This window comes from Mercurialis annua, linkage group LG1-X (assembly GCF_937616625.2).
Source record: "Mercurialis annua linkage group LG1-X, ddMerAnnu1.2, whole genome shotgun sequence".
Lineage (NCBI taxonomy): Eukaryota > Viridiplantae > Streptophyta > Magnoliopsida > Malpighiales > Euphorbiaceae > Mercurialis > Mercurialis annua.
Genome location: NC_065570.1, coordinates 61,419,189 through 61,533,771, shown reverse-complemented (window position 1 = coordinate 61,533,771; position 114,583 = coordinate 61,419,189). Strand labels below are relative to the sequence as shown.

At 33.7% G+C, this 114,583-nt stretch overlaps 11 protein-coding genes, 2 long non-coding RNA genes, 1 other non-coding gene and 2 pseudogenes across 126 annotated transcripts; 7 read left to right on the top strand and 9 right to left on the bottom strand.

Moving 5' to 3' along the window:
* Positions 1 to 6,362: 6,362 nt before the first annotated feature.
* LOC126661234 (pectin acetylesterase 9-like) lies at positions 6,363 to 18,185 on the bottom strand. 44 transcript variants are annotated; one of them, XR_007635616.2, is made up of 21 exons: positions 14,925 to 14,956; positions 14,546 to 14,648; positions 14,305 to 14,418; positions 14,052 to 14,116; positions 13,849 to 13,941; positions 13,123 to 13,236; positions 12,907 to 12,995; positions 12,685 to 12,802; positions 12,553 to 12,595; positions 11,844 to 11,911; positions 11,603 to 11,697; positions 11,392 to 11,466; positions 11,208 to 11,282; positions 10,446 to 10,547; positions 9,460 to 10,355; positions 9,263 to 9,352; positions 8,919 to 9,097; positions 8,525 to 8,635; positions 8,305 to 8,377; positions 6,601 to 8,196; positions 6,363 to 6,524 (listed from the first exon to the last, which is right to left on the bottom strand). XR_007635616.2 is itself a non-coding variant. In XM_056104294.1 (10 exons), exons 4-9 carry the CDS (start codon positions 16,383 to 16,385, stop codon positions 14,961 to 14,963), a joined length of 390 nt encoding a protein of 129 aa, XP_055960269.1. In that variant the 5' UTR covers positions 16,386 to 16,439; positions 16,705 to 16,765; positions 16,926 to 16,982; positions 18,090 to 18,185; the 3' UTR covers positions 14,655 to 14,816; positions 14,925 to 14,960. The 44 variants fall into 44 exon arrangements, 1 of the variants encoding a protein (XP_055960269.1); XR_007635620.2 differs by having other exon boundaries at positions 6,601 to 6,667; positions 7,507 to 7,575; positions 7,640 to 8,196; positions 11,603 to 12,802; XR_008789835.1 differs by having other exon boundaries at positions 6,601 to 7,575; positions 7,640 to 7,757; positions 8,104 to 8,196; positions 11,603 to 12,802.
* A 407-nt stretch (positions 18,186 to 18,592) lies between these two features.
* Positions 18,593 to 31,210, bottom strand: LOC126661109 (uncharacterized). 50 transcript variants are annotated; one of them, XR_008789850.1, is made up of 50 exons: positions 30,931 to 31,208; positions 30,750 to 30,831; positions 30,531 to 30,655; positions 30,375 to 30,435; positions 30,223 to 30,300; positions 29,971 to 30,116; positions 29,722 to 29,835; positions 29,306 to 29,612; positions 28,974 to 29,134; positions 28,629 to 28,708; positions 28,454 to 28,519; positions 28,254 to 28,351; positions 28,091 to 28,155; positions 27,913 to 27,969; positions 27,670 to 27,818; positions 27,474 to 27,577; positions 27,002 to 27,404; positions 26,660 to 26,811; positions 26,472 to 26,557; positions 26,279 to 26,367; positions 26,060 to 26,184; positions 25,904 to 25,964; positions 25,722 to 25,781; positions 25,306 to 25,451; positions 25,057 to 25,170; positions 24,643 to 24,947; positions 24,310 to 24,473; positions 23,833 to 23,898; positions 23,633 to 23,730; positions 23,464 to 23,528; positions 23,286 to 23,342; positions 23,043 to 23,191; positions 22,846 to 22,950; positions 22,374 to 22,776; positions 22,032 to 22,183; positions 21,871 to 21,929; positions 21,712 to 21,777; positions 21,533 to 21,589; positions 21,361 to 21,438; positions 21,090 to 21,286; positions 20,852 to 20,953; positions 20,644 to 20,721; positions 20,096 to 20,432; positions 19,761 to 19,926; positions 19,422 to 19,487; positions 19,255 to 19,325; positions 19,013 to 19,152; positions 18,860 to 18,920; positions 18,711 to 18,767; positions 18,593 to 18,615 (listed from the first exon to the last, which is right to left on the bottom strand). It is a non-coding gene; the product is annotated as an uncharacterized LOC126661109 (long non-coding RNA). The 50 variants fall into 50 exon arrangements; XR_008789874.1 differs by having other exon boundaries at positions 28,254 to 28,338; XR_008789851.1 differs by lacking the exon at positions 28,629 to 28,708 and adding an exon at positions 25,588 to 25,623.
* Positions 31,211 to 37,451: 6,241 nt separating this feature from the next.
* LOC126687074 (uncharacterized) lies at positions 37,452 to 38,300 on the top strand. The gene is made up of 3 exons (XR_007644042.2): positions 37,452 to 37,888; positions 37,983 to 38,093; positions 38,181 to 38,300. It is a non-coding gene; the product is annotated as an uncharacterized LOC126687074 (long non-coding RNA).
* Positions 38,301 to 38,417: 117 nt separating this feature from the next.
* On the top strand, positions 38,418 to 44,128 carry LOC126674303 (histone-lysine N-methyltransferase ATX5-like; annotated as a pseudogene).
* A 2,607-nt stretch (positions 44,129 to 46,735) lies between these two features.
* LOC126674294 (probable ubiquitin conjugation factor E4) lies at positions 46,736 to 51,050 on the top strand (annotated as a pseudogene).
* Positions 50,982 to 62,184, top strand: LOC126687005 (E3 ubiquitin-protein ligase KEG-like). 15 transcript variants are annotated; one of them, XR_008789824.1, is made up of 16 exons: positions 53,910 to 54,585; positions 54,695 to 54,812; positions 54,888 to 55,004; positions 55,145 to 55,365; positions 55,451 to 55,591; positions 55,736 to 55,864; positions 55,953 to 56,576; positions 56,655 to 56,811; positions 58,311 to 58,439; positions 58,542 to 58,921; positions 59,368 to 59,472; positions 59,592 to 59,643; positions 59,926 to 60,043; positions 60,118 to 60,214; positions 60,358 to 60,429; positions 60,587 to 62,184. XR_008789824.1 is itself a non-coding variant. In XM_050381368.2 (6 exons), exons 2-6 carry the CDS (start codon positions 52,589 to 52,591, stop codon positions 61,814 to 61,816), a joined length of 681 nt encoding a protein of 226 aa, XP_050237325.1. In that variant the 5' UTR covers positions 51,947 to 52,140; positions 52,393 to 52,588; the 3' UTR covers positions 61,817 to 62,184. The 15 variants fall into 15 exon arrangements, 1 of the variants encoding a protein (XP_050237325.1); XR_008789827.1 differs by having other exon boundaries at positions 59,368 to 59,478; XR_008789826.1 differs by having other exon boundaries at positions 59,368 to 59,495.
* A 3,107-nt stretch (positions 62,185 to 65,291) lies between these two features.
* LOC126686952 (uncharacterized) lies at positions 65,292 to 70,120 on the top strand. Its single transcript, XM_050381270.2, has 6 exons — positions 65,292 to 65,631; positions 65,858 to 66,069; positions 67,184 to 67,501; positions 67,612 to 67,686; positions 68,211 to 68,285; positions 69,336 to 70,120. Exons 1-6 carry the CDS (start codon positions 65,439 to 65,441, stop codon positions 69,891 to 69,893), a joined length of 1,431 nt encoding a protein of 476 aa, XP_050237227.1. The 5' UTR covers positions 65,292 to 65,438; the 3' UTR covers positions 69,894 to 70,120.
* A 3-nt stretch (positions 70,121 to 70,123) lies between these two features.
* On the bottom strand, positions 70,124 to 75,131 carry LOC126686902 (disease resistance protein RPV1-like). 3 transcript variants are annotated; one of them, XR_007644014.2, is made up of 6 exons: positions 74,476 to 75,131; positions 73,227 to 74,328; positions 72,704 to 73,138; positions 71,722 to 72,630; positions 70,623 to 71,349; positions 70,124 to 70,517 (listed from the first exon to the last, which is right to left on the bottom strand). XR_007644014.2 is itself a non-coding variant. In XM_050381193.2 (5 exons), the coding sequence occupies exons 1-5, from the start codon at positions 74,961 to 74,963 to the stop codon at positions 70,687 to 70,689; spliced, it is 3,597 nt and encodes a 1,198-aa protein (XP_050237150.1). In that variant the 5' UTR covers positions 74,964 to 75,131; the 3' UTR covers positions 70,124 to 70,686. The 3 variants fall into 3 exon arrangements, 2 of the variants coding, with proteins under 2 accessions (XP_050237150.1, XP_050237160.1); XM_050381193.2 differs by having other exon boundaries at positions 70,124 to 71,349; XM_050381203.2 differs by having other exon boundaries at positions 70,124 to 71,349; positions 72,704 to 73,135; positions 74,476 to 75,130.
* A 1,495-nt stretch (positions 75,132 to 76,626) lies between these two features.
* On the top strand, positions 76,627 to 79,807 carry LOC126686932 (C-type lectin receptor-like tyrosine-protein kinase At1g52310). Of its 4 annotated transcripts, none has more exons than XM_056104293.1 (6): positions 76,627 to 76,648; positions 76,912 to 77,012; positions 77,118 to 77,178; positions 77,631 to 78,056; positions 78,229 to 78,799; positions 79,093 to 79,807. In XM_056104293.1, the coding sequence occupies exons 2-6, from the start codon at positions 76,932 to 76,934 to the stop codon at positions 79,607 to 79,609; spliced, it is 1,656 nt and encodes a 551-aa protein (XP_055960268.1). In that variant the 5' UTR covers positions 76,627 to 76,648; positions 76,912 to 76,931; the 3' UTR covers positions 79,610 to 79,807. The 4 variants fall into 4 exon arrangements, with proteins under 4 accessions (XP_055960268.1, XP_050237197.1, XP_050237205.1 ...); XM_050381240.2 differs by lacking the exon at positions 76,627 to 76,648 and adding an exon at positions 76,667 to 76,763; XM_050381248.2 differs by lacking the exon at positions 76,627 to 76,648 and adding an exon at positions 76,669 to 76,801.
* A 264-nt stretch (positions 79,808 to 80,071) lies between these two features.
* Positions 80,072 to 80,155, bottom strand: TRNAL-UAA (transfer RNA leucine (anticodon UAA)). Its single transcript has one exon. It is a non-coding gene; the product is annotated as a tRNA-Leu (tRNA).
* A 528-nt stretch (positions 80,156 to 80,683) lies between these two features.
* Positions 80,684 to 85,435, bottom strand: LOC126686918 (disease resistance protein RPV1-like). Its single transcript, XM_050381215.2, has 5 exons — positions 84,301 to 85,435; positions 82,857 to 83,961; positions 82,435 to 82,716; positions 81,429 to 82,349; positions 80,684 to 81,348 (listed from the first exon to the last, which is right to left on the bottom strand). Exons 1-5 carry the CDS (start codon positions 84,822 to 84,824, stop codon positions 80,704 to 80,706), a joined length of 3,477 nt encoding a protein of 1,158 aa, XP_050237172.1. The 5' UTR covers positions 84,825 to 85,435; the 3' UTR covers positions 80,684 to 80,703.
* A 133-nt stretch (positions 85,436 to 85,568) lies between these two features.
* On the bottom strand, positions 85,569 to 87,904 carry LOC126686983 (protein COP1 SUPPRESSOR 2). 2 transcript variants are annotated; one of them, XM_050381328.2, is made up of 7 exons: positions 87,805 to 87,904; positions 87,530 to 87,705; positions 87,216 to 87,443; positions 86,954 to 87,080; positions 86,371 to 86,444; positions 86,071 to 86,228; positions 85,569 to 85,832 (listed from the first exon to the last, which is right to left on the bottom strand). In XM_050381328.2, exons 2-7 carry the CDS (start codon positions 87,625 to 87,627, stop codon positions 85,672 to 85,674), a joined length of 846 nt encoding a protein of 281 aa, XP_050237285.1. In that variant the 5' UTR covers positions 87,628 to 87,705; positions 87,805 to 87,904; the 3' UTR covers positions 85,569 to 85,671. The 2 variants fall into 2 exon arrangements, with proteins under 2 accessions (XP_050237285.1, XP_050237277.1); XM_050381320.2 differs by lacking the exon at positions 87,805 to 87,904 and having other exon boundaries at positions 87,530 to 87,795.
* Positions 87,905 to 89,256: 1,352 nt separating this feature from the next.
* Positions 89,257 to 92,830, bottom strand: LOC126687063 (NADH dehydrogenase [ubiquinone] 1 beta subcomplex subunit 3-B-like). Its single transcript, XM_050381426.2, has 2 exons — positions 92,535 to 92,830; positions 89,257 to 89,511 (listed from the first exon to the last, which is right to left on the bottom strand). The coding sequence occupies exon 1, from the start codon at positions 92,764 to 92,766 to the stop codon at positions 92,551 to 92,553; it is 216 nt and encodes a 71-aa protein (XP_050237383.1). The 5' UTR covers positions 92,767 to 92,830; the 3' UTR covers positions 89,257 to 89,511; positions 92,535 to 92,550.
* Positions 92,831 to 96,094: 3,264 nt separating this feature from the next.
* Positions 96,095 to 99,516, top strand: LOC126686961 (RNA pseudouridine synthase 2, chloroplastic). The gene is made up of 8 exons (XM_050381282.2): positions 96,095 to 96,522; positions 96,614 to 96,757; positions 96,833 to 97,066; positions 97,194 to 97,396; positions 98,550 to 98,628; positions 98,865 to 99,040; positions 99,117 to 99,219; positions 99,300 to 99,516. The coding sequence occupies exons 1-8, from the start codon at positions 96,190 to 96,192 to the stop codon at positions 99,303 to 99,305; spliced, it is 1,278 nt and encodes a 425-aa protein (XP_050237239.1). The 5' UTR covers positions 96,095 to 96,189; the 3' UTR covers positions 99,306 to 99,516.
* A 1,089-nt stretch (positions 99,517 to 100,605) lies between these two features.
* LOC126686923 (pentatricopeptide repeat-containing protein At1g14470) lies at positions 100,606 to 103,709 on the bottom strand. The gene has a single exon (XM_050381229.2). It carries the CDS (start codon positions 103,642 to 103,644, stop codon positions 101,365 to 101,367), a length of 2,280 nt encoding a protein of 759 aa, XP_050237186.1. The 5' UTR covers positions 103,645 to 103,709; the 3' UTR covers positions 100,606 to 101,364.
* A 1,476-nt stretch (positions 103,710 to 105,185) lies between these two features.
* On the bottom strand, positions 105,186 to 112,809 carry LOC126686894 (protein STICHEL). The gene is made up of 6 exons (XM_050381181.2): positions 110,353 to 112,809; positions 109,963 to 110,182; positions 109,004 to 109,546; positions 107,129 to 107,939; positions 105,575 to 105,659; positions 105,186 to 105,488 (listed from the first exon to the last, which is right to left on the bottom strand). The coding sequence occupies exons 1-6, from the start codon at positions 112,357 to 112,359 to the stop codon at positions 105,387 to 105,389; spliced, it is 3,768 nt and encodes a 1,255-aa protein (XP_050237138.1). The 5' UTR covers positions 112,360 to 112,809; the 3' UTR covers positions 105,186 to 105,386.
* Between the last annotated feature and the right edge of the window lie 1,774 nt (positions 112,810 to 114,583).

Below are 114,583 nucleotides of genomic sequence, written 5' to 3'. Positions count from 1 at the left end.
GGCTGCCACATAGGAAAAAATTGGCCAGAATTTATTTAGGGACTGCCGGAAGTTGGCTTTTTATTGTACAACAACCATTTTGTAACAAATCAAAGTTAGGTCATCAAATTATAATTTGGGTAAAGTTCACTAACCTCCAGAATCTATTACCCTATAAATTCTTTCAAAGTCAAAGAAGGGTAAATAGTGAAGTTTCATGTAAAAGTTCTCTAAAAATAGGATCCAACATCCAATATGAAACTTTTAAAATGGGACAGAGGGATTATTTTATTAGAAGTGGACAAGAGATCTGGGACAGAAAAAGAGAAAGTGAATAATTCTATTAGGACATAGGAAGTATCACAAATCATATTAATTAGTGATATTATAGTTAAAATTAAATGCTCTTTATTGATTAAATATGATATTTAGTAGGCCACATGTCATGTATTTAGTAGATAATTCATAATTTTAAATGGCGAATTAGGTTCACACAATTTTTTTTTTTTATTATCAAGAGATAGAAAAGACATAAAAGTTACACCTCTCAATAAAAGAAAGAATATGAAAATGACACTTCTTAATAGAATAAAGGATCACTTTACCCCCTCAACTTGGCACAAAGTATCAAAAACGTTCAAATTAGAAAAATCAGATCACTTTTACCCTGAATTTGGCAAAACCGGCTCAAAACTCCCCTATACTGATGTGGCACTTAATTGGAGAGTGAAATTTATAAAAATCATAATTAACTCTAATTAATCACACTTAGATACTAATTAACTCTAATTAAACTCTAATTAAAACAAATTAAACCAGGAATCTTTTTGAACCTTTTTCAATTTATTTCAATTTTTTTTATTTCTTTAACAAATTGGCCGGAAATTTTTTCGGCCAATTTGTTGAAGAAGAACAGACCCACGGTGGGTCTGTTCTTCTTCAACATAACAGACCCACCGTCAGGTCTGTTAATAACAGACCCACCGGTTTGTGGGTCACCGAGGAAATTATTTTTTTTAAAAAAATTGATTACTTTTTTATAAAAAAATACAAAATGGTCCTCTATAGTTTTAATTAATATTAATTTGATATATAAAGTTTTAAAATAAAAAAAAATTAATTTGATTTTTTAATTATTAGGTATTAATTTAAAATATTAAAAAACTTAGAATCATTTTTAACCTTTTGCCATCAAAAACCATCTAAGAAAAAAAAAACCACCATTAAAACCGGAGAGTGTGTCTGACTCTCTTGGGTGAGAGTGGATAGGAGAGTTTTGTACTAATTTTACCAAATTGAGGGTAAAAATGAACTCCATTGTTCCCAAATTGTTTTTGATACTTTGTGTCAAGCTGAGGGATAAAATGATCCTTTGTTCCTTGTTAATATATCATAAGTCTTATTTAATGCTCAATTTTATAATATACAGATATACATAAGATATACGACCAAACTCATTCTAAAGTCCCTGTACTATTACTTTTTATTTTAGTTAGTCCCTGTCAATTTTTTTGCATTTAAATAATCCTTGTACTATTAATTTTATATTTCCGCGGTCCTTCCGTTAGAGCGTGTACACAAATGCGTTTAACGACGTTAATTTTGTGTAAGAAACTCATTCCTAAGTCCCTGTACTATTACTTTTTATTTTAGTTAGTACTTATCAAATTTTTTACGTTTGATTATTCCTTGTACCATTATTTAATTGAGAATAATTTTATAAAATAAGTTTAAATAATTTTATAAACTCCTATTTTGAATTAAAACCCACATTATGAATCACAAACTCTAACTTCGATTGAAAACCCGAACAACGATTTTAGAAATCCCTATTTCGATTACAAACCCCTACTTCGATTACAAAACCTAGTTGCGATAATATAATTGCACAAATATAATATGAAAATTAATAATTGTGTTAAAATATTTAAATCATTTAATTTAGTTGGTATAATGGGTGATACACGTTTAAATTATTTGATCCATATATAACTTAATTATTTTAAATAAGACAGATATTATTCATACAAAAACGGTGCTTTTAATTTTTTATTTAAAAAAATTAAATATGAATTATATCAACTTGTATATCTAAATATGGTTAATTCGAAGTAGGGTTTTATAAAATTATTTAAAAGTTTATAAAATTATTTAAACTTATTTTTATAGAATTATTTGCAATTAAATAGTGGCATAAGGAATAATTAAATGCAAAAGATTTGGCAGGGACTAACTAAAATAAAAAGTAATAGTACAAGGACTTAATAATGAGTTTTGTACGTAAAATTAACGTCGTTAAACGCGTTTGTGCACACGCTCTAATGGAAGGACTACATAAATGTAAAATTAATAGTACAAGGATTACTTAAATGTAGGGGTGTAAACGGGCCGAGCCGAGCCCGAGTACTGCCAAGCTCGAGCTCGAGCTCGAGTGTGTATTACAGGCTCGAGCTCAAACTCGAGCGGGCTTAAATTCTTAAGCTCGAGCTCGAGCTCGAGCAATATTCGAACTACTCGAGCTCGAGCTCGAGCTCGACTTGAATTTAATAAAATTAAAAATAATTATTAAAAATGATCATATATGATATGTTTAAATATTTTTCACTTTATAATATACAATTTGACCTATTTATATGATACATATTTAAATTTAAAGCTAAAAAATATAATACAATTATAATAAAAATTATTATTATTTTTTAATATCAAGCTCGTTTAGGCCCGTTTAGGCTCGCGAGCCTCACGAGCCTCAACAATTGATACTCGAGCTCAGCTCGAGATGAAGCTCGAGTAGCTCGAGCTCGAGCTCGGCTCGAATTTTTCGAGCCGATCTCGAGTTTTTTTTGAGTCGATCTCGAGTAACTCACGAGTAGCCCAATTCGTTTACACCCCTACTTAAATGTAAAAAATTTGACAGAGACTAACTAAACTAAAAAAATGAGATTTTTTTACAAATACCGGGAAAAATACAAAAATACAACTTCAAAATTTTGTTTACAAACAATACCATCTTTTTAAAAATATTTACAAAAATACAGTTTTTCTGTATACAAAAATATAAATTTGTACACAAAAAATGAATTTGTATACATTCAACACAAAATTCATATATAAAATCAGATAATATACATATACATTTTTATTGTATATACTCCGCATATAATCCGTATATTATACGAATTACATACGTTTTAAAAAAAATAAGATCTGAAAATAAAAATTTCAAATGAAAAGAATGGAGTAGATGAGGATGAAGAACTGAAAATCAAAAAAAAATTGGGAAATCATATGCAATAAATTCTAAATCTACAAATAAAAAAAAACAAAATAATAGATCTACATATATAAAAACTAGATCTATATAAATAAATATGATTCCATAAGAGTTCATATCTGATTTTTTTTTAAAAAGAACAGTGGCGGCATGGAGGAGCGGCTGCGGCGGCGGCATGGAGTAGCGGCTGCGGCGGCGGCGACATGGAGCAGTGGCTGCGGCGGCGGCGGCAACGGTGTAAGGGATGATAGCGGCTTCTCGCGGTGGCAGCAACCTTTCGACAACGGCGGCTGGCGGCAAGAAATGTTGGTAGTGGATTGATAGTGGTGGTGGAGTTAATGGAGAAAGAGAGAAAATAAAATTAGGGTTTGGGTGAAGAAGATGAAGAAAAGTAGAGAAATAGTATTGTTGTTAATAAAAAAATAGGGCTTATTAGGTGTTTACCTAAAATAAGAAAATAATATGAAATATTACCTCAGTGTAGAAAAGATATTAAAAATACCTCATGATTTTTATCTAATTATTTTTGTACTATGTGTGTCAAAATATTCAGAATTTTACTCTTATATAACTCTCTCTCTCTCTCTCTCTCTCTCTCTCTCTCTCTCTCTCTCTCTCTCTCTCTCTCTTCTCCATTTTTATTCTCTCCTTCTTCATTATTTCTCCGCCATCGACTCCGCCTTCGCCTCCGCCATCAGCTCCGACATCGCCTCCGCCATTGCCTTCGCCGTCGTTCCACTATTATTTGAGATTTAAATCATCGATTCTGTAATTTTTATGGTTTATTTTAACTTACAGACCTAAAAATATCGATCTTACAATTTTTCAGTTTTCAGATCTAAAAATCTGTAGAAAAAAACGATTTTCATCTGAAAAAAATAATTTTCTGCAAAAAACGATTTTCTGTGGAAAAACAGTATCTGATTATCATATCATTATCACTACGTTATCACGCCGTTATCATAATACTGTAGAAAATAAAAAAAATCTATGGAAAATAATATTTGATTATCATACTGCTATCATAACATTATCATGACGTACTTTGTCATAACACTATATTATCATAACATTATCATGACGTACTTTATCATAACAGTATATTATCATAACATTATCATAACCTACTTTATCATAATAGTATATTATCATAATATTATCATAACGTATTTTATCATAACATTTTATTATACCTTATCATATTATTATCAAACGGTATCATATTATTATCATCAAATTTATCATATTGTTATCATAACATTATTTATCTTTTATCATAACTATATCATACTATTATCATAATATTATTATGACGTACTTTTATCATAACTATATCGTAATTTTTTTATCATAAACTTATCATAACATTATCACAATATACTTTATCATAGCAGTATCTAAAAATATTATCATAACATTATCATGACGTACTTTATCATAACTATATCATAACTTTATCATACTATTATCATAATCTTATCATATTATTATCATAACTTTATAATATTATGATATTGATATGATAACGTTAATGATATAGATATGCTAACGTTAGTGATACCGAAATGATAATCAAGCACTTTTCTTAATAAAAAATCGTTTTTCGCTGCAGTGTTATGATAATGATATGATAACGTAATAGTGATAACGATATGATAATCAGACGCTGTTTTCTGCAAAAAAAATCGTTATTTCTGCAGAAAATTATTTTTTTCATCATAAAATTGTTATTTATGCAGATTTTTTAGATCTAAAACAGCAAAAATTGAAGAGCAATTTTTTCAGATCCGAGCGTTAAAATAACTCGTAATAATCACCATGAGTTAAGAAAAAAATTGCTAAAATTTAATATAGAAGAGCGGCAGATTGGCGGCGAAACGACGGCAGATCGGTGAAGGATTGGAGAACGACGAAAAAAAAAGATAGAGAAGACAAAGAAGAAAAAGAGGAAAAAAAAAAGAAGAAAAAGAAAAAAAGAAGAAGAAGAAGAAGAAGAGGAGCAGTAACTGCTCTGAGAGTATAAAAATAGGTTATAAAAGAGAGGGAGTAAAAACATAAATAAAACGGGAAGTATTTTCCATATCTTTTTTTTGGTGAAGTAATCTTTACAATTATTTTTAAAAATAAAGTGTTCCCTAATTTTCTCAAAAAAATAAGGTTGTATTTTTAGAAATATGAAAAACACTCTTGTAAAGAGAAAGTATAAAGTAGCGTGTTTGTAAATATTTTACCTTATTATGGTATAGAATGTAAATATTCCTAAAAAAATCAACTATAAGTAATTTTATTTTTTATAAAATATAAATATATTTTGTCATTTAAAAAATAAAAAAATATACCTTTCTTTTAGTATTCAAGTGCATACATGTATATAAGATAAAAAATTATGTATATGAAATTTGGTTGATGTTTCTCATTTATATATATAAATAAAAAATATTCTTTTCATATTTCATAACTTACAAATATTAATAATATAAAAGACTTTTAAAATATCATATTAAATGACTTTAAAAATTTATAATTAATTATAACTAATAATTAAAATAATAATTTATTTTATAATTTATAACATTAATGATGTATAAAAAAACTCTTTAAAACTCTTTAAATTTATAAATTTTTAAACATTAATAAAATATATTAAACATTATAAATATTCAAATATACTATATACTAAATATTAGAAATAAATAAAAATCTTATTAATTTCATAATTTTAATTTTTTATAAAATGCAATGGATTTAAACCTTCATTTTTTAAATTTAAAAGTACCTTTTTGATAAAATTTCTTTCTTTAAATTTTAATTTCATAATTTTAATTTTTTGAAAATGCAATGGATTTAAACCTTCATTTTTTAAATTTGGAATTACTTTTTTTAATAAAATTACTTTTTTAAAATATATTTTATGTCATAATTTACAAAAATAAATAATTAAATAAAACTCTTCAAATTTTATAATTCTATTAAACTCTTTGTAATTCATAACTATTAATTTATTGTATTTAAGAAGCAGTTAATTAAATTATATAAATAAGAATTAAAATAAATTTAAATATAATTGTACACATGACAGGATTAAAAAGATACACTTATCATCACTACGTTGAAAACTAAATTAGAGTTCAACTTTATATAATAAATAATATGATAAAGTGAATATACTTTTAGTTGGGTTACAAGATTTTAATATAAATGTGTTGTGCTGCATCTATTATCTGCAAGCTTCAATATGTTGAGTGTCTCTTCACTTGAGGCATGTCTCACACTGCAAACAAGTTGCAAGAAATTTAAACAACAAAAACTAATCAAGATACACAAATTCAATAAACATTAGAAATTACCTGCAGCAAGTAGAAAGATCCCCAAATTTAGGATTAGAAGAAGTTCAGTGAAGTTTTAGGATAACAGCTGCGTAAAAAGATTCGAAGTATAGATGAAGCATAAACTACTCCATGCAAATGAAATTTATTTCAAAACACAAATAGAAACACATACACTCATCAAAAGGAACAAAACTAGCAATTCATAAACACATAGAAAAACACGAAATGCAAACACCAACCATCCAACACAAATATAAAGACAGTAACACCAACCAAAATACAAAGAAAAAAACACCATCCATGAAACATAAATACAAAGAGAAACACATAGAGAAACCAAACACCAAACACAAAAAGAAAGACACAAAATATAAATATAAAGAGAAACACATAGAGAAAGACCAAACACAAAACACAAATACAAAAAGAGAAACACAAAATACAAAACCCAAATAGAAAAGACAAATAGAAACACAACAAAACTAACGATTCACAAACACATAGAGAAACACAAATAAACAAAACCAAATATAAATAAAACACAAAATGCAAACACCAACCATCAAACACAAATATAAAGATAGAAACACCAACCACGTAACTTAAATACAAAAAGAAAACACCAACCACAAAACACAAATACAAAGAGAAAAACACCAACCGTGAAACACAAATACAAAGAGAAACACATAAAGAAACACCTAACACAAAACACAAATACAAAAAAGAAACACAAAATACAAATATACAAAGAGAAAAAAAATACAAATACATAGAAAGAAAAACAAAATACAAATACATAGAGATAAGCACAAAACACAAAACACAAATACAAACTGAAAAACACAAAACACAAAACACAAAACACAAATACGTACAAAGAGATAAATAAAATTAGAGAAATACAAAACACAAATAGGATACAAATAGAGAAGAAAATGTTGTCACACTCTCCCACTTGCTTGATCATTGTATGGGGCAAACCTGTAAGATCTATACCTCGAGTAATAGTAAGATTAATAAAATTTCAACTTCAACAACTATAAATCCAAATTACCTTGTTAGTGTCTGAGATCTCATAAAACTGTGACTCAAATTTATTGTCATATATGCGATTATTAAGCAAGGGAACTAGAGGCTTTATTTCTGATGCATCCTCCAATTTAAATTTGGAACTACAGAATCAATGAAGATATAAGATGAACACTCGGAAAACAGAAGACAATGAATGAATCACAAAAAAGGTAAAGTACAAGACATAAAAGGAAGTGTAAACCCACGATAATGTTAGCTAATTGCTTTCAAGCATTCTACAAAATATACCACCTTCCTTATACTATAATTACAGCATGCATCCTAAAACCAATTTGTAGGATAGTAGCAGCCAAATTAGAATTATTGATTGGTTGCAACCCAATTAAAACTGATAAAGCTTATTGATTTTATTCCAGCTGTTAAATTTTTGTTCATTATGTCTGGAAGATTCATTTTACATTCGTGAATGTATTTAAAAAAACATACCTGATCTGGTGTCAGCTTAAAAGCTTTACCACCAATTGCATACCATCAGATGCCCTCTCTTTGCTTTCATCCACCATATTCTGAATGTTTGTACTGTAACAAGAAAGTGAATTTATTTGTGATGTCGTAGATGTAACACGATTAATAAATTAAGTGACCTAAAAATCATAAATCTGGTAGCAAAACTAGGTTGATGCTTACCTAACGCCTTAAGTCCCACAAAGGTACAAAATGCAATTTGAGAGCATATCTTCCTTTGTTGTGCCTGCATTACCTACGGGGACGAAAACAATGGGAAATAAATGCAATAGTTCATTAAAAGGAGATTGAGGTTATGAGTTATGTAACAAAACGAGCATTGTAACATAAAATGGAAAAGACCGCGAGAGCGTTAAAGAAATTGAAAAGTGATATTGTTTACCTGAGATAACAGCATTTCCAGAATAACTTTCCCGTATTTTTCTACCACTGTCTGGCATTGTTGGTTACAGTACCATAGGCTCCAATGGCATGATTTATTTGAGTAATCAATCTAAGAATATGAAAAAGAAAATGTAAAAATGATAATCAAAAAATAGTTTCATTTCAATGAAACTATAATTGCAAGATCATAATTAAGCCAATTGATGTTCAACTTTTGCATAATACAACCATACATAAAATTGTGTAAGTTTAAAAAATATAGTAAAAGTTGAGAAATTATCAATAAAAATTACCCAACAAGAGCATCTCAAAGGGATAAAAATATTTGAGATAAAGCAAGACATTTGATTGAAGGAGTTGAATTACAGATCAGAGAAAATAACTAAGCTGACCTGGCTGGAATGACATCCTTGTAAATGATATAATAGGAGGACGATTGTTCACAGTCGTAGGTTTTGTTATGGTAATTGGAATCATGAAAATAGGACCACACCATTGTGCTTGGCAATCAACTCCATACACTTCATTATAATGTAAACCGTCACCTAGCTTGGTCGGATCAACCACAATGCTGATAAGGGGAAAAACTGTTAAGAGATTTCAACTTTAAGGTGATTAAAAAATGAATCACCTTAAAGAGTAAAAAAGAGAGATGTATTATGGAGATTCTATCGACAACCAATACTCTGTTTTTGACATCCAAATAACAATATCTCGAGAAAACAATGAGTATCACCTTTGGTTGTGAATCTTCAGCTAACAATTTAACCTGCTCACAAAGCATATCCATTTGATCCGTGATTGTCCTCCCACTCTGTACAGAAACCTGGAAGTCATTAAAGTAAAGAACCATATATTGAATTAATGTTAAAAATCCATTAAAAAAATTATAGTGGGGGAAACAAAAGTTAAGGAATTATCAATGAAAATTACCCAATAAGAGCAGCTCAATTGGAGAAAAATATTTGTGATGAAGCAAGATATTATCTATGACTTGATTGAAGGAATTGAATAACAAATTAATCTGTTGTGAATCTGCAAGGAGAAGAGAAACGACAAAGTTATCATCAGATCAGAGAAACTAACTAAGCTAAGAAAGTAGCAGTAGTTACTTAGTTAGCCATATACACAAAAACAAACCATCTAATCCCAAATATTATACAAACTTCTGACTAAACAATTCAAGTCACTTGTAGATTCAAGTAACCACTCCCATATTTTGCTGAGATACACAACTCTTCTCTACACCGTCATCTCTGTCGTCTCCGGCTGTAAAAAGTAATCAAATTCCCCTCCCTCATTCCCTGGCTCGTTCTCTCTCTCTCAAGCCTCCTTTGCTCTCTTTCCTTCTCCTCTCTCGCCCTTCTCAATTTCATGTGCTCTCTCCCTCTCTTTCTCAAGTTTCCTCTCTTCACTCTCTTCCTCCTCACTTTCTCTTTGTAGCCTCTCACGGTCCAATCTCTCCCGTAATTCTCTCTATTGAACTTTTTGCATTTCTTTATCTACTTCTCTACTTCTAGAAGCCTTCAGAGATTCCCTCTCTCATTTTCATGAATTTAGTCTCTGTTTTATCCATGGCTTCCTTTATTGCAGCATCAATGCAAGAATGGCTTCCTCCTCACTGACTCTTTGTAGCCTCTCACGATCCAATCTCTTATGGCTTCCTCTATTGAGGAACAAACCAAGTTAGATTCCCATTCCAACAATAATGCAAATTTAAAACCAAGTTATATGAATTATCCTTAGCTTAAACCTGTTCCTTCTGTAATCTTTCACCACAGAACCATAGCTCCCAACATCTTCTTCAACCATGTATTCACGTTTCCTATCTGGAAAATAGGCTAGCTGCATCAGAAGAGCAGAGCCACGTGGATCTTTATAAAATAAGTTTCTGATGTAAGAACACAAATTTTTCTGACCTTCTTAGCAGAGAAAGCTTTAAAATATCATTCCATTCAGCTATACAATTATCTTCTAAATTCAGAAGCCGCAAATCCTTGAACAACTAAAGAAAATTCTGTCTAGAAAACAAAAACTTGATGAGCCTTACAACAATGGAGATTTATGCAGCTAAGCATAAGACAGCTATACGAGAGATCAGAAGAAACGAATCAGCTAAAAGATATTTTCTTATACATATATATCCACCATCTTTTGCATAACTTAGTAATTCTTCATTTCTAATAACTGAACTAAGTCCCATCTTAATACAGTCATTTCATTTAACTCATTAATTTTTTTAAGAACAACCTCCAATTCAAATATTTGCTTATATTAAATGCTAACTTAACTCTCTGCCCAAGAGAACCAAAAATACAAATTTTAAGGCATTTCTAGATGAAAATTATTAAATTAAGTTTAAAAAAAATCATTTAACACTGCCATCATCAGATGGGACAAAGAAAGAAGGGTAAATTGTTGGTGGAACCTAATTTCCAGCGGATGGTAAAAGGGAAAAGTGAATTTAAAGTTCTCCGAATAGACTACTTAAATCATTCCTCAATTCTATTAGTTGTCACTCTAACATTCCACTTCTCACCATACTAGCAAAATCAGTAACTATCCACAAAATGGTTTAAAATTTCACTTTTTGAGGATAATGAAAACTATTATAATACTGTGCATATAGCATTAAGCAAAATCTATTTTAGAGTGCAAATACAATAGTTAAAAGGTATAACCTTTAATATAGTGATGACATTCCCCATTAAGTGCAGCTTCTCAATCACAGGCAATAAATGATTAACAACTTCAACCTGCAAAGTCAGTATTTTTAGCTTTCAAAAAAGAAAAAAAAGTTTTAAAAATCTAAAATAGAAATTTAGAACAAATGACATAAACACGAAATAAACAGAGATGGTCCACCTGTATCCAATCTTTTTCAGTATTGTTCAGCACTAGAATACGGATGTTTTTAAGTTGGGGTAGACCATCAATGTTCTGTGACATCAAATTACAAGAAAAATTGAGAGCTGAAAGACGTGGTACCTCCTCACATATGGTGCCAACTCCTGCAATAATAATCTCATCTCTAAAGTAATTTATTTTACAAGTTTATAACACCAAATCTCATCACCTATGACCAGGCTGGTTGCATGAAATTCTTGGTGCATACCGATATAAGTTTAGTTCCCATCAATGCTGCCTTAGCCTCTTCTTCCAAGCTTCCAGCTTTTATGCCAAAGAAAATTAGATATTATAAAGTGCTACAACAGACATATCATGTCCAAAAAACAATACATAACTTGTTATTCAAGGGTGCAAGCAGTGGGATAAATAATAGATCAAACAGTCAAAAGTATTCATAATGGGTAAACCTGGAGCTTCAAAGTAACCAGATGCAGACAAGCATATGAGGATTTTCCATATACCCACGCTTCAATTGCTGAAGCTCTTCTTATAAGCAGGAAACGAGAGACTTCTCATTGATAATCTAAACACGAGAGCATTTTGACACACGAAAAAAGATAAACATGCAAATGGAATTCCTTGCAAATCACAAATAGAAACACAAATACACTCATAAAGAGAAACAAACCTGCGATTCACAAACGCATAGAGAAACACAAAAAAGAGATAAACAAAACACACAGAGAAACACAACCAGGAGAAAAAGATAGAGATACACAAAACACATAGAGAAACACAAAATACAAAAACAAATACAAAGAGAGAAACACCAAACACAAAACACAAATACAAAGAGAGAAACACTAAAAACAAAACACAAATACAAAGAGAGAAACATCAAACAAAAACACAAATACAAAGAGAGAAACACCAAACACAAAACACATATACAAAGAGAGAAACACCAAACACAAATACAAAGAGAGAAACACAAAACACAAATACAAAGAGTGAAACATCAAACACAAAACACAAATACAAAGAGAAAAACACCAAACACAAAACACAAATACAAAGAAAGAAAAGAAAAGAAAAAACACAAAAGCAAAGAGAGAAACACGAAACACAAATACAAAAAGAGAAACGGAATTAGAGAAACGCAAAAAAATAGGATACAAATAGAGATGAAAATGTTACCACACTCTCCCACTTGATTGGTCTTTGCAAGAGGCAAACTTGTAAGATATACATCTCGAGTAATGGTAAGATTTGTAAAATTTCAACTTCAAAACTATCTATCCAAATTACCTTGTTAGTGTTTGAGATAATATAGAACTCGGACTCAAATTTATTGTCATATATGCGATTATTAAGCAATGGAACTTGAGGCTTTATTTCTTATACATCCTCCAATTTGAATTTGTAACTGCAAAATCAATAAAGATAAGATGAACACTCGGAAAAAAAGAGACAATGAATGAATCACGACAAAAGGTAAAGTACAGAACATAAAAGGAAGTGTAAACGCACGATAATGTTAGTGCCAGTGTTTGTTTTCCTGGCAGTTTGTCCCAATCCACAGTGAGAGTGCTAAGTTTAGCATCAATTGGTACTCTAACCTACAAATTGGACATGGGAAGCCACCAGTATTATATAAAGAACATCTCCAAAGTAAACAGCTTAACTTTACCCACAAGGAATTAAATTAAAGCCCAGTAACATAATAACTACAATGATTACCCTCACCTTATTTAAAATGGCAACAGGGGCAAGTTTCTCAGTTGCCAATAGAGCTTGAGCATCTAGGTGCTTCACTCCCATGAAGTCCTCTTTATTGATGTCAATTCCATGAAGTACAATCTACCAAACGTGATAATAAAAAAGAGCAAACATCAACAGAAATAAGGTTGAGTTCTTAATGTGAGCAAAAGAAAATTCACAAATAGAACAGTTAAAGCAAGACGGCAGAAGAGTCAAAAGAGGCGAAGGTTTAGAAGAATATGTGATCAATTATGTAACACAAGATCTTGACAGATTCCCAAAACAATGACTTGCACATTTATTTTCATTAAGCTAACACCATGAAACATAATATTGGTATTTAACTCTCATGAATTCATTTCACTATGGTAGAATTGAAATAATTCATTTTCATTAAGTTATCAGTTGCTATTATAAGTAACATAAGTTTTTTCCTTATATACACTTTGTCCATCATCAGAAGTAAAAGGTAAGCTTATTAGTATAAAGCATTCAACAAAATATACCACCTTACCCTGATACTATAATTACAGCATGCATCCTAAAACCAATTTGTTGGATACTAGCAGCCAATTAGAATTATTAATTGGCTGCTCCACACTAGCCAATTAAAACCAATAAAACTTATTGGTTTTATCCAGCTGTTAAATTTTAGTTCATTATGTCTAGAATGATTCATTTACATGCTTCAATGAATTTCAAATAACATACCTGATCTGGTGTCAGCTTAAAAGCTTTACCACCAATTGCATACCGTCAGATGCCCTCTCTTTGCTTTCATCCACTACATTCTCAATGTTTGTACTGTAAAAAGAGAGTGAGTTTAATTGTGATGTCGTATATGCAGCACGATTAATAAATTAAGTGACATATAAAAATCCTAAATCTAGTAGAAAAACTAGGTTGAAGCTTACCTAACACCTCGAGTCCCGTCAAAGGTACAAAATCCAATTTCAGAGCATATATTCCCTGGTCGTGCCTGCGTTAGCCAAAGGAACGAAAAAATGAGAAAAAAATGCAATATTTCATTAAAAGGAGATTTGAGGTTATGAGTTTGGTGACAATACGAGCATCGTAGCAGGTGGCAACATGTTTAACCCTACAAACCGGTATAAAATGGAAAAGACCACTAAAGCGTTAAAGAAATTGAGAAGTGATGTTGTTTACCTGAGATAATAGCATTTCCAGAATGAATTTCCAGTATTGTTCTACCACTGTCTTGCATTGTTGGTTTACTAAACCGGAGGCTCCAATGGCATGTTTTACTTGAGTAATCACAGTCTAAGGATATGAAAAAAAATATAAAAGTGACAATCAAAGGCAGGTTCATTTCAGTTAAATTATAATTTCAAGATCATAATAAAGCAAAGCAATGTTCAACTTTTGAGGAATTATCAATAAAAATTACCCAACAAGAGCATCTGAAAGGGAGGAAAATATTTGAGATGAAGCTAGACACTTGATTGCATGAGTTGAATTACAAATTAATCTGTTGTTAATGAATTCTGAATCTGCAAGGAGAAGAGAACAACAAAATTATCATCAGATCAGAGAAAGTAATTAAGCTGACCTGGCTGAAATGACAGATATGAAGATTTGTTCAGTCATAGGTTTTGTTATGGCAATTGGAATCCTAAAAATGGGACCACGCCATGGTGCTTTGCAATCAACTCCATACACTTCATAATAAGGTAAACCGTAACTTAGCTTGGCACGATCAACCATAATGCAGATCAGAGGAAAAAATGTTAAAAGATTGCAAATTTAGTTATAACACATTGAACTACCATAGTTGTGAATCTTCAGCTAACAATTTAACCTGCTCACGAAGCAGATCCATTTGATCCGTGATTGTGCTTCCAGTCTGTACAAAAACCAGGAAGTCATTAAAGTTAACATTCAAATTGAAGAACCATATATTGAATTAAAGTTTAAAAACTTTAGTGAAGGAAACAAAAGTTGAGGATTTATTAATGAAAATTACCCAACAAGAGCCGCTCAATTAGAGAAAAATATTTGAGATGAAGCAAGATGTTATCTATAACTTGATTGAAGGAGTTGAATAGCAGATTGTAAAACTGCAAGGAGAAGAGCAACAACAAAGTTATCATCAGGTTGGAGAAACTAACTAAGCTGAGAGAGTAGAGTAGCAGTACTTAGTTAGTTAGCCATGTACACAAAATAAAACGAACAGTCAAAAGTTATTATAATGCCTAAACCTGAAGCTTCAAAGTAACAGATGCAGACATTATTTGTACAAATACCAGGAAATATCAACAGGACTCGACCATTTGAGTTATTGAGATCCGCCCATGGTCACAGTGCAATTAACGTGTGAGTTTTGAATCTCGATAAGGAACATGGGTTTATTTTTTGTCGGTTAGTTTAGAAATTACCTGCAGCAAGTGGAAAGATTCAAAAATTTAGGATCTCAATAAGCAAACTTTCAGTTATTACATGATGTGAAATTGAACGTTATATAATTTATGATTGAAAAACTTTACTTGGTACACATTATAAGCTGTGTTTAAGATGAAGAATGTATCGTAATGAACCTTAGTGCATACTGCGGAAAAATGCACAGCATAACAAAAGATGGCACAATCATAAGATGAACCAAACAGAGATAAAATAAAGGAGGGGAAGTTATAGGAGTTTGAAGAATAAAAAAATTACTAGTTTGGGATCTTTATACAAAGAAGTACGTTTTTTGTTCAGACTCTTCTCCATTCCCTGCACTGAAAAAATTATATATGCTATAAATTAAGCTAGTATGATATGCAATTTACTGGAAAAAAAAATAAAGAAATTATAATCTCAAATTAAATATCTAACAAGATTCTCAGGAGTTATACCTGTAAAGAAACAAGATTATCATAAAATACCCTCATGCTGGGGTTCAAGTGACAACTTTTCTGTAAAAGGAAGAAAAGGACATATCACCTCATTTTTTTCAATAGAAAAAAAAAACTTATATAACATCAAACTGTAAATTATCAGATTGCAGCCTTTGGATTGATACCTTGCGTGCTAACCCCAACCCTTTGGGAAGAAGATCATGAATGATAGCTTCCCAAATTCTTTGTCCTCTGAAATGGAGAATTGATGTATGTTTCATACTACACGACGAGACAGAATGAAAAATGTTATTTCAACATATTATATTACATTTCACACAAATTCAAACGCAATTTAAAAGATATATACCCCATTGTCAAAACTGGTATCTCTAACAAATGCAGCCTCATCACAATATCTCAACTTGAACACTCCATTGTTAAAATAACCTTCAACTTCAGCTGCTAAAAAATCGACAGATAATAGTGGGAAATAAAGTTTACAAACTTATAGAAATTGTATGCATAGCTTGTGCACTAAAAACCTAGGGCCACATCTGGCCAATTGATAAAAGCAATGGAACTAAAAACAGAAAAAATAAAAAAACACCACTACAATAGAATCAGAAACTAAGATTGTTTGTTCATATATAGTGAAGAATGGAGCAGCAGTTATCTAGATAATTTTACACACACAAAACCATCAAAACTAAGTTTGACATTAACACACCTCTGTAGATTGTTGACAAGCGCTAGCCTCCCTCAAATAGATGCCTTGTGATGACGGGGGGCTGCAGCCAAACCATGTCATACAATAAGAAATAGTTTCATCACAAAGATAAGTCTCATATCAATTAAAAAAAGGCGATGTCTCATATCAACAACCAGAACTTTCATATAAAAATCGTTAAGTAAAAAGGTTGAAATAAATTACAGGTAAGAACCACTCACACCCATATTTTGTGGAGATACACAACCCCTCACTACGTCGTCATCTTTGTCGTCTCTCTGTGCACCAAAAGCAGATACATATTATGAAAATGTTATGCAAACGAGAAAAGCGGTAAAAAGTAATCAAATTTCCTCTCTCCCTCTCTCTCAAGTGCTTTCTTTTTCAAGTTCCATCTGTTCTCTCTCTTCCTCCTCATTGTCTCTTTGTAGACTCTCTCGGTCCATGCTCTCCCGTATTTCTGTCTGTTGAACTTCTTGCATATCTTTATCTACTTCTAGCAGCCTTCAGATATTCCTCTCTCTCATTTGCGCCTCTGCTTTATCCAGGGCTTTTTTCATTGTAGCAGAGGATGATATCTTCCCCACAAGGAACATCTGCGTAAAAAGTAATCAAATTTAATCTCAATCTCTCTTGATCTCTCTCTCTATCTATCTCTAAAGCCTCCTCTGCTCTCTTTCCTTCTCCTCTCTCGCCCTTCTCAATTTCATGTGCTCTCTCCCTCTTTTTCTCGAGTTTCCTCTATTCTCTATCTTTCTTCTCGCGTTTATTTGTAGCCTTTCATAATCCAATCTCTCCTATAATTCTCTTTACTGAGCTTCTTGCATGTCTTTATCTATTTCTAACAGCCTTCAAATGTTCCCTCTCTCTCATTTGCCTGAATTTAGCCTCTACTTTATCCATGGCTTCCTTCATTGCAACAATAATGCAAGAATGGCTTCCTCCTCACTAACTCTTTATATCTCATGGTCCAATCTCTCCTGTCTTCCCATATAGAAAAAGATCCATCTTGACTGACCTGCTTCTCACATAAAGTATGCCAATATTATGAACCTTATAGGAATTCCTTCGCCTATGATCTGGCTGGTTGCATGGGATTCTTGGTGGATACCAATATTTGTTCCTATCAATGTTGTGTTCCTCTTCTTCCAAACTTTCAGCTTTTACTTAAAAAAAAATAGATATCATAAAGCACTACCAACAGACATATCATGTCCAAACAAATTTCTTATTATTAAGGGGAACAAACAGTGGGATAAAAAAAATAGAACAATCAATCAAAAGTTATTATAATGCGTAAACTTGAAGCTTCAAAGTAACGAGATGCATGCACCATTTGAACAAATACCAAGAAATATTAACCTGGACTGGACCATTTGACTTACAGAGATCGGCCCAAGGGATGACTGCAATAAACATGTGAGTATTGAATCTCGGTAAGGAACATGGGTTGATTTTTCGTCTGCTAGTTTAGAAATTCCCTGCAGCAAGTGGAAAACATCCAAAATTTAGGATTAGAATAAGCAAACATAGGGAAGGGTGTGTAAAATATCATCAGATGTACATTTTTCAAGAAATTTGAAGAATGCTCAGTTTCATGAATTGGCGAGCTTTAATGTGCAGTCTTTAGAAGCGTATAGCGCCTCAAAACTTGCAATATTCATATCTGTGTTTCACTGCAATCTGTCGTGTTAATCTTGCAATTCTTCCATGATCCAGGCATGTCAGCAGAAAGAGGCGCCAATATATGATTGAACTGTCAGAACTTCAAACTTTCAGTCATTTCATGTTGTGAAATTGAATGTTTAGTGATTTTTGGTTGAAGGACTTTACTTGGTACTCATCATAAGCTGTGTTTATGATGAAGAATGGTATTGTAATGAACCTTAATACATACTGCGGAAAAAAGCACTGCATAACAAAAGATGGCTCAGTCATAAGATGAACCAAATGGACATAAATAAAAGGAGGAGAAGTTATACTAGTCTGAAGAATAAAAAAATTACTAGTTTTAGGTCTTTATAGAAACAGGTACAATTTTTGTTCAGATGCTTTTCAATTCCCTGCCATGAAGAATTTAAATATGCTGTAAATTAAGCTGAAGATATTTAGCTAACAACAAATAAATATCTAGCAAGATTCTCAGAAGTTATACCTGCAAGGAAACAAGATTTTCATATAATAGCCTTATGGTATGGTTCAAGGTGACTTCTTTCCTGTAAGAAGGAAGTAAAAAAAATATTAGCTGATTTTTTCAGTAGAGAAAAAACTTGTATAACATCAAACTGTAAAACTAGCAGAGTCTTACTCATCCAAAAAGAAGACTGCATCACTCGAAGACTGCATCACTCAAACACTTACCACTGGCATGCTTGGTAACACCTTAGCAAAGTTCTCCCAGTGGAGGAAGGATTATAAACCACCAGCAGATCAACCTGAAAGCAAGGCCTACAATATATGTAAAATCAATGTTTTGACTAATTTTTCCAAATAATCAAACACTAATGCATTAAAGAAAAGCATATCAGATTGCTGCAATTGGAATGCTACCTTTCGTGCTAACCCAACCCTTTCGAAAGAAGATCTGATAGCTCCTGCCCTCTGAAATGGAGAACTGATGTCTGTTTTGTGCAACACGAGGACAGAATGAAAAATGTTATTTCAACATATTATATAACATTTAACACAATTTTAAGCGCAATTTAAAAGATATATACCCCATTGTCAAAACTGGTATCTCCAGTAAATGAAGCTCCATCACAATATCTGAGCTTCACTCAGTTCTAATTGTAGAAATATGATTCATGGAATCACATATTTTGTTAGTCAATTAAGCTTATAATCGACATACACACGGCTCTCTATCTTAAATTCGACCTCCTTGCTTAACTAACTGAAACACTAAATAGGAACCGTACTAACTAAAACCCATCATACGACTTACAAATGAAAGTTTATAGTTTATTCCTCACCATTTCCGAGGGAGAAAAGCATAAGCAATAAAATGGACATGGACACTTGGCAAATTAAGAGGAAAATAAGGGATGGGAACTAACTTGAATCTGCATCCATTGTGAGTAAGGAGAATGTACTCAAGATCCATTGCCAACTGCCTTTTCAATTGAATGTAACTCAATGCACTCTTCCAAATTACTAGCACTTTCATGAAACCAGGTTTCAACTTGCACACTCCACTGTTAAAATAAACTTCAACTTCATCTGCTAAAAAATGTAAAAATGACAATCAAAGGCAGCTTCATTTCAATCAAATTAAAATTGCAAGATCATAATAAAGCCAATCAATGTACAACTTTTGCATAATACAACCATACAAAAAATTGTCCAAGTTCAAAAAATATATAAAAGTTGAGGAATTATCAATGGAAATTACCCAACAAAAGCAGCTCAAAGTGAGAAAAATATTTGAGATGAAGTAAGACACTTGATTGAAGGAGTTGAACTAGAGATTAATCTATAGTGATCTGAATCTGCAAGAAGAAGAGCAGCAACAAAGTTATCATGAGATCATAGAAACTAACTAAACTGACCTGGCTGAAATGACATCCTTGTAAATGATACAATAGGAGGACGATTGTTCACAGTCATAGGTTTTGTTATGGTAATTGGAATCCTGAAAATGGAACCATGCCATGGTGCTTTGCAATCAACTCCATCCACTTTCATAATTATGTAAACCGCCACTTAGCTTGGTAGGATCAACCACAATGCTGATAAGAGGAAAAACAAATTAAGAGATTGCAACTTAGTTATAACCCATTAAACTACCATAGACTTAATAAGAGCCTTGATTTACTTTAGAGATAAAAAAAATGAATCTCCTTAAAGGGTAAAAAAGAGAGATATTATGAAGATTCTATCAACAACCAGTACTCTGTCTTTGCATCTAAATAATAATATCTCAAGAAAACAATGCATCACCTTTAGTTGTGAATCTTCAGCTAACAATTTAACCTGCTCATGAAGCAAATCCATGTGATCCGTGATTGTGCTCTCAGTCTACACAGAAACCAGGAAGTCATTAAAGTTAACATTCAAATTAAAGAATTAAAGAACCATATATCAAATTCAAGTTAAAAACAAACTATAGTGTGGAAAAAAAAGTTGAGGAATTATCAATGGCAATTACCCAACAAGAGCCACTTAATTGGAGAAAAATATTTGAGATGAAGCAAGATGTTATGTATGACTTGATCGAAGGAGTTGAATAACAGATTAATCTGTTGTGAATCTGCAAGGAGAATAGCAACAACAAAGTTATCATCAGATTGGAGAAATTAACTAAGCTGAGAGACTAGCAATAGTTAGTTAGTTAGCCATGTACACAAAATAGAACAAACAATCAAAAGTTATTATAAATGCATAACCTGAAGCTTCAAAGTAACCAAATGCAGGCACCATTTGTACAAATACCAAAAGATATCAACTGGACTCTACCATTTGCCTTATAGAGATCCGCCCATGGTCACACTGCATAAACGTGTGAGTTGGAACATGGGTTGATTTTTCGCCGGTTAGTTAAGAAATTACCCGCATCAAGTGGAAAGATTCAAAAATTTAGGATCTGAATAAGCAAACTTTCAGTTATTTCATGTTGTGAAATTGAATGTTATGTAATTTATGATTTAAAGTCTTTACTTGGTAGACATTATAAGGTGTGTATAAGATGAAGAATGGTACTGTCATGAACCTTAGTGCATACTGCGGAAAAATGCACTGCATAACAAAAGATGGCATAATCATAAGATGAACCAAATGAACATAAATTAAAGGAGGGAAGTTATAGGAGTCTGAAGAATAAAAAAATTACTAGTTTGGGATCTTTATAGAAACAGGTACAATTTTTGTTTAGAGTCTTTCTCATTCCCTACATTGAAGAATTTATATATGTTGTAAATTAAACTAGTATGATATGCAACTTGCAGAAAAAAACATCAAAAAAATTATAATCTCAAATTAAATATCTAGCAAGATTCTCAGGAGTTATACCTATAAAGAAACAAGATTATCGTGGAATACCCTCATGCTGGGGTTCAAGGTGACACTGACGGCTTTCTGTAAAAGGTAGAAAAAGACATATCAGCTAATTTTTTCAATAGAAAAGAAAAACTTGTACAACATCAAACTGTAAAACTAGCGAAGTCTTACACATCCAAAAAGAGGCCTGCATCAGTCAAACACTTAACAGTGGCATCAGAAAGCAAGGCCTGCAAAATATGTAAATTCTATATTTTTACTAATTTTCCAAATAATCAAATCCTAATGTATTTGAAGACAAGTATATCAGGTTGTTGCATTAAAATTGCTACCTTGCGTGCTAAACCGCAACCCTCTAAGAAGAAGATCATGAAAGTTAGCTTCTCAAATTCTCTGCCCTCTGAAATGGAGGAAAATAACACACCTTTGTAGATTGTTGACAAGCACTAGCCTACCATAGATAGAATTCCTTGCCACGATGGGACTGCAGCCAAACCATGTCATACAATAAGAAATTAGTTTCATCACATAGATAAGTCTCACATCAAATTTTTTTTTAAAAAGGCAATGTTGCTTCACGAGTATTTTCAGTAATAGCCAAGCAACAGCCAGAACTTTCATATAAAAATCCTAAAGTAAAAGAGTTGAAATAAATTCAGGCAAGAACCACTCACTCCCATATTTTATGGAGATACACAACCCTCTCTACACCATCATCTTTGTCGTCTCCACTGTACACCAAAAGCAGATATATTAAAAGAATGTGAAAATGTTATGGAAACGAGAAAAGCTGTAAAAAGTAATCAAATTTCCTCTCTCTCTCATGTGCTTTCTTTCTCTCTCTCTTCCTCCTCATTTTCTCTTTGTAGCCTCTCACAGTCCAATCTCTCCCGTATTTATGTCTGCTAAACTTCTTCCATATCTATATCTACTTCTAACAGCGTTCAAATATTCCCTCTTTCTCAATTTAGCCTCTGCTTTATCCATGGCTTCATTCATTGCAGCAATAATGCAAGAATGGCTTCCTCCTCACTGACTCTTCGTACCCTCCCACAGTCCAATCTCTCCTGGCTTCCTCTATAGAGGAACAAACAAAGTTAGGTTCCCATTCCAGCAATAATGCAAATTTAAAAGTATATGACTTACCCTAAGCTTAAACATGTTCTTTCTATAATCTTTCACCACAGGAGCATAGCTTCTAGCATCTTCTTCAACCATGTATTTGCATTTCCCATCTAACGAATACGCTAGCTGCATCAGAAGAAAAAAGCCACATGAATCTTTATAAAAAAATCCATCTTGACTGACCTATTTCTAACACAAAGTAAGCAAAGATTATGAACCTCATAGGAATCCTATTTCGTTGAATGTAACTCAATGCACTCTTCCAAATTACTAGCACCCTTATGAATCTGGGGTACACATCATAAGCTGTGTTTAAGATGAAGAATGGTACTATAATGAACCTTAATGCATACTTTGGAACAATGCACTGCATGACAAAAGATGGCACAGTCATAAGATGAACCAAACGGACATAAATAGAAGGAGGGGAAGTTATAGGAGTCTGAAGAACAAAAAATTACTAGTTTGAGATCTTTATAGAAATGAATGCAATTTTTGTTCAAACTCTTTTCCATTCCCTGCCATGAAAAATTTATCTATGATGTAAATTAAACTAGTAGTATATGAAACTTGCATAACAAAACATCAAAAAAAATTAATCTCAAATAAAATATCCAGTAAGATTGTCAGAAATTATACCTGTAAAGAAACAAGATTTTTGTATATAATACTCTCATTGTGTGGTTCAAGGTGACATCTTTTCTCTAAAAAGGAAGAAAAAAGTATATATATATATATATATCAGCTGATTTTTTAAGTAAAGAAAAAAAACTTGTACGACATCATATTGTAATATTAGCAGTCTTACTTATCCAAAAAGAAGCCTGAATCACTGAAGTACTTAACAAAGTTCTCGCACTAGAGGAAGGATAATAAATCACTAGCAGATCAACCTGAAAGCAAGGCCTACAATATATGTAAAATCAATGATTTTACTTCTTTCGCCAAATAACCAAATACTAATGTATTGAAGAAAAGCAAATCAGATTGCTGCATTTGGATTGCTACCTTGCATGCTAACCCCAACCCTTTAGGAAGAAGATCATGAAAGTTAGCTTCCCAAATTCTCTGCGTCTGAAATAGAGAACCTATGTCAGTTTCGTGCGAAACAACGAGACATAATGAAAAACGTTAATTCAACATATTGTCAAAGCTAGTATCTCCAGTAAATGAAGCTCCATCACAATATCTAAGCTCCGCTCAATTCCAATTGTAGAAATCTGATTCATTGAGTTACATAGGTCGTTAGTCAATTAAGCTTATCAAAATTTGACCTACACATGGCTCTCTCTCTCTTAAATTCGACCTCCTTCGTTAACTAACTGAAACACTGAATAAGAACTATACTAACTAAAATCCATCATATGACCTACAAATGAAAGTTTATAGTTCATTCTTGACCATCTCCGAGGGAGAAAAGCATAAGCTATAAAATAGACATGGACACTTGGCAAATTAAGAGGAAAATAAGGGATGGGAACTAACTTGAAGCTGCGTCCATTGTGAGTAAGGAGAATGTACTCAGCAGACATCAAACCTCCTTTTCCGTTGAATGTAACTCAATGCACTCTTCCAAATTAATAGCACCTTCACAAAACTGGGGTTCAACTTGCACACTCCACTGTTAAAATAAACTTCAACTTCAGCTGCTAAAAAATGTAGAAATGACAATCAGAGTCAGGTTCATTTCAATCAAATTAAAATTGCAAATCATAATGAAGTCAATCAATGTTCAACATTTGCACAATACAACCATACAGAAAATTGCCTAAATTTAAAAAATAAAGTAAAAGTTGAGAAATAATGAATGAAAGTTACCTAACAAGAGCAGCTCAAAGGGAGAAAAATATTTGAGATGAAGCAAGAAACTTGATTGAAGGAGTTAAATTACAGATTAATCTGTTGTGAATGAATTCTGAATCTGCAAGAGAAAGAGCAATAACAAAGTCATCATCAGATCAGAAAAAATAACTAAGCTTACCTGGTTGAAATGACATCCTTGTAACTGATACAAAAGGAGGCTATTGTTCAGTCATAGGTTTTGTTATGGTAATTGGAATCCTGAAAATGGGACCACGCCATGGTGCTTTGCAATCAACTCTATCCATGATTGTGCTCCCAGTCTGTACAGAAACCAGGAAGTCCTTAAATGTAATATTCAGATTAAAGAACCATATATCGAATTAAAGTTAAAAGAAAGTATAGGGAAGGAAACAAAAGTTGATGAATTACCAATGAAAATTACCCAACACAGCAGTTCAATTGAAGAAAAATATTTGAGATGAAGCAAGATGTTGTGTTTGACTTGATTGAAGGAGTTGAATAACAGATTAATCTGTTGTGAGACTGCAAGGAGCGGAGCAACAACAAAGTTATCATCAGATTGGAGAAACTAACTAAGCTGAAAGAGTACCAGTGTTTAGTTAGTTAGCCATTTAACAAAATAGAGCAAACAATCAAAAGATATTATAATGTGTAAACCTGATGCTTCAAAGTAACAAATATCAACTGGACTCGACCATTTGACTTATAGAGATCTGCCCATGGTCACACCGCAATAATCGTGTGAGTTTTGAATCCCGATAAGGAACATGGGTTGATTTTTCGCCGGTTAGTTTAGAAATTACCTGCAGCAAGTGGGAAGATTCAAAAATTTAGGATCTGAATAAGCAAACTTTCAGTTATTTCATGTTGTGAAATTGATGTTATGTAATTTATGTTTGAATACACATCATAAGCTATGTTTAAGATGAAGAATGCAACCGTCATGAACCTTAGTGCATACCACGGAAAAATGCACTGCATAACAAAAGATGGCAGAGTCATAAGATGATGAACCAAATGGACATAAACAGAAGGAGGGGAAGTCATAGGAGTCTGAAGAATAAAAAAATTACTACTAGTTTGGGATCTTTATAGGAACGAATGCAATTTTTGATCAGAGTCTTTTCCATTCCCTGCCATGAAAAATTTATACATGCTGTAAATTAAGCTAGTATGATATGCAACTTGCAGAAAATAACATCATAAAAAAATTAATCTCAGATTAAATATCTAGCGAGATTCTCAGGAGTTATACCTGTAAAGAAACAAGATTATCGTAGAATACCCTCATGCTGGGGTTCAGGGTGACAATTTTTCTGTAAAAGGAAGAAAAAGACATATATTAAGTGATTTGTTCAATAGAAAAGAAAAACTTATATAACATCATACTGTAAAATTAACAGAGTCTTACACATCCAAAAAGAGGCCTGCATCTCTCAAGCACTTAACACTGGCATTGCTTGGTAACACTTGAGCAAAATTCTTGCAACGGAGGAAGGACTATAAGCCACGAGCAGAGCAACTTGGAAGCAAGGCCTACAGTATATGTAAAATTAATGTTTTCATTATTTTTTCCAAATGATCAAATACTAATGTATTGAGGAAAAGCATATGAGATTGCTGCATTTACCTTGCATGCTAAACCCCAACTTTAGGAAGAAGATCATGAAAGTTAGCTTCCTAAATTCTCTACCCTCTGAAATGGAGGAAAACTGATGCCTGTTTGACAAGACAGAATGAAAAACGTTATCTCAACATCAAACTGTAAAACTAGCGAAGTCTTACACATCCAAAAAGAGGCCTGCATCAGTCAAACACTTAACAGTGGCATTGCTTGGGAACAACTTATCCAAATTCTCGCAATTGAGGAAGGACGATAAACCACCAGCAGAGCATCAGAAAGCAAGGCCTGCAAAATATGTAAATTCTATATTTTTACTAATTTTCCAAATAATCAAATCCTAATGTATTTGAAGACAAGTATATCAGGTTGTTGCATTAAAATTGCTACCTTGCGTGCTAAACCGCAACCCTCTAAGAAGAAGATCATGAAAGTTAGCTTCTCAAATTCTCTGCCCTCTGAAATGGAGGAAAATAACACACCTTTGTAGATTGTTGACAAGCACTAGCCTACCATAGATAGAATTCCTTGCCACGATGGGACTGCAGCCAAACCATGTCATACAATAAGAAATTAGTTTCATCACATAGATAAGTCTCACATCAATTTTTTTTTTAAAAAGGCAATGTTGCTTCACGAGTATTTTCAGTAATAGCCAAGCAACAGCCAGAACTTTCATATAAAAATCCTAAAGTAAAAGAGTTGAAATAAATTCAGGCAAGAACCACTCACTCCCATATTTTATGGAGATACACAACCCTCTCTACACCATCATCTTTGTCGTCTCCACTGTACACCAAAAGCAGATATATTAAAAGAATGTGAAAATGTTATGGAAACGAGAAAAGCTGTAAAAAGTAATCAAATTTCCTCTCTCTCTCATGTGCTTTCTTTCTCTCTCTCTTCCTCCTCATTTTCTCTTTGTAGCCTCTCACAGTCCAATCTCTCCCGTATTTATGTCTGCTAAACTTCTTCCATATCTATATCTACTTCTAACAGCGTTCAAATATTCCCTCTTTCTCAATTTAGCCTCTGCTTTATCCATGGCTTCATTCATTGCAGCAATAATGCAAGAATGGCTTCCTCCTCACTGACTCTTCGTACCCTCCCACAGTCCAATCTCTCCTGGCTTCCTCTATAGAGGAACAAACAAAGTTAGGTTCCCATTCCAGCAATAATGCAAATTTAAAAGTATATGACTTACCCTAAGCTTAAACATGTTCTTTCTATAATCTTTCACCACAGAGCATAGCTTCTAGCATCTTCTTCAACCATGTATTTGCATTTCCCATCTAACGAATACGCTAGCTGCATCAGAAGAAAAAAGCCACATGAATCTTTATAAAAAAATCCATCTTGACTGACCTATTTCTAACACAAAGTAAGCAAAGATTATGAACCTCATAGGAATCCTATTTCGTTGAATGTAACTCAATGCACTCTTCCAAATTACTAGCACCCTTATGAATCTGGGGTACACATCATAAGCTGTGTTTAAGATGAAGAATGGTACTATAATGAACCTTAATGCATACTTTGGAACAATGCACTGCATGACAAAAGATGGCACAGTCATAAGATGAACCAAACGGACATAAATAGAAGGAGGGGAAGTTATAGGAGTCTGAAGAACAAAAAATTACTAGTTTGAGATCTTTATAGAAATGAATGCAATTTTTGTTCAAACTCTTTTCCATTCCCTGCCATGAAAAATTTATCTATGATGTAAATCAAACTAGTAGTATATGAAACTTGCATAACAAAACATCAAAAAAAATTAATCTCAAATAAAATATCCAGTAAGATTGTCAGAAATTATACCTGTAAAGAAACAAGATTTTTGTATATAATACTCTCATTGTGTGGTTCAAGGTGACATCTTTTCTCTAAAAAGGAAGAAAAAAGTATATATATATATCAGCTGATTTTTTAAGTAAAGAAAAAAAACTTGTACGACATCATATTGTAATATTAGCAGTCTTACTTATCCAAAAAGAAGCCTGAATCACTGAAGTACTTAACAAAGTTCTCGCACTAGAGGAAGGATAATAAATCACTAGCAGATCAACCTGAAAGCAAGGCCTACAATATATGTAAAATCAATGTTTTTACTTCTTTCACCAAATAACCAAATACTAATGTATTGAAGAAAAGCAAATCAGATTGCTGCATTTGGATTGCTACCTTGCATGCTAACCCCAACCCTTTAGGAAGAAGATCATGAAAGTTAGCTTCCCAAATTCTCTGCGTCTGAAATAGAGGACCTATGTCAGTTTCGTGCGACACGACGAGACATAATGAAAAACGTTAATTCAACATACTATAACACAAATTTAGACGCAATTTAGAAGATATATACCCTATTGTCAAAGCTAGTATCTCCAGTAAATGAAGCTCCATCACAATATCTAAGCTCCGCTCAATTCCAGTTGTAGAAATCTTATTCATTGAGTTACATAGGTCGTTAGTCAATTAAGCTTATCAAAATTTGACCTACACATGGCTCTCTCTCTCTTAAATTCGACCTCCTTGGTTAACTAACTGAAACACTAAATAGGAACTATACTAACTAAAATCCATCATATGACCTACAAATGAAAGTTTATAGTTCATTCTTAACCATCTCCGAGGGAGAAAAGCATAAGCTATAAAATAGACATGGACACTTGGCAAATTAAGAGGAAAATAAGGGATGGGAACTAACTTGAAGCTGCGTCCATAGTGAGTAAGGAGAATGTACTCAGCAGACATCAAACCTCCTTTTCCGTTGAATGTAACTCAATGCACTCTTCCAAATTAATAGCACCTTCACAAAACTGGGGTTCGACTTGCACACTCCACTGTTAAAATAAACTTCAACTTCAGCTGCTAAAAAATGTAGAAATGACAATCAGAGGCAGCTTCATTTCAATCAAATTAAAATTGCAAATCATAATGAATCCAATCAGTGTTCAACATTTGCATAATACAACCATACAGAAAATTGTCTAAATTTTAAAATATAGTAAAAGTTGAGAAATAATCAATGAAAATTACCTAACAAGAGCAGCTCAAAGGGAGAAAAATATTTGAGATGAAGCAAGAAACTTGATTGAAGGAGTTGAATTACAGATTAATCTGTTGTGAATGAATTCTGAATCTGCAAGAGAAAGAGCAATAACAAAGTCATCACCAGATCAAAAAAAAATAACTAAGCTTACCTGGTTGAAATGACATCCTTGTAAATGATACAAAAGGAGGACGATTGTTCAGTCATAGGTTTTGTTATGGTAATTGGAATCCTGAAAATGGGACCACGCCATGGTGCTTTGCAATCAACTCCATCCATGATTGTGCTCCCAGTCTGTACAGAAACCAGGAAGTCCTTAAATGTAATATTCAGATTAAAGAACCATATATCGAATTAAAGTTAAAAGAAAGTATAGGGAAGGAGACAAAAGTTGAGGAATTACCCATGAAAATTACCCAACACAGCAGTTCAATTGAAGAAAAATATTTGAGATGAAGCAAGATGTTGTGTTTGACTTGATTGAAGGAGTTGAATAACAGATTAATCTGTTGTGAGACTGCAAGGAGCGGAGCAACAACAAAGTTATCATCAGATTGGAGAAACTAACTAAGCTGAAAGAGTAGCAGTGTTTAGTTAGTTAGCCATGTAACAAAATAGAGCAAACAATCAAAAGATAGTATAATGCGTAAACCTGATGCTTCAAAGTAACAAATATCAACTGGACTCGATCATTTGACTTATAGAGATCTGCCCATGGTCACACCGCAATAATCGTGTGAGTTTTGAATCCCGATAAGGAACATGGGTTGATTTTTTGCCGGTTAGTTTAGAAATTACCTGCAGCAAGTGGGAAGATTCAAAAATTTAGGATCTGAATAAGCAAACTTTCAGTTATTTCATGTTGTGAAATTGATGTTATGTAATTTATGATTGAAAAACTTACTTTGTACACATCATAAGCTGTGTTTGAGATGAAGAATGAAACCGTCATGAACCTTAGTGCGTACCACGGAAAAATACACTGCATAACAAAAGATGGCACAGTCATAAGATGATGAACCAAACGGACATAAACAGAAGGAGGGGAAGTTATACCTGTAAAGAAACAAGATTATCGTAGAATACCCTCATGCTGGGGTTCAGGGTGACAATTTTTCTGTAAAAGGAAGAAAAAGACATATATTAAGTGATTTGTTCAATAGAAAAGAAAAACTTATATAACATCATACTGTAAAATTAACAGAGTCTTACACATCCAAAAAGAGGCCTGCATCTCTCAAGCACTTAACACTGGCATTGCTTGGTAACACTTGAGCAAAATTCTTGCAACGGAGGAAGGACGATAAGCCACGAGCAGAGCAACTTGAAAGCAAGGCCTACAGTATATGTAAAATTAATGTTTTCATTATTTTTTCCAAATGATCAAATACTAATGTATTGAGGAAAAGCATATGAGATTGCTGCATTTACCTTGCGTGCTAAACCCCAACTTTAGGAAGAAGATCATGAAAATTAGCTTCCTAAATTCTCTACCCTCTGAAATGGAGGAAAACTGATGCATGTTTGACAAGACAGAATGAAAAACGTTATTTCAACATATTACGATACATTTAACACAAATTAAAACGCAATTAAAAGGATATACATATACCCCATTGTCAGCAAATGAAGCTTCACCGCTATATCTGAGCTTCACGTTATTTCACTTTATAGAGGTAAAAAAAACTCATAGAAATTTAGAAACTCAAGAAATGCAAACAATCAGAACTGTTGCATAGGAAATGGTCCGCTCCATTTTATAGAGGTGAAATCCATATTCCAATTGGATTTGCGTTAATGTAACGCTTTAAAGAAAATCCCAGTCCAAATAGGATTTCAAAATAGGAAGTTTTGAGTTGGGAATCTTACACACGTCACTTTTTCAGTTACGTGTTAATATGTTATGGTTCGCTTTTTTTTTTTTTTATAAAGGTCAAATCCATATTCCAATTGGATTTGTGTAATTGTAACGCTACAAAGCAAATCCCATTCCAGATACGCTTTCAAAATAGGAAGTTTTGAGTTGGGAGTCTCCTTTTTCAGTTACATATTATTTAAAATTTATTTGGTCAAAAGTACAAAACAATTCTTTAAAATTTATTAAAAGAATTTTAAGCCTTTGAAAAGGATTTTGGACTAACAAAATTATGGAACTATAAAAATACAATTCACATAAGTCCTTTTGCAAATAAATTCTAAAATTATTATCAATTTTCATTAATTATGTGCTATCTATAATATATAAACCAATTATATCGAAACACATCTCTAAATATTAAAATTAAATACAATAATAGTAAAAAAATTGATAAAATCAACTGATTTGATTTTAAAATCAAATCAAAATTTTAATATATTTTTCTTCAATTTTAACCGAATACGGACCTTGATAACAAGAGATGATCATTTCTTGAACAAATCAAGATTGTATGAGCAAGGGTAAAGAAAAGGGTGTCTTCTTTAAAAAAAAAATTGTGGTAAAAAGTGTCTTTCAATCAAATTTGAAATATTGCATATCAAATTATGATTTGGATATCAATCTCCTAAAACGATGAATAAATAACTCTAATATTTAAGACATATTGCATAACACACACTTGCATTCTTCTTCTTTTAAATGATATCATCTTTGAATTTCATTTCCACTAATATTTTATTTCTCCCATTTATATTTGATGTTAGTCAATTACGCCAAATGACTTACTAATAGGCCAAACCCATTTTAAAATCCCTATACTATTACTTTTAATTTTAGTTAGTCCCCGTTAATTGTTTTGCATTTAAGTAATTATTATACTATTAATTTTACATTGTTGCGGTCCTTCCGTTAGAGTGTGTGCACAAACGCGTTTAACAACGTTAATTTTATGTACGAAACTCATTCTTAAATCCGTATACTATTACTTTTTATTTTAGTTAGTTCTTATCAAATTTTTTGCATTTGATTATTCCTTGTACCATTATTTAATTGGGAATAATTTTATAAAATAAGTTTAAATAATTCTATAAGCTTTTAAATAATTTTATAAACTCCTACTTCGAATTAAAACCCACATTGTGAATCACAAACTCTAACTTCGATTGAAAACCCAAACAACGATATTAGAAACCCCTACTTCGATTACAAACCCCTATTTCGATTACAAAACTTAGTTGCGATAATATAATTGCACAAATATAATATGAAAATTAATAATTATGTTAAAATATTTAAATCGTTTAATTTAGTAGACCAATAATGGGTGATATACATTTAAATTATTTGATCCATATTTAACTTAATTATTTTAAATAAGACAAATATTATTCATACAAAAACGGTGCTTTTAATTTTTTATTTAAACAAATTAAATATGGATTATATCAAATTGCATATTTAAATATAGTTAATTCGAAGTAGGGGTTTATAAAATAATGTAAAAGTTTATAAGATTGTTTAAACTTATTTTTATAAAAATTATTCGCAATTAAATAGTGGTATAAGGAATAATTAAATGCAAAAATTTGACAGGGACTAACTAAAATAAAAAGTAATAGTACAAGGATTTAATTAATGATGAGTTATGTACGTAAAATTAACGTCGTTAAACGCGTTTGCACACGCTCTAACGGAAGGACTACAAAAATATAAAATTAATAGGACAAGAATTACTTAAATGTAAAAAATTTGACAGAGACTAACTAAAATAAAAAAAGTTGTACAAGAACTTTAGAATAGGTCTGGCCTAGATATAAATATAAATATAAATTAACATTTTTCCATTTTAAATACTATTATAGACTTTATAGTTTATACATGGCCTAATTACTTAAAAACCACACACGTTGATTTTTTTTCTATTTATACTCTGACGTAAGAAAAAAAACCAATTGTATCCTTTTTTGTGTTTTTATGTTTCACCTCTACCTAAAGCATTAAATTGATCATTTTTTATTTGATTTTTTTTTAATAATCATTCATTTTTAACTCATCTTCTAATTAGACGTTAATGTTATTAATTATACAAATACACCTTCTTCAAAAAAATTAACAAATAATAATTTTTTTAATTAAATTTATATTAATTATTAATTATCTTTTAAAATTAAAAACCGTAAATAACATTTTTCCGGAGATCCACCGGAGTCCGGAGCAGCTGCTCCTTCTCTAATGTAGAGAAGGAGATGCTAGTAGACCTGGCAATTCGTGTCTACGGGTCATAAACGGGTCAAATCCGTTTAAACACGAACACGATTAGCCTAAACACGAATACGACACGATTATTAATCGGGTTTGATATATAAAACCCAAACACGACACGGATTACACGACACGACACGTATAAACACGTTTATCTAAACGTGTCAATGAATCAACCCATTCAAAGTGACACGTTTAAACCTGTTTAATTATTTAACTACTTTTTTTATTACTAAATTTTAAGATAAATACTATTTTAATTATATATAATATAAATAATTTAATTAAAATTAAAAATTTAATAATATTTAAATTATAAACATAAATAATATTTAATTAAAACTAGTTAACCGTGTTTAAACGGGATAGGCGTGTATAACCCATTTAGACATAAAATTAACCATGTCATAAACGGGTTGACCCGTTTATGACTCAAACCCATTTACATCAAATTCAAACCCGTTTAAATTCGTGCCTTGTCGTATCATTTAATCGTGTCGTGTCTAAATTTGTCAGGTCTAGCTGCTAGCTCCTTCTCTAATAGCAGCTGCTCCTTCTCCGATCTAAGAAGGAGCAGCAGCTGCTCCTTCTCCAATCTAAGAAGGAGCAGCAGCTGCTCCTTCGGTGCGACGGAATGGGTCGGTCAGAAATAATTTTTTAATTTATTTAAAAAAAAATTAAAAATTAATTAATTAATAGGTTTATTTGAATATTTTTAAAGTTGAAATATTTGTTGGCATTTTTTCAAATAGAAAAAAATATAATGTAACTCTTATATTTAGTTATTTTTAATGTTTGATCCTTAAATTAATTAAATCATCAATTAATTAAAATATAATGTTCCACATTTGACACTTTAGCTAATAACTTGTGCTAATTTTTTTTCCAGTAATGCAGTTATCTAAATACAGGTGATACAAAAGGGACTGATTGAACTTCCTCAAATGTGGGTTTCAATCTTCTTCTTTTTTAAATATGCTATACTTATTTTTTATTTTAGTTTTGTTTAGTCGGGTTGAGAAGTAACTTGAGTCGTATATGATGCGTTTGTTTTTGTAGTAAGTATACTTTTAAAAGATAAAAATATAAAGTCTGAAATCTTATTTGAGTAATAGTATAAAGGTCAAATTTATATTTTGCCAATGAATTTTTAATGAATAAACTCAATAAACATTTAAGCAATTTTAGTTTTTTTTTTTAAATATCATTTGGAATTAATAATGCTGATGAAAATATAAATGATTAATCGTTTTAGTTTGGGGAGTATGACCAGGTCCTTTTTATATTCGCCTTCGTAATAGTACCAATACTAGTTTGTTATTTCAGTTTTAATTTTAGTTTTTTTATTTAAATTTCTTTAAAACTTAAACAAGAGTTTGACATTGAAAATAAAATTAGAGTTTTTTGAGTGATAGTTCCGAGTAAAACACGATGATAATAATTAAAGCTAAAAGTGGTTAAAAAAAGATTTTTACAATTGAGACAAGAAAAAGTCACATTTAAAATAGGAATGCATGTAAAAGGGAGGGAGTAGGAGGGAGGCCAGCAAAAGAGAGCGGGTGGAAAAATATTATTGACACTGGATCTTGGTCTGAGAAAATAATGGGCATGTGAAGTAAATACTTTAAAGAAGAGTGTAAAAGAGAAATGAGGATATTATGGTCAATCCAAACAATTTTAGAGTGCAAAAATTAATTTATGGAGTGCATAAATAGCTACCCAAAGGAAGCACTACATCAAATAAGGACAATCACAAAAAAATTCTATAAAATCATTTTACTGAGAGAAATTTAATTTCTAAATAATTGTATCTTTTTTAAGATTATCTATCAATTTGAGACGAAGAGAGTAATACTTTTAATTATCAAATTATCTTTTTAATTATGACGTAACTAATTTTTTTGATTTTAACTTTATTTTTATAAAATAAATATTTTTTTGTTTATCAATTATTAGTAGATGAATTATTCTCATCCCAGTATAATATATTCACAATATATTAAAAATAAACAATTATAAAGAAAATTTATGATGCTAAAAGAATCTGATACTTTATAGGCAGTGACAAACACAAATATGGCCCAAAGTTTTGAACTTTTTCTACACTACATCTATTAATAAACATTCCCTTTATATGTTCTTGGCCAAATGTTTTAAAAACACCAAACCTTTTATAAAAATTTCACAAAAGTCCTGATCTTTCAATTTTGTCGATTTTGACCAAAAACAAATTATTTGGTTTCAATTGTGGCCAATTCTCAATTTGATTTCAATTTGCCTATGTGGATCTTATGTGACGCCTATGTGGCATGCCAAATATTGAAAGGTCAGGACTTTTGTGAAACCAAATAATCAATTTTTGGCCAAAATCGACAAAATTGAAAAGTCAGGACTTTTGTGAAACTTTTGTGAAAGGTTTGGCGTTTTTACAATATTTGGCCTATGTTCTTTTACACAATTATAAAGTTTGGAATTCGCCAATCTAAAATCTGTTTGACAAGCAAATAAATATAATACATATATCTAAATAAATTAATGTTTAAAACCAATATTTGAATATTTTGATATGTTTTATCTCTCTAGTGTTAATTAAGCAAATTTTGAAGAATGTGTATTTTAGTATGAATAATACAGAAAAAGGACAAAATATTCCAAGAATTGAATATATTTTTGTCTAATAATATGAGCTACCGATTTATATTTCAACCGATAAATAAGCGATCTAATTAATTTATCAAAAATATCTTATATATTTTTAATATTACATCGGCTTTCACAGTTTGATTAATCAAAATTTCAAACTGTCTTTCAGCCTCTGTTTTGCGATGAGCTAATTGGTCTAATTCAATTCTTAAATTACTATTTTTAATTAGTGTTTTAAGAACTGAACTGAGTGGCCGTTTTATTTTTAAAATACCGTGTAGATTTTTAAAACACCACATCTAAGTATTATTTTATGAACCAAACCAGATCAACAATTTTCAGCTATTTCGGCCAAAACTGTCTGTCTTTCTTGTTCGATTCTTCTCTCTAAAATTAGAAATACACTTAAACTTATTTGAACTAAAAAGATTATAAAAATAAGAAATTATGGAAATGGTTAAATTTAAAAAAATATTTTGAGAATTACTAAATAATATTTTACTTATAATATAAAAGAGGCCTAATCACTCAAAAACCCCTCACCTTTAAACTTTTTTTCAATTCCACCCTGACGTTGAAAATTTGTCAATTTTACCCACTTTTGAATTTTCAATTTTCAATTGTACCCCAATATTTTAATTTTTATTAATTTTTTTACTTAAATGATGAAATCATTCAATTAATTAAATCTAAACATGAAATTAAATTCTTTTTTATTCAAAAAAGTACAAATAAGTCCTTTATTTTTAAAAACTAACTAAAAACCATAATCACTAATTTAAATTCTTAATTAATTTTACTAAATTTAAATAAATTTTAAAAATATACAATCAATATATGCGAGACATGAAGAATGTTTTAAACAAATTTCCAAACGCAAAAGACGTTAATTTAATTTTTCAGGGTACAATTGAAACACAAAAATGCAAAATAGGGTAAAATTAACAAATTTTCAACGTCAGGGTATGATTGAAAAGGGGCTAAAAGCTTGGGGTGTTTTTAAGACATTAGGCCTATAAAAGATGTGTTGGCAATTTGACAAATAAAAACTTATAAACTATTTTTTAAATTCTTTATTCTAATATTAAAAGTAGTAGATAATTATAATTTTTATAGATGACCGGAATAAATTAGAATTATTTTAGTACTATTTTGCCCTTTGACAAAAAGATTTGCTTTTGTGATGAGGTGTTTCCTATTTAGGAGATATTGTAACATTTTCCTATATTGGATGACAAACACGTGACATAACACATTAATTAATGAAATATGAGTTGAAACTGAAAGTCAGATATTTTCCAAATCCCACTTCAATCTGGATTAATTAATGAAATATATATGAGTTGAAACTGAAAGTCAGATATTTTCCAATTCAAAAAAACGCGTTACACAAATCCCACTTCAATATGGATTAATTAATGAAATGTGAGTTGAAACTGAAAGTGTGCAATTCAAGAAAAACCGTTACACTTACACAAATCCGACTTCAATATGGATTTATTTTAGCGATATAAAAAGGAAGGCAAGGAGTTGTCACTTGTTTGTTTTTGGGTCTGTCCGTATGAGTTTCTACATGTCTGTCCGTATATATGCGTCGATGTTTTTCTGTGTGTTTATCTATGTGTTGGTGTCTTTTTCGACAACTACCGCAGCAGCAGGTATGCTTTGTTGAATTTGTCCAGGGTTTTGTTTAATGGTGAGGATGTACGGGCGATAGACTGGGTGAATTACCCATTTCAAATGCATTGTAAGTTCTCGGTGTCGTTTCAATTTTGATATATATTTTCGTTTGCTGTATACCGCAGCTTTATAAAAATGTGACCCCTTCTGCTTTCAAACAGACTCAGCGGCGGGACACCAGTGGACGCCAAAATCAATCTTTTTGATAATTGCTGTGTTGTTGAAGATATATTGAAAAAGCTGTCGGGTCCTATGCCTTTGGTGAAGCAATGGTAGCTCTTGAACACACCTTCATTCATTTTCCTTGTTTGTTTGTCTCATTATTATCTAATTTCTAGCAATGCTTTTGCTCTTCACAGGCTTGGTACGTGACTTACTTGAGATAGATACTGAAACGGAATGGTGGAGAGCATGTTGTTTTTTTGATGGCTTCGACAAGCTACTGCTTCAAACCGAGATCAAGACTTATTCTCTCCGTACCAGGCAAGCTTTTCTGATCTACTTCTTTAATAGGGCCTGAACAATAAGATTCTAATATATGTATTTATAGGTGTGTATATTTTAAATTCATAACTGTTTTTAGGATTTTACCAGTAATGCATTTGTCTGCTGTAGTAAAAAATTATGTCAACTGTTGGTTCATTTTTAAGAAATGCTTAATTTATTAATGCAGTTGACCAATTCAAAACATTTTTGTGGTATATGCTAGAAGATTTGGAATCATTCGGACACTGGGAGCTGGGTGAGGCAAACTTCAGTTGTTCTAGTGTCATTATTTATTTAAATTTCCTGGATATGAAATACCTTTTATTATTGTTATTTATTGTTTTTTCTGCATCTACTTGCTATCAGGTGCGATGTGATGTTTTTAAAGTTTGGGTCCATGCTGAATGTGATTGAATTTCCAACGGCCATTTTAAGGTCTGTCTTTGGTGGTTAATGAAGTTGTGTCTCCATTCATTTGCATTAATGAAGTTTCCAACTTTTCTAACCAATTTATTCTGCTTGAAGAATCTGGAAGCCACTGATCTTTACTGCCCTGCTTGTAAAGAAAAATTTAGTTTTGAACTGTCTGATTCAGAGAAAGGGCATCCAAAATCTAAGTATGCCATGTTTTTTGATATATGTTCTTGAGAAATATTTTACTGCTAAATTCTTTTCTCCAGTTTATTTATCTATATTTGTTGGCTATGTTGTTTAAACAGATTGAACAAAAGTAACGGTCAATTGGCACTACCTAATAAAGTTACTGTAATCTGCTCAGGAGTAGAAGGCATATATTACCTAAGCTTTCACCTGTAAGCAATACATAACTTTTAAAGTTCACGATTTCCTTTTCCTTTTGTCTTTTTATCGCTGCTGTTGTATAGGATATTTTCAGTAAGTTTATACCCTTGTTTATTCATTTATTATGTTAACATTTTTATGCTGCATATTTAAACTTGTGGTGGGCGATACACAAGTTTGAATAGATATAGATAATTTAGGTCATTTCATGTTTTTTACTGTCTCACATATTTGAACATATAAACAGAGAGAATTTCTGAACTCCAAGAGATTTTGATTATCTAGTTCTTTTCCCTTTATATCTGAAACATATATTCAGTTCATTTATGTAAGTATATTCTTTATAGGGTCGTGTGCAAATGTGACTTTTGCGGGCCAAAAAAGCAAGCACTTAGTGAATGGGAACGTCATACAGGTTCTAAAGTTAAAAATTGGAGGATCAGCATTAAGGTGAAATGTTCCATGTTGCCTCTAGAACAATGGCATTGTGTTCTATCCCTCAGGTCCTTGTGCATATCTCTCTGAAGTTCATGTTTCCAATTTGCTATCTTTTTGACTTTGCAGATGATGCAGCTAGCAGAGCTGCATGCACGTGCTGTTTCAACCAAACCTCCAAAGCGACCTTCCAATAAAGAGCGAAAGCAGAAGTTGCTTGCATTTTTGCAAGGTATGTTTTTCTTCTGTCATGGCAAATTGCGTTCTGCCTTTTTTTCCAGCATATCATCAGGGTTTTTCTTGAATTAACTTATAGTTATATTATATTGCAGAAAAATATGAACCTCTTTTTGCAAAGTGGACTACAAAGCGTTGTGCTGTATGTAGATGGGTTGAAGATTGGGACTACAATAAAATTATCATTTGTAACAGGTACTGCAATTATATCATCAATATGTCTGTTTTCAAACTATTTTGTTCAAGGTTTTATTTCGGACATGATATCTGTTATTGTAGAATTGTAGTATGGCCTGAAAGACAGTGACATACAACATTTTACAAACACACGACCAAATTAATTAATATTAAAGTAATATGGTACTCTTAGTCTATATTACTTGTAACCATTCCTATCACATACTTGATCTCCTGACACATATTTTCTTCTACACCTGCCAGAGATGTCAGATAGCAGTTCATCAAGAATGCTACGGAGCAAGACATGTGCGGGATTTCACTGCCTGGGTTTGTAAAGCATGTGAAACACTTGATGTTAAGTGAGAGTGTTGTCTTTGTCCTGTGAAAGGTTGGTTATTTTATTTAGTCATTAACAATGACGTTGTTCTCTTTGTAGTGTCACATAATCTTCTATGACATATGCTGTAACACAGCCTGTAATTTTGTTTTTTCCTTTTAGTTGGAAGGGGTTAGATCTCATTTCCTTGGTATCTAATCTAAGCCAATAATGAAGCTACTGATAGCTAAATAATAACAAGACAATTGATGGTTCGATTGTTGAACAATAATATCTTATGTATGATCAAAGTTTAGCTCCTCTTAATTTGATGTATTCACCAGGATTCTTTTTCTGTTGGTTGTTAGATATCATGTATGGATTTTGAAAACATTTGAAACTTGTAATTGGTTTCATTCTTGCTGTTTATTCTCATTATACTTACTTTCCTGAATTGTTAGGCGGTGCTCTAAAGCCGACAGATGTTGAGACATTATGGGTTCAAGTTACGTGTGCTTGGTTTCAACCTGAAGTGTGCTTTGCTAGTGATGAAAAGATGGGACCTGCTCTTGGCATCTTAAGCATTCTGTCAAGTAATTTTGTAAAGGTAGAATATTCATTTTAGTCACCTCTGAATGACATCTACTGAAGCTTAACTCATTTAAGGTTTACAATTGTATTCAAAATTTCTTCAATTACTCTATCAAGAGTGGCTATTCTAATAAACACAACAAAAATGAGTGCAAAACTTCAAGGTGGTGTTTTGACGCTTTAATCGTCATTCTTTTTTGTCGTCTTGGTTTTAAATTCTCTCGGTTTTAGCCTCTAGATAATGGTAGCAAAAAGAGAGAACTAGAAATAACAATCCTCTTCCCATAAGCTCTTTTTATTGTAGATTATGAGTAATTTCTAAATGCAACATGCCACCATTTGTCTTTTTTTTTTACCTCTTCAGTTTAATGCTGAAAAGTGTCCATCTCCTTTTCGAAACTCTTAAGCAGTAGATCTGATTGTGGTATGTGATCTTTTTATATTGCCATGCACTGCAGATTTGTGTCATTTGTGAGCAAATTCATGGTTCCTGCACTCAATGCACCAAGTGTTCCCCTTATTACCATGCAATGTGTGCTTCAAGGGCAGGGTACCTCATGGAGGTGAGTTAGTTATGATGTTGAAGCAAATTTCTAATGCTTTGCGTTGGTAGTTGTCTTTTGGAAATATTTTTGCAATGATAGTTACTTTCGAATTTGGCAGTTTTTGATTGAGCATGTGTTGTCTCACTTACAGCTACACTGCTTGGAAAAATATGGGAGGCAGACCTCAAAAAAGGTTTCATATTATGCATATTTCAGGTACAAAGTTCTTATATATGATGATGAAGCTAATTACCACTCCCTTTCTGTCATTTGCATTTGCTCATAGTTCTTTTTCTGGTGCAGGGCTTCTAATCCAGATACTGTTTTGATCATACAGACTGCTGTTGGGGTGTTCTCTACTTTGGCCTTGTTCAAAATAAAAAGAGGGCTGGTACGAGGTTAATTTCTTCTAGCAGAGTGAAACTCGAAGAGTTGCCAACAGAAGAAATTACCGAGGTTGAGCCACTCTCTGCTGCAAGGTGTCGGGTATTTAAAAGAGTAAACAACAATAAGAAGGTACCTCCTGATCTTCAGTTCCAAACCAAAATGTTTAGTAGATTCATTTTTATATATCAAATTGTTTCATTCTCAGAAGTCTGGTTGTAGAGATTGAACTTTCTCCTTTTATTGTTTGGTTTCCTAGAGAACAGAAGAAGAAGCTACTTCGCACCGATTGACCGGTCCTTGCAATCATCCTTTAGACCTGATACAGAATTTTAATTCTTTCAGAGTAAATGAGTTTTCTCTCTCGTTTTCAATTTTATATGGGATTGAATGTTTGTTTACTTTTTGATTTGGTTTTCAAGAGCAAACAATTCAAAATCAATCTTAATTGTTGTTATCTCATGGCACAGGTAGTTTAGGAGCTTGAAAGTTTTTCTTCTTTCAGGGAAAGACTTTACCATTTGCAGGCAATTCTCATTTCCTCTTTCAATAATAGATGGGACCTTTTTGCAAGGAGAAATTTTCAAGAAGGAGAAATGGTATGTTGTTTCTGTTACAGCTTAAAAATCGGTCCTTATAAGCAAGTATTTTCATTGGTGGAATTCTTTTGCACGTGCTCTTCTCCAGGTCTTCGAATACCGTGGTGAACAAGTTAGACGTAGCATTCCAAATCTCCGAGAAGCACGTTACCGTTCAGAAGGAAAAGATTGCTATGTAAGTTCGTTTTTCTTTGTTTCTCTTTATTCTACGCAAGCTATATTAGAAAAGAGGTAGTTGAGGATGAACTTTGATGAGTTTCTCCTCGGCAGCTTTTCAAGGTAAGCGAAGAGGTAGTGGTTCTATGTGTATGTACTTCTATGTGTTGGTGTCTTGGCTTGAAAAGGATCTTTGTCGACAACTACCGCACCAGCAGGTATGCTTTCAGTCTTTGTGGTCTCTTGTAGAAATCGTTTGTTGTATTTGTCTACTGCTATTAATTATTTACCACTCTTTTTGCAGGTTGGGAAAGCCCAGGGTTTTGTTTGAAGGTGAGGATGTACGGGCAATAGACTGGGTGCGGAAGATTAGAAGGAAGCCAACAGCTTTGAATTACCCATTTCAAATGCATTGTAAGTTCTCTATTTTATGTCGAGTGGTGTCATTTCAATTTTAATATATATTTTCGCTTGGTGTCTACCGCAGCTTTATAAAAATGTGACCCCTTCTCCTTTCAAACAGAGTGAATGGCTGGAGACCAGTGGACGCCAAAATCAATCTTTTTGAAAATTAGTCTGCTGTTGAAGATATATTGAAAAAGCTGTCGGGTCCTATACCTTCAACCACGTAATGTTTTTTCCTTGTTTGCTTGTCTCATTATTGTTTAATTTTCTAGGTACAATGCAAACTTCGTAAGCACTTGGAGGTGTATTTTTGGGTTTGTTTTGGGTTTTAATCAATATGTTTTATCTTTTGCAGTTTTATGATAAGTTCAACATTAGGCATAATATTGCTGAACTTCTCGAGTACTTACGACAGGTCACTAGTCATCGAAATGCTTGGACACAGGTAGGGAAACAACTGTATTTGCTCTGATAATCAACTTTATAATCAACTTAGTCAACTAAAACATATGCTCTCCCTCTCTCTTATGCTAATTTTATGTCATTAAGATTGCTAGAGAAGAAAAAAAGGGTGTTTATCTTAATCTCTTAAACTTTGTGATCAATGATAGCATTTATCTTCTTGACGAGAGTTTAAAAAAAATTCTTGAACTAAAAGAGCTGGAAGCTGAGATGTCAAATACTGCATAATGGGAAAGAAGACCAGCTCAAGAAAGGCAGAAGCGAACCTACATTTCCACTCCCAAGAAAATGTCAGTATTATGTTTTCTTGCTCATTTATATACCTGCATGCATACATTTTAAAAATTTAAGCACTGGACAAGGTAGATAAATTTCTGAGTGTTTCCAGATCATCTGGATTGATATGAAGTTGGCAAATGAAGACGTAAGCATGTTAGCATTCACATCATAACAAATTAGAGCACCTTTCCTACTCCTGGAGATGGTAAAAAAATTCAGCTTGCTTGTGTATGCTATTTTTTCAGAAGTTGAAATATTGAACAATATTTCTTTTTTAAGTTTTCTGAATGTGTATATTTCCTCTTTTACAGGTTGATAAGAATGGCCAGCATGCAAATTAATGTTCTTTCCTTTGACATCACCTTGCAAAACATTACATACTTATGTTGATTGATACTTTTATGATTAAAAGCCATCTTTTTGTTTGCTTACTCTATTTCAGGCTTCAAAGGCATTAAAATTATCTTGCAGAGCATCCTGGACTTATGCTGTCCTTCTTTGTCAAATCTATACGAACCAGTCCAATGGGTTAAGTGTGGTGATCTTTCACAAGACGTTATTTTAGATTTTGTTTGGGAGACATGTACACGAACTGCTTTTGTTTTGGATGTTGTCTACGAATGTGGCAATCCCAAAATAAAAAAGATAATTGTAAATGGTCTTGAAAATTGGTCTGTTGTTGAAGATATATTGAAAAAGCTGCCGGGTCCTATGCCTTTGGTGAAGCAATGGGTGGAAGGTAGCACTTGAACGCACCTTCAATCATAGTAATTAATTTTCCTTGTTTGGTTGTCTGATTATTATCTAATTTCTAGGTACAATGCAAACTTCGTATGCACTTGGAGGTGGATGCTAAAAGCTTCAACCTTGTATCATTTCTTGTCATTTTCGGGGAAATTGTCAAAGGAGTCAATTGGCAAAATTTTACAGCAGGTTAGTCCTTCATGCTGCTTTTCTTATATGGATTTATTTTTTCATTATCTTTAAATTTTGCACCATTTCTTTTATACTTGTAACTTGGATTTTTCTCTTCCTGCCTTTTTCCTTACGTTCCACTTATTTATTTATAGGCCAAACCCTCAAAAAATACCAAACCTTTGCGATTTTTGTCAGTTATGACCAAACCTTTCAAAACTTGCAAATATAACCCGTTTTAGAAAAATGTGTTCCTTTTATAGCCATTTTTTGAATCAGTTTGATTTTTTATTGTAATTAAACCTTTTATTATGACACAACACATAAATGTTTGTATTTTATTGTGATTAAATCTTTTTTAATCTTATATATATGGTTGTCATGTTGTCAAAAAATCGATTTGATTCGAATTTGGCTATAAAAGGAACATAATTTGCTAAAACGGGTTATATTTGCAATTTTTAAAAGGTTTGGTCATAACTGACAAAAATCGCAAAGGTTTGGTATTTTTTGACAGTTTGGCCTTATTTATATAGGAGCTCCTAGCATATGAAAAATTAAATGCTATATACCCAGAATTGCGCCAGAGAATGCAACTTGGAATAATACATGTTCTCTTGCAAGATGTGTATACCACACAAATTAGCCCTGCACACAGATTGGCACTCCTAGGAAAAGGACGCATATTCAGGGCCGTTGCCCTTAAAGGTTTGAAGGACTGTATTCAGTGTTTGACAGATGCAATTTCAACAATTGTGAGTTATTTACTCCTGCATGTTTTTTTCCCCCTCCAATCTTTTGCTTGTTAAACATTTGGTAGCAATGCTTTTGCTCTTGACAGGGTTGGTATGTGACTTATTTGAGATAGACACTGAAACAGAATGGTGGAGAGCATGTTGACGGAACTCCAAGTTCTCATCACTTAGCTGTGGGACATTGCTTGTGTGCTTTATGTATCCAGGAAGCTGACCCAAATTCAAAGGTGTTAATCATAGAAAGGCTAGTCCCAGTATTTTACTTTCTAATGCATAAAATTTATGCATTTAAACATAGTTAATATGTTTATGCCAGAATGAACATTATGTTGTGTTTTTTTTTCTAAGTTGTCTTATGTTTCTTGCTCCAAGCAGCAAATCCTTCAAGATATCAAAGTTGCTACAACTCTATGATTGAGTATTCCAAGCTCAGATTCTGGTCATGAATCATCTGACAGTAGACTAGTTTTACCGTATAATATAGCTGATTTATTAGCATTGAAGGTAACTTCACGATCTCATCATTTGTTTGTGGTGATCATTTGTTACACCTTCTGAGTCTGAGCTTATTATCCTTATTACTTTATCTATTCAGGTTTAGCAATCCCACCATCTTTACATGAACGTGCTAGAGTCATGATCCTCCCCATCTGTTATACGGGGACTTGCAAGATCTTAGTTCCTTTTGTTATCTTTTTAATGGACATAGTTATGGATGATAGTTATGAATTAAAGAACAGTTCATTTTTCCTTGCAGGTTGAAAGTGCTGGGCGTTTCCCTATTTTAGTTAGTTCATGGACTCTTACAAAGGATCAACTTTTGCAAGGGAGAGACATGGAAAGATGGAGAAAAAGGGAACGAGAAAAGGAGAGACTTATCAAGGAGAAGGAAAAGCGTAGATATAACAAGAACCTAGAAAGGTAGCCAAGAAGATGTGGTGCTATGGAAGTCTCAGGATCTTTGTGGACAACTACGGCAGCAGGTTTCCAAAGATAATGAGAGACGGTCCATATGGAGCTCTAGCACAGGACTGCAAGAAGTATGATGTGGTGCTGGTGGTGGGACTTGGACCCATGATCAGCATCGTGAAATTTCAGTCAACTGGCTACTGCTACTGTTATTGAGGTAGAGCTTTTCTTCTTTTTCTTTCCTAGAATGAAATTTTAGTCAATTACCTAAACATTTGTAATTGATATTAAAATTTAGGTTCCTTTTTCGGCTATTTTAGCTATTCTTTTGTAATGGATATTAAAATGAATCATGTTTCTGTTTAAGGGAAATTTAAACTTGAAACTGAAAAATGCTTTGTGATATTTACCAGACGGCAGGATTCATCAATTGGATTCAGTTGAGCTGTTCGTGCTAACATGAGAGCAGGTTTAGCAATCAAATCATCTTTACTTGAACGTGTAAGAGTCAAGATCCTCCCTTTTAGTTATATGGGTTACTTGCAACATTTTAATTCTTTTAGTTCTCTTTTTAATGGACATTTGTTTTTCCTTGCAGCAAATTCAATCCTCCTGCGTAGAAAAGGAGAAGCCTCCACCTCGACATCCACAAGTGCAACTGGTTTTGAAGGAAGTGAATGGAGCTTCAGATGACAAGGGTTCTGTTGACGACCAATTTGTGTTCTTGTTTCAATTTCATATATTTGTCTGTTGCTATTAATTATCTATGACTCTTCTTGCAGGTTGGGTAAGTCCAGGGTTTTGAATAATTTGTTTGATGTGGACCAAGGTGAGGATGATACTGATGTATGGGCAATAGACTGGGTGCGGAAGATGAGAAGGAAGCCAACGGGATGCTGAGCTTTAGATTGCCCATTTCAAATGCATTGTAAGTTCTCTATTTGATGTCTAGTGGTGTCATTTCAATTTCAATATTTTTTTTCGCTTGGTGTATTCCATCAAGTTGAAGTTCTCTTTCTCCCATTTGCCTAGCCTCTGCCACTGCCTGCCTTGCATGCATGGGATGATACGTTTAGGGTTTAACATATTGAATTCTCTTAACGCCATTGGCTGGACAATACTAAAATTAGGAATGCCTTTTAGTTGCTTAAATAATTGAAATTAATAGTGTTATTTTAACATGCTGTTTTTAGTTAATTCCGATATCGTATTTTTATGAATTCTAAATATTGAGTGGAACTGAAAATCAGGGCCAAAATATGTTCAGCTGGACAGCATTGATCTGGAGGTTTTTTAGGATAACCCTAGTCATTTACATCGGTTTGTATCTGAAGGGGATGTTAATGGCGATAGGTTAGTTTGCTTGAAGAAATTTGAGGATTCTATCTTACATTCTGTATTGTGTTTCCTCTCCTTTTCTGTTTCCATCTTAATTATTTATGCAGGGATCTGCTTGCAAAGGCTGCATCAGGAAATGGCGGTGGTTTAGTGTCTATGCTGTTAGAAGCTCAGAACACCGATGGACAAACGGCTCTTCACCTGGCTTGTAGATGTGGTAGTACATAACTTGTTGGCGTTATATTGGAATACAGACAGACAGATGTCGGTGGTTTATATAAAGATGGCGATCCCCCTCTTGTATTTGCTTTAGCTGCTGGATCCGCAGAATGTGTCAGTGTTCTTATCATGAGAGGGGCAAATGTTAGGTCTAAGTTAAGAGATGGTTTTGGTCCTTCAGTTGCCCACATTTGGAGCTAAGGTGATTGATCGCTTAATGTAGTTTATTCAGTTCTATTACATGTTATCATCGATCCTCTTTCTCTCTAGATTGATAGTTTTTCTCAATTTCCAATCTAAATAGGGAGTTGACAGCTTTACATGCATCATTAAAAGAAGTTACGGAGTGGATAAATAAAGGCAATCTTGGGAGAACATATGCTTCTGCGGAATCCAGTGATGGTTCCAATCCCAAGAAGCCACCAGTTCTGGTAGTGGCACTAATAAGCTTACATCAAGTAGCAATCAAAAGGCAAAGTACACTTTTATTTGTGAATGCTTCTTTATGACTGCAAGGGTGCTGGATTTGGATCTGTTGAAAGCATTTTAGACTTCAAGCATCTTGTTCAGGTGATTTCAACATCATTTTATAAATAAGTAAATAAATGCCACATTTATGCACTGAACTTATCCTATATTTTATATCATTTTTCTTCTCACTATGTGTATTAGTGCTAAGATGAATGACTTTTGACTAATAAAAATTATGACAGGACATATCAAGGTGTGAAGATTCTCTATCGACGTTAAAATCCATGCAAGAGCAGTCCCCTTCTCCACAAATGCATGTTAATATTGCTCGCCTTGAGAAAGATCTAGAGCTGTATTCACAGGAAAAGCTTTGCTATGAAGCTTAGATATTAAGGGTACATAATCTCCTCCTTATTTGCCTCTCCATTATTGGCTTTTGCAGCTGTATAAATTCATAAAGCTCTGATGCAAATCCCTTTCTCAATAGAGCTGTATTCACAGGAAAAGCTTTGCTATGAAGCTTAGATATTAAGGGTACATAATCTCCTCCTTATTTGCCTCTCCATTATTGGCTTTTGCAGCTGTATAAATTCATAAAGCTCTGATGCAAATCCCTTTCTCAATAGAGCTGTATTCACAGGAAAAGCTTTGCTATGAAGCTTAGATATTAAGGGTACATAATCTCCTCCTTATTTGCCTCTCCATTATTGGCTTTTGCAGCTGTATAAATTCATAAAGCTCTGATGCAAATCCCTTTCTCAATCTCCATAATTGAGAAGCTATGCAGCTAAATGAATTTGACTAACAGGTTTAGGAGGATCTAGGTAACTTTCTTTTTGATTCTGTTGGTCTTTTCAAAAGGATGAATCATTTATGCAACGTCCACTTTCTTTCTTCCGGTTAATGGTGGTTTGGTTGGTTGGTGGCTTTAAAATGCCTCTGCCATCAACATGCCCTATGGAATTTGCATGCATGCCAGAACATTTTGTAGAAGATGCCATGGAATTGCTCATATTTGCTTCCCGGATTCCAAAATCTTTGGATGGGGTCTTGGTCGTAGGTATTCTGTCGCTTTATTCTCAAATTAGGCATTTACTTTCTTTGCGAGCAGCTTTATACCATAGATATGGTTTTGAATTTTTTTTTTGCTCCTATAATCATTGCTTGGCAGGATGATTTTATGAGCGTTATTGTCATGTTCATGGGAAGTCCAACATATATTAGAAACCCTTATCTAAGAGCAAAGATGGTTGAAGTATTGAACTGATGGATGCCACGTTGAAGATAATTAATATCTTCTGGCTCATATAAATATATTTTCGCAAAAGTTCAAGTCAATTTGGAAAATTTGGAAACAAACGGTTCATCTGCTACGTCTACTTTATTTGAAGGGCATCAATTGTTCCTTGAGTATGTTGTGAGGAAGCTCTTGAAGCTGTTGACATTGAATTCACAGGTTCTCACACCCAGGTAATGTTTAAAGTATACGGTTATTGGGAGATGATTTTCTCTAAGACTGAGTTAAATGTGTAAGGGGGTCTGTTAATACCGTTTCTTTCCCCAATGATATGTTTGATAAGCATTCATTCTAGACTGAGTTAAATTTGTGTTTTTATTTTTACTTTTTGAAATTGAAAATATAGATTGGAGAAGTAGACACTTGAAATAATGATATCTCCTGTTACGGTCTTTTTTTCTTGAACATCAATTATTGCACCTCTGTGATGTCTCTTCTCACCAATGCCAGTATATGAGATAAACCTTTATTGCATTGAAGGTCATTCAAGGTTTTGAATATTTGGGTAGCCATTGTAATCCATTTTTTTAGATGTCATGCTTAGTTTTTGGACATCCAGACCTTGGCTTTATTACCTGGTTCTGTCCTGCTCTTGTGAACTAGAGTCCGGAAGCTGTCATAATGAGACTGATTGTTGTTTTAGCTCCTATGTGCATCATGATTTTCCTGTTTCATGTTTCGTTTGTTTCCTGATCACCTATTGCCTTGACCCATCTTTCAGCATCAAATATTCAAAGTTTTTGGGTTTGTTTTGGGTTTTAATCATTATGTTTTATCTTTTGCAGTTTTATGACAAGTTCAACATCAGGCATAATATTGCTGAACTTCTCAAGTACTTATGGAAGGTCCCGAGTCATCGAAATGCTTGGAGACAGGTAGGGAAACAACTGTATTTGCTCTGATTATCAACTTCATAATCAACTTCGTCAACTAAAACATATGCTCTTCCTCTCTCTTATGCTAATTTTATGTCATTCAGATTGCTAGAGAAGAAAAGGGTTTTTATCTTAATCTCTTAAACTTCTTGATCATTGATAGGATCTATCTTCTTGACGAGAGTTTGAACAAAATTCTTGAACTAAAAGAACCGGAAGCTGAGATGTCAAATACTGCAGAATGGGAAAGAAGACCAGCTCAAGAAAGGCAAGAGCGAACCCGACTTTTCCACTCCCAAGAAAATGTTAGTATTATGTTTTCTCGCTCATTTATATACCTGCATGCATAAATTTTAAAAATTCAAGCACTTAACAAGGTTGATAAATTTCTGAGTGTTTCCAGATCATCCGGATTGACATGAAGTTGGCAAATGAAGGTGTAAGCATGTTAGCATTTACATTATAACAAATTACAGTACCTTTCCTACTCCCAGAGATGGTAAAAAAATTCTGCTTGCTTGTGTATGCTATTATTTCAGAAGTTGAAATATTGAACAATATTTTCTTTTTTTGAGTTTTCTGAATGTGTATATTTCCTCTTTTACAGGTTGATAAGTGTGGCCAGCATGCAAATTAATGTCCTTTTCTTTGACATCACCTTGAAAAACATTACATACTTATGTTGATTGATACGTTTATGTTTAAAAGCCATCTTTTTGTTTGCTTACTCTATTTCAGGCTTCAAAGCATTAAAATTGTCTTGCAGAGCATCCTGGACTTATGCTGTCCTTCTTTGTCAAATCTATATGAACCAGTCCAATGGGTTAAGTGTGGTGATCTTTTACAAGACATTATTTTAGATTTTGTTTGGGAGACATGTACACGCACTGCTTTTGTTTTGGATGTTGTCTACCAATGTGGCAGTCCCAAAATAAACAAGATAATTGTAAATGGTCTTGAAAATTGGTATGTTGTTGAAGATATATTGAAAAAGCTGCCGGGTCCTATGCCTTTGGTGAAGCAATCGGTGAAGGTAGCACTTACCTTCAACCATAGTAATTAATTTTCCTTGTTTGGTTGTCTGATTATTTTATAATTTCTAGGTACAATGCAAACTTCGTAAGCACTTGGAGGTGGATGATAAAGCTTCAACCTTGTATTATTTGTTGTCATTTTTGGGGAAATTGTCAAAGAGGTCAACTGGCAAAATTTTACAGCAGGTTGGTCCTTCATGCTGCTTTTCTTATATGGATTTATTTCTTCATTAACTTTAAATTTTGCACCATTTCTTTTATACTTGTTACTATGGATTTTCTCTTCCTTATTTTTTCCTTACATTCCATATATTTATTTATGTAGGAGCTCCTTGCATATGAAGAATTACATGATATGTACCTAGAATTGTTAGAGAATGCAACTTGGAATAATAGATATTCTCTTGCAAGATGTGTATACCATACAAATTAGCCCTACACAGAGATTGACACTTCTACTAAGAAAAGGACGCGTATTGAGGGACTTTGGCCTTAAAGGTTTGAAGGACTGTATTCGGTGTTTGACAGATGCAATTTCAACAATTGTGAGTTATTTACACAGCATTGGGATCAGCTCCAAACAGTGGACTAGTCTTGACGTATAATATTGCTGATTTATTAGCAGTGAAGGTAACTTCATGATCTCCTTATTTGTTTGTGGTTATCATTTTTTACGCCTTCTGCGTCTGAGCTTATTGTCCTTATTACTTTATTAATTCAGTTTTGCAATCGCATCATCTTTTCATGAACGTGCACGAGTCAAGATCTTCCCTTTTAGTTATACGGGGATTTGCAAGATCTTAGTTCCTTTTGTTCTCTTTTTAGTGGGCATAGTTATGGATAATAGTTATAAATTAAAGAACAATTCATTTTTCCTTGCAGGTTGAAACTGCTGGATGTTTCCCTATTTTAGTTAGTTCGTGGACTCTTACAAAGGATCAGCTTTTACAAAGGAGAGAGATAGAAAGACAGAGAAAAGGTCAACAAGACAAGAGCGGGAACGAGAAAAGGAGACTTATCAAGGAGAAGAGAAATGGTTGTGGTTCAGTGTCTATCCTTTTAGAAGTTGAGAACACCGATGGACAAACGGCTCTTCACCTGGCTTGTATACGTGGTAGTGCATAACCCATTTGGGTTATATTGGAAATACGGACAGGCAGATGTTGATGGTTTAGATAAAGATGGCGATCCCCCTCTGGTATTTGCTTTAGTTGTTGGATCTGCAGAATGTGTTCGTGCTCTTATCATGAGAGGGGCAAATGTTAGGTCTAAGTTAAGAGATGGTTTTGGTCCTTCAGTTCCTCAAGTTTGGGCCTATTATGGACAACCTGATTGTATGCGCGTGAGCATCAGCTTATTAGTTATCACTAATTAAATATATACTTCAGTTTCTTTATGAATTTTGGTTTTTTCTGACAGGAGCTACTACTGGCTGGAGCTGATCCCAATGCTGTGGACGATGAAGGTGAATCTGTCCTGCATAGAGCTCTCGCCAAGAAATATACCAATTGCGCTCTTGCTATTTTGGAAAATGGAGGCTGTAGGTAAATGGCATTCCGAAATTCAAAAAATTTGACGTGAGAATTAATTCTTTTTTATTTTCTTTCGTATTAATATTGTAAGTTCTAACTTAAGGGGGGAAAGAATCATGTCGACTATGAAAGATTTCTTATTCCTGCTTCTCTGTGTATTAGGTGGTTGTTTGGGGAGGTTTCTAGGAGACGGTGCATTTGATTCTATTCACTTTTTGATTTTGGAAATGGAAATTATGACAATTCTCCGTTGGATATAATTTTCCCCTTTCCTTGCTTCTCACATTGTTATTTTAGGGTTATTTGTCAGTTCTTACTATAATAAAGTGAATATCCAAAGTTGTCTAAGGTTCATGCTAAAGCTTTTACTTTTAGTATTTATCGCGGGGGTATTACGTTCTATTGAATTTTCCTGCTATATGCTATGTTCTATGTTTCTACTGAGTTTTACCTGCAGCTCCTTTTTGCTCATGTTGATTCTCCTAATGCCACAGACCCTTGCACTTGTGCATAGCGACATGGAATGTGGCTGTTGTGAAAAGGTGGTTGGAAATCGCTTTCCCAGAAGAAATTGCTGAGAGAATTGATCTACCAAGTCCAGTTGGAATTGCATTGTGTATGGCAGCTACTGTAAAGAAAGATCACAAAATTGGTAACACAAAAGCCTTGGACCTGTTATGTTCTTTTCTTTTCGGCCTGATGACTTTGCTCATTAACATATTTTTCCTATTTCTCTTAGATGGGAGAGAACTGGTGCCAATACTGCTTGCTGCTGGATTAGATCCTACTGTGCAAAATTCTCAGCTTGGGCGTACAGCTTTGCATACTGTTGCAATGGCTAATGATGTTGATTTGGTCAAGGTAAGCCATATCAGCTTTCTCAATAAAATCTACGAGTTCCGAGTTATTTGTTTATAACAAGTATCTCATGCCCATGCATATTAGTGCAAATGCCAGGAACTTGTAGGTTTTTATTGAGTAATTGTTCTCTTTCTTATTTGATTGAATTATGTATGCTAATCGCTGAGCAGATTATTCTTCAAGCTGGAGTAGATGTGGGACGTTACTTTCTTGCACAAATCCAACTTCAATATGGATTTATTTTACCCTTATAAAAAGGAAGGGAAGGACTTGTTTGTTTCAATCTGTTTCTCTGTGGGTGTGTTTGTATTTCTACATGTTTGTCTGTATGTGTTTCTACATGCTTTGATGTTTTTCTTATGTGGATGTGTTTATGTTTATGTGCTTTATCTATGTGGGTGTGTTTGTATTTCTACATTTTTGTGTGTGGGTGTTCTGTGTTTCTACATGCTTTGATGTATGTGCTATATCTATGTGGGTATGTTTGTGCTTCTATGTGTATGTGTATGTGGGTGTTTTTCTGCTTCTATGTGTTAATGTCTTGGCTTGAAAAGGTTCTTTGTCGACAACTACCGCAGCAGCAGGTATGTTTTGTCTGAAGGTGAGGATGTACGGGCAATAGACTGGGTGCGGAAGATGAGAAGGAAGCCAACAGCTTTGAACTACCCATTTCAAATGCATTGTAAGTTCTCTATTTTATGTCTAGTTGTGTCATTTTAATTTAAATATATTTTTTCGCTTGGTGTCTACAGCAGCTTTATAGAAGTGTGACCCCTTCTGCTTTCAAACAGAGTCAGCGGCAGGAGACCAGTGGACGCCACAATCAATCTTTTTGATAATTGGTCTGTTGTTGAAGGTATATTGAAAAAGTTGTCGGGTCCTATGCCTTTGGTGAATCGATAGGTGAAGGTAGCACTTGAACACACCTTCAACCATCATAATTAATATTCCTTGTTTGTTATCTGATTATTATCTAATTTCTAGGTACAATGCAAACTTCATAAGCACTTGGAGGTGGATGCTAAAGCTTCAACCTTGTATTATTTCTTGTCATTTTCGGGGAAATTGTCAAAGAGGTCAATTGGCAAAATTTTACAGCAGGTTGGTCCTTTATGCTACTTTTTTTATATGGATTTATTTCTTCATTAACTTTAAATTTTGCACCATCTCTTTTATAATTGTTTTTATGGATTTTGCTCTTCCTTCTTTTTTCCTTACACTCCATATATTTATTTATATAGGAGCTCCTTGCATATGAAGATTTACATGTTATGTACCCAAATTGTGCCAGAGAATGCAATTTGAAATAATAGATATTCTCCTGCAAGATGAGTATACCATACAAATTAGCCCTGCACACATACTGGAAGTTCTACTACGAAAAGGACGCGTATTGAGGGCCTTTGGCCTTAAAGGTTTGAAGGACTGTAGTCAGTGTTTGACATATGCAATTTCAGCAATTGTGAGTTATTTACTCCTGCATGTTTCTTTATTCCTCCAATCTTTGCTTGTTAAACATTTGGTAACAATGCTTTTCCTCTTGACAGGGTTGGTATGTGACTTACTTGAGATAGACACTGAAACAGAATGGTGGAGAGCATGTTGACGGAACACCAAGTTCTCATCACTTAGATGTGGGACATTGCTTGCTTGCTTTATGTATCCAGTAAGCTGACCCAAATTCAAAGGTGTTAATCATAGAAGGCTAGTCCCTGTATTTTACGTTTTAATGCATAAAATTTATGCCTTTACTTAGTTAATATGTTTATGCCAGAATTAACATTACGCTGTCTTTTTCTCCTAAGCTGTCTTGTGTTTCTTTCTGCAAGCAGCAAATCCTTCAAGATATCAAAGCTGCTACAACTCTATGGTTGAGTATTCCAAGCTCAAATTTTGGTCGTGAATCATCTGACAGGGGACTAGTTTTACTGTATAATATAGTTGATTTATTAGCAGTTAAGGTAACTTCATGATCTCATTATTTGATTGTGGTTATCATTTTTACGTCTTGAGTCTGAGCTTATTCTCCTTATTACTTCATCTTTTCAGGTTTAGCAATCCCATCATCTTTACATGAATGTGCAAGAGTCAAGATCCTCCCTTTTAGTTATACGAGGACTTGCAAGATCTTAATTCCTTTTGTTCTCTTTTTAGTGGACAGAGTTATGGATGATAGTTCTAAATTAAATAACAATACATTTTTCCTTGCAGGTTGAAAGTTTTGGGCGTTTCCCTATTTTAGTTAGTTACTGGACTCTTACAAAGGATCAACTTTTGTAAGGGAGAGACATAGAAAGAGAGAGAAAAGGGGAACAAGACAAGAGCGGCAACGAGAAAAGGAGAGACTTATCAAGGAGAAGGAGAAATGGCGGTGGTTCAGGGTCTATGCTGTTAGAAGCTCAGAACACCGATGGACAAACGGCTCTTCACCTGGTTTGTAGACGTAGTAGTACAGAACTTATTGGCGTTATATTGGAGTACAGACAGGCAGATGTTGGTGGTTTAGATACAGATGGCGATCCCCCTCTTGTCTTTGCTTTAGCTGCTGAATCTGCAGAATGTGTCCGTGCTCTTATCATGAGAGGGGAAAATGTCAGGTCTAAGTTAAGAGATGGTTTTGGTCTTTCAGTTGCTCACGTTTGTGCCTACCATGGACAACCTGATTGTATGCGCGTAAGTCTTCAGCTTATTAGTTATCCGTAATTAAATATTTACTTCGGTTTCTTTATGAATTTTGGTTTATTCTGACAGGAGCTACTTCTGGTTGGAGCTGATCCCAATGCTGTGGACGATGAAGGTGAAACTGTCCTGCATAGAGCTGTCGCCAAGAAATATACCGATTGCGCTCTTGCTATTTGGAAAATGGAGGCTGTAGGTCAATGGCGTTCCAAAATTCAAAAAATTTGAGGTGAGAACTAATTCTTTTTTATTTCTTTTCGTATTAATATTGTAAGATAACTTAAGGGGGAAAAGAATCATGTCAACTATGAAAGCTTTCTTATTCCTACTTTTCTAGGAGACAGTGCCTTTGATTCTATTAACGTTTTGATTTTGGAAATAGAAAATTGACAATTCTCCGTTGGCTATAATTTTCCCCTTTCCTTGCTTCTCACATTGTTATTTTAGGGTTATTTGTCGGTTCTTACTATAATCAAGTGAATATGCAAAGTTGTTCAAGATTCATGCGAAAGCTTTTAATTTTAGTATTAATTGCGGGGGTATTATGTTCTACTGAATTTTCCTGCTATATGTTATGTTCTACGTTTCTACTGAGTTTTACCTGCAACTCCTTTTTGCTCATGTTGATTCTCCTAATGCCACAGACCCTTGCACTTGTGCATAGCGACATGGAATGTGGCTGTTGTGAAAAGGTGGTTGGAAATCGCTTTCCCATAAGAAATTGCTGAGACAATTGATCTACCAAGTCCAGTTGGAACTGCATTGTGTATGGCAGCTTCTGTAAAGAAAGATCACGAAATTGGTAACACAAAAGCCTTGGACTAGCTAGCAATAACATATAAAAGAATGAACTCATCGACACAAAAGCCTTGAACCTATTATGTTCTTTTCTTTTGGGTCTGATGACTTTGCTCGTAAACATATTTTTCCTTACAGATCTTACTGCGCAAGATGCTCAGCATGAGCATACAACTTTGCATATTGCTGCAATGGCTAATGATGTTGATTTGGTCAAGGTAAGCCATACTATGTTTCTCAATGCAATCTATGAGTTCTGGGTATTTTGTTTATAATAAGTATCTCATGCCCTTGCATATTAATGCAAATGCCACGAACTCGTAGGTTTTTATTGAGTTATTGTTCTCTTTCTTATTTGATTGAATTATGTATGCTAATCACTGAACAGATTATTCTTCAAGCTGGAGTAGATGTGGGACGTTACTTTCTTGCACAAATCCAACTTCAATATGGATTTATTTTACCCTTATAAAAAGGAAGGGAAGGAGTTGTTTATTTCAATCTGTGTTTCTCTATGTGGGTGTGTTTATATTTCTACATGTCTGTCTGTATGTGTTTCTACAAGCTTTGATGTTTTTCTTATGTGGATGTGTTTGTATGTGTTTGTGTTTATGTGCTTTATCTATGTGGGTGTGTTTGTATTTCTACATTCTGTGTGTGGGTGTTCTTGTGTTTCTACATGCTTTGATGTATGTGATTTATCTATGTGGGTATGTTTGTGCTTCTCTGTGTATGTGTATGTCTATGTGGGTGTTTTTGTGCTTCTATGTGTTGGTGTCTTGGCTTGAAAAGGATCTTTGTCGACAACTACCGCAGCAGCAGGTATGCTTTGCGTCTTTTGGGTCTCTTGTAGCAATAAAAACTGTTCCGTTAGCAAACTTCTTTTTGTATTTGTCTGTTGCTATTAATTATTTACGACTCTTCTTGCAGGTTGGGTAAGTCCTTGCAGGTTGGGTAAGTCCAGGGTTTTGTTTGAAGGTGAGGATGTACGGGCAATAGACTGGGTGCGGAAGATGAGAAGGAAGCCAACGGCTTTGAATTACCCATTTTAAATGCATTGTAAGTTCTCTATTTTATGTCTAGATTTCAATATTAATATATATTTTCGCTTGGTGTCTACCGCAGCTTTATAAAAGTGTGACCCCTTCTGCTTTTAAACAGAGTTAGCAGCAGGAGACCAGTGGACAGATAATCAGAAGCATTCTTTTAAACAAAGATTCACACAAAGGTCAATCTTCCAGAGTGCAAGTAGAGAAGCAAAGTTAATCCTCCAGCGTAGAAAAGGAGAAGCGTCCACCTCAACATCCACAAGTGCAACTGGTTTTGAAGGATGTGAATGGAGCTTCAGATGACAAGGGTGCTGTTGACGACTTGCATGTTTTTTCTGGTGAGAAGCTGGAAAAGCGCACAAGAAATAGGGATAGACCTGATCTTGGTGTTTGGACTCCTCCTCGGCGATCAGATGGATCTTATGCAAGTGATGAGTCTTTATCGTCATTTGCATCTCAATCTACACAGTCATTCATTAGCCACTTTCCAAGGTGCACCATTACTTAACATGAATGTTTAATATGATAATGATTGCTAAGTTAATGTTTTTTTATATCTAATGGTTTGAGACATCAATCCTTTAAATTGCATTGGCTAATTGAAATAAGAACCGTATGGTACAACAATACATGATAACAGTTTTTTACACGCAACATTGGGCCTCTAAAATAAGGAAGCACATGTTGCAAATTGTGGTGTAATTTATATTATATTTAAACAGTTTGGTTTGATAGTTTTTCTGCTTATAAATTATTAGGACATCATGGAGATATAAAAGTTGAGTCATTAATTCAAGGAGTGGATGGAACAGCCACTCTTCCTTAGATAATGGTAAATTTGGCTGGTTTTAGATACCACGTCTGCATCTTTTTACTATCTTGATTCATAAATTATCCATATTTCTCAAGTCACAACTTGAGTGCTTCATCTTGTGCAGGATCACATAAACATTTTGGTCGTCGGGGACCATTACATACTGTGAGGGATGCTGTTGGCTTACCTGTTGAGGGGAAGCTTTCAGAGGGAGGTGGAAGTGCTTCTGGTTATGGTTCTCATGAGTTGCTTGTACCTTAAATAATTTGTATTCATATAGATTCGTCATTATATCTTTTCTCAGTTCCCTTGTTTACTAATTTTGTTGAAGGTTTAATGTGTTTGCAGAAGCAAGCGTGGGTTCAAAAGTCGGGAACTGGTTCTTAGGGTTTTTGAGAAGGTAAGCTATTTTAATTTATATTTTATTTATCTTTTACTTCTTTTGCTATCCTTGTTATAAATATGTGTCCTTGGCATATTTATGTATACTACAACTAATAAGGTGTTTTGAGATTTGTAAGAAGTTGTAGTACTTCAGAAGTAGCTCTCCTTTTGCTATATTCTGAAATCTGCAACTTTAAATTAATAATATTAGATGGCAGCGTTATTCTGTACTTGTAGTAGTGTTACAGTATAATGTTTTTGTAGAATTAATTTTTTTTATGAAAAAACCTGTTAACAGATGATCTAGCTAGAGTTCAAGTTTTACATGATCTTAAGAAAGTAATGGAAGGTGGAGCATTTGTTTTGATACTCCAAGATCAAAGTATACTTACAGATGGCGATATTTAATAGTGAAGGTAATTATGTTGAGCATTGCTTGTGCATTTTTCATATATATTTTCCCTAAAATGATAGCATTTTTGTATGACAGACATTTTTGATCTTTTATGACAAAGTTTGAAATGTGAAAAGTAGCAAACAGAAGCGTCGGAAACGAGGCTTATAAGGCTGCCAAGAGCCTTATAGAGGTACAGTTTCAAGTTCAATTGTGTCCTTTTATTGCTAATTAATTATGCGTTTTCATATCTTGTAGAATTGGACATTTAATCTTTTATTATGACTTGTATATTCTATTAGCTGATATGCAATAAACTTTTACTTGATATGCCAGAAAACGGAGTTGGCTTATTCCCAGTTGGATTTTCATTTATAGCTGCACATAGTCTCGAAGAAGGATCAATTGGTACATTTCTTAAATTTTGCTCACATTTGTAGGAACTGTTCATAGTTTAAAGGCGGGGAGAGCAAAAAATGTCATATTTTTAAAGGACAAAGTTCGATATATTAAACCAGCTCCCAAGGGTTTGTCCTTATATTACTCTTACCTATTTGAATTGCAGAGGGAAGTGTCAGAGACAATGAAGCAGAAGATACGAGCAGAGTATGAAACAATCGGTGGAACTCCAGATAAGCCTCTAAAGTCTGATTATTTCTAAATATTATGATTGGAATTTATATTCTGGAAATTCTGATATAGTTTCTTGGAAATTAATGTTTAATTCATGATGATTATTTAAGGATAGTATTGTTTTTGATGTGTATGGTAATGCTGTGAGTTCATTGTATCTTTAGCTGCTTGTCAATAAGCAAATACATCTATGCCAATGTTGTTGATTCATGTGAATTACGTTAACTTTAGTTGTAATGAATTGCAACTTGAACTAATGAGATATCAGGTCAAAGAAAAAAGAACTAATGATAGAATCAGTGTGCTTGTGTTTATGTGCTTTGGTGTTTTTGTATGTGGGTGTGTTTGTGTTTATGTGCTTGGGTGTTTTTGTATGTGGGTGTGTTTGTGTTTATGTGCTTTGGTGTTTTTAAATGTAAGTGTATTTGTGTTTATGTGCTTTGGTGTTTTTCTATGTGGGTGTTTATATGTGTTTTGTGCTTTGGTGTCCTTCTATGTGGGTGTTTTTATGTGTTTTGTGCTTTGGTGTCCTTCTATGTGGGTGTTTTTTTCTTTCTATGTAGGTGTTTTAATGTTACTCTATGTAAGTGTGTTTGTGTTTCTATACTTTGGTGGTTCTCCATGTGGGTGCATTTGTACTTCTTTGCTTAAATGTTTTTCTATGTGGGTGTTTTTATGTTTCTTTCTTTGTTTCTCTATGTGGTTTTGTTTGTGTTTTTTTGTTTCTCTATGTGGATGTTTTTGTGTGTTTAATGTTTCTCTATACAAGTAGTATGTTCGTGTTTCTATGCTTTTGTGGTTCTCCATGTGGGTGCATTTGTGTTTGTGAGCTTAGGTATTTTTCTCTGTCTTTGTGTTTCTTTATTTCTGTGTAGGTGTTTTAATGTTTTTCTTCTCTCTTTTCTCCTTGTCTTGCTATGGTCTTTATTTGTTTGTTGTTCTGGCAACTTGGTTTGTGGTTCATGTTGAGCTTTCAATCCTGAAAAAGCTTAGTGGCGCATTTTGTTGATATTAAATTTGAATTTTTTTTATGAATTATAGCTCAAGGGCGTGAATTACCAATTTTTTAATGTATCTTTCATGATAAGTTGTTTTGGGAATTTTACTTGCTCTTTTCTCCGCATTTATTCATCCTTTGGCTACCTTGCAGATAAACAGCTAATGCTGCATGTTGCTGAGTTGGTGTCTCTGCATCCTGGGCGGACTAAGAAGCAGGACTCTGCATCCATATCAAATTCTGAAGCCACGTCCAGAAAGGGTGGGAAGAAAAAGAGATAATAATTGACTGCTTAGCATACACTTTCCTTGTATTAGACTTATGTCTCGGCGGGTTTAGGTTTATTGAGATTGTCGTCGTCTTTACTTCACATTGAGGCCTCTCGAACTTTTTGAGAACCAGTCACATTGAGGCTTCTCAAACTTTTTTGGTCATATTAGTTGGCTTAAGTATTTGATAGGTGACATGTTTTTATAAATGATGAAATACATATTGAAATCGATAGTGTTAAATGTAAGTTTTTTAAGAGTGTTCTTAAGTGAGTCATGAAGTTTATATTTTTTTTATCTTAGATATTGAAATTATTTTATAGAAATTAAAATTTAACATGTGTGAATTTATTATTGGTGTTTATGTATGGTATATGTGGCTATTTATATGATGTGAATTATCAAAGGCAAAACCCATACTAAGGCCATTGTACTATACCAATTTTGTTCGAGAGGCCCTTACTCTAAAGTTGTTCACGTTCGGACCCCTGTACTTAACAAATCCCAATTATAACACCCTTACGTGGACGGAAAATGGCAAGTGTAATTCACTCTCCGTTAATTAACAGAAAAATATGATGTGGCGTTATTTTCCATGTATTGAGGTCCATGTGGCATTAATTTTTAGGACTTAAATCACACAAAATCACAACTTAACAAAAAAGTGTAAAACCAAATAAATTTGATGGCAAAATTATCATTTTTCCATCATCTTCTTCCATTGACCTGTTTCGCCCAATTCAAAATGACCAACTCTGAGATTTTTTTTTGAATGGAACTCTGAGATTTCAATCCCCGACTATAGGTAAATAAATTTATTCAACTAATTTATTAAACTTAGTACTGGTCTGAGTCAAATTTTGTATATTTTTTCTATCAAGGTTTTTTCCAACGAAATGGAACATAGATTTTTGGAAATTGGACAAGAAAACGAAGAAATCATTGATGAAATTGATCGAACGGCGGCGAGAAAATTAAAGATTTGTTATCATCTCAATCCATTGTAACCTCGAACGGTTGAAGCTGCTTGACTGCCGTGAAATAACGGATACGAGGAGGCGGCGAGAATCTCTGCGGTTTTTTTGACCTGTGGGTTCTCAGACCCGCTTGAAATAGATCTGAAATTTCTTCTTCTGCTAAAATTATTTTGAACAGATTGTGCAAGATCCGAGAGAAAATGATTGAACTTCAAGTTCCATCTTAAGTATTCAAACCTTTGGTAAAATGAGTGAAATTTCATCAAGAGAAACTCCAATTCCATATAGAGCTGGGAATTTATGGAAGATTCAGTATCTGACAATTTGAAATGAAGGTGGCACAGAAGCAACAAATCATTATATAAATTTAACTAGGCAACTTTTTGATTTTATTACTCTATATGTGTCAAAGAATCCAAGAGATTCATACTTCCCTTATTAAGATCTTGATTTCGGTATTAACCACAAAACAGTTACTGGGTTGATGCTAATGATAGTGGAGAAGAAGGATTAAACGCAGCGTTTTATGCAAATTGAAGAAAAGGAAAAAATACTTTAAATGTGCTTCGATTTATGTGTATTTTACACATTGTTTTAGGGATTAAAAGTTAAAAAAAATACACAAATTTTTGTTTTCACACTCTCACATAACGCAAGTGAATTACACTTGCCATTTTCCATCCACGTAAGGGTGTTATAATTGGGTTTTGCCAAGTACAGGGATCCGAACGTGAACAATTTTGGACTAGGGGCCTCTCGAATAAAAATGGTATAGTACAAGGGCCTTAGTATAGGTTTTGCCATTATCAAACTAAAAGAATAGAAGTTTTTAGCCATGTAGACATACATATCATCAGAACTAGCATGAATAGTTGAGATACAAATATAAAGACGGAAGACTGTTGGGATACGTTTTAACTAGGCCTACGGATGAAAAAGCAAACCTCTACGATGTTGTCATTTAAATCACACTTTTTAATTTTTTTAACAATAGCCAAATTGTAAATATTGCAATAATAACCAAATTAATGACTAATTTGTAAACAAAACAAAAAATGAAAATTTGGCTATTATTGCAAAAAAAATGCAATTTGACTATTGTATTATAAAAATTAAAAAGTTTACTTTAAATTAGAACAAATCGTAAAAATTTGGCTTTTTTCGCCACTAACCCTATTTAATATAATTATTAAATATCCGATGTGAATTAATTGGATTCATGACATTTTATTAAAATTATTAATATTAAATATTAAAAAAAAGACTGTCAAGTGTCAATTGTAAAAGTTCATTTTAATCATGACTTTAAAAGTTGTCATATAAAATCATGAACTTCCATTTGTCTTCAAATATATCACCGATTATTTTATGGTATTTTTACCTTTCATTTTTTGTCAAATCTGCCGGATTCCGGTAGCCACGCCAACAAAATTACACCAGAATTTAATTTTGTCATAGATTTTAAAAAAATGAAATTTCATAATTTTATGTGCCAACTTTTTAAAGTCGTGATTAAAATAAAATTTTGTATAAAAATCACAATTTTTTTATGAAATTAACCCTTCAAAATATTAGTAATTAGTTTTGCTTCTTAATTTCAAATTAAGGAAATTATACCATATACCAAAAAAAATGAAAATAATTACAAACTTACATGTTGACTTTTTTTTCATTTACAAAAATCTTAAAAATATTTACAAAAGTATTAAAAAATTAAAAAAAATATCAAACATACGGTGTATACTGTCAGTATAATATCAGTATACTAATAAACTAACATTATATCAACATTATACCAACATTATACATACTGAGATTTTATTAATATTAAATAAAAATTTACTAAAATTGCATCAAATTGTATCCTAATAATTAAATTAATATTATACCAACAGTATACCAAGAGTATACACATCAAAATATACTGCAAATTTTATTATTACACCAACATTACACTACATCGTATACTAAAAATTAAACTAACAATATATTAAAATTATACCAACAATATACAAATTCTCTAGTTCATTACCAATTATATTGAAAATATATATATAAAAAATTATACTTGTTAACAACTAGAAAATATATATAAAATTTTATAATCGATATACCGAAAATATACTGAAATTATACCAATAATAAACCAAATACTATTTTTAAATTATCTGATTTATAATTTTAATATTCCGAAATTATACCATAATTATACCGACATTATACACACTTTTGTAAATAATTTTCATTTTTTAGTAGTTTTGTAATTAATTTTAAACCACTCGTATTTTTGTAATTAAAAAAAATATACATGTATTTTTGTAAATATTTTTAAAATTTTAGATACTTTTGTTATCATCCCTTTAAAATTTGAGTAGAGTCTACTCAGTTGGAAAAAAAAGAAAAAAAAAAGAAAACTGGAGTGGACAACTCCTGGTTACTCTCCCGTTGAGTAAAGTTATGTAGGGTTTTAGCTTAGAGATTTATGTGTTTCTGTTAACTTACATTAAAACAGCAACAAATAACCTAAATTTGAAAATAAAAATGTGGTATCTGTGCGTATTTTACCACAGGTTATTAGATTATAGAAAACCAGAAGTTGAGTCTCTTTCTCAACTTTTTGGTGTTACAGATTCATCCTTAGACTGGAAGCTTCCTCTGCATCACCATCCCGATTCGCCTTTTCACTTTGTCAATCTTCCAAATGAACATATTGCTGCCAACATTGCCGATCGAAGTATTTTTTTTTCTCTCTTTTTTCCTTGATTTAATGTTCAATATGCCAACTTTTGAACTGGGTATTAACTTAATTTGTTTATCTGTACTGGGTATTAGTTTAAGCTGCTTTTTGAATTGCGTTCAGTTTGAATTTGTTAATTATTGAAGTGGGTTTTGATTTGATGGATTGTATGTTTTTTGGGTGTTGGTTATGTGTTTAGTTATTGTTGTTGTGTGTTTGTTAGGTATACTGGTGAAAGGAATGTATGAGATTTGGGGAGAGGGAGGTGACGGCGAGGAACTCAAAGAAGCTATAATGGGATATCCAGATGATAGAAAGTTACCCTATTTGAGCCCTGATTCCACTTTCAGGATTATTGTTGATACCTTTGGGAAAGTACTTAGCTTTGACGAGCAAAATCAGCGGATTAAAGGGCTTGCTTATATTCCTTTCAAGGTGTGTTTTTTATCGTTGTTTTGTGCTTTTAGTTTGAGTTGGATGTTGAGAGTCTTTGGGAAGCTTACGGAAAATGCAAGAGTTTAACTCATTTTGAAAGTATAACTGTAATTGCTGTTATTCAATTCAAATTGTTTCTTTTTCTTTTTCCATAAGAAAATTAAAGTTTTTTTGAAAGAAAATTCAATTGATGGCAAGAAGTGCCTTGATTCTGTCAGGATTCAGTTTAACGTAAATGCATCAAATGTTTGAATGATTCTCTTTAGAGGAAAAACATAAGGTAACTTCACAAGCTTAGGATTTACCAAAGGACTAGAGAGTAGTGTCTTGCTGTTGCATAAAGTTAGTAAACAGATAGGCTAGAATTGGTATCTACTGTCAAATGATTCGCTTCAGAGGATTACAAAGATAATTTCACTAGTATGTATGAAATTCGCCGGAGGACCAGAGAATAGTACCTTGCTGGTGCGCCCTCCCAAACAAAAATAATTAAACATGAACAGCCATCTATCCCTTGAAAGGGTAGAATAATGAGAAGCTATGTATTGGTCCAAGTGATAGCATTTATTTGTGGTTTATTCAGTGAATCACTATCTTCTGACAAAGCAATTAACCTGTTTTTAGTTGCAGTTGTCTGAGGCAGCAACGATTTAGCATTGTCAATTGTAATTTTGTTGCTTTTGATGTGGGCAGTTAGAATTATATTTATTGCAGAATTCTTCGAATAGTGGTTTTCTGTCTAAGACTTTGCATTTTAAACTTCAACATCATTAGTCTTTCTTGTTTCTATAGGCTTTTCTTTTACTTTTACTTTTTTCAAGAAAGTGTTTTTCAATGATTACTTATTTAATTTCTCAGTCTTAGAGCTATTGATTTAAGTGTTACCTTTTCAATTTCATTAACAAAACTAAACAGTTTTGGTACTATATTTCTGCGTTAGTAAGATGAAATGCATGTTAAGGAGAGCATTATTGTTGACTGGGACAGACACAACTTACTCTAAGGCTAATGCACACGATTATATGATACTTGTAGAATTATCATTCTTCGATGAATAGAATGAGCTTGAAAGTTCTTATAGAGTCTCATGGTTCAAATCTAACTACTCTTACAGGGACGGGTTAATTTAAAAAACCCAGAGTACAAGTTCTGGCTCATGGAAACTGATAATTACGGAGTTAATAATGGGTTGCCACCAGTTGCTCAAAGAAGAATTTTCTTTGGCCGCGAAATTGGCGGTGCTGATAGGAAGCTGATACCAACTTACGAGTTAAAAAGCCGCAAATATCTTGGCCCAACAGCCATGGATGCTGAAATGGCTTTCTTAATGGCTAATCAGGGGTTGGTCACACCAGGAAAGCTCATATATGACCCCTTTGTTGGCACTGGAAGCATTCTTGTTGCTGCAGCTCACTTTGGAGCAATTACTATGGTTTTGTACTTCTTTTCACTCTTTTATGCTATTCTCTGGCTAAATTTGAATCTGTTTGGAAATTCATGCAAACTTGTTGCATATTTTGATTACAAATTGTATATGTTCAGGGAGCTGATATCGATATAAGGGTAGTACGTGATGGACGTGGCCCTGATTGTAATGTTTGGAGTAATTTCAAGCAGGTAAATTTTGACATTTGGAACATATTCTCCGTTAATAGGTTTTGCATCTCAGAATTGTCCTTGTGTATGTTATATTGATGAATGAAATTTTCTCTTCCCATAATTTTAGTTGGTCATATTATGTTCTTAGCATATATATATATATATATATATATATATGAATATTTGAAATGTAAAGCTTTCAGATTTTGGATTTTAGTTCAAATTTAAGAAATAAAGATTTAAGATATAGATTAAAAAAAAGAAATTGCTACTTTTCTACCGTAATCGAAATAATATTTGATTTTCACCTTTCTAATACGTATCCGAATATATTCCTCCGCCACTTTCATCAATTATGCATATATTGAATTACCATGCATAGAGCAATTACCCGAAGAAACATGTATGCGCTAAACATTGTAACATATAATTAAAGCAAACACCAATTCTAAATTCTGTTATTTAACCTTTAAATCTAACTACAATCTAAATTTGAAATTGGTATGTAAAACTGCATATGGCTAATTCCAACTAATTTGCAGTATGGATTACCTTCTCCGGTTGGTCTTTTAAGGGCGGACAACAATCTTCCTCCTTGGCGTTCTGGATTAAAAGAGGTAATCTCATGTAAATGTTCTTTTAAAAGTTCTTCCTCTTAAATTTTTTTAGGAAGGCCTTTTTAATTGGATTATCTGCCTAGTGCATGGAGTAACTATTCTGTTTCTTCTTTAAATTACAATCTTAGATCTTCCTTGCGAACAAAGTCTATGTTAAAGTTAAAAGAATGTTTTAGAGTTAATGTTCTATCAATAGGTTTCTTTGGATAGAAGCACATTTATTGACTACAGAAAAAGCAAGAATTATGAGAAGTTGAGATTAGTGCATGTTCTAAATCTTAAATCATTTCTAGCAGAACTAAAGGAAAAAGGTCAAGGTAGTGAATTTTTCCATCTTGTTTTATATAGTAGCCAACGACATGACATTTATGTTAAACACAAAATTCAATGTTTAGCCTGCATACTCCTGTTTTAAGTTAGAGGAAACCAAACTAGGGATTGTTGTCATTTAGTTCTTGACTATTAATGTTACATTGACGAACTGTTCAATGTAATTTCCAAATTGCATTTTTTTTGCCTCAAGTGCATTATAAACCCATGCTAAAGAAAATTCAGGAATATATGCAAATGCCATTTGGATGACTTTTAGATACAAAGTGGGGTTGTGCTCTGTCTGTTGGTAGGATCTTTCTGTGGATGCAACATGCCAACATCAAATGTTAATGGGATGATATTCTGCTTTGGAGGAGCTTTATAAATTAGCTGGCCATTAGTATAGAAACTCTGCAGCTTGCTGGAAGAGGGATATTTGTTTTAAGGAGGATGAGTAGTTTTAGGAGCACCAGAACTTGGTTGTGGAATAAAGAGTATGGTGGTAATAGGTTGTTCATAACAAATATTTTTTAACTTAATTGAACATCCTTATTGGTGTTTTGATGACTTCTCTTTTGGGGTGTGATTTCGCCTGAACTGTTCCCGACAATTTATATTTTGCCCTCTTCCATTTAAAAACAAAAAGCAATTACTTAATGGGCCTATTTGTGGTTTTTTAAGCTTTTCATATGATGAGATAAAGCGGAATTTAAACTTTTTTCTTAATCTTAACAATAGATGTTTGATGCGATCATATGTGACCCTCCTTATGGGGTTCGAGCTGGAGGACGCAAGTCTGGTGGGCGGAAATTGCTGAAGGGAACTGTAGGGCCTTACACTGTTCCTGATGACAAGCGAAGTGGCCACATACCTTCAACCGGTGGGTATTGCTTAGCAGAGTGCATACATGATTTACTTGACCTTGCTGGTAGGATGCTTGTAATGGGGGGCAGGCTTGTCTGCTTTTATCCTGTGTTAAGAGACGATGAGAATGTTGAAGTTCAATTTCCAGAGCACCCATGTCTTAAATTGGTTGCCTCTTCCGAACAGATCCTAAGTTCACGTTATAGTCGTGTATTGCTGACGATGGTGAAGATTAAGCCCTATTCAGATGAAATCGGTGAAGCAGCCAGACTACAGCACTTGGAGTTCAAGGAAAACCATTTGAAGTGGTTAGAAGAAGGTAATCTAGTACATTCTTCTGTTTTCGGTCCTGCTGATCCTCAAATAAATGGAGTTGCTGATTCCAAGTCTTTTAAAGAAGGGAAACAAAAATACAGAGGAAAGTATGTGTAGAGGCAATTTTGTTAGAATGAGGTGAGTAGCCTTTATAGTAGGAAAAAGTAAACTTATTTTACTTGCAACCCATGTATGGTAGAGTTGGGCAGGCAGTTAAATACGGAATTATTGAATCGTAGGACGTATCGAGTTTTCTTAATGTTTTCTTGAGGATAATGTAATTTGATAGTGTAAGATGCTATACTTTCATTCTCATCTTGTTGATAAATGGGGGTTCATACGAATGGTTCTCTTAATGTTTTTTATTAGGCAAAAATTATAAAAGAAACCTTTCAAGTTACATAGAACTAACATCTCAGTTTTTTTTAGTTTTTTCTTGGCTACTTAGAACTATCAATGTTTTTAAATTATAAATGTAGCAGTCACCAACAAAGTAATTGCTCAGCTCTAACTATAAACTATAGACATGGAACACATTCTTGCGAACCAATTCAAAAATGCAAATATCGCCTTCCTTCAAACCATTCTCTTGATAGAATGCAGTCCATCCGTTGCCGAAACTCAAACGTCTCGATTTTTTTGATTGGTCCTCAGATTCCACTCTCTTCTATCGTCACCAGCAACGCTCACATACTCCCCAGCATCACCCATGTACTTCTTTGCAAAACCCGCAGGAAAATACTGCACAAAATACCATCAACTCTGTGCTATAACGAGAAATGAAAAAAGTCCTCAACTTTGATTTGATTTGATTTGGATAAACAGCTTAATTCAATTTTTGCTCACCCCTAAGAGTGTTATGCAACCAACGAGGAGTAGTACGTGGTAAGCAAAAATAGGTGTACTGCACTCAAGTAAAGGTATACTTCAAAGTTGGATCAGTTACAACAAGATGTCTGCTCCATTCCATCTGATTTCCACCTACACTTTCTGAGTCATCTGGAGCTGCTAACTTCAGTAGTTCATCAGGGGTTGTAAATGGATGATGATGTAGGAAATAAACTTCCTTTCCTATTCCAACCTCATACCGCGACAAGTCTCTATCAGTTATATTCTGATGCCAAATCGACCTGCTTTCTGCTATGCCTTTGCTATCTCGTTCGCTATCCTTCCCGTACACAACGCGAATGCCATACTCTTTTACGTAATACCCGGGTGGCATACGCACCGAAACATTCACCCTATCTCCTACTTCAAATTCACCTCCAAACTTCCAGTAGCTTAACCATATCATATCCTCATCGTCTTCCGGGAGTCCATAGAATGTCGGACTATAACTCCAATTTGTACCCTTGGTTTCGTTACTGATCCTAGCATAATGACCAGCAGCGTGCAACCAATATATCGCATGATCGCGTGAATATACTGTGCATAAATTTAAACCTCTGATCTTGTGACCGGAAACTGGATTTACTGTAAATGATAACAAACAGTCCATGCTTTTATAGCTGAACCAGTTTGGGACCTCACTACCAGTAAGGAAGAAGCTGAAGATGCCGCATTCTTGCAATACCTGAGCAGCCGAATATCCACTTTTGAGATATTGATTTATAAGTTTTACAAGAAGCACACAAACTACTAAGTGCTCACCAAAAGATTGCCCCCCTAAACTTGCTTACAATACACTAATTTTTCTGTCGTTTAGTCCCTTGAATTTGTCAATTTTATCAATTAGACCAAATGCATCAATATTGAAAACAACTACAGAAGGCGGCTAATTGACCAAAAAATTGGATTAATAGATCATAATTTGAGCTAAACGATGAAAATTAACAAGTTCAAGGGACTGATTAATTTTGGTACTCCATCGCCTACAAGCTAAGGGGGCAAATTAATATTTAAGCCAAAATAATTCAAAATGAATGTGACAAGGGTGAGGGAGTACCTGGGGAGAAGTCCTCATTTCTCTATTAGCTATGGCACTAAACATTGTGATTTCCGAGCTCCCCAAGGACGATGCATCGTGCAAGCCTAAGCCATCCATCATTTCTATGTCCATGTTCATAATTGATTCTAGTTTGAACAAACCTTGTACCTCAACTAATTGGTCGCAACCAAAAAGTTCCACCAGCAAGTTACTCAACAAATTTGGCAGATTGGTAATTCTTTCCAATGATGTACAACCCTCTGCCTTCAATTCCTCCAAACTTATTGGAAGCTCCGGAAGACATTGAAGGCTTGTGCACTTGTCCAAGCAAAGATACTGGAGTGTAGACAGACTTTTGATGCTTTCTGGAATGCTGTGGATCGGGTTTCCTTTAAGATCTAAAGATTCCAATGACTGGAGACCTCGTAGATCATTTGGAATAGCTGCATCTGATAGGTTGCAGTCTGCTAGACTTAAAGTCACCAAATGGCTGGGTAAAATAGCAAATGAAAAAGTGATTGATCGTGGGTCTTTTCTTGGTAGTGACCATGGCCAAAAGGTTGAGTACCATGGACCGGTCACAGCTTCTGGATGAGTTAAGGCAGTACCATCTGCATAAAGGACCTTCAGTGACTGCATTTTCCTCATCTCCTCTGGAAGTTGATCAAGTTTTGAGCAATTACATAAATTTACTTTTTCAAGAGATACCAGCAACCCAATTTCTCTAGGAAGCCTTTTCAAATTTTTGCAGCCCCTTAAATCTAGTACAATAAGTTGTTTAAGGTAGCCTATGGATTCGTCCAGCTCGACCAAGTTTATGCAATTCTTGAGCTTCAATCTCTCAAGAGATGGAAGGCCCATGAAGTTTGGGGTTTTGACGAGGCCATGAGAATGACTGAGGTTGAGGATTTTTAGATCAACTAGGAACTGTGTGAAAGAAAAACTAATTAGTAGTATAGATGCAGAGAAAGAAAATGAGAAACGGAGATAAAAGCCATACCCTTGTTCCTTTCCAAACATTGATTAGGCTGCTCCTGCGCATATCAAGAACAGCAAGCTTCTCCAATTGGAATGTATTAGGAATGGATTTTAAAGGGAATCCACTCCAAAACAACCATACCAAACCTTTAGGAAAATTTTCATAATCCCCACTGAGTTTAACACTACCGAGTTGGAGTAACTTCAGTCTGTCCATTTCGGCAAATGCCTTTGTTTTCAGGTTCACTTCATAAAATGGATTTGCTAAACCACGGCTCACTGGTTGTCGAGAGAAGATACCACGGCTATATTGTATTGAAAGATTTCCTTGGTTATGAAGGATTGGTTCATCAGTAGAATCTTCACAATGTGTCCCTTTTGTATTTAATTCACCAGCACTGGCTTCCTTCAACATCTCTAGGTTTAGTGTGAGGCCCTTGACTGTTCCTGTACCCTGCTTTTAGCGACGAAAATGTGAAAATGACAGTTTTAAAAACAAAGTAAGCACTCGCGTACGGAAACTAACAAGTATTATATATACTCACAGTATGTCCTCTTAATATGCTAAATGCATCTTTATCCCGCCAAACTCTGCTACGTTTCCCAGGATCCTCAGGAGACTCTTGACGAACAATTTCTCTCCCCATGTCTCTAATTAATTGATGCATCATCAGTTTGTTTCCTTCATTAATTGTTAAAAGACACCTGGCAATGAGATTGTTAATTCCAACAACTGCATAGAATTTACAGCCTTGTAGTATACTAATTGCATAGTCTTTTTCCATTCCAGTGAGAAAACAAGCTATGTCAAGGAACAAACTTTTATCATGATCATCTTCTATAGAGTCAAAGCTTACTCTAAGAATCCTCTGAACTTTACTGTCAGGAATGGCTTCCAGCTTCTGCAATGCGCTTTCCCAAACTTGTGTGCTTTTGCCTGAAAGAGAGGAGCCCAGAACCTGAAGAGCTAGCGGAAGGCCACTGCAAAGATCCACAGCTCTTTTGGATTGTTGCTCAAAATTTTCAACAGGATGATCTTGCCTAAAAGAATACCAACTGAAAAGCTGCAGCGACTCATTATCATCCAATTCGTTAACTCTAAACATCTTACTAACTTCATTTGCCCTCAGCAAGCGCTCATGTCTAGTTGTTACAATAATTTTACTTCCTGAAAAGAACCACTCCCGCATACCGATGATTGCATTAAATTGGTCTAGCTGATCTAGATCATCAAGAATAAGAAGGATTCTTCTGCGGCATATGGCATCTTTTATCTTCATAATTCCTTCATCCGTGTTGTATATTTTGACTGTTTTCCCCTCAAGAAGATCCGAAAGAAGTTTTCGTTGCAAGCGTACCAAACCGTTCGATTGTTCAGACAGTTCTCTGACATTTCCTAGAAAGCTTGCACCGTCAAATCGGTCAAAGTTCTGGTTGTAAACAATCTTTGCAAGAGTTGTCTTGCCGATTCCCCCAACTCCATATATTGTTGCTACGCCAACATTTTTTGAATCATCTTGTAGCCATGAATTAATATCAGCTATACGCAAGTCAATTCCAACCAAGTTTGGAGAAACGTTAAGCACTATGCGATTCAGCTTATTTCCAACCTCTTTAACAACATCTTGAATATACTGTGACTGATGCCTACCAAAATCAAAATGGAAAAAGTGTTATTTTAACATTTTCTATGTTAAAAATGAAGTTTCGTTTCCGAAACATCAAGTGCCCAACATGTTTCTAAAACGGGACACGTTGATTGAATGAAAAGCGAGTAACTCAAAAGAATTTGACCTGTTCTCCAAAGCCAAGCCTCCCATGTCAGCAACTTGTCTAAGACCCGATCTCCATCTCTCAACCATCTCCTTATCGAACACCGTTTCATGTCTAGCAAACGCCTCACCGTAACCACCGCTCTGTTGCCCAACTTGGGTGGCATCCACATCATAAAAAAGAGGCACAACAACGTGGCCGTCAGTCCTCCGACGTTCCATGATCATCTCAAGTTCATCGAGGCACCATCTTGAAGACGCGTAGTCTTTGGAAAGCACCAGCACTGAAATTTGTGATTCTTGAATTGCTTTGACGATCTCTGAGTCGATGTTCTCGCCTCTTCGGATTTCGTCGTCGTCTCTGAATGTGTGAATGCCGGCTTGAATTAGAGCTGTGTAGAGATGATCGGTGAAATTCTTGCGGGTGTCTCCTCCTCTGAAGCTCAAGAACACGTGATAAGTCCACTTACATGATGATGATGATGATGGTGATGGTCTTTTTGCACCCATTTGAAATGAGTTTTGAAATTCTGGAAAAGACGAGCAAAAAGAAATGGAGTGATAGAAGAAGGATGGGCGAGGAGGGCTGACTTTTTGGCGGAGGATATGACTTTGTAATGTCTCGTTAAATTTCACAGAAACTTCCTCTGAAAATTCACTTATCCTCGCCAAATAGTTTAGTTTTAAGGGTGTCTTGTTTTAACTTTTTACACAAAACTCGAACTCGAGATGGAACAATATTCAAGCTCGAACTGGACTTAATTTTAATAAAGAATAAAAGTTATTATTAAAAAATAATCAAATTTGATGTATTTTAATTTAATCAATTTATATGATAAATAACTAAATTTAAAAGTATAAAAGGCCAATTATAATAATAAAAAAATTATTTTTATTTTTATTATAACAAGCTCGTTTAGACTCGTGAACCTTAGGAGTCTTAGTAATTGATATTTGATCCCGGCTCGAGATAAACCTCGAGTAGTTAGAACTCGAGCTCGAATTTTTCGAGTCGATCTCGAGTAACTCACGAGTGGCCCATCTCGTTTACACCTCCATATTAGGATTTTGAATTTTTTTCACAAGCCTTCTTTCTTTTGGATTATTAAAAAAATGTTCTTCTTATAAAACTCTCTTTCTTCAATTATTAAAAGTTAATTAATTAAATTTTAAAATATAAATATTCAAAAAAATTGAAATTTAATAAATTATAATCATAAATAAAAAAACTCTTCAAACTTTATAGCTATTGGATTTATATAATTTTATAAGTTTAAATTTTAATTACTTAAACTAATTTTAATTTTTTATATTTTCTAACATATAATAATATAGAAAATCTTTTAGATTATTGATCAATTTAAAAAAATCTACAGTTTACAATAAATTTAATAATATTAATTAAATCTGTAAATTAATAATAGGCTTAATTCCTTAAAAAAAACCCACCTTGTATTTTTTTTTCTTTTATACCCTGACCTTGTAAAAACACCATTTGTACCCAATTTTGAGTTTTTATGTTTCATCTCTACCCAAAAGCATTAAATTGTACTCTTTTCATTTGAAAAAGAGTTTAAAACAATCCTTTATTTTTAACTTATATACTATTTAGATATTAATGTTATTAATAGTACAAAAATACCATTTTCTTCAAAAAATTAAAAATAATTTTAATTTTTTTTATTTTTTAAAAAAATATTTCCGAATTTTTTTTAAATTTTTAATTTTATTTTTATTTTTTTAAAAAAATGTTTCCGACAAAAAAATTTAAAATAATAATAATTTTTTTATTATTTTATAAAATTAAAAAAATTAATTAATTATTTGGATGTATTTGATTATTTTTTAAGTTTAAGGATTTATTTGTATTTTTAAAAATAGAAAAAAGTATAATGAAAAGAGTACAATTTAATGCTTTTGGGTAGGGATGAAACATAAAAACTCAAAATTGGGTACAAATGGTGTTTTTACAAGGTCAGGGTATAAACGAAGAAAAAGTGCAAGGTGGGGGGTTTTTAAGAAATTAAGCCTTAATAATATAATAATTTCGTGATAAAAAATTAAATTTTCGTGCAAACATTAATTCTAATAATTACTGTAAAAGTTCCAATTTAATTTTGGAGAAATTATTTGGACCTTTGTGTGTAATTGGATTTGGAGTTTGTTAGAAACAACAATTAGAAATGCAGCAGCAGGTAACTCCTACCTACCTTCATTAACTTCTTACTTGTTACTGTTCACTCCGCTCAACTCAGCAATCGGTTCGCTATGCTTCCTCCTTAACATTTCTACTAACCCTTAATCTTCTCGGTAAGCTTTCTCTCTTTACTTCTGGGTTACCAATCATAGTAATTAGGGTTTACTCTCCTTTTCTTTCTTTCTTTTATCAGTATTCAATTGGGTATCTTCACTTCTTGCTTATAAAATTTACTTTTGTTGGTTTAAATTTCTGTTGCAGGGTTTTAACTAGGAGCTGGGATGCAATTGCAACTGACCCATATGCACTTTTCTCTGCTTTTCATTGCTTGTCTTGTACTCCGCTTTGTTGCTTCAGAAACTGTGAGTTTATGGAATGTAAATCCTTGTGCAAGCTTTGAGATTTTTGAGTGTTTTTCGGTATGTTTCTTAGTTTACTGAATCTGCTATTGTAATTTTGTTTTTCAGATATCTAATGATGCAATTCATAGTCCAGTGGTTGCTTCCAAAAATGTAACCAATATTAAAGGTTTGACTCATAATATTTCTCTTTGGATTTCCATGCTAGAAGCAGTTATTCAGTAACATGACTTACCAACATGTGTAGTGAGCGCAATGCTATCGGACTGCGTAGCTTGTACTATTCTGATGCATTTGCAAATTAAATAGCAGTGTCTTAGAAACAGTACATTTGGACTTGGATGCAAGTCTTGGAATTGATATTGGCTGGATAAACTGATTTACTGAAAAAATGGCTTATTGAATATAAGTTTTGTGATGTTTGTCATATTAGCATGTGTTTGGCGTTCCTTTCAAAGAGTTACGGAAGTCCTACGTGTTTTGTCCTGTCCAAGTTTTGTTCTCAGTTTGTATAAAATGTATTCCAATATTTGTCAGGCAACATGCATGATCTTTTCTTATTGCTTTTCTAAAGTGTGTGTTAGTTTAGTTGTTTGAAGGTTAATTTTTTCTTATTGGCAGCATGGTGCCGTTCTGGTTGGGAGTTAACTCTAGATAAAACCAAGTGCTTGAAATATATTAACAAGTCACTTTCATGGGACGAGTCGGAAGCTTTTTGTGAAAGCTATGGTGGACACTTGGCAGCATTGGCATCATCTCAACAGTTAATTTTTGCCAAACAGTTATGTGGAAAAAATGCCAGTGGCTGCTGGGTTGGTGGGCGAAGCATCAACTCCACTGTTGGTTTTGGTTGGAAGTGGTCTGATAATACATCATATTGGAATGGGTCGATATTTGCTGGAGCACCGTTTGATCCAAACTGCGCTGGTTTGTCATGCCGCAATAATTCGAGTGCTAATTTTTGTACTCTGGTTCACGACAGAAACACATTTCTTGTGGACGAGAGATGCAACAACTCTCATGCTTTTATTTGCATGCTTGATGCTGGTATGCCATATGCCTTACAATATGTCATGGATAAATCAATATTCATGCCGTATTTACATATAACCCTGCTAGATTATGTGTACTCTCTCAGATTACATTATATACTTTGATTGGGTTTAATTCTTTGGGGAAGTCTCACGGGTTTTCATTCTTTTTCTGTCCTGTTTTGCAGAGAACAAATGTTACCACATGCACTGCCATAGGGAGTATCTTATCATCCTTTCTGTTGTTAGTGGATTGATTGTCTGTACTGCATTAGCAGTGGTGACTTGGCTTCTTGCTTATAGACGGAGCCGGAAGCGTAGAAAATCCCGCAAGTTATCTAATCCAGCAGCTTCTGCATTAGTTCCACCATCATGGAAAGTCTTCACTAACGAAGAATTACGATCCATTACAAAAAAATTTAGTGAAGGAAATCGCCTTCCTGGAGATGCAAAAACAGGTGGCACATATAGTGCGCTCCTACCTGATGGATCAAGGGTTGCAGTAAAGAGGTTGAAGAGGTCGAGTTTCCAAAGAAAGAAGGACTTCTATTCTGAGATTGGCAGGGTTGCAAGGCTTCATCATCCAAATTTGGTGGCTATTAAAGGATGCTGCTATGATCATGGTGACCGCTACATTGTTTATGAATTTGTAGTTAATGGACCCTTAGATAGATGGCTACACCACATACCAAGAGGTGGTAGGAGCTTGGATTGGGCTATGAGGTTAAAAATAGCTACTACCCTCGCGCAAGGAATTGCGTATGTATATCTTACCCCCTATTAACTTATTTGCAAACTGTTTACTCTGTCTGTCATTAGCATGATTAATACTGTTTTCAAATAATTTAAAGTATTTGAGAGTCGGGTTTGAAATGGTGAATATCTTTTTTCCATGTCATAGTATAATATTTTTTCCATGTCATAGTATAATCATTCTGAAAAAGCTTTCAGTATGTTGTCAATTCATCACATAGTCATGGATGCCTAACTTTTTAAATGTTCACTGTGTGTTTGCTACTAATTGTCATTTGTTTGGTTCACTTGTTATATAGGTTCCTGCATGACAAGGTTAAGCCACATGTTGTGCATCGGGACATCCGCGCAAGTAATGTACTGCTTGATGAAGATTTTGAAGCACATTTGTTAGGAGTTGGTCTCTCCAAGTTTGTGCCATGGGAAGTGATGCATGAGGGAACAGTGATGGCCGGTGGTACATATGGGTACCTGGCACCAGAATTTGTCTATAGAAATGAGCTTACGACAAAGAGTGATGTTTATAGCTTCGGGGTACTGCTGTTGGAAATAGTTACAGGACGTAGGCCGGCACAGGCAGTTGATTCAGTGGGTTGGCAAAGTATATTTGAGTGGGCTACACCTTTGGTGCAGGCACACCGCTATACGGAGCTCTTGGATCCTCTAATTAATTCAGAAATTCCAGAAGCCGGTGTGATTCAGAAGGCGGTGGACCTTGTATATGCCTGCACGCAGCACGTCCCATCAATGCGGCCAAGAATGTCTCATGTTGTTCATCAGCTACAGCAATTAGCACAGCCGGTGGTTATGAAGTGATGCAAAGTTAAGGAGCAATGGGGATTTGTAACTAACTAGAATATATCTGCAATGCAGTATTTATCTGCTGCAGAGGCTAACACGTATTGTTAGGTTGGCTTAGGATATGCCAACTTATTTTAGTTAAGTATGTATGCATTGCCTGTAGTCTGTACTCTGTAGATTATAATGATCAATTTTATGCTAAATTAATGTTTAGGGTTGAGTAAAAATTTAACTAATTCAGATTATATCGATTCTCGTTCTGATTCTGTTGGTTTAGACGTGAATGGTTTGAAAAAATGGTTTTCAGTTTTATTAATTAATTAATCAAATTGATTGAAAAATTAAATTGTATTGAGCTAAACTGAGGAAAATTCATAAATTGGATTAATTGTGTTGATCAGACTATGCAAAGTTCTAAATATGTCTTATAGTTTTTCAACAATGCGTCAAATTAAAGAGAAAAAAGGAAAAAGGATTTGTCAGAAGTGGGGTTTGAACCCACGCCCTCTTACGAGGACCAGATCTTAAGTCTGGCGCCTTAGACCACTCGGCCATCCTGACACTTGTTGACAGTATGTCGGCCACAAATTTAATTATAATTTGACAGTGCAACGGGGAACCAGGAAAGGAAATTCATAAATATGTATGACCATAATATTTACGCAATTCTTCCTTGGGACGTTTATGTAGATAGAAAAACGATGAACAAAGAAAATGTGTCATTAATAGAAGAGAAACTGGAAATTTTATATAAACTAAAAGAGATTAATAATATAAAATTTCATAACCGGATATGTTTTCTAAATAAAATTGGAAACATAGTGTTCTTATAAATTTCTTTGTTCTTCAACAAAATAAATAAAATTATTATTAAATTGAAAAATACATCATATAATATAATTGAAATTCATCTTCACGAAACTAATATCATTAACTGCCAATTATCAAAAATATCATTAACTGCCGAATCCAACGCCTACGAGAGTTGTAATGTGGCTTGTGGTTTTAAGGATTTGGAAGAATATGAGTAGTTTTGATTAAAAGCTAATATACACATTTAAGATTACAGGCAGCCTAGTGGTTGCAATGTAGAAAAAAGATCTTGTTTTTCACATTCTATCGCTCAGAAATTTACAAATCTTGTTGAGAACATTGACGATGGACATCAATTGCGGGCTAGTAGACCTCAGACTGTTACAGTGTGTATCCCAACGAAGTTGGCTAACGTCGCGGTTATAATTATTATAGCTCAGAATATATCCAATATTGTTGAGGAACGGTGAGATATCAGCATTGTTCAGAATTTGATACCGTGGAGAGCAAGTAATCGATTGGGTTTGAGAACCGCGGACAAGATGAACTCCAATTCGTTTAATGTGAATACCTAAAGGCATTCGTACTCCTACATACACTTCATCTCCATCTTTCAATTGATCCACATACTTCCAATGGCTTAACCACAGATTACAACCATTCTGTGCTGGAATTTGATAGAACGTTGGGCTGTAAGTCCAGTAAAAACCGTTGCTCGCGTTCTTGATTAGAGCAAAAGCCGTGCCCAATACATTGTTTGAATCCCAACTTGTAGACTCGTCACATGCGTATACGACGCACAAATTCAACCCTGCAATCTTTTGCCCTTCAAAACCATGAAGGTTAAAAGAAAATGAACACCCTGGGTGTTGGAAGTTGTACCATTCTGGAATTTCACTTCCTGGAAGATAAGTAGTAAATATTCCACATTCCTGCAACACCTGAGCCATTCATAGAAAGTTTAAGCATAAACAATTAAGGCTTTGTCTGGGGATTCAAACTAGAGATAGTGAGAAAGAACCTGCACTGAAGCTGTTGTTGAAGTTGCTGTGAAGCTACTGACCATTTTTGCCTGTAAGCTTTCCAACGATTCCAAATTGATCAATCCCAATGCCTTCATCATTTCCATGTCGATTTCGCTAATTGGTTGTAATTTAAAAGCACCTTCCACCTCGACTAGTTTTTCACAACCAGAAGATCTTAAAATCAATCCTCTGTACAAGTTTGGTAAATTTGCGATCCTTTCTAGTGAGGTACAATGGTTAATATTCAATTCATTTAGACTCATCGGAAGCTCTGGAAGTAATTGTAGACTTTGACAGTGGTCTAAGATAAGGGAGTGGAGCAAAGTGAGGCTGTTAATGCTCTCTGGTATTGCATGAAAAGGGTTACCACTTAGGTTCAAATGTTGCAACGATGGTAGTATGCTAAGATCTTTCAGAATATGATCATTAGATAGATTGCAATTAGCAAGGCTTAGACTTACCAGAGAGCTCGGTAGAGAAGTGAATGAAAAGTTCATGGATTTCACACCTCTACTCGGTGATAACCAAGAACTGAAGAGTGAATCCAATGATGACATTCTTGCATCTCCATTTGTAGAATGTAGTTGATGAATCGAACATCCATCAACAGCCAGCATTTTCAAATTCATTTCTGCTACCTCTTTAGGTAACTCGTCAAGTTCTAAGCAACCAGACAACACTAGCTCTTCAAGTGATTTCAAACTAGCAATTTTCTTTGGAAGCTGCTTCAGAGTTTTGCACTCTCTTAGATTCAACACTACTATATTCTCGAGAACTGTAATAGATTCATCAATCTCAGTTATGTTTATGCAGTTTTTGAGTATTAATCTCTCCAAATTGGGGAGTCCTTCAAAATTGGGAGTTGCGACAAGAAAGTATGAATGGCTGAGGTTAAGGATCTTCAAGTTTGGAAGAGACTGAAAAATGAACCAATGAAGCAGTGAGCAACCACTATATTACTCAGTTTCCATGAAATGTTAAAAGAAGTTAGTTGCAGCATACCTTGGTCTTTCTCCAAAGATATTTAAGGCTGCTATAGCGCATGTCAAGAATGGTTAGCTTGTCCAGATATAAGTTGGTTGGTATAGAATTCAAAGAAAATCCACGCCAACTCAACGATATCAAAGTTCTGGGAAAATCTTCATAACCTCCTTCAAGTTTAACATTATAAAGTCGGAGTAACTTCAGTCTCTGCATCTTTGCAAATGCTTCTGTTTTCAAGACCAACTCCTTTGACTCTAAAGTAACTGGCTTGAATGAAAGGGCCTTTACAGCTTCTGTTCCCTGCTTTGGTAAACATTTTAACAGGTTAACAAAAACAAAAGTTGTTTGATAATATAATCAAGCATACATGTATGTGTGTGTGTGCACAAGCATACGCTCATGCAAACTCATCATATATATGGAATTTGCAAATCTCTTACGGTGTTTTCTTTCAAGACAGTGAAAACATCTTTGTGATGCCATAATCTGCTGCGTTTTCCGGGATCTTCAGGCGATTCTTGGCGAACAATATCTCTCCCCATGTCTCTAAGTAATGGATGCATCATTATATGGTTGTGTTCATCCATTGTTATGAGACATCTATCCATAAGATTCTGAAGCCCAATGATTGTGTAGAAACCGCAATCATCTAGTATTTTGATGATGTAATCTTTATCATTTCCAACAAAAAAACAGGCTATGTCAAGGAACAAATTTTTGTCATGATCATCTTGAAGGGAATCATAACTTATTCTGAGAATCCTTTGAATGTTACGATTAGGAAGTGCTTCCAGCTTCCTTAATTCACTTTCCCATATATCTTTTCTTTTTCCACGAAGCGAAGAGCCCAGAACCTGAAGAGCCAATGGTAGTCCATTGCAGTAACTTACTACACTTTCAGAAAGCTTCTCAAAACCTTCAGGAGGGTGACATTGGCCAAAAGAATGCCAGCTGAATAGCTGAATTGATGAATCATCATCCAATTCTGAGATTTTAAGCATCAAGGATCCTTCATAATTAACTGTAAGAAAACTTGCATACCTAGTTGTTATGATTATTTTACTTCCTGGGAGCAACCATTTCTGCATTCCAATTATCGCATTGAATTGATCAGTCTGATCCACATCGTCAAGAACAATAAGAACTTTCCTGCAACATATAGCTTCCTTGATCTTGATGATGCCTTCATCTACATTGTATATCTTGATGGGTTGCTCTTTAAGAATGTCCGAAAGAAGTTGTCTTTGTATCTGAAGCAGGCCGTTGGATTGTTCTGAAGTTTCTCTAATGTTTGCAAGAAAGCTTCTTCCTTCAAAATTGTCACAGTTCATGTTATAAACAGTCTTTGCAATGGTTGTCTTCCCAATTCCTCCAGCTCCATAAATTATCATAATCCTTGAATTGGGAGCTTCATCTCGTAACCACAGATGAATTCTTACAACATCAAAAGATACTCCAACTAAATATGGGGAAACATTCAGAACCTTGCGATTCAGTTTCGTCTTAACGTCTTTGATAATATTTCGAATAAACTGGGCCTCATACCTATAGATCAATGCCATGAAAATAACAAAAAATGAAATAATTCTGATTTCTTCAATTATCATAATTAAGGAAAATCATCCAACACTGATTTTAATGCAATTTTAGTTACAAATACTTTTTATCTATTGAAGAGCAATATCATGAATTCTAATGAAACCTCAATTGATATTGTTTTCAGATGACATAATGTTTTAAACAAACTAAGATTCAGTTCGTATCCACATATATGAAAGCAACATAGATTCGTTAATCTAAGTACTAAAAGGAAAACGTAGGGTTTATGTTAAATATTCATATACAAACACATGGTATGGTATAGTTAACAAGAATAAGCAATACCTGTCCTCTAAAACAAATCCTCCCAGGTCTGCAACTTCTCTAAGTGCTGCCTTCCATCCCTCCAGTTTTTCCATCTCCTCCTTGAAACATTTTTCGTGCACAGCAAATGCTTCGGCAAAACTCCCACTCAGTTCTGAGACATGAGATGGATCAACATCGTAAAAGACAGGGATTACAATGTGCCCAACAGTTCTCCTACGTTCCATGACTATCACAAGTTCAGCCAAGCACCATCTCGAAGAGGCGTAGTTCTTGGAGAGCACAACTATCGAAATTCTAGATTCTTGCATTGCTTTTGTGATCTCTGACTCAATGTTTTGACCTCTCTCAAGGTCATTATCATCCCTGAACGCATGGACACCTGCTTGAATCAGAGCTGTGTAGAGATGATCAGTAAAATTCCTACGAGTATCCTCACCTCTAAAACTCAAAAACACATCATAACTACATAGAGAGGCGGAAGGTGAGGCTTCATGTCCTGTTGCATTAGCCATAGACATTAGTATGCAACTCTCAATCGACATAACTGATTAAGATAACTCAATATCTTGAAAATAGCACAGAATTCAGGACAGATATAGCAAGTGGAGATGCCTAAAAAAGTCGATGTAAGCAAACTAGTGAGAAGCAATAGCTGGTTTAGTTTGGTCAATGTTTGCATAGTCTTCTGCTTTTCACATATCTATAAAAGTAAACTCTTTCAAAAAAAAAACTATCTCCCATCATTGACTTTAAGCCAGCTACTTTAGTTAGCTAAATCGAAGTCTTCCTGGTCATTCGGCCACTAAACTCAGTTGATAATACATTGTTTATCAAATGGGTGTCCTAGATCCCAAAATAAAATAAAATAATAAAAGAGTCTTCAAGCAACATGCTGATGGGCTGGAAGAGATTAAATCATATAGATTCATCAGATTCCACTGCAGATTGTAAGGAGTCTTTCAAGATAATTTGCTGATCAGATAGCTAAAATCGTAACGTACACCCCAAAATAACACATAACTGTCACAATAATTCACCAAGTATATTAATCCACAATAACAGAAATTGAAAAGTCCCGCTTTAGCTCTTGTGAAATAATCCAAGAGTAAAATCTCACAAACAATGAACTCAGACGGCACAGCCATCCTAATCAGATAATGCCCCTCCATTTCTTTTAGCAGAAGAAAATGGAAACGCCTTATGTCATTTATGAGATAGGTATCCAGTATATGACTGACTGCATCAATATTTGTCTGATAATAGGATCCTGATATGGTAACACATAGTTGAACAAACTCTAAATATCCATTAAATACTAGAAGTAATTTTAATCATCACAATGGCAATTATCATTTAGTGTTTACAAAAGTGCACTCTCAAAAGGCTGTGCTATCTCCGCATGACCCGATGGCGTTCTCTTTTTCTGAAACGTTCTAGCATGAACTCATCAGTTGCAGCTTCTCTGCGTGTTGCATCAGCGTTGTTATCAGCCGGTTTGGTTCCAGCACCATCATCCTGGGAGCTTCTATCCTTGTATAGCTCCGGATGTTCTACAAGTTTGTGATTATAGTTAGAGAAAAGACGATCAAGCGGAAAGAAAACCAAAATGTAAAGCTTCGATAACTCACTTGAATTGTGGGCATTTAAAACCATCTAAGCAGTCCTTACTAGTAGTTTATTTTAGTTTTTCATAAAATAAAGGTGTAAAATAGCATAACATAATGAGGCAGACTAACACATTTAGTACATATGAACACTAATGAGAAAATTCAAAAAGCTGTAAGCAACCTCTTCGAAGTTTCTCAGCATAATCCCTGCCACGTTGGAAATAATCTGCACTGTAACTTGATGGGATGCTAAAATCCGATTTTACCCGGCCCGTTAGCCGTTTCTCCTGTAATAGTTTTTTGGCAGCCTCCGTTTCCTCAATATTTTTTAATTTGTATCTGCAACCACAAGAAATAGCATTACTCTTCCATAACAATCAAATGGTGCAGGAACTTCTGGTCTAGGTACATTGATGTCAAGACAGACTAGGCAGAGTCCAAAGCAAGGAAAAACATGTTTATGATGAAAGAATGGGCATACTCAATGGGCAACTGAATTTCCGCAATCCCAGTGGTCCACTGGGTAGAGCTTTCTTCTGAGTTTCGCCCTTTCACCTGAGAAGACACAATAAAAACTTTCAATGATCCGTATGCAAGATATAATACACATAGGAAAAGAGAAGGCAGAGCGTGTCAGCACCTAAACTTCTGGAATGTTAGAAACAAAATTAGACAGTTAAGGAAACACAAACATAGAGGTGGAGGCTTAGAAAATGAATGTAAAGGACACATAGGAGCTCAAAAAAAGAAGACACCCATAGCTTGTGTAGAAAATGAAATATTAAGCTACATGGTGTTCTATGAAATAACTCAAGTACGACTATCAATCGTCAGTTGTAACTTGTAAATATATATTGAACTCAACAAAGATGCCTCATTTTGTCTCTTGTACTTAGATGCATATATCAAACAACAAATAAACAACTTTTCTTCATGCATGAATGACCATACAAATATCAGTTATACACAAATAACATGCATCTGATAAAAGTAAGCAAGCACAACACATACAAGTCATCAAAAAGACATGCCTACAATAGAGTGAGTTAACAGCAGCAGCTCACTTTAAGATGTTCGGGAATCTTGTACAATTCATCTTCAGCGCGCTTTAACTCATTTTCAACTTGCTCTGGTGTTGCATCAATGTTCTTCCCTCTTCTCTTCGCCAATTCTTGCTCAACATACATCAACCTATGTTGATCAGATCAACCAGAACATACAATCAAATCACGCACAATTTTTTTACATTGAACTTAATTGAATTAAATCCAATTATACTATATTCAAATAGGGTGTGCAAATGAAAAATAAATTAGATTAGATTACATGTTGGGATCTTCAACCATAACAGCAGTTTCTTGAGCAAATGTATCTTGAAGAACAAGCTCTTCCTTTTCATCTCCACCTGCATCGTTCTTTTCGCTTGCTTTTTTTTGATTTTGCACGTTACTAATCTGCTGTTGAACAGCAGACGATGATGAAGTTAAAATTGCGGGTATTCCTGATTTCCTTTCCCTTTGTTTTTGCAGGAATTTCACTTCCTCTAACGCCAACCTGCTCGTTAGTTAATCAGTTAATTAACGATAAACCCTAATTTAGGGTTTACTGGAACTTATAGAAATAATTAATTGATTAACTACCTCCTCTCTTCTTCGTCATCTGATGCGGCTTGGCTGTTGTTGTTCTGATCGTCTACTTCTTGGATACTTCTCTTCCTAAAATTCTTCTTTCTTATCATCTGTAATTTTTTTCTTTTTCTTTCAAATTTTCCCGAGAAAGTTACTAGTCTTGTTCTCCAATTTCTCCGCGCCGATACCTGTTATTACAAGTGGTATGAGCAAAACAAATTTCACGTCTATTGTTTGTATGGATTTAATCCTAATATTTAGTAAAATGTTATAAAACAGATCACAGCCTTTTATGTTTTTGCATCTTGTAGCTTTATATTAATTTTTCAGAAAAATTTAAGCCCGAAATCGGAAAAAAGGACGAGTTTGAAGAAAAAAAGAGGATTGATATATTCGATGTTAGGTGTTTAGGTTAGAAAAAAATACGGTACCGTTTTATTCAAAACTAATCAGTTTCATTTTTATCAAAACAATACAATTTCTTAAATTAAAAAATTAAAAAAGGAGTCGTCTTTGAAAGTCTTGTCATGATGTCTATGACCTAACAATCCGGCAATTCACGTAAGCAAAAAAATATTCGGAAATTAAAATTAGAGCTACAATACAAAAAAAGATATTAAAATTATTTTATAACATTAGAATTAAATCACAACTAACATTAATTGTTGGAATTTATTTTCCAATGCCTCTTATTATAATATAGAACTGTTAATAAGAGCAAACAGTGCATCTAATACTATTTTGAGCTAATAGCAACTTCAGTAGATTTTATTTATTTATTTTATCATTTTTTTTGTTTTTCCTTTCGTGTTAATATTTTATTATCTTTATTAAATTTGAAATGAAAACATAAATAATTATTTTCATGATTGGCATAGGAAAGACTATTCCAACCTCTTTCTGATTGATCGCTACACCATCATCCTAAGACATTTAGGGGCCATTTGGTTGGGAAAAAAAAGGGAATGGAAATGGGAATGGTTCTTATTGTTTGTGTTTGTTTTGTCAAATTATACTAGATAATGGGAATGTGATTACCCCCTCAATGGAAATCACCCATTCCCCTCTAACCCCATGTGAATGAACTTTTGAGAATGAAAATCAAAATTTAAAAAAATATTCTAATGATAAATAATAAATAAAAAATTATTAAAAAAATTATTTTTAAATTTTAAAAGATATACTTAAAATAAAAAATAATATTTTTTAATATTTTAAAAAAAAATTATTTTTTTTAAATAATTTTTTTAATTTTTTTTCTAAAATATTTTTTATATAAAAAATATTTAAAAAAATAAAAATAATAATTTTAATAAATAATAAATAATTTTTTTATTAAACTTTACCCATTCCCATTCCTACACTTTGAACCAAACAAAAAATGAAAACAATCATTCTCATTCTCATTCCGATTCCCATTTCCAACCTTCAACCAAACGGCCCCTTAAATTTTATAGATATGTTTTCATTACCTAAGCTTAATAAGTATTTTTTTTTAGGAAATAAAATCTATATTAATTGGAAATATCAGAATACAAAGGCAAAAAGTTAAACTTTTGAATATTTTTTGAGCAATTTTTTAAAAATAATCTTTTTTATATTTCATGCCCAATTGAGGGGATGAATTGATCCTCTGTTCAATTCAAAATATAATTTATCAAAAAAAAAAAAATTCAAAATATATGTTAAAGCATAAAAATGCGGGTTTACAAACTTTATGTTTACTAGTATCTCACTAATTTAAATGAAAGCTAGTAGGACTTTTGGATGGATTTAGCATTAGAATACCAACTAATATCTGTATCAACAAATAAGACAGGAAAAATGTAAAATGATTAAACCTTGTTCCACATTAAAATTTAAAACTGCCAGCATCTATGGAACAATTTAGATACAAGTTCACGTCTCAATACTGAGCACTTATTGAACCAAGTAACTGAAGACGAAAACAGAATGCAGGACGATCCATGCTTTCACATTCCAGCAATCCCCATCTGTAAGATCAATAAGCCGTCAGAACAATATTCGCCTGAATCAAAAGTATTTCAAGAAAGTTGCAAAACAAAGAAAGCATTTTGGATCTTTGATCGACGTATTCTATCTAATGCCAAAAACCTGCGAACTTCCAACCAGACATCTTGGCACTGCAATGCGCAATCAATTTTAATGCTGATATTCCTGAACTCCTAACTATATTTTGGCATATGTTCCATCAACTGAATTACATCAAATTTATGGCTGACACTAACCAAGGAGTATTTTGTGCACTAAGTGAGCATTTTAGCAATAATAAGATGAGGCAAGGCTTCAATAAAACATCACACACATGGTATAATGCAGCAAAAAGAAGAAGCAGACAGCTGAATAATACGCTATGATAAAAGAACACAATCTTACATTTGATTAAATAAACATCATTTTAATTATGAAGAACGCTATTTAACCTGAAAAACATCACCAGATACTCATGGAACAAAATTAAAATTTACATTTCTATCATTGGCCAGGAACTCGTGTGTACAACAGAAAATTACTATTTCTATCAAAAAAATTTCATATCCGTACATTGAGTATCAAATTTATGTATTCATTGATGCAAATTCAATCACCTCACAAGAGGTTGAATAGCCCAAATGAGATAGAATAGGCATTGTGCTCATGTGAGTCTAAACTCTAATGATTCGTTATGCAACTCAATATCAGCCAAAAGCTTGTCTAAACACAAATATGAGGAGGATTTTTTAAGCATAGAAACAAAAGGTGAAAAAAACAGCTATATCTTCTGGTCACAATGCCAACGCTAACTAAATTGGTAATGGTAAGTATTGTAGACTATTAGCTAAGCAGCAATACAAGGGAATATTTCTTACATGCGTAGGGATTGAGGTAATAGATGATATAGGACAATAGTGTAATTTATGAATTATTTATAACATATTTATAATTAAAAAAAATTGTTTGCCCTCGGTTCCTCATTTACAGGTAACAGGTTATGACTCTCTTCCTATAAGTTGACTTTACCAATTACTGGTCAATTGAAGTATCCCTTTGATTCTGACAACTCTGCTGAGTGTCTACATTTAAAACTGTTATCCAGCATGCGAAAGAAATAGTTTTAAGAAAAGATACAACAGTTTTTGATGCTGCTGAAGGGAGTGGACTATCTCAACTCAAGCTTTTATTTCAAATATTTTTAATACAATTTTAATTTGCTTATAATATATTTTTTAAATCACGAAGAGAATTATTTTCAGCATTGTTTGTGGGCACTTAGGCCTGAAAAAGAAAGTGGAAAACCCTGCACAATTTGGAATCTCTCCCTGTGACTCACTGCTATAAGCCTATAATAAATAAAAAGCCAAATAATCAAATATTAACTTCAACAAACAGGTCAACCGTAACACGGCCAAATGGGCAAACCAGACAGGTACATGACCGTCAAGCAATTTTAAGAAAACAGTGAACACATCAGTTGAATGTTACTACCACCTCTCCCTCTCTCTTACCACTTCATCTTGAGAAGAAACTCAATTCTTCAGACTCTACAACCCAACATTGAAAGTATCATCACTGCATTGGTCACCCAGCCCATAGAAGGATAAAACTGGTAGAAAGCTTCATTTATACACATAACAATACAAACACAAAAGCAAAGCACACAATCAACAAGAACTAAATCATAAGAGACAAAAATAAAGACAGATCCACCAAATTATAATAAATCTTCTAAGCAATCCAGAATGCAAATGATTTCACTACTATTTTGAACAGGCTCATTGATTTTCATGTCCTCAATGGAAGTATTTCAGGATTATCAGTTTTTTTCTTAAGCCAGAAAAAGGAAGAGTGAATCATGCACAAGTTGGAATTTCTCCCAAGACTAACTGCCACGATTGATTGGAATGCCAAAAAACCATTATCACTTAAAGTTAGACGAGCTAACCCTAAAACATGCATAAAAGTGGCATACACATCAATTCAAAAGATATTGGGACAGAAAAACGACCTTATAATTTCAAAGAGCAGTATATACATCAATTCAGTTTCCATAACCAATTTTACTTTGGATTTTTACTGCTAACAAGATTTTACAAAAACATTTGAAATAGGATAAAACTTGAGAAAAGAGTGCACTAACCATGACTTGTAGGTCGGACACACTACTAATTTGAAGAGAAAACCCATAGTAAGACACCAGTGAAAGTGAATAACAACCCCAAAAAAAGAAGCAGATGCATGAAATAACATACAGAATCACACTTGAGAAAACAATTTTCCCAGAAGAGCTAATGCTAATCAAGACGCCAGAACATCGAAATCAAATGCGGAGTTTTCATGTACATAAGAAAGGTGGGCGGCAGAATCCAACAAAGGGAGAGGACAAAGTCACATAGATTGTAGCTGAAACCAATGTAAAAGGATCTAGCATGGGAATTTGCACAAACAAGAAGCCTAGCATTTTGAAAAACCTACTCTTTATCTAAAAAAGAAACTCGCTAAGTTGCACCCAAAAAACCCAATTTAAAATCCATCAACACTTTTTTTATAGCCTTTACAGGTATGTTCTCCAATAAATATAAAAATTTCAAGTCTCAATCCCTAATTCTATAAGTAAACACAATTACCTGTTTTCTCTCATTGACTCTGATTCTTTAGTTTGTGCCTACAAATGGATTTTATAACCATTTCTTCTAATTATTTTTTTGATATCTAAATTGGCTTAAATCAATTAATTGGAACTACTCCAATCATTGGAACCATTCCTGCTTCTCTTGTTTTCAATCCTAACTTACAATTCAATCGGCAAATATGCAGCAAAGGAAAAAGAAGCATCAACCCCACATGACCAAAACAAATCAAAGTGATTAAAGGAACGAAATTTCGATCAAATAATGAATAAAAACAAGAACCCAACTGTTAATTAGCTTCAATTGACAAACACAAAAATAAAACCCAGCAAGAAAAACACAAAATTGAATCGATCTAACAACCCAATTAAAATTAATAGGTAGCTAACCTGAGAAGCAGCGAGATCAGTGAGAGTGAGAAGAAGAAGATTGGTGGTGAGAAGAGGAAGGAGCGTAAAACTTGTCGTAAACTTGTTCACCGACGAGATAGATACCAAAGGCGACGACTGCTATGCCAAGGCCAGGTAATGCGTGCCGGAATTGATTGCTAAGCATCGGATGCTTCCTCCATTCATCTCTCCTCTTGAAGAATTCTCCGGTAGTTCCCAATGGTTTCCCCATTTCTCTCTCTGCTAAAACAACACTCAATCGATTAACACAAAATCAGTGAAATGGGGCGTTTATTAGTAAGAAGCCTAATTATATAAAAATCCACGCGGATTCTTTATTGGTTCTAATCGAATTATTAGTTTAATTAACTTTAGCTTAAGTTAGTACTATATCTTTCAACTAGTAGCAGAAGGTATAAAAAAGACCTCGACTTTTTTTCAAAAATATAAATCAGCCTTTTTATTTTTTAGGCACAATTAAACCCTCGTGTTTTTAAAATTAAACAATTAAACCCTCGTTATTTTAAAATTGAATAAATAAACCCTTTTAATTTACTTTTGAGACACTTACCCCCTTAAAGTTTTGGTAGATATTTTAAACATTAAATTATTTTTGAATTTTTTTCCTATATGATTATGAGAGATATGTCAGCTATTAACGAGTGTTTCTAATGATATTGGACGAAAGGGGTTATTTGTTCTATTTAAAAATAAAGAGGGCTTAATTATACCCCAAAAAGTAAAATGGCTTATTTGTACTTTTGTAAAAACTACGAGAATTTTTCTGTACCTTTTACTTATATTTTAATTATAAAATATAAATTTAATAAAAATGTTTTTTTATAAAATTTAAAGAAAAAAATGTATGTTACTTTTTTTGTCAAAAAAATGTATGTTATTAAAATGATGTATTATGTAATTCATTTTATATAAATAGAACATCTATTTAAAATCTTAACTTATATATATATATATATATATAAAGGTAAGAGCAAAATATTATGACACCCTTCATATATAATTTACAGTTTCATCGATTCTGTTTGAAAATCAATTGATGTGGTCTTCTATTTTTATTTTACTAATGTTTTAATATTTTATTTAATTTTAATGCGAGTCAACTAAATTAAAAAAATTAATAAATAAATAAATTTAAATCTTTAAATTTATTGGGGTATATTACTTCGAAATGAATCTTAATGGCTAGGTTGAAAATATTTGTTTACATGCAAAAAATGTCATAACCGTACTCAGTGGCGGAACCACAGGAGGGTCAGGAGGGTCGGTCGACCCTCCTCGCCGGCGAAAGATTGAGGGACCGGTGCTACTCTCGACCGGTCCCCTGCTATTCTCGACCCTCCCATGTAACTGGCTTGGCAGCTGATGCAGGCTGCCGGCCAAGAATGATTGACGCAGCAAGCTTTAGTCCGGGCTTTATATATATTTTTATTTATGTAAAAATAAATAGGATGAGGCTTAACGCTTTGCCAAATTATCTTAGGTTCGATTCCTATGTTTATCTTTCCTAACTATAATTTTTTTTCTCTATTTTAGCTCCTTAATTTAAAACAACTAGAAAAATTAATTTTATTTATTTGTAAAACATTTATTAGAGTATAAACCAATCTAAAATAAAAAAGTTAGGACTATTTTTTATTCAAAACTATAAATTTAAGTTTTTTAATTCTTTTATTTTAAATTGGAAAAGCATATTATTTTTTATTAAAATTATAAGCATGTGCATATTCACGTTAAAATTGTTATATATTAATCAGTCAGGCTGAAAAGAAATTCTGGTTTCGCCACTGGATTCACCATTCGCAGCGACGTTGCAACTCATGATTTTTTTTAATTGTTAACAGAGCCGAACAACTTTTATTTAATTTTTTTTAAAACCAAACAACTTGTTTGATTTCAGCGGATGCAATTTTATGAAAGGGTAACTATTAGGTTTTACCCCTTTTTTTCTCTCTCTATTCTTGTATATATATTTTTCAAAACCTTAACTCTAAAATTGAATCACACTCACTTAATTAATCACTTTCCACCACTTAATTCTTAAACCCATTAATATTTCTACTCAATTATCAAAGTTATTTTAATTTTTTTCAATTTTAACTTGGTTTTTTTATTTGGTGAATTGATAATTTTTTTGTTAATTTTTATGTGAAATTTCGACCCCCCTATAAAAAATTTCTGATTCCGCCACTGACCATATTGGTTCCGCCACTGACCATACTCTAAATTCACTAAATATTCATTATCCATTACATATCATGTAAAAAAACTAACTATATTTTAAAAAAGAGAAGTGTTTTGTTGATGGAGTAAAAATATAAATTAAAAAATAAAAGAATAACAGTTAAAAAATAGCAAAACATCCCAAAAAACTGGTCACCTTTGATTTTTTTTTTCAATAGCATCCCGACATTATAAAATCGCCAATAGCACTTTATTTTTTATTTTCGACTTTCAATTATACTCTAACTTGAAAAATCTGATTTTTTTATTATAAAGATGAAAACATTTAAAACAACTAAATTTAAGGATAATACTATATTTTTTTATTTGAAAAAAAAAAATTCAAACAAGTACTTTATCTTTCATTAGATATATAATTAATTAATTTTTTAAATTTTATTAAAAATTAACAACCCACATTTGTCAATGCCTTCGACTCCACCATTGCTCTCTTCGGACCTCTCGTCTTCCATGGAGGAACTCGTCTTTCGTGGAAGGCGATGAGCAGGTCTTGTCTTTCACGAAAGACAAGGCGTGCTGCTCGTCTTCCATGGAAGACGAATCCGATGGCGGATCCTAGGCAGAATGTGACGGAGATGGAATCGTTTTAAGGTAATTTATATTAAATAATTTGTATTATTTTTTTAAAATATGTGGAGGGTTTTTTGGTAGTATTACAACATCAAAATATATAGAATATATGCTAAATATAAAGGAATTATTTTAAATGCTATGCAAATGAAAAGAGGTCAATTTAATGATTTAGGGTACAATTGAAGTCGAAAATGTGAAATAGAATGCTATTGGCGGTTTTATAACGTCGGAATGCTATTGAAAAAAGTTTAAAGGTCGATGATTTTGAGGCATTTTGCCGTAAAAAATTGTAAAATGCAGATATTTTTTTTTTAGTTTATATTATTAACATGTTTTAAAATTTGGTATATGTAAATTTTTAAAAGGGTAATATCTTAAAAAATCATTAACTTTACACGTTTTCTCAATTTAATCACGTCCTTTAAAAATCTCATGAAAATACACGAACTTTTATTTTTCCAAAATTCATACACGGTGCAGATGTGGAATTCATTCATCGGTGCAATTTGCTGAGATGTAAGTCATCTTTAACCAATGAATGAGTGACACTTCAGCACCGTGTATGAATTTGGAAAAAAAATGAAAGTTTTTATATTTTTATGAGAATTTTTAGAAAATGTAATTAAATTGAAAAAACGTGTAAAATTAGTGAATTTTTATGACATTAACCTTTTTAAAATATACATGAACTCTGTATGAGTTGGTCTATAAAATATTGAGTCAATATGATAATAGCACGGTTCAAGAACAGATTTGTGTTGTGAATTGTGATATGCTGGTCTGGTTCTGATTAGTAACCGGTGAATGAGTAGGAAGGAGGATGCTTGGCTTGTGCCCTCTACCGTATTCTTGTTTTCAATCGTCACTCTCTTCCCCATTCTTCTCCACAAATCCGACGGCACTTAAACTATTCCCCTCTACTAAATCACTTTCAACACTCTTCACTCTTCATTCTTCCCAAACCCCAAACCCAACCCAAATAACCAGCGGTAATTATGGGGGTATGAGACTAGAAGACAAAGTAGATGCCAAGTCCACAAAGTTGAGACTCGATTCTTGGATTTCTTCTAGGATTTCGGGCATCAGTAGAGCTCGTATTCAATCCAGCATTAAATCTGGCCTTGTTTCTGTCAATGGCAGGGTAGTTGATAAGGTTACACTTCAATTTTATCTTTATTTCTCATAAAATTTTGAATCTTTTTGTGCTATAAAAATACCCAATTGAAATGTTGATGATTGAGCAGGTTTCACACAATGTCAAGTTTGGGGATAAGGTTAGTTGCACAATTTCAGAGTTGCAACCTTTGAGGGCTGAACCTGAGGACATAGCTTTGAATATTGTCTATGAAGATGATCACTTATTGGTTGTTAATAAGCCCGCACATATGGTGATAACTAGAAACTTTAGCACTCAAGTTATTCTATATTTCATGTGAATGGCTTTACTCATTGTTTGAGTCCAGGTTGTTCATCCTGCGCCTGGTAATCCAACTGGTACACTTGTAAATGGTATACTTCATCATTGCTGTCTTCCAACAGTTGCAGTTTCAAGCCAGGAAGTTGTTTCAGATGTGGACAATATATCCGATGATGATGATGATAATGAAGTGTCATACTCTGGCTCTGATTCATCTGTTCGTCCGGGAATAGTTCACAGGTTGGACAAAGGCACTAGTGGATTGCTTGTTGTTGCAAAGGTGATAGTCTTCGGAACTTAGAATTTCAGATTTAAGTACATGAAGTTAATGTCTTGTGGATTTTATTATCAGTTTTGCCAGTGATAACCTTTTACCAAATTCTCGTTATTGTGTGTATCGATAACAGGACGAACATGCTCATGCTCATTTGTCTGAACAATTTAAGCAACACACTATACAGAGAGTATACATTAGTCTTACTTGTGGAGTGCCCTCTGCATTGACTGGACGAATCGATATCCCTATTGGTCGTGATGTGAATAACAGAATTCGTATGGCTGCTATTCCTGGACCAGCTAAGCAAGGACGGGCACGTCATGCTGCTAGTAGGTGATACTACCCTCCATTACTTTTTGTCTTGTGATAGTGATTTCATGATCTTCCAATTGGAAAGCATGCTCTTGATAGATTTTAACAATTCTAATGGTGCAATTGATTCTGTGCATTTGATGCCTGTGGTAATGAGATCAGAATTAGATGTTAAATATTTTTTGTTGTGAGTTAATTTTTATAACTTTTCACGAGTTGGTGGGTAGGATTGTTATAAGGTTCAGAAAGTAATTAGAAGCATCAATTAGGAGGTTAATGTAATGATCACCAAGACTTGGTCATTTTGAAAAAAAAAGGCTTGGTTGATGAGTGGATTTAAATTCTGATTGAGCGGCGATTCTGCCCGATGCCCAACATTTTGCCTTGATGACTGATTAACTCAGTTGGGTGCCAACTGCCAAGTCTAGCTAAAGAGGAAGTAACCAACTGATTGTGAAATACTTCTAAGCTACCAAAACTACTTTTGGCCAAGAGGGATTTTATGTTCTCCCCTGCATGGGACATTGAGGTCTATTGTCTTAAGTATTTTTTTTTTGTCTCCTAGCAAACAAATAAAGACTTATGGATTTTCAAATTCCAAAATTTGGAGCAATGTGATTGTGAAATAAGTCATTCTAACATTTAAATAGCAATCAAATGTACTACTGGCATTTAATGTTTCTCAGTACCTAGCAATGCTATAATTTAAAACTGTTGATGTTTTCATGATGAATAATACAGCTATTTTGTAAATATAGTCCTTGGTTTTTCTGCAAATGTACTTATCAACGTTTCTCAGTACCTGGTGATGCTAAAATTTAGAACTATTGATATTTTCATGATGAATAAGAGTGCCACTTTTGTTATTGTAGTCATCGGTCTTCCTGAAAATGTACAAACAAGTGTTTCTATGTATCTGGTGATGCTAAGATTTAGAACTCTCGGTGTTCTCGTGTTGATCAATACTGGTAGTTTGTTAATGTTGCAACTCCTAAGTCTTATATAAATGCTTAGCGGGGTCAGTACTCAGTAGCAGGTTGCAGAAACATTTTAGAGGCTTGTTTATTACATGTGCTACTACATGTATATTCTCATTTATAATTCATTTGTTTTATGTAGTTAAGATAAACTTCAAACTGTGTTACATATTTTAATTACGTTAAAGCTTTATCAGGTATAAAGTAATTGAAATACTTGCTGTTGGTGGTTCAGCATTGGTAGAGTGGAGGTTGGAAACTGGTCGTACTCATCAGGTACGCATAATGTATTATATATGCACAGACGGTTGGATATTTTATTTAACATAGTCTGTCACTGAATAAAGGGGCATCATGATGGGACAAGAAAATTTGAATTGAACTACAATTAGAGGTTTTATTATAAATCAAATAATACAAAGTTCAAAGAAATCGATCACAAAAACATACAAGTAGAAGTTTTCTCGACTAAGTTTGTGGTTATTTATGTTTTATTGGTATCTGTGATGCAGATTCGTGCACATGCCAAGTATATTGGAATTCCTCTACTAGGTGATGAGGTTTATGGAGGCAGCAGAAGCATGGCTTTATCAGTGCTTCGCCCCAGAATTCCTCTCAGCTGTCATAGTGAACTTCCCTTGTTGCTTTCAGGATTAGAAAGGCCTTGTCTGCATGCTTTGGCTCTTGGGTTAGTAGTCTATTACAACTTATATAGCTAGGGGTGTAGTAGTAGTAGATAGTGATTTCTGCTCATTGTTTTGCAGGTTTACGCATCCACGAACCAAGGAAGAAATACACTTTTCTTGTCCACCTCCTCCAGATTTTAGCGGGACCTTGAGCCAGCTTCGAGAGATGGGAATGGAGAAGGTATTCCTTCTAACTACATATATTATTTTCATGAGTTATTCATTAGGCAGCAACATGCTCATCATATCAATTTTGTGCAGGTTTAGTCAGTTAATTGTATAATTGTTCGATTTCCTGGAATTTGCTTCGCCATCTAGACATGTGTTCTAAGCAGGAAAGGTTATATAGGAAATCTGGAGACTTTCTGTAAATCTTTTCAGACAAATTGGTCGTCTTACACCTTCCATATTATTAACCTAGATTCGTTTGAGTCTGTATCTTACCAATTCTTTGTTTATGCTAATTATGATTACTGAACCGTTTATTTATTTTGTATTCTTGTGAGGTGATACCAGATATGTATGTATCACATCATTAATCACCATAGTGTAAAGTGCAAAAGGTAAAATACAGATAAAATAAAACTTTTACTTACATTTTGGTTTCGATGAATTTACATTCTTAGAATTGAATTACTAAACTGGAATACATCCTCTATTAATAAGTAACTGATTCATAGTAGAATTTGATAAATTTTATTGAGCTGTTTTATTTTTGTAAAAATGTTAATATAATACTTTTTTTTTTAATAATATAAGAATTTTCATTAAGCCATATCACAAATAGCTTTAGAAGTTAGGTATGCATTTATACCAATTTGATGTAAAACGAGATGTTTGAGTAAGAATACGCAATAGTGTTCGCAGATCGTCTGGCAAATTTAAGAGTCAAATTATATATCTGCTTAGTTAGAATAAAACGATCAAACCTTTATAAACTTTCATGAAAGAAAGATAAGATTTTTACGAATGAAGGCAATATTAAGGAAGATAAAAACAATTTTTTATTAAGAAGATAAAATAAAATATCTATACATAATTAAAGTATTAAAAAAAAAATTATGAAAAAGTTCAATATATCTTTGAATATATAATTAAATCTTTATTGCTGAAACGTCTTGATATAGTTATTCATATTGAAATTCATTTCATACTCAAAAGGTGGAGCTAATTCAATTTTAATTATAATTGAAAAAAAAAAAAGAATAAGATCAGGAAACAGTAAATCAAAAATTAAAAATAAAATTAAGATTGACCATCATTAAAATTTTTTTACCGTGATAGCTAAGAAAATAAAAATAAAGAGAAAATTATATTGTTGATGGTAGCTAACAAAATAATGATAAAAAAATATGCAGTTAGAATTTCTTGAAAGCACAAAAAAAGTAAGTATAATTTTTTTTGATTAATATAGACTTTATATGTACATATTTACATTCAACTTGGTGAATAATAATAATTTTCTAGAGGTAAAATTACAGTTTCTACAAATAAAAATTATGAAATTATGAAATATTGTGATTAAATATAATTCTCTTATTCTTTTTGTCTAATAAAATAGGGATAATTTACGAATGAACTATAACTCAAATGGTATAAGCGCTAGGCAGTAAACTGCTAAACCATAGGTTCAATTCCTCCCACAATTGCTCTTCCTTTCCGATTATATAAAAAAAAAAGGGATAATTCCCTCTTTGTTCCTAAGTCCTAATTTCTTTCGAAATTCCAAATTTGTACCTGGCTCAAATATAAATTACAATGTCTTCTTTGAAACTCCATCATTGACATCACCATCTTCTTCATTATTATTTCCAACAATCATACATGTTAGCGCCACATGATTGCTCCAATCTCCACAGTCATCTGATCTTCAAAACAAATGATAACTTGTTTATGTTCGGGTTCTTGGCAATTTGTTACACAGATCCAAGCAAGGTTTTGGATCATTGCCAATCAGATTTGGCAATGCAATAGCCACTCAATGACAAGTCGGTTGTATTATTGAAGATCAACTTTGGCTAGAATACAGTCTTACAAAACAAATCTGAACATGAATTATTTAAAATCAAACAAATATCTCAGCACCCTTTTGCTGCTTCTAAATGAAGCTCTGCAGAAATTTAAATTTCAACTTGTCTGTTGAATCACCAGATTGTATCTACATTTACTTGCCTTCTTGAGCCCTCAGTTCAGAAAATTCAACTGTTAGTTCTCTGGTTATGGGGATTAATTTCAGAACAATGCTAGCTTTGAAATTGGCATATGAAAATCAGTAGTCATACTATGATACACTCAACTTTAACAAGAGAGAAAAACTGAAATCAGATTACCAATAATCGTTACACGAGCATATCCCATCAACGAAATGATGAAACCTGTTGTTGTCTCTCACAATTATCTCCCTTCCCTCCAACTTGGAGATCATCTTTATTGCAGTGTGACAATCCAGACACACCCGTAAGTTCTTCACTACCCTGATTGCTGCGCCTGCTTCACTTACAAGAAGTGCAAAGCAAATTGCCAATTTCTCGCTATGACTTCCCACCATATTATCTTTCTCTTCCTCTTCAACATCTCTTAGCACACACCTCCTGTCAGCTGTGTATCCCAGCTTTCTCATCCGGCTTCCTAATTCCGCCAATACTCTGTAAATATCATCTGATCGTTCATGTGATCGGTCTCCAACCATGAACTTATGCACTTTACCTTTGTATTCTACCCAACTCCATCCTGCTGTCTTTTTCACTTCCGCTTTCCTCATCATTTCTCTCACTCGGTTGACATCTTCCCACCTCCCTAGTGAAGCATATATGTTAGACAGCAAAACGTAGTTTCCTGAATTTTGTGGTTCAAGCGAAAACAGCATTTCTGCAGCAACTTCTCCAACTTCAACTCTCCTGTGAACCCGACTAGCATTTAAAAGAGAACCATAGATTCCAGCATGTGCCTCCATTGGCATATTATCTATCAGTCTTTTTGCCTCATTCAGCTTTCCAACTCGACCTAACATATCAACCATGCATGCATAATGATCCACATCGGTAATTTTTATGGATTCGAAGACCTTATGGCCTTCTTCAACTAATCCTGCATGGCTGCAAGCTGTCAGAACACAAATATATGTAACACGATCCGGCTCAATACCTTCTTCTTCCATGCTTTTCAATAGCTTTACAGCTTCGTACCCTTGGCCATGAGCAGCAAACCCACCAATCAAAGTGTTGTATGAAACCACATCTTTTTTTTCCATTTCTTGAAAGATCCTTCGTGCTTCTTTCATGTTTCCACATTTTGAATACATGAAAATTAAAGAATTATATCCTGAAACCGTCAGCTTAATTTTGTATTCATAGATAAATTTAACTGCCCAAGTACCCAATTCCAAAGCCCCAAGATGTCCACATGCGGAGATGACACTCACCATAGTTACCTCATCCGGTTGCATGTCTTTCGTATCAATCATTTCTCTGAAAAGTTCTACAGCCGTTGCTGACTGTCCATTTTGAGCATAGCCTGAAATCATTGTGTTCCACGAAACAGCATCCCTCACTGGCATCTTATCAAAAAGATCTCGGGCGGCAAGCAAATCACCAGCCTTTGTAAATGCTGAAATCATGGCATTCCATGCAACAGAATTCCTAGAAACACCGAGCTCATCAAAAATGTTCCTAGCAGCCTCAAGATTCCCACACTTTGCATTCATATCAAGCAAAGCTGTCTTGACAAAATAATTTATCTTGACCCCCTTTCCATCGAGCAATTTCTTGATCGACTCCGCAAGACAAGGATCGCCACAAAACGAACAAGAAGATATCACAATTGTCCATGTAGTTTCATTAGGCTGAACCCCAACAGTCATCATACAACCAAACAACTTCAAAGCCTCTTCCGATAACCCATTTTGCGCATACCCTGAAAGCATAGCATTCCAAGAAACAATACTTTTCACAGGCATATCATCAAAATACTTCCTTGCATTTTGCACCTCTTTTATCTTAGAGAACCCAGCAACCATTGCAGTCCAAGTTATAACATTTCTTTCAGGCATCATACCAAACAATCTACAAGCTTCACCTTCATTTCCCCACTTCCAATACCCAGAAATCATCGAGTTCCAATCCGCAACACTTCTCTCAGGCATTTCATCAAACAGTTTCTTAGCAAACTCAATTGGACAATGTTTAACATACACATCCAACATAACATTGCGAATATACGGATCATTCTGATGACCCAATTTCAAAATATGCGCATAGAACATAACACCATCTCTACCAGAAGACTTAATGACAAGTGGGTATAAAGATGCATCAAGTTTTACATTGCAATTTATTATGTGTTTAAAGAAAGCTAAGAGTTCATACTGTAAACCTGAATGGGAATAGTATTTGAGGATGGAAATGAAGACACTGATAGTTGGGTTTGGGGTAGAATTGAAAAGGTGGCGGGCGAAGAGCGGTGGCGCGTGAGTGCGCGTGCAGTGGTTGATGAGAAGCGAGACCCAGTAGTTGTGATGATGGAGGGAATTTTGAATGAGGTGAAGATGAAGCTGTTTCAAATGATTATAGGTGCTTATTTTGGTAATTTTGGGGACCAAATGTGACATGACAGTATGTTGATTACTACATGACTTGCTAGTTATATAATTCTATGCTATTTGTTACATTATTTCTCTAATTTTTTTAGATTTTTATTTGAAAGAAAATAGATAAATGCTTATTTATACTCATTGAATCAAGCCTTTACTTATGGGACAATTATAACAAAATCTTCCAAATTTATCAAATTTAGAGAGTCTATATGTCAATTATGATTAATTTTGAAAATAATTAGATTTTTTTTTTTCGAATTTAGGTCCTTTAATTATGTTGACAAAAAATCTTTGGCTATAAATAAAACACAACAATGGTTAAATGAAGCGATTTTAAAAATTTAGTTAGAATTTACCGCAAACGTAAAGTTTTGTATTTTTGGGCCATTAAGACTTTATTTTATATGTTTAAAGACTTTATCCTATTCACTATGTTGGGTACCACGAACACCTAAAAATACGTAATTTTATCAAAAGTTATCTTTCTACAGAAAAATGATAGATTAAACCTATAAAGTTTTACCAAGAAATAAACTTAAATTTTATGATAAATTAAGAGTGTTTATCTCATGCGTTGGTTGTGTCATGTCACTTTTATAACAAGTTAATGAGCATTTACGATAGGAAATCTTTTAATTATTACTTAATTTTTTATCATTAACTTTTTCATATGATTAACGCACCATTGGTTTGTTGCACGGATGACATGGCGCAACGGTTGCGTGTAATAATTTTTCATAAATTAATTAATAATTTATATTTAAACAAAATGAATAAGTTTAATTTTTGAATAATAAAATTATCATAAAATCAACATTATGAAATTTATTTATTTTAATTTATTTTATAATAAGTGATGCTTATTATTAAAAAAAATATAAACTTAGAAAATTTACACCCTATAATACAAAAGAGAGTGAAATATTCATAAAAATACTACCTCATTTTTCTCTTTACAAAATACAAACTTAACTTTTTAATTTATAAAAATACCATCTTTCTCTGCTCCTCATCTTCTACATCTCTTAAAACCCTAATTCTTTTCTTATTTTTTTCCATTATAACCCACTAAAAGGTTATTCGATATTATTTTAAAACCAAATATTCACTAAAATTGTTGTTTTTTAAAAAAGTTTAAATTGAACTTCTCCTTAAAGTTACAAGTTCTTTTATACTGAAGTACTTTGAAACATAAGCAATAGCCAGGGATTGAATGCAAATATTTAGGCCTTGAGATTAGTACATTTTGCATTACATTTCTTCAGAAATAGAAATTCTCACAAGTATGAAAACTATTCCCTACATTCATAACTACAATATACATAAACTACAATTTTATAACAATAAGAACTGAAATTTGTTTACTTTCAAAACTGAACCCCCAAAAATAACACTAAATTTTCATAATATCAAATCGAACTAAGTTATCAGTTTAGTTTGGTTGTTACGCCCCTTATTTTTTATTTTTGACTTATTTACACCTTTTGACAAGGTCAAAAACAAAAAAAAGTAATGCAAGCCAATGCTCATGCTTCTAAAAGAAAAAGAAAAAGAAATTATCCAAAACATGTAACTGCTAAATTTCAAGTGCTCCTGCAAGTTCCTCACATTTCTTTTTATTGAATCAGAAGAAAAAAAAAATGGCTGGACATAAACCAAACGCCAACAAAGTTCAACAGCAAAAGAAACCTTTACAGAAAAATTTATATATATATATATATCTGCAGTGACTGACTGACTTTGTATTTGCTATCTCTCTATCTTTTAATCCTTTTCTCTGTTTTCTTATGCTTCCCACATTCCCCAAACATCGAAAACCGCCCACCTTTGCCTCTAGATCGAACCGGGGTTCCTTTAACCTGTACAAGTTCAAAGCAAAAACAATCTTTACCACAAGAGGAACACCTATATCATTCCCAAAGTCAAGTATGCGAAACAACTTTACCTTTAACTTTTGAGATTTATTCACATTCCAACAGAAGAGTCCGCTGCAGCCACCACCTCCGCCTCCTGAATTTGATTCGTATCCCCTGAAAGGAAATGAAAACAATGAATCTAGGATGCAACATATGTCTTACTTATCATCAAGCAGAAAAGTCTACAGATGCCCAAGAATGAAGTGTACGTGTACAAATTACAGCGCAAATATTCCTTCTATCTAGTGTATACAAAAACTTATGCTTTGCTTCTTCTGAATTTTGGTAGTAGTTATGATATAAAATCTCTATTTTTTTCCCTCAGACTTCCAGCACCAATGCAGCCCTGACACAGGGTAACTGCATAGACTTCCTCATTATATATAATGAGCTCCTACTTCAAATAATTTATATCATAAGCTACTACTCCAAACAATTTATTCAATGAGCTACTAGTTCAAACAATTTCTTCTGGATGAAAATAATTCAGCTGTGTAATCGAGAGTCGAGTCGAAGCACTGTCAACTTCAAGCTCGACTCGACTCTAAAATTTGAAATTCAAAACTCAACTCAGACTCGATTGAGCTCTGTTTTGGAGTTTGAACTCGAACTAGGTAGAATAACTGACAATTGAGCTCAAGTCGGCTTGACTCGATATTCTGTATAAATATTTAAAATTTATATTTTAGCATAAAAAGGGAAATTCTACAGTTAGTTTGTTTTTAATGTACTTTTTCATATAACCATCGGATGAAAATAAGAATTATTCATCCAATGGTAATAAGTGAACAAAGTAAAAAAAAAACAAAGTAACCATAGAAAGGCCCTTATCATAAATATGTGTATAATCATAAAGGATAAAAATGTACAAATTTACCAAAACTCAAATTAGGCTAGCCAGTTTGTCAAGTCGAGTATCTTGATGATTGAACTCGACTCAGCAATTGACTTGATTAGTTTTCACTTGACCTAGACCAGCTTAACATTGAATCTATTTTAGTAATTTTATTAGTCAATCTCGAGTAGCTCGCGAGTTGACTCGACTCACTTAAACTCCTTAGTGAACTATAACTGTAAATAGGCTGACAACTCAAGACTGTTATTCAGCAATTGTAAGTCGAGAAGAACTTTCAGATTCTTATGAAGAGAAAATATGAATGTCAAATTCTTTGTCAAATTAACTCTCTGCATGAAATAAACGTATTAATAACGTGTCGGGTTAGTAACCAGTTACATAAACATGTCGTGTTCGAGCTTATAATTTTGACACGATTAGTTAAATGTGTAGGGTTCAGGTTGGCTGAATATATCTAAATTTCAATGGGTATCTAACATGTTTATGACACAGTGACACGAATTGCTAGCCCTACGTATGCATGTACATTTGCATAACAAGTTAAATTTGAAATGCAATTAGAGGTTGACATAGAACAATGGAACAGCCAGTCAATCAATATACCAAATGCAGGCCTATAGATTTACCAACTATATTCAAGAACTCAAGTGTTGTAATTTTTTGCTAAGATAATGGCTTTGCTGAAAAATAAACGAGAATAATCATAAGAGATCGGCAAAAGACTCACAAGCTTTCTTTGATGAGAGTGCCCTCAAAGTTCCTATCATGCAACAAGCTTGGAGATATTGGATAGTGATCAGCACTTCTAACAGTCTGGTCCTTAAGAATCACCCTCCGGTCGTCCATCTTCAAAACTTTGAGTTCATGATTTAGTTCGTCTTCACAATGCTGAGATGACAGACCCATTGAACTTGCACTTTCCATTTGATTTTGTTGATAGATATCCTCCTGAGGCAGCACTTGGTTCTTCTCAGGTTTTAGGCGACTTAATGATCCTGGGGTGCCTTTCTCTGCAGCCTGTAACCATGCAGTTTCTAACCTTTGCTCACGTATGATGGATTCTATTCTCTGCATTGGTAAATCCTGACTAGTTTTTTTTGCACTACCAATTTCAGAATTGGTTTCTGGTAGTAATTCCAATGACAGAGAAGTAGACTGAGAAGTACTATCCAGTAATGTTGAAGACTTCAGACAATCTCCTGATCCTCCTTTCAGTTTGCCATCTAAATCACTAAAGAAGCTTCCTCTCGATAATTTTTGGGACTTCTGTTGTACATCAGAGTAACCATTTGATGAGTTGAAGCAATTTGCTTTTCTCTCCTGCTCAATTTTCGTGGTTTCTTCTGCCTGCTTCTGACCTTGTAACTCACTTTGATTCGCACAATTCATAGAATCCTCCCCATCTGGAACAAGGATGATTCTCACTTCCACATTGCATCTCACGACCATTTCAATTGAATTTGTGATGCTGCTCATAAACCTCTCAGCTCTGGCTTTAATATCTTCATCTCCGAAGGCAACATAAACGACCAAGGCACCTGCACACAGAGCTATATTAAAACTCAAATAACGTAGGCAGAAAGAAATTCATAGACACCAAGACAGATGCTTTAGATGTCAAGCATTGAGATCATCTTAGTTATTGTCACTCAATCAACCATCAACTTCTGATTTATTTTGTCCATTTCCAGCAAAAAAAAGCTCGAATAAAGTTATCCAAAATAATTTACAGCCACAAAATATGTCAACAATATAACATTTGATCGGGATTTTGAGAGAAGGGAACATACATAAAAAATGCCAAAACTCCAGCGGAGCTCCTTTATTATTTTAGTGCATAAAATCACTATCGGACATGTATGTCAAATACAGATGATACGATAGTTTTTTTGGGGGGTTGAGACCCAAAATAATGTAATTTGGATCATTGTTTGCAATTCCATGACGTGCACTAAAATTTCTTTGGCATCTTGGTTCTTAGGTAAAACTGACTAGGAACAAATGGAAATCTATAAAATTATGTTAACATAAACATAACATTGACTTAACATTCTCAAGAGGTAAAGCTGACAAAGCAAGAAAAATACAAACGAATACGGCAGACTGAATATGAATGACAAAAGAATTCAATATTAGAAGGCATTAAACCCTGCACAATAATGGATCCTATTTGATAGCAAGCCAAGAGATGAAGAACTCATCAGCAACAAAAAATACTGCTGCTTCTTTTGGATTCGGAAAGGGCATCAAGTTTCTGTATATAGTGAATGTTGGAAGTTCCTTAAGGCATAAAGTGGGCTTTATATATTTAATTTAAAAATGGATATTCATGGTGATTGGCAATACACAATGAGACTAATAGTTCACATGACCGAGTTTTAGATAGAAAAAATATCATCGCATGTATAGCTGCAATCTTAGTTGTACCATTGACAAAAACATTCCATGATAGTTACTACACAGACTAATATCCATAAAAATACATCATTTTACAAGTTACCTGTAAAATGAATAACTAACTTCTTAGGCATGAGAAAATGCATGGTAAACAATAGATACCACACACACACATTACTGCAAAGAAATAAACTTATGGAGGTACCTTCAACTTCAGATAAGGAGAAAAGCTTTCCATGAGTATGTAGGAGCTGTTTGAGTGTATTTGAGTGACAATTCGCAATGCACTTTTCCCATATACGATCTAACTTGTCTGCATTTCTCTGTCTAAATAACATATTTTGAACCAGTTCGTCGTCTCGTGAAGTAGATGATGTACAGCTGTCGATTGAGCGACTGGTAGGGAGCTTAGAATTAATACCATATTCTCCTTGATGGCTGGATTTTCCATTGATTTCTTTATACAACGAAGCAGGTGAACTAGATCGACGAGATAGATAGTGAGCATTGGTCTTCTGCTTGTGAACAGGTACTTCTCTTGAAGCACTAGATGGATCATCCTCAGTTGTCCTAGAGCTTTGTCGCCTGCTGCTGCTTGATTGAGTAAGATCTGGTGAAGCCACTGAGCCAAGCTGTAAAAGAGTGGCTGTGAACCATGTTGAGCGGTCACTTGAAACTCTTAGCTGTTTCTCTGCCTCAGAAAGAAGCTTCAAAGCATGCTTTAGCCTCTCCAATTCTGCTTCAGTCACTGCACAACAATCCAACTAGAGATGAGAGTATAGAAGTTAAGGGCTTTTTCATTTTTACAGTAGCAACCAGAGATCATTACCTAAGTGAAAGCAACCAAAAACAAGAATAACCAAATTAGAAAAGCTAATAGTGTATGCATGTTTTAATCAGGTGGTTACAAATCTTTACATTATCGTCCAATCCTAGAATTTTCTGATTAGCCAATCTAGTAAGGAAAACCAGTTTGACCGAAAAGCTTTACAAGAGTAAGCATAAATCTCATTTGCTGAAGTTAAAAGCTTTCAAAGGTGCAGAAAATTTTCCATTTTATATTGACCAAAAAGCTCTCCAAGAGTACGCATAAACCTGATTTGCTCAAGTATAAACTTCAAAGGCACATAAAATTTTCTATTGCAACATAAAACTGATACTCACAGCTTCTTCCACCCAAGGAGGAATCACTATATTTGGCATCAGCGACAACGTAAGTTCCAGCAATGATGTCCATAATGAGGCTTGCCAGTTGAGACATTAAAACCATTGGGTCAACACCAGAATCCATCAAATCCCTGGCTCTTCTCACTGTTTCTGCAGTGTCTGAAGACATTGATAGCTCCAAAAGTTCCAGCAACTTCTCATCTGGGACAACACCCACCTAAAAAGATGAAAAATAGCATACATAAGTCCAAACCATCATCTACGTGGTGGAAGATCGAAATTTTACGAAGCTACCTGCTTTTTTGACTTAGAGAATATCAGGTATATAAGTTGAAAGAATCAATGATATGAGAACAATTTAAGGACAAATAACTGGATAGAACTTACAAGCTCATTCACAAGAGATGTAGTAATACTTTTCCCCAACAAACTCAACTGATCTAACATGGTTTCTGCATCTCGAAGTGAACCATCTGCATTTAGAGCAATTAAGTCCAAAGCATCCAATTCCACATCCAGATTTTCTTCTGTAGAAATTTTTCTCAATCGTGCTATAATATCTCCTTCTTTAATTTTGTTAAAAAGGTACTTCTGACACCTTGATTGTACAGTACGTGGCACATTATCAGGATCAGTTGTTACGAATATGAACACAACCCGTTGGGGTGGTTCTTCAAGAAACTTAAGAAAGGCCAGCCACATCTTAGATGGCAACAAGTGACACTCATCAATGAGAAAAACCTTGTAACGGGAAGAACCCGTCGGAGGCCACTGTGAAACCTTCTTTAAAAGGTGTCTGATTTTATCAATTCCCTTCTTATTGGTGCCATCAACTTCCCAAAGATCTCTGACCTTACCAGAAATGAAATCATCACATTCTCTGCAGTAGCCACAAGGTTTTGTTTCTTCTGAAGAAGTGCAATTTAAAGCTGAAGCAAAAATTCTGGCTGTTGATGTTTTCCCTGTCCCACGCGGACCTTGGAAAAAATAAACTGGAGCGATCCTCCCTCTAGAGATAGCATTAATAAGAGATTGAACAACAATGTTCTGCCCAATCACTTCATTGAAGAAGAGTGGCTTGTATTTCTGGCTCAAACTTCGAATACTTTCAGGTGTACCTTCCTCTTCACAATCCCCATTTAGAGCCACAATCTCTAACCTATCTTGACTCCTACAACTAGACCACCTCCTACCATCCAATCTACTCAAGGCCTCTAAATCAAGCTCTCCAAAATTCGTAGAGAGCTCATCATCACTATTACCAGTCCCAATAGATGAACCACCTCGGCCATCACTATATGTAAGCAACGGAAGAAGTCCTTTGGCACTTCTGGAAGCAATTCTTCTTTTATGAGAAACTGATGATGAATGCCGGTGCCTATCATACATTGACTGACGACCACACAGCATGCTACTCCCTTTCCTCCTTATAATATCTGAGAGCGAAGGAGAGCAGCAACTCGCACATACCCCTCTATGTCTCGGTGTCCTTTTGGACCAATAACAAGGGATCCCACAACCCTGGCGAGCTGGTAAATCCATATGGTCATCCACCTCATCACCTCCATCATTTAATGAGGTAGCGGTGCCATCCCAAGATCCAGCAGTACTCGGGTTATGATTACAGTACCTATTATAGGAACTAGCGGACAATGCAGGTGTACTATAAGTGTAAGAAGAGTCTTCTTTTCGACTAGTTCTCAACAATTTAGACGAGGGATGAGACCAATTCTTATGCTTAATTTTAACTAACAACGGGGAACTACCAGAAATCTTTCTAAGATCCTCAGAATGACTATAATCTTCAGTATCATCAGATTGGTCAACAGAGTCATCTCTTCCTAAACCTAAAGCCATAGAAGGATGACTCTTGAGCAATCTTCTTAAATTCATTTCCTTTTGTTGATACCTAGACAAAATATCCAAATGGGCATTAGTTTTCTTACTCTTTTTCCTGATCCCGGGCGCTTTCCGCGTCGACGGAGACACAAGATTGGCATCTCTACATCTGAAAATGACAGAAGAAGACCTGCTTTCTCCTCCCAAGGAATCAGCAGCATTCCTTGCATCACTCAAGCTATCATCCACACTATCTCGAACCGAACCCGAATCACAGTCTCCATCAAGATTACTTCTTCTGTCAGTGGAAGATTTCTGAGTCTTCCAATTGTACAAGAACACCCTCTTCTCCTTCCCATTAGAGATGACATTCTCATTATCAAGCTGCTTCCAAGCAGAGGTAGCAGCAGCAGCAGCAGATCTAGAGGAGCTAAGAGGTGACTTCCAAGAAGAAGTAGTCCCTGGATCACGCAAAACTCTAGCAGCTTTTCTGATTTGAGTCAGCTCCTTCTTCAAATGGAGTCTACTTGGATCAGAAACTCTCATTTCTGACATATTTTTTTTCTACTTCTTGAATCCAAAAACTAGCTTTTTCACAAAACCCACCAAGAGAACCATTTCAAAAACTAAAAAGAAAATAACTTTGTGATCCAGAAACGGATGAAAAGTGAGAAATTTATGAAGAAAAGCATGAGCATTGATCCCACATTTGCATTTGATTAGGATAATTACAATGTTAGAAAAGGAAAGAAGAGATGTGACAAGATTTTGACAGTGCTGGATTAGCTGTGGGGCTAAGTAAATTTGAGATGGGAATGTTTTTGAATTAGTGGCATGTGAAATGTGATTTCTTATTTTGTTCTTTCTACTACTACTCTATTAGGGTTTTCTTTTGGCGCCCCAAATTAAATCTTTAAAGTTGAAATCTTGGGATGTTTTTGCCTTTGGACATACAAAAACACAAGACATAACATAAACAGAACACGCAAAAAAAACTCAACTCGGAGGCTTATAGTCCAACACTTCCTTTCTCTATTTACTTAAAGTTCTACGATCAAATTAAATTAAATCTAATCTAATTTTTTTAGAGCAAATTACTCTAAGCTCCTCACGTTTGTCATAATTTATAGTTTGATACCCTTGATTTGGTACCTCAGTTTTGGTTTTGTAAACTATAAGCCCCTTTTGTTAAATATAGGTACCAAATCGATAACAGTATGAAAAGTGAGGTACCAAATTATTTGCAAATTGTTTGAAATTAAGGTACCAAATTGTTTGAAATTAAGGTACCAAATTGTTTAAATAATTAAAAGTGAGGTATCAAATCGTTTACATAATTGAAACTGAGGTACCAAATCGTTTGAAAATAAATATCAAATTGTTAACGGAACTAACAGAATGGTCTTATAGTTTACAAAATCAAAACTGAGGTATCAAATCGTTTAATTTTCAAATAAGGGGTATCAAACTGTGAATTATAACAAACGTGAGGGGCCTTAGAATAATTAACTCTTTTTTTATTCAACTGTTCTGAAAATAAAAAACTAACTGATAGAAAATTTTGGTTCTTTTAACCAAACGAACTTAATTTCTAATCATTTATATCAAACTGAATGAGTTGGTTTTATTGATTTTTCGTTTTAATATGTGTTTTTTTTTTAAATTACTTGGTGTACTAAATTTTACATAATCTCTTTTCTACTCTTTAAAAATCTTTATGTTCATATGGTTCTTTTTAAGTTAAACTTTTTTTAAAAAATTATACCAACTTTTTTTTAATATAATTTTTACAACTTTTTTCTTATCTGCTCATGATTTTTGCATTTATGATGGGTTTCATATTTAACTTTTTTCACGTCCAGTATTGCCTTTTTTGTCAATTCTATATGTAAACGTCTTCTTATTGTGTTTTAATTTGTTTTATTTACATTTATGAATTAACCAAAAATCAATAAAAGATCAACTAAAGATTAATGTATTAATATTATATTTCAATACAAATTAACAAGATCAACCAAATATTCACTGCAGCAACTCAAAATCAACATGCATACAGTACTGTAACATTGTAAATATTTAAAAATCTGCCATCATCGACAAAATAATAAAACAAATCGTGTTGCAGAATTATAAAAGAACATAAGATGCACAAAATCGTTAATGTAATCTGAAAAAACTGTATACTATAGTGAATTCAAGTAGTTTTTTTGTCGATTAGTTTGGGTTTCTATTTCGGGTTTGCCTTTAGCTCTTTGGTCTCCAGAGATTTTTATTGAGGTTGGGAATGCGATTGGAGAAACAATAAAGGTTCATCCTCTTCTGCATCTAAAGGATCGTTTTGACTCAGGTATGATTCTTATATCGAGTATGTGTATATTTATTAACCATTCAGTTGAAGTTTTGTTTAAAGGGGAGAAGCATTCAGTTTTTGTAGTTGAGACAGATAAGTTGGTTGTTTTTTTTATGAAAGAGATGTTATTGTTGGTTATATCTCAGATTGTGAGACAATGAATAGTATGAGCAAAGAGATTATGGGCAGGAGACCAGTAACCTCAGATGGTTTAGTTTAAATAATGTTCCAGAGACTTCAGGACCTGATGTTTCGATGGTTCCTAGTTATATACCTGAGCAAGAGTTGGTGTGCAACTCGATACAGAATGTAAGTGTTCTTCTTCAGTCCTGAATTTAGATAGACTTCGATTCTTGGGGGAGGAGATTTGTACGGGAACTGATGTTGCAGACAGCGGTTTTTTTGCCAAAATCTTCTTTAGTTAAATTA

Excerpts from the sequence above, each read along its gene's own strand:
- LOC126661234 (XM_056104294.1), bottom strand. The coding sequence starts at position 16,385 with ATGAGGCTGCATTTGTTAGAGATACCAGTTTTGACAATGGG. Across the intron at positions 16,257-16,344 it reads ATACCAGTTTTGACAATGGG|TATGAAACATACATCAATTC; the intron begins GTATATATCTTT and ends CTCGTCGTGTAG. Across the intron at positions 15,002-15,121 it reads AATTGAGCGGCTCTTGTTGG|ACTGGAAGCACAATCACGGA; the intron begins GTAATTTTCATT and ends GTTTTTGTACAG.
- LOC126687005 (XM_050381368.2), top strand. The coding sequence starts at position 52,589 with ATGGACAAACGGCTCTTCACCTGGCTTGTATACGTGGTAGTGCATAAC. Across the intron at positions 52,853-52,929 it reads GACAACCTGATTGTATGCGC|GAGCTACTACTGGCTGGAGC; the intron begins GTGAGCATCAGC and ends TTTTTCTGACAG. Across the intron at positions 53,055-53,536 it reads TTGGAAAATGGAGGCTGTAG|ACCCTTGCACTTGTGCATAG; the intron begins GTAAATGGCATT and ends CTAATGCCACAG.
- LOC126686952 (XM_050381270.2), top strand. The coding sequence starts at position 65,439 with ATGTGGTATCTGTGCGTATTTTACCACAGGTTATTAGATTATAGAAAA. Across the intron at positions 66,070-67,183 it reads TTGCTTATATTCCTTTCAAG|GGACGGGTTAATTTAAAAAA; the intron begins GTGTGTTTTTTA and ends CTACTCTTACAG. Across the intron at positions 68,286-69,335 it reads GGCGTTCTGGATTAAAAGAG|ATGTTTGATGCGATCATATG; the intron begins GTAATCTCATGT and ends TCTTAACAATAG.
- LOC126686902 (XM_050381193.2), bottom strand. The coding sequence starts at position 74,963 with ATGGGTGCAAAAAGACCATCACCATCATCATCATCATCATGTAAGTGG. Across the intron at positions 73,139-73,226 it reads GCATATTAAGAGGACATACT|CAGGGTACAGGAACAGTCAA; the intron begins GTGAGTATATAT and ends CGTCGCTAAAAG. Across the intron at positions 71,350-71,721 it reads AAATGAGGACTTCTCCCCAG|GTATTGCAAGAATGCGGCAT; the intron begins GTACTCCCTCAC and ends TCGGCTGCTCAG.
- LOC126686932 (XM_056104293.1), top strand. The coding sequence starts at position 76,932 with ATGCAATTGCAACTGACCCATATGCACTTTTCTCTGCTTTTCATTGCT. Across the intron at positions 77,013-77,117 it reads GCTTTGTTGCTTCAGAAACT|ATATCTAATGATGCAATTCA; the intron begins GTGAGTTTATGG and ends TTTGTTTTTCAG. Across the intron at positions 77,179-77,630 it reads AAATGTAACCAATATTAAAG|CATGGTGCCGTTCTGGTTGG; the intron begins GTTTGACTCATA and ends TCTTATTGGCAG.
- LOC126686918 (XM_050381215.2), bottom strand. The coding sequence starts at position 84,824 with ATGTCGATTGAGAGTTGCATACTAATGTCTATGGCTAATGCAACAGGA. Across the intron at positions 83,962-84,300 it reads GGATTTGTTTTAGAGGACAG|GTATGAGGCCCAGTTTATTC; the intron begins GTATTGCTTATT and ends ATTGATCTATAG. Across the intron at positions 81,349-81,428 it reads CAACAACAGCTTCAGTGCAG|GTGTTGCAGGAATGTGGAAT; the intron begins GTTCTTTCTCAC and ends TGAATGGCTCAG.
- LOC126686983 (XM_050381328.2), bottom strand. The coding sequence starts at position 87,627 with ATGATAAGAAAGAAGAATTTTAGGAAGAGAAGTATCCAAGAAGTAGAC. Across the intron at positions 86,445-86,953 it reads AGATTCCCGAACATCTTAAA|GTGAAAGGGCGAAACTCAGA; the intron begins GTGAGCTGCTGC and ends GTGTCTTCTCAG. Across the intron at positions 86,229-86,370 it reads GAAATTCAGTTGCCCATTGA|ATACAAATTAAAAAATATTG; the intron begins GTATGCCCATTC and ends TTGTGGTTGCAG.
- LOC126687063 (XM_050381426.2), bottom strand. The coding sequence starts at position 92,766 with ATGGGGAAACCATTGGGAACTACCGGAGAATTCTTCAAGAGGAGAGAT.
- LOC126686961 (XM_050381282.2), top strand. The coding sequence starts at position 96,190 with ATGCTTGGCTTGTGCCCTCTACCGTATTCTTGTTTTCAATCGTCACTC. Across the intron at positions 98,629-98,864 it reads AAACTGGTCGTACTCATCAG|ATTCGTGCACATGCCAAGTA; the intron begins GTACGCATAATG and ends TCTGTGATGCAG. Across the intron at positions 99,041-99,116 it reads CTGCATGCTTTGGCTCTTGG|GTTTACGCATCCACGAACCA; the intron begins GTTAGTAGTCTA and ends ATTGTTTTGCAG.
- LOC126686923 (XM_050381229.2), bottom strand. The coding sequence starts at position 103,644 with ATGTCACATTTGGTCCCCAAAATTACCAAAATAAGCACCTATAATCAT.
- LOC126686894 (XM_050381181.2), bottom strand. The coding sequence starts at position 112,359 with ATGTCAGAAATGAGAGTTTCTGATCCAAGTAGACTCCATTTGAAGAAG. Across the intron at positions 109,547-109,962 it reads CTCCTTGGGTGGAAGAAGCT|TGACTGAAGCAGAATTGGAG; the intron begins GTGAGTATCAGT and ends ATTGTTGTGCAG. Across the intron at positions 105,660-107,128 it reads ACTCTCATCAAAGAAAGCTT|GGGATACGAATCAAATTCAG; the intron begins GTGAGTCTTTTG and ends ATTTCCTTTCAG.